General features: G+C 42.5%; 2 protein-coding genes across 7 annotated transcripts; both read left to right on the top strand.

Moving 5' to 3' along the window:
- Positions 1 to 3,376: 3,376 nt before the first annotated feature.
- Positions 3,377 to 32,612, top strand: NDUFAF6 (NADH:ubiquinone oxidoreductase complex assembly factor 6). 3 transcript variants are annotated; one of them, XM_048841259.2, is made up of 9 exons: positions 3,377 to 3,496; positions 5,914 to 6,017; positions 9,779 to 9,901; positions 14,843 to 14,899; positions 16,649 to 16,751; positions 25,443 to 25,576; positions 27,346 to 27,447; positions 32,055 to 32,111; positions 32,466 to 32,612. In XM_048841259.2, exons 2-9 carry the CDS (start codon positions 5,997 to 5,999, stop codon positions 32,592 to 32,594), a joined length of 726 nt encoding a protein of 241 aa, XP_048697216.1. In that variant the 5' UTR covers positions 3,377 to 3,496; positions 5,914 to 5,996; the 3' UTR covers positions 32,595 to 32,612. The 3 variants fall into 3 exon arrangements, with proteins under 3 accessions (XP_048697216.1, XP_048697215.2, XP_048697218.1); XM_048841258.2 differs by lacking the exon at positions 3,377 to 3,496 and adding an exon at positions 3,521 to 3,708 and having other exon boundaries at positions 5,914 to 6,013; XM_048841261.2 differs by lacking the exons at positions 3,377 to 3,496; positions 5,914 to 6,017 and adding an exon at positions 3,529 to 3,708.
- Positions 32,613 to 46,462: 13,850 nt separating this feature from the next.
- On the top strand, positions 46,463 to 89,345 carry PLEKHF2 (pleckstrin homology and FYVE domain containing 2). Of its 4 annotated transcripts, XM_048841277.2 has the most exons (4): positions 46,592 to 46,749; positions 62,706 to 62,827; positions 63,683 to 63,901; positions 85,900 to 89,345. In XM_048841277.2, the coding sequence occupies exon 4, from the start codon at positions 85,914 to 85,916 to the stop codon at positions 86,661 to 86,663; it is 750 nt and encodes a 249-aa protein (XP_048697234.1). In that variant the 5' UTR covers positions 46,592 to 46,749; positions 62,706 to 62,827; positions 63,683 to 63,901; positions 85,900 to 85,913; the 3' UTR covers positions 86,664 to 89,345. The 4 variants fall into 4 exon arrangements, 3 of the variants coding, with proteins under 3 accessions (XP_048697234.1, XP_048697235.1, XP_048697233.1); XM_048841278.2 differs by lacking the exon at positions 63,683 to 63,901; XR_007355390.2 differs by lacking the exons at positions 62,706 to 62,827; positions 63,683 to 63,901; positions 85,900 to 89,345 and adding an exon at positions 62,558 to 62,698 and having other exon boundaries at positions 46,463 to 46,749.
- The last annotated feature ends 34,566 nt before the right edge of the window (positions 89,346 to 123,911 follow it).

Genomic DNA, 123,911 nt, shown 5'->3' with positions numbered 1-123,911 from the left:
CCCCCCCTGTGGGGCTGAAGCTGGGAGTGGCGCAGGGCTAAAGCCTGCCCTCCCCCCTGAAGCCGGGAGCAGTGCGGAGCTGAAGCCAGGAGCCCCAGAGCTCCCTGCGGGCAGAAGCCCTGAGCCCATGAGCAGAGTTGGGGGGGCACAAGGGTGTTGGCCCCCCCAAACTGCAGTCACTTACCCAGAGTGGGGCAATCCGGGGGCAACTCCACCACCCTCACCTCCATCTCTCCTCCAGAACCCCTCAGGCCCAGTCCTCTGGCCCGGTTGTAGGTGGGAAGCTAGAGCCAGACAGTGTGGGGCAGCTGCTCCTCTGGCTGATACTGCCATGGAGTGGGCAGCTGTGGCATTCCCACATCTGCTGCTGGTGCCCAGGGTTCCAGCTGTTCCTCAGCTCCCAGCCCTCTTTAACTGCTCACACAGCTGGTAAGAGCTTCCCTGACAGGGACCCGGTTCTTGGGCCAGCAGAGCCCTCTGGGAACAGCCACCGCAGGGGGAGTCCTCCTGGCACACAGCCGCTAGCTATCCTCCCTGCAACCGGAGCTACCCTCCTGCCCACACAGAGCACCTAGCTACCCCCTGCCTGCACCCTGAGCTACCTACCCTGCCGGTGCATTCCCTAGCTACCCTCTGCCTCCACCCTGAGCTACACCCGGCCCCTACACAGTCCCTAGCTGCCCCCTCGCTGCACCCTGAACTACTCCCCTGCCCGCACAAAGTCCCTAGCTTCCCCCTCCCTGCCGGCACACAGCCCCTAGCTATTTCCTACCTGCACCCTGAGCAGTTTTCAAATGTTTTGAGCTGAGTCCCCTCTTTGAGTTATATTTTTTGGTTACGGCCCCTGTCAGGGTTCCTTCCCTACTCTGAACTCTAGAGTACAGATGTGGGGACCCGCATGAAAGACCCCCTAAACTTATTTCTCCCAGCTTAGGTTAAAACTTCCCCAAGACACAAAGTCTTTGCCCTTGAATTAGGTAAAGGCTGCCATCACCAAGTGATTTAACAAACAATCAGGGAAAGGTTTCAGAGGAACAGCCGTGTTAGTCTGTATTCGCAAAAAGAAAAGGAGTACTTGTGGCACCTTAGAGACTAACCAATTTATTTGAGCATGAGCTTTCGTGAGCTACAGGGAAAGGACCACTTTGAGTTCCTATTTCCCCAAAATATCCCCCCAAGCCCTTATACCCCCTTTCCTGGGGAGGCTTGAGAATAAACAAGATGAGCACAGACCAGCCTTGGATTTTTAAGACCCAAAAAACCCAATCAGATTCTTAAAAAACAGAAGTTTATTAGAAGAACAAAAAAAGATAAGAGAGTAACTCTGTAAAATCAGAATGGAAGATAATCTTACAGGCAGTCAAATTCAAAACAGAGAATCCCTCTACGCAAAACCTGAAGTTACAAAAAGACACAAACACAGGAATACACATTTCCGCCAGCACAGTAAATTTCACAAGCCAAAACAAAGAAAACCTAATGCATTTTCTAGCTAGATTACTTACTAACTTTACAGGAGTTGGAGGGCTTGCATCCTTGATCTGTTCCCAGCAAAGGTATCACACAGACAGACAGACAAAAGGCTTTCCCCCCCCACCCTCCAGATTTGAAAGTAACTTGTCCCCTCATTGGTCATTTTGGGTCAGGTGCCAGCCAGGTTACCCGAGCTTCTTACCTCTTTACAGGTAAAAGGCCAGGAGGGATTTTATAGCACTGTATACAGAAAGGTGGTTACCCTTCCCTTTATATTTATGACAGCCCCCCACAACCCAGACAGGCTGGGTGGTCTGCTGAGGTGAGTCAGGGGGTGGTGCTCACTCCCTGGACCCTGCTGTATGGAGTTGGCCCAAGTCCCATCAGCCTTTCCGCCACCCCCAAAATAGAAGTCAAACTATGCCTATGCCCAAGGTCCCCTCCCGGCCCAGAGCCCCAACTCCCCACCCCTGCTGGGCCCTGGAGTTTTTATAGCATGTTAGGGGGAGGCCTCAGCAAGAAAAAGCTTGAGAGCCCTTGGTTTAGTGGACCAACTTCTGTTGGTGAGAGAGAGACAAGCTTCCAAGCCACACAGAACTTATGGAGGATGTAAGAATTAGCTTATTTAGCAGTTAGAAGGTGTTAGAAGCAGTAGGTAAGGGCTAAGGTCCAAATTGAGCCTCTAGATACAGGTGCAGAGAACTCCCATTGAACTAAATGCCTAGATAGCATGTGTATTCCATTTGGCAGCAGGGCAGGGGAGGTGAGTGCTGTGTAAGTGACAGATCACGGAGCAGGCTTGCCCTGTGCTCTCAGCAGCCCTACAATTGGTATCCAGCCTGTGAGCTCCCCAGGCGGGAGCTAGGGGCGTGGGCGGGCGGGCCGGGGAGGGGAGGGGGCGTGTGTGTGTGTGGAGAAGAGAGACACAGACACCCAATGCCCTAGCAGCCTGACAGATGTAGTGTGAAAAACTGCTATCTGACTTGCTATTTAGGGTGAACTGAGCATACTCAGTAACATCTGCCCTTCACCTTACCCTTACGTGGCATCAGATTCTGCGGACAGCTTTTTGGGTTAAAAAGGGGCAAAGGGGGCAAATTTGAGGGGGGTGGTGGCCAGGGACTGAGCAGGGGATGGAAATTGACTGGGTGCGGGGTTCAAGCAGCTGGAGGCAGGGTTAGCATAGGGGCTGAGGAGAGGCGAAATCAGGGAGCTGGAGTTAAACTCAGGGGTCAGAGGGCAAAACACTGCACAGGGTAACAGTTATACCCCTGTGGACTGAAACACCAGTGTTTGCAAAAATATGGTGGGGAAAAGTGGGGGCAGAGGGTTTTTTTTATTTCATATATCCTCTCAGAAACAAAGTATCGCTCATCAGTTTATATGGCTGCATAAAGTCTCATAGCAGTTTACAAATTTGTCTTATCTGCTGCTGGGATTCCCTGAATTGCGGCTTCCTTCCTTGTAATCTATTTTAAATATACTTTTGCTCCTTTTAATTGATTACTTTTTAAAATGTTATTTTCATTACTCTTAGCACGTCATCATTTACCTTTGTTATCATTGTGCAGATGCATGTCATTGTACTATTTAGTTTATATTTTAATAACAAATACTCATCGAAAATATGTGTAAGCTGCATAATACATGTTTAAATGACCTCACTCTATTAAGAGGTAATTGATACATATATACAGGAGAGAGGGTTGTTTGGAAGCTGGAGACTTTATGATTCCATCCCACACCACTGTCAAGTTTTTTTCTTTAGACTCTCTTGGCTGCATATAAAAGAAAGTTAGTGTAGCCAAGGTGGGCAAAGTAGGCAGATGTACCCCCATCGCTCACAGTCTATCCCTGGACGAGAGAGGTGAGAGGGTAGCAAATTAGGACAAACCAGCAAATAAGAACACCACTGTATCAGTAACTGCTACCGGTAGCAAATCACACCCGAAGCAGCGCGTTGCATTACCGGTTGTGGAGACCGGGCGGAGGCCTAGGCACGGACCAGCACTGCAGGCAGAAGGTGATTGACAGGAGGGGCGGTGCACCAGGCAGCATGGCGGCCGCTATGGCACTGAGCTGCGGGATGCGCTACGGGCCCTATTCCCGGCAGCTGCTGGGGCCGAGCGCCCGCGGGCGGCTCGTGCGGCCGGCGGTCTGGGGAGGGAGCGCGGCGCCGGCCTCCAGCCGGCCCGGCCCTGGGGGAGAGGTGCAGTACTGCGCCGAGCTGCTGCGGTGAGTCTGGTGCGGGACGGGCGCAGGGATGTAGCCGCCGCCCAGCCCCTTGCGGGAGGGAGGCCTGTAACCCCCGCCCCGAGCCCCGTGGGGGCGGGGTGGGGGCGCTGTATCCCCCGTCCCCCCAGCGAGCCCCAGCCCCGTGCGGGAGGGGGCTGTAACATACTAAAAAAACAATAAAAGGCATGGCCCTAATTTATTTAGTAGTTGTTGTTGTAAGTCGCCTTTAAAATTAATCCTCATTTTGGGGGAGGTGAAGTAACACAAGCAATGTAAGTCTTAAAATTTATCCCCCTGCGGGGAGCCTTACCCTCGTGGATGAGGAGAGTGGAGATAGAATTGGATTTAAAGTACTAAGAGCTTTAAAACGAAGACTAATCAGTTTAATTGAAATTCATTAAAAATGTTCATGCCTATAGTGAGATGTTTAAAGGGACAGACCATCAGCACTCCTGTCTGAACATTCTTTGCTTCCTTGTTGTTACAAGCTACATTTAAGCTTACTATAGCTGAAATTTATTACAGGGAGGAAAAGGTTTTTCTCTAAAGGTGGGTAGGACAGGGGACTTTGTATAGTTAGTTTCATTGTTTCCCCCCCCCCCCCCGTACTTGGTCAGTTTCCTCTGTTGTTTGGGTGGGGTTTTTCACCTACCAACAGGGAAGAGAATAACTTCCAAAATAGGGAAATGTCATTGTACAACTACAGATATTGGCAGGGGCAGGTGTAGTACTGGATACTTCTGTAACTCATCTTTAAAGAATGACTAGATTTCAAATTGATAGTATTCCTCAGTTAAGACAGTTTCAAAGGAACATTTGATGGGTCTGTAATTAGCTATGAAAGTGCCCTTTAAGGATCTTATCCTAAGCCTACTAAAATTGATAAGTGTCTTTCCATTGACTTCAGTGGGCTTTGGATCAGGCTCCAGAACAGGTTTAGAAAGTAGCTGCCCAAGGTCACCCAAAGTACTTTCAGGGATTTGTTCTGAAAATTCACAGTAGATTTCCAGTTACTGTTTTTATGTCCACAAAGTGCTTGTCTGCAAATCTAGTTTTCTTTTTGCCTTGACACTAATAATTAAATAGTTAAAACTTGCCCACTTATTTTTACCTCATCTATGAAACAAATGTAACTAAAATGGGGTGGGACGGAATCAACAGTTCTCATGAAAATGAGTAAATGTGTGCCCAGATGTCTGCCTCTTGAAGTTAGGGGCTGAAACTTGAATGCAAAGCTTCACCCTATGAATGCAAGGGATGAAAATACAGGCACCTTAACTATATAGACAGTTTTGAATTCCGCTTGTAATAAGAATAGTTGAGTAGAACTCTGCATTTTATGGTATGGTTTTGTGTGCTGCAGTTGTTTTTAATTTAATGGCACTCCCAAGTGGCCAAAGGAGTGTACATCAGTTTAGATACCTATAGTCAGTATGCCACAGTTGTAAACTTTATGCTGTGATTGGAATTGCAAATAAACAAAAGGACATATCTACACTTCGAGCTGGGAGTTTGATTCCCAGTTCGAAGAGACATACTTGCATTAGTGCTCAGTGAACCTACATGCTAAAAATAGAGTGTACACATGGAAGCACAAGTGGCGGGAGAAGCTAGGTGCCCCGAGTACATGCCCATCCAAGACCCTAGGTATTTACTTGGGGTGGCTAGCCCCTCCACTGGCTCTCATTACTGCAGCTATATTATATGTTTAGCTGTTAGTTTCATCAGAGCTAATGTGGGTATGTCTTCTCAAGCTGGGAATCACACCTCCAGTTCTAGGAATAGATATACCCAGAAACTCCACTGGTCAAACAAACTGTCCTCTGCCAAGCTCCAAAGAGTCCAGTCTCTGTAAGTGTGGTTTCATTAGAACACAAGATTGGAAGTCAGGAGATCTGGACTGTAATTGCAGTTTTGCCACAGACTTGCTTTGTGACTTTGGGCAAATCTCTTAAAGCCTGATTCTCAAAGGTGTAGCTGCTCCTGCTGGTGCACAGGGTGTTCAGATTACTTCCCAGGGGGAATGAATGAAATCTGTTCTTTTAACTGTTTAAAATAAAAGCATCTATTTTTGTTTTGGTCACAGTTACTAGTTGAGCTCGCAATTCACTCCTATTAGAAGTAAGTTCAGTGCTGACTAGTAGAATGGTTAATTTACATATAGTTATAAATAAAATTTATAATCTTTTTGTTTGTCATATATAGGAAACGTGACTATGAAGGGTTTCTGTGTTCTCTATTGTTGCCTGCAGAATCCCGCACCTCTGCTTTTGCACTGAGAGCCTTCAATGTTGAACTGGCCCAGGCAGGTATTAAAATAGATTTGTGAAGTACTGAACTATAACTATCATTTCAAGACTCTAGGTTGAACTGTAAAGAAGTGTTGTATGCTGAGATTAAAGTTTTTGTTTCAAAGGGTGATAAACAGATGGTCCACCACAAAACCCCAGATCTAAACACCTGTAGAAACTGAGGGGGCTTGGAATCTAAACTTGGATCTGAACTGTGCAGCTGACTCCTATCTGAAAAGGATCAAACCAAAAACCTTGGGGGAGATTCATTTCTAGGTCTATGCTGGCAGAGACTTGGCAGACTTTCAGGAGGGAAGGTTGCAGATTTAAAAAAGTGGTTACATCTTCCCTCTGCTAGATAGCTGTAGTAAGCTATACCTCTCTAATGGCCCCTTGAGCAGAGGGTGGACAGTACTCCTGTCTCTGGTGCACAGCCCTCCAGCTCTGCTGTTCAGAGCATCTGCCCCCTGGTTGGAGAGTTAAAGTAGTCCAAACAAAAAGTCAGTATGCTACCACAGCCCTCAAAAAAGCAGAGCCCTAGGCATTCAGGAAGCCAATGAGAAAAATAAAAGAGAAAAGTACCTGCCCTTCTCTTTCCTGAGAGGGCTTGGGCAGCCAAGGCTTTCAAGCCATTTCCTGGTCAGCAACCCCTATTGCAAGGTGCCAGAGAGCTCCTTCGGGGTACTACCTTACACTGAGCAAATATCATCCTCCCTTTTAAGGATCTGCTTATCTGCAGGCGTGACAAGCCTCACAGATGTGCTGCTGTGTTAAGGCTGATTTTGCCCGGAGGAGCTCTTTAACTCCTTCCTGATTGGGGTGGAGATCTGCCACACCACAGTGACCCTCAAACTGCCAGTGCAACCACAGAAGTTGATGCTTGCAAGAAAGGCCTAGCTAGAACAGCCCAGAGGATGTGCTGATTAAACATAATCCTGTTCAGCCTCTGTTGTCAGGACTCTTGGATAATTTAAAGCTGCCCTCCCTAGCAGTGGGAACACTACCTGTGATTCCCTGGGGTGGTTTCCTCTGAGGTGAAACTGGTCCAGGAACTGAACTTTGTGTGTTTTGAAATCCAGATTCTGATCTGGATTTTGTGGTTCAGCCCAGTCTCATAATACATGTGCCTTCAGAAGAATATTTGAAATAGCTGCTTGTCTTTGGGTTTCATTAGTGCGATGCTGAATCTGTAAAAATATATTTTATCTCTGTGATTAAAAAGCACAAGAAAATCTCGAGCAGTAAAACAAATACTAATCACAAAAACAAGAATTATATTAGTATGCAATAGCTTGCTGAAGTTTAGTATTTTAATTGCCAAGTGATACATATAAAATATTATCTAGTAGCAGTATTTTAAAAATTGCTTACTAATCTAGTTGAACTGAAGGAGGTAGATGTGATTTTTGTGATAGGTAAAGCAAGTGACTAAGGTGAAATGTACAACAAAGCAATCTTTTATCATTTATAGGAAGATTTGGGCAAAGTGTTTGATCTTCACTGTGGAATATTAGACACATTTTTGTTTCTGTCAGAGGTGTTGGCTCTTCCTGTGAACAGCTTGTCTATAGTCATAAATAAAATAGCCATCGGCTTATTATTGGAAAATTTTACCACTGGAGAGAAGCTGATTTTTACACAGGCATGATCAATGAAAAACCGTAATTGTTGCATATCTAGGTGAACTGAAGGAGAGCAAGTTAAAACTTTAAGTTTACTGTTAGAAATGGTTTTATAAAATACCTGAATAACTTGGCAAAATGTTTAAAGAATAAAATTGTTCATTTAGTATGCTGTGTTCACGGGGTGACATCCTGCCCCAAATATTTCCCCCTCCCTGAGTTTTGCCATTGATTTCAGTGGGGCTAGGATTTCACCTAACATGCGTAAGTTCATTTGGGATATATATGGCCATATTTTTGAGAGAAGCTGAATGCCCACAGCTCCTGTTGTTTCACAGGTAAGCTGAAGGTGCTTAACACCTTTGAAAATCAAGCTGTTAATTATTAGGGACTTGTCCCTGTGAGATGCTGAGCCTGTAGGTTGCATTGGGGAGCTGAAAACTCAGCATCACTGGGAAGGCACTTAGTGCCCAAACCTGCAAGATGCTAAGGTATCCAAACTGCAAATAATTTAACATTCTGCTTTGTACATCATCACAAACAATTGAACACTGGAATCCAAGCTCTGCTGGCAGTTTTCTTGTCACTATCTGACTTGTTCTCTTGCAGCTGTAGAAATCCTGATAGTAGTAACAATTTGACTCACTCCTGCAAGCCCTCAGTGTCTTTCGTGCCTTCCTTTTGAAGTCATGTTTTTTTTTTAAAAAAAAAAAGCACATGTATAAAAATTGTATGTATTTTATTTTCTCCTTCTCCTTTTGTATGTTGCTCACTGTTTAGGATTGTAATCTCTTTGGGCAGTGACTGTGGCCTAAGAAATTAGAAGTTGTGACACTCAGCCTCACAACATCTAACTTTTAGGCACCTAGAAAATCCCTGTGATTCACAAAGCCTGACCCCTAGTTTACCCTACATAATTACTTTGGTGTAGCCACTTCACTCAGGGGTGCGAATAATCCACACCCCTGAGTAACGTAGTTATACCGATGTAAGTACCAGTGCAGACAGTGCTATGTTGGCGGGAGAGCTTCTCCCAATGACATAGCTACCACCTTTTGTGGTAGGAGAGATATAAAGCCAACGGGAGAGATCTCTCCCATTGTCTTAGAGCATCTTCACCAGAAGCTCTACAGTGGCACAGCTACTATGCGTAGCTACTGTAAATTTGTAGTGTTGACCTGCCCTGAGTTAAGTCCCTAAGCTCCTATACGATGAATGGGGAGAGACATCTTCAACTGTGATTAACAAAAGCCATCATGCTGGGCAGGGAGCTAGTCATCCAATGAGAGGGGTGTGTGCTACACTTTGTCCTTGTCTTGGAGAGAGGCACCTAAGTCTGGGCTGCAGGGAGGCGCCCATGTTGTCTTGGGATTCTCAGCTGTAAACACTCTATTTGCAGTAGGTGCCTACACTGTTAGCAAAAAGCCACAGAGGAGGAAGAGAACTTCTCTCAACTTTTAGCCCAGTGGTCAAGGTATTCACCTGGGATATTGGAGACCCCTGGTTCAAGTCCCTCCTCTACCTGAGGGGAAGAAAGGATTTGAACATTTATGTGACCCCTCTTAAGTGAGTGCTCTAACCATTGGGTTATGGGATATTCTGATGTGGGGCTCCTTCAGTCTTTCATGTTGAAGTTGTTGCACTCTGGCTAAATAAAGTCAATGGATTAGAGGGACTAGATCGTGGGTCTCCCACTTCCTAGGTGTGCCCCCTGAGTCCTCTAATGACCAAGCTGGTCTACATTACCACTGTAAGTCGATCTAAGTTACACTACTTCAGTTATGTAACTTAAGTCGACATAACTTTGGTCGACTTATAGCCGTGTCTGCCCTGAGCTATGTCGACAGGAGATGCTCTCCCATGGACATAGCTTCCACCTCTCAGGGAGGTGGAGTAGAGACTTGATAGGAGAGCACTCTGCCATCAATTTAGCATGTCTTCACCAGACCCGCTAAATCAACACCCACTGCATTGATCGCAGCAGTGCCAGTTTAGCCGGGCATGTAGACATGGTCTTCCTTGTGAAAGATGCATACTGATGGCATGTGATCAGAAAAATCATTCAGGAAAGATGATACTTAGTTATGCTCTTTAAGTGTCTTAAGCTAAATGCCTCCATTAGACTGTAAATTTCACTCTTAAATATATTCTTTCCAGATTAAAGACTCCATAACACAGAAGACCATAGGTTTGATGCGAATGGAGTTTTGGAGGAAAGCTGTGGAAGATATATACTGTGATAACCCACCACATCAGCCAGTTGCTATAGAACTGTGGAAGGTAAAATATCTTTCCTGTCTTAAAATTTATTTATAATTATTCTTTTACCTGTGGAAAATGTTTTGTTGTTTTGCATGTGCTATACTGCATACTAACTGTATTTTGTGTTATACAGATAATGTATGATATGTTGTATGTGTTATACTAAGACAGCCTGAAGCAAAAAAGGGAGAGATGGACAGTGATGATGCTGATATCTAGGGAGAAGTTACCAGAAAAATGTAGCAACTAGTCAGAACTATGTTAATCAGAGAATTTGCCTTCTAACCAGGTGAAGGGACAAAATCATTAGAGTGACCATTTTAAATCAGTACCAATTAAAGTGTTTAAGTAAACTTTCCTGAGCCTCTACTAGTCTTTTCCAAAGGTTTAAGAACTGAAAGAAGACAGAAATTAGTGTGATCAGAGACTAAAGCCAGAAAGCGGACCATACAAAGAAAGATACACTATAGGAGGCCCACACCTTCACAGTTAAAACTATAATGCACACTATTTCATATTCCATTGCACTCTGACTCCCCAGAAAACTGAATAGCTGACAGTTTTTCTTTTCTTTTTTTTCTTTTTTTAAACTTGCACAAAATCCAAGTCCTGATTTGGATGCTGAGTTACAGGGATTCTACGTACCTGCCAACTTTTGAAATATTTGCTTCAAGACACCTCTGTGTTGTTCTGGAGCTTCCATGAACTTACAAACTCAAGCACGCCTACAATTTAGCATCTCCACTGGCCATGGTTGGGGACAAAATGACCAGCTGACCAAACCTGTTCACTCTAGTTAGGACCCCCACTGCACCAGATGACTGATGATTGCCTGTACTTAAAATGGGAATAAATAGACCCCAATATGTTGCTTTACAGTTATGATTTCCAGCTGGGATAGGTCATTGCCTTAGGACCACAGACTGACATCTTAAACTCTCCATCTAAGGAGTCATGTGCCTCTGTCTGTGTTGAAAGTGCAGAAAAAATAGGGAAACCCCCTATAATGGTGGGTTACTATACTACAATTCCTGTATGATTAGAGAGTTCACTTGAGGGCATCATGGCTCTCCATCTACTGTCGTTTATCTGAGGTCAGGGATCACAGCCCTTTACTATTCCCTTTACTATTCCCTTTACTATTTTCTGATGTTGGCACTGTTGTGTTAACGGACGCACCGAGTGTGCTCTTCCTCCTTTAGGTCTGATGTCAAGCACAAGTCAGTACTTGTTTCTATCAACAATCCTGTTCAAATTATAATTGGATTTAAACAAGAAACTGTTGAAGAAAGAGAGAAAACACTGGTAATGCCAAGAAATAAACAGCATCTACTTGATTCTCATCTAGGAGATCCAACGCTATTCCTAGATATCTCCAATTCAGAATTATTTATTTCTTTAGCCACAACAAAGCTCTAATATAATTAAAAGAGAAGCTGGCAAGTATTCTGGACCTTAGTTATAGATTATTGGATTCAAAGCCCCAATAGAACAGACTTAGATGTCTTTGCTGCAAAGGGTAAAATTTGATATTGGTAACCTTATTTTTGCACCTTTTGCTTTTTATTCACTTTCTCTCTGCCCAAGTACATGCCAGACTGCCCACAAGCAAGCTGGTCTCTTTGTTCTCCCACAATGTCTGTGCTTCCAGGAATGGATTTGGTCCTTGGTTACTCTTTTTCCATTCCAAAGGTCCCCTCCTGTGTGGTTGTCTGGATCTAATAGATTCAGCATACACTGGCTTGTGGTATGTCTAAACATGTTCTTCCCAGCTTTCCTCAGTGGGGCCTGCTTGGATGAATAATAGTGGTTTCTTCCAAAGGATAATTGTAGTAAACATCATGTGGATGAGGATCTGTATCAAATGTCAGATTTTGAGATAGTTAGATCTGCTGGTCATATACCCTCTTTCCAGGGAGCAAACCAACCTTGTAGTGGAGGGAGGGGAATAGATCCATTCCTGCAACAAGGGTTGCTCTCACACCTGGTTTCTCTATCAGGCCCTTTAAACAGAATCAATTGCCAAATGAGAAATAGTTCAAAAAGCTTAAAAGCATTTCTTGGATGTTCAATCAGCTTTGATGGGCAAAGAGAACACTGAGGCAAACTAACAATCTCCTTGGATTACCTCATAATGGTGCACTCATATTGGTTCCTAGAGTTGTGATTTTATTTCCAGTGCCGCTGGACACACCCGGAATGATCCTGTATGATCATTTCAGTCTTTGCAGAGAGTAGCTGCCCCAAAAAGGACAGGTTGTTATTAAAATAAAAAACAAATCCTGTATAAAAAAAACAAAACAAAAACAAAACAAAACAAAAACTTGAAAAAGCATTCCAAATTCATGGATAACCTGCAGACCTCTCTCGTAGCCCAATTCATAGAGCTTCTTTAGTTAATGTTTCTTCTATCAAAAACATTGCATACTATATTTTCATTACTAGGTTTGCATGGGGGACAATTGCAGTTTTACACATCAGTTATCAGTTTGGTGTATATTAAATACATATTCCCAAATATTTTATATGGAATATGGCCAACATTTTCAAATTTGGCTCCCAAAGTTTGGTGATCAAATTCATATGAAGGCACCTAAATAAAACTAGCCTGATTTTCAGAGGTGCTGAACACTTGCAGCTACCATTGATTTTTAAAAGCCTTAATATGGATTTAGGCACTGAATTTTAGACACTGTGACAGGGTCAGGCCAGATGGCTACAGGAGAGTGATTTTTTTTTCCCCCCTGAGTTAGAAAATGCTTTATTCTGACAGATGATTGAAGACAAATATCCACATCTGTAGTTGGAGACTTCAATTGGCAATATCACAGGGCCCGTTCCTTATACGAATTACATCACTGAATCACAACACTATTTTGTGTGCTCAGGAGAGTGATAGAAGGCAGATATATTAGCCCCAGGTTAAGTAGGTCACTTTCCCCTTTGGAAGGTAACAGGGAAGGTTCTAGAACAATCAGGATCTTTTTGGAAACAATTAAGGCAGACAGGCTGATTAGAACACCTGCAGCTAATCAAGAAGCTGCCAGAATCAATGAAGACAGGCAGGCTAATCAGGGCAACTGGGTTTTAAAAAGGAGCTCACTTCCGTTTGTGGCGTGTGTGCGAGGAGCTGGGAGCAAGAGGCGCAAGAAGCTGAGAGCGAGAGGGCGTACTACTGGAAGACTGAGAAGTACAAGCATTACCAGACATCAGGAGGAAGGTCCTGTGGTGAGAATAAAGAAGGTGTTGGTAGGAGGCCGTGAGGAAGTAGCTTAGGGAGTTGTAGCTGTCACGCAGCTGTTACAGGAGCCACTGTAGACAGCTGCAATCCACAGTGCCCTGGGCTGGAATCCAGAGTAGAGGGCGGGCCCGGGTTCCCTCCATCCCCCCCAACTCCCTACTTGATACCGGAGGAGTTGACCTGGACTGTGGGTTCCACCAGACGGGAAGGTCTCTGGCCTGTTCCCTGATCCACTAGGTGGATCAGCAGAGACTGCAGGGATTGTTCTTCTTCCTTTTCCTCATGCTGGCCAGTGATAAGGCTAACTGAGTGAACGGCAGATTTGAGCCATGAAAGTGGCCAAACTGAGGGCTGCTGTGAACCTCTGAGGCGAACAAATCTGCCAATAAGCGCAGGACCCACCAAGGCAGAGGAGGAACTTTGTCATAGTACCCATGCTTGAAAATGTTTTGTATTTTATCAAGAAACTCATCAGACTGTATATGAAATTACAACTTAAGTTTGGGCTACCTTTTCAAAAGTGACCTCTAACTCCATCTTGTACGCCAATTGAGACACTGTGAGCCTAATTCTAAACACATTTCTGTGGGAGTTGTCAGTGTTCAGAACTTCAATCAGGACCTGTATGTCTGAAGTTATGTACCCAAAATTACAAGTGATTATTGACAATTTGGCCCGTAGTATCTGTAACTTAACAAAACTTGTTACTTCTTTACCACTATGGCACTGTTGCAGCCAATGCACTTACAGACAGTTAGTGCTGACAAACTGGGAAACCAGTTGGGCATCTAAGGCCTAGTCTAAAGTCTACTGAAATCATTAGAAAGATGTACCTTTGCAACATTTTTTAAAAATATCTGCAAAAATAGTTATTTGGGGTTTAAATTAGATCTAAAGAGACAGATAATGATCTGTAGAAAGCCTTGATTCTGAGAACAGACTGCTCCAAAACTTCTATCATAAACAGTTAATCATGTCAGACTCATACACAACAGTACGTACTAGCTGCAAAATTGAAGGTGATTGAGGGAATTATTTTAAATAATAAGTTTGGAAAAACCAGTATAGAATGGAGGAGCTGTGAAAGGAGGGCAAGAGTTTGGCAGAGATGAGTGGCTGAACAGGAGATGGTAGAGGATTATCAGTTTTCTATAATAAATTGAATAATTATACTGTTTATACATTAAATAAATATATGAATATTCTGTATAAACAATATCTGTTGACGTAACATATATACTCATGCTAATTATTGTTCTCCTGAAAAACCATTAGGGAAGTCCTTTCATTGCTCGTCTTAGGAAACAAAATGCTGAATTTGGGAAGTGAACAATGTGATCTGCAAATATTTTGTTGGAAATTGTAATAGAATGACCCAGTAATAGAATGAATGTGTAGACTTAAATTACATTTTAAAGAAAATATTTTTTTAAAATGTCTCCTTTGCTTACGTGTTGGCTTGAGCCACAAGATTCTGTTTTTTCTGTAGCAGTAGTAAAGAGAGATCAGTTGAAAAGTTTTACACTTAATTTTTTTATTACACACTTTATTTTTCCATTTTGATTTAACTTAGATGATACTGAGCAAGTCAAATCTTACTTTTAATAACAAAAAGATCATTAAAAAATTACAGCCTTTATCATACCTTGCTTTCAATAATTTTCCAAATTTTCCCTTTTTTCTAAACTGTAATATGGCTTTTCTTTGTTCATTTCCAGGCTGTCAAGAGACATAACTTGACTAAAAGGTGGCTTCTGAAGATTATTGATGAAAGAGTAAGTAATTTTTTAGTATGCATTTTAATTTTTCCTCTCATATTTGACTTTTTGAATCATGTGTACCTAACCAAAACTTAAAAGAGCTCAACTTTTCTATTTCTGTATAGTTTTCATGGTATCCTGTTCCTATCCACTCGCATCATCTTAGTCTCCTGACAGCATTCTGTGACCATGTTTGTTTGGCTTTTAGAAATTACTTTAAAATATTTCTGTATTGCCTCATATCAAGATGAGTTATGAGCTTAAAATCTCAAACAAATGTCATTTTATATTGCCTTCTCTACAAGATCTATATATATCACAGGTACTTATGTGGCCCTGATTACCTTCGTTGTTGAACACCTCACAGTCTCTAATGTATTTATCCTCGCAACACCTCTATGAGGTAGGGAAATGCTAATATCCCCATTGTACAGCTGGGGAACTGAGGCACAGAGAAGTTAAGGGACTTACTGAAGGTCACATGGGAAGCCTGTGGTGAAGCAGGCTATTGAATCTGGCTATTGAATCTGGGTCTCAAGTCCCCTGGATCATACTTCCTATCAGAGCACTTTATAAACATTAATTACTTTAACTTCACCACATCAGTGTGAGGTAGATGAGTATTAATATGCACATTCTGCACTGAAACTAAAGGACTTGGAAGTCCAGTGACTCGCCCAAGCACACACATGGAGTCTATGACAGAGACCATCCGGGTCTCTTCACTCTCAAGCCTGTATGTTTTATCCACAAGACCAGCCTTCCTGTCATAGTGAGTGAGTGTTCTATTTCTGATAGCATTTGCATGAGACAGCAAAGTACACTCAGTAGTTTAAAAGTGCTTTTAAAAAAGCACACACTTGAGGAACATATTCTGATATCTGTAATTTTCTTTCACTGAGATATAAGCCTCATTCACTGGTAATGGACTAGACTTGGCAGTTAATAGTGTAAACATACTGTACAGTACCATTCATCAGAACTAAGGGTGTGAGTCCACAGTAGCACGGCATGAAGACTCCAAGGCCAGGTTTGCACTACAAAGTTTTGTTTGGCATAGCTATGTTGGTCAGATGTGAAAAAACGCACACTTTCTAGCTGACATAATTATGCCAGCAAAAATCCCAGTATAGATGCACATATGCTGACAATGTGCTTCCAGCAGCATAGCTGATATTCAGTTTTGTCGTAGTCTTGTCAGTCTCAGGATATTAGAGCTTGTCTAAGCTTGAAAGCTTGGCTCTTTCAGCAACAGAAATTGGTCCAGTAAAAGATATTGTCTCACCCACCTTGTCTCTCTAGCGTAGCTAATCTCATTTGGGGTGATGGTACTGTTATTGCCAGCAAAAAACTCCTGTTGGTATACTGCTGTATCTATGGCAGGGGACTCTGTCAGTATAGCTATACTGGTAAAGCACTTGTAGTGTAAACAAGCACCAATTGATTTAATGTTAATGCAATATTGCAAGAGAGAATTTAAATATACAATGGTTGTGGTTCCTTCAGCAACCTTAGCTCGTTGCCCTTGCACATACATATTTTGTATTGCTGGAGATATTTTAAAATGTATTCCTTAATGTGTATATGGTTATATTCATATACACACGTGATTCCTCCCTATCCCCTAATGTAAGTTACTTTTGTCCACTATACCCTAATGAAAGATTATGTAGATCTGCTCATAATGATCAGTTTGTGCAAAAAAAACATGTTCATGTTGCAATACAGACTCATACATATTCATGTTCTGTGCTCAAACTATAGGAGAAAAATTTGGATGACAGAGCATATCGCAACATCCAGGAACTTGAAGCATATGCTGACAACACTCATAGCGCTCTCTTGTATCTCACCTTGGAAATGCTGGGTATGTGGTTTTCTTTATTTAGGGTTTTTATGGAGAATTTATCAGTAGTGCTATAACTGCTACTATATTTATTAATGGGGAGGATTTTCAAAAGTGCTGATGGTTGAGCTAATTCTGGACCCATTAAAGTCAGTAGTAAAGGTTCCATTGACTTTAATGGGAGAAGAATAGGTCAATTTTCAGCACTTAAATCTATAAAATTAGGGCTGTCGATTAATCGCCGTTAACTCACACAATTGCGATTAATTGTGCTGTTAATAGAATACCAATTGAAATTTATTAAATATGGTGGATGTTTTTCTATATTTTCATATATATTCTGTGTTGTAATTGAAATCAAAGTGTACATTATTTTTATTACAAATATTTGCACTATAAAAATGATAAAAGAAATAATATTTTTCCATTCACCTCATACAAGTACTGTTGTGCAATATCTCTTTCGCGAAAGTGCAATTTATAAATGTAGATTTTTGTTGCTGTTACATAACTGCACTCAAAAACAAACAATGTAAAACTTCAGAGCCTCCAAGTCTACTCAGTCCTACTTCTTGTTCAGCCAATCGCTAAGACAAACAAGTTTGTTTACATTTGCTGGAAATAATGCTGCCATCTTCTTCTTTACAATGTCACCAGAAAGTGAGAACAGGTGTTCGCATGGCACTTTCGTACCCGGCATTGTATGGTATTTATGTGCCAGATATGCTAAACATTCGTATGTTCCTTCATGCTTCAGCCACCATTCCAGAGGACATGCTTCCATGCTGATGATGCCCATTAAAAATGTGTTAATTAAATTTGTCACTGAACTCCTGGGGGAGAATTTTCTGTCCCCTGCTCTGTTTTACCCGCATTCTGCCATATATTTCATGTTATAGCAATATCGGATGATGACCCAGCACGTCATTCGTTTTAAGAACACTTTAACTGCAGATTTGACAAAACACAAAGAGGGTACCAATGTGAGATTTCTAAAAATAGCTACAGCACTCGACCCAAGGTTTAAGAATCTGAAGTGCCTTCCAAAATCTGAGAGGTACAAGCTGTGGAGCATGCTTCCAGAAGTCTTAAAAGAGCAACACTTCAATGTGAAACTACAGAACCTGAACCACCAAAAAAAAAAATCAGCCTTCTGCTGGTGGCATCTGACTCAGATAATGAAAATGAGCATGCGTCTGTCCGCACTGCTTTGGATTGTTATCGAGTGGAATCAGTCATTAGTATGGAAGCATGTCCCCTGGAATGGTGGTTGAAGCATGAAGGGACATATGAATCTTTAGCGCATCTGGCACGTAAATACCTTGCAATGCCAGCTACAACCATGCCATACGAACACCTGTTCCCACTTTCAGGTGACATTGTAAACAGGAAGCAGGCAGCATTATCTCCTGAAAATGTAAACAAACTTGTTTGTCTGAGCCAGTGGCTGAACAAGAAGTAGGACTGAGTGGACTTGCAGGCTCTAAAATTTTACATTGTTTTGTTTTTGAATGCAGTTATTTTGTACATAATTGTACATTTGTAAGTTCAACTTTCATGATAAAGAGATTGCACTACAGTAGTTGTATTCAGTGAATTGAAAAATACCATTTCTTTTGTATTTTTACAGTGCAAATACTTGTAATCAAAAATAAAAACAGTGAGCACTGTACACTGTATTCTGTGTTGTAAATGTAGAAAACCAAAAATATTTAAATAAATGGGATTCTATTGTTTAACAGTGCGATTAATTGCACGATTAATCATGATTGATTTTTTTTAATCGCTTGACAGCACTATATAAAATTAAACCTAAGTGGGGTGGGGGGGGAACAATCAAACCCTAAAAAATAGGCTATCAGTCACTGACTAGTAGGTGTATTCATTTAGAAAGGGAAAAGGAGTGAAGAGTGTAGGGACAATGTCTAACTCTGTCTGCATATTGCCTAACACAATGGGCCCTTGTGTAAGAGAAAGCAGTAGGGTGAGAACTAACCACATGATTCTTGAGCCCTGGACTGTCAGACTGTGTACTTCTAATGTTGATAGTAATCATCTGCCTCCATGCTTTGGAGGAAAATCTTTGGTCTGACTTGCATCTTTTAATTTGATAGAACCAACTCTGGAGAATTTTGTACCTACCATGCCTGTCTCGGAGCTTACTTTTTCCCTCCCCAGCTCTGACGTTTTAGATGGACTTAAATAAATAAATAAAGCACAAAGAGATATGGCTAAGGTTTTAGCTATGGTACCACAGTCCAGGCCCAGATGTGTAGAGATGGCCATAATATAAATATTAAAGAATAATATTGAAAATGTGCTAAGAGAAGAAGCTGTGACTTCATAAAATACAGGCATACCTAAATTAGACAAGTTACATTCGTGAACTAGATATAATTTTGCAATGTGACATGGTAGCAAAGAACATCAATCTGATCAAGGGAATGTGGGAAAGCAAAATAAAAGGATATTTTGACTAGGCATCCAGTGAGGGGCTTGGGAATATAAATATACAAATATTTGAAGAGATTAAATGCCAAATTAAGTTTGCTAAGTGAGCTAAGGTCTTTCTCTTCCCTGAACAGTAAAGCATAAACGTTCTGAGAAATCACACTTCAACAAATGGCTGCTACAACCTAAATCTTCCTTGCTGCAGATTAAGCTCATTACTTGTCCTACCTTCAGTGGACATGGAGAACAATTGATCACTCTTCTCTTTCTAATAGCTTTTAACATATTTGAAACTGTTATCAGGACCCATCTCCCAGTCTTCTTTTCTCAAGACTAAACATACCCAGTTTTTTTAAATTTTTCCTCACAGGTCAGGTTTTCTAAACCTTGTATCATTTTTGTTGCTCCCCTCTGGAGTCTCTCCAGCTGAGGCCTCACCAGTGCAGAGTAGAGAAGAACAATTATTCCTGTATTTCAGGGGTTCTCAAACTTCATTGCACCGCGACCCCCTTCTGACAACAAAACTTACTACACCACCCTGGGGTGGGAGGGGAGGAGAGGGAACCGAAGCCTGAGCCTGCTGGAGCCTCACTGCCCCAGGCATGAGGGCCAAAGCCTAAGTCCCACAAACCTGGGTGCAGGGGCCCAAAGCCCAAACACAAGAGCTTCAGTCAGGCAGGGGGCCTGTAACCTGAGCCCCACCACCCAGGGCTGAAGCCTTCAGGCTTCAACCCCAGGTGGTAGGACTCGGGCTTCGGCTCTGAACCCGACCTCAGCAAGTCTAATGCCAACCCTGGTGACCGCATTAAAACGGGATCGTGACCCACAACCCACAGATTGAGAACTGCTTCTGTATCTCCTAATACTCCAGTTAATATACCCTAGAATGGTATTTGCTATTTTTGTAACTGCATTGCATTGATAGCTCATAATAAATTTGTGATCCACTGTAACCCTCAGATCCTTTTCAGCAGTACTGCTACCTAACCAGTTATTCCCCATTTTTTAGATGTGCATTTGATTTTTTCCTTCCTAAGTGTAGTACTTTGCACTTGTCTTTATTGATTGTCTTGTTGATTTCAGACCAGTTCTCCAATTTATGGAGGTTACTTTGAATTCTAATCCTGTCATAGAATCATAGAATATCAGGGTTAGAAGTAGGGTGACCAGGTGAAACGAAGAAAATATCGGGACACATGGGGGAAGCACGGGGGGGGAGGCATCCGGAGTTGCCGAAGCTGCAATATCGGGACAAATGGCATCCCGACCATGCATCGGTCGAGACATGGGACAAAGACCTAAAAATCGGGACGTCTGGTCACCCTAGTTGGAAGGGACCTCAAGAAGTCATCTAGTCCAACCCCCTGTTCAAAGCAGGACTAATCCCCAACTAAATCATCCCAGCCAGGGCTTTGTCAATCCTGACCTTAAAAACCTCTAAGGAAGGAGATTCCACCACCTCCCTAGGTAACGCATTCCAGTGCTTCACCACCCTGCTAGTGAAAAAGTTTTTCCTAATATCCAACCTAAACCTCCCACACTGCAACTTGAGACCATTACTTCTTGTTCTGTCATCTGCTACCACTGAGAACAGTCTAGATCCATCCTCTTTGGAACCCCCTTTCAGGTAGTTGAAAGCAGCTATCAAATCCCCCCTCATTCTTCTCTTCTGCAGACTAAATCATCCCAGTTCCCTCAGCCTCTCCTCATAAGTCATGTGCTCCAGCTCCCTAATCATTTTTGTTGCCCTCCGCTGGACACTTTCCAATTTTTCCACATCCTTCTTGTAATGTGGGGCCCAAAACTGGACGCAGTACTCCAGATGAGGCCTCACCAATGTCAAATAGAGGAGAACGATCACATTCCTCAATATGCTGGCAATGCTCCTACTTACACATCCCAAAATTCCATTAGCCTTCTTGGCAACAAGGGCACACTGTAGACTCGTATCCAGCTTCTCGTCCACTGTAACCGCTAGGTCCTTTTCTGCAGAACCGCTCTCTAGCCACTTGGTCCCTAGTCTGTAGCAGTGCATGGGATTCTTCTGTCCTAAGTGCAGGCTCTGCACTTGTCCTTGTTGAACCTCATCAGATTTATTTTGGCCCAATCCTCTAATTTGTCTAGGTCCCTCTGTATCCTATCCTTACCCTACAACATATCTACCACTCCTCCCAGTTTAGTGTCATCTGCAAACTGGCTGAGGGTGCAATCCAGGCTATCCTCCAGATCATTAATGAAGATATTGAACAAAACAGGCCCCAGGAGCGACCCTTGGGGTACTCCGCTTGATACCAACTGCCAACTAGATATGGAGCCATTGATCACTACCCGATGAGCTAGCCAGCTTTCTATCCACCTTCTAGTCCGTCCATCCAGCCCATGCTTCTTTAACTTGCTGGCAAGAATACTGAGGGAGACCATATCAAAAGCTTTGCTAAAGTCAAGGAATAACACGGTCACTGCCTTCCCCTCATCCACAGAGCCAGTTATCTCATCATAGAAGGCAATTAGGTTAGTCAGGCATGATTTGCCCTTGGTGAATCCATACTGACTATTCCTGATCACTTTCCTCTCCTCTAAGTGCTTCAGAATCGATTCCTTGAGGACCGGCTCCATGATTTTTCCAGGGACTGAGGTGAGGCTGACTGGATCCCCGGATCCTCCTCCTTCCCTTTTTTAAAGATGGGCACTACACTAGTCTTTTTTCCAGTCATCTGGGATCTCCCCCGATAGCCATGAGTTTTCAAAGATAATGGCCAATGGCTCTGCAATCACATCCGCCAACTCCTTTAGCACCCTTGGATGCAGCGCATCCGGCCCCATGGACTTGTGCTCGTCCAGCTTTTCTAAATAGTCTTGAACCACTTCTTTCTCCACAGAGGGCTGGTCAGTTCCTCCCCACACTGTGCTGCCCAGTGCAGTAATCTGGGAGCTGACCTTGTTTGTGAAGACAGAGGCAAAAAAAGCATTGTGTACATTAGCTTTTTCCACATCCTCTGTCACTAGGTTGCCTCCCCCATTCAGAAAGGAGGCCACACTTTCCTTGATCACCTTCTTGTTGCTAACATACCTGAAGAAGCCCTTCTTGTTACTCTTAACATCCCTTGCTAGCTGCAACTCCAGGTGTGATTTGGCCTTCCTGATTTCACTCCTGCATGCCTGAGCAATATTTTTATACTCCTCCCTGGTCATTTGTCCAATCTTCCACTTCTTGTAAGCTTCTTTTTTGTGTTTAAGATCAGCAAGGATTTCACTGTTAAGCCAAGCTGGTCATCTACCATATTTACTATTCTTTCAACACATCAGGATGGCTTGTTCCTGCAACCTCAATAAGGATTCTTTAAAACACAGCCAGATATCGGGGTGATCGAAGTCCAGCATTAGAACCAGGGCCTGTGATCTAGTAGCTTCCGCTAGTTGCCAGAAGAAAGCCTCGTCCACCTCATCCCCCTGGTCTGGTGGTCTTTAGCAGACTCCCACCACAACATCACCCTTGTTTCTCACACTTCTAAACTTAATCCAGAGACTCTCAGTTTTTTCTGCAGTTTCATACTTGAGCTCTGAGCAGTCATACTGCTCCCTTACATACAGTGCAACTCCCCCACCTTTTCTGCCCTGCCTGTCCTTCCTGAACAGTTTATATCTATCCATGCCAGTACTCCAGTCCTGTGAGTTATCCCACCAAGTCTCTGTTGTTCCAATCACATCATAATTCCTTGACTGTGCCAGGACTTCCAGTTCTCCCTGCGTGTTTCCCAGGCTTCTTGCATTTTGTGTATAGGCACTTAAGATAACTTACTGATCGTCCTGCTTTCTCAGTATGAGGCAGGAGTCCTCCCCTCTTGTGCTCTCCTGCTCATGCTTGCTCCTGGTATCCCACTTCCCCACTTACCTCAGGGCTTTGGTCTCCTTCCCCCGGTGAACGTAGTTTAAAGCCCTCCTCACTAAGTGAGCCAGCCTGCTTGTGGAGATGCTCTTCCCTCTCTTCGTGAGGTGGAGCCCATCTCTGCCTAGCAATCCTGTCCTCCAAAGTGTTTGCAGTCTCCCATTTTAGTGGCATCTGCACATGTTATAAGCATGCTCTCTACACCATTATCCAAGTCATTAATGAAAATATTGAATAGTACTGGACCCAGGACAGACTCCTGCAGGACTCCACTGGATACATCCTCCCAATTTGACAGCAAATTATTTATAACTACTCTTAGAACAGTTTTTCAACTAACTGTGCACCCACCTTATAGTAATTTCATCTAGACCACATTTCTCTTGTTTCTTACAAGAATGTCACATAAGACCATGTCAGTAGCCTTATTAAAAATCAAGATATATCCTGTCTACTGGTTATCCTCTTCCCCCTGCCCCGCAATCCATTAGGACAGTAACCCTATCAAAGAAGGACATTGATTTGGCATAATTTGTTGACTATTATCCTCTAGGTGCTTACAAATTGATTGTTTAATAATTTGTTCCAGTATCTTTCAAGGTATCCAAGTGAGGCTGACTAGTCTATAATTCCCCAGGTCCTCTTTGTTCCTATTTTTAAAGATATAGGTATTGTATTTGCTCTTCTCCCTCACTCTGGGAGCTTACCTGTCCTCCATGAGTTCCTAAAAATAATTGCTAATGGTTCTGAGATTGTTTTGGACAGTTTCCTTCATTACGCTCGGGTGAATTTCATCAGACCCTGCCAGCTTAACTACATCTAACTTATCTTTAACCCATTTTTTTCCCTATGCTAGCTTGTGTTCTATCCTCCTTGTTGTTAATGTTAATTGTGTTAAGCATCTGGTCAAAATTAATTTTTTTTTAGTGAATATTGAAACCAAATCGGCATTAAACACCTTAGCCTGCTTGATGTCATCCATTATTAGCTCTCCTTCCTGCTAGGTAGAGGACCTTCATTTTCCTCCGTCTTTCTTTTTCCTAATGTATTTATAGAAACTCTTTTTCTTGCCTTTTATGTTCCTTGCTAGGTGTAACTCATTTTGTGCCTTAGCTTTTCTGATTTTGCGCCTATGTTCTTGTGGTATTTTTTTTTTATATACTCAACATTAGCAATCTATCCACATTTGTAGGCTTCCTCTTTGATTTTCAGTTATTAAAGAACTATATTGACTTCTTACTATTTTTTCATCTTTCCTTCACTCCTGGATAGTTTGCTGATGTGCCTTTAATATTATCTGTTTGAGAAACTGCTCACTGTCCTGAACTGCTTTTTTCCTTAGATTTTCTTCCCAGAGGATCTTACCTACTAGTATCCAAGTTTGTTAAAATCTGCATTTTTGAAGTCCGTTGTTGTTCTGCTGCTCTCACTCCTTCCTTTCCTCAAAATCATGAATGCTATCATTTCATGCTTTCTTTCATCCAAACTCCTCCCTTCCACCTGCAGATTTGCAACCAATTCCTCCCTGTTGCTCAGAATCAAAACTAAAATGGGTGCCCCCTAGGTTGTTACTTCCACTTCCTGAAACAAGAAGGTGCCCCCAACACATTCCAAGAATTTACTGAATGTTTTATGTTTTGCCATATTGATTTTCTAACAGATATCTGGGTAGTTCCCCATTTTGTGTTTTGGAAATTTGTTTGTTCTAGGGATGCCTCATCCTTCATCTCCCGCTTTGGAGGTCTGCCTTGACATCGCTTCCCTTTTCCCCCCCTCCATTTCAATTTCAGAATGTCAGAATGTTTTGTTTTAGTAGAAAATGTTGAAATCAAACAATTCAATATTTCTGAATCACATTTTTTAGAAATGTCTGTTCTGCTCCCGCCCCAATTTTTGTCCAGATTTGGGACAAATCAAAAGTTGAAATGTTAGAATTTCCTTTGGGACAGAAATTCTGAATTTCCTTTGGCTTTGCTTAGTATTTATTGCTGAAATTTTATTCCTGGTCTCTTGTTCACTAGGGGTAAGGGGTTGCACTGATGTAACTACACTGATGTACAAGGGTAAACTGTACCAGTGCAAGTCAGTTTTCACACTGGTGTAGTGTATTTGTAATAGGAGTTTGAACTGGTTTAGCTACATTGGTATAGCTACATGAGTGCAAAAAATGCATTGTAGACTAGTCCTAAGAGAAGTCTCATTCCAGAATGTAGTAATCAGTCAGCTAGTTTACTAGCTTTCACCTCTGAGATTAGGTCTCAAGGACAATCTGTAAACATATGCTGTTTGAGGCAAATATATTCTTAACAGCTGTAACACTCGGGCTATTCTGTTGTTGATTATGTGGTTTTTAACCTTTATTTCTGCAAATACAGGTGTGCGGGATATCCATGCAGACCATGCAGCCAGTCACATTGGGAAAGCACAAGGCATTGTCACCTGTTTAAGAGCAACTCCTTATCATAGTAAAAGACAAAAGGTCTTTCTTCCTATGGACATTTGTATGTTGGTAAGAAAGTATAGACTGGGAACAAACAATATAGTATCTCTAAGTGCATCTCTCAGCTTTAGATATATAGTCTTTTCTGTTAGTCCAGAAAGTAAATGTCAAAGAGCCTAGTTGCTATTAGTAGAAGGTTCACTTCCTGTGGCTTGCAGTACCCCCAGCATGCTCTTTCAGTGACAGGGCTTGTCTTGGTCTTGTTGCTTTGCTTCCTTTGGGAGGTATGATTAGAGTGATTTTTATTTATTTTAGTGCTAGCTCACTGCAATTTTTTTTATTAAATCCAGAAGCATTTTAGGATTTTTCTTCATGTGCAGAAATACACATGGAATGGAAATCAGTTCCTTCCTCCCAGCCCTAAATTTTCTAGTGTTGGTCCCTTTGTTTCAGAATGAGCTCCCTAGCCTTCTCTTTGTTGTGCTGTGGTCATACTCTTGCTTTTTCTGTGCAACTCAATAGTAACTACAAGTATTTGCTCACTCATTGCTGTAGCACGTAGGGTCTAGTTGTACAATTTGAGAGAACACCTAACTGGCACTGGAATTCAGCAGCCCTTTACAGGAACAGGTAATTGTCAATGACACAAGGATTAAAACACAAGTATCCCATTAATGTTCATATGAGTCTGTGGCTAAATCTATAGACAATAGCATTGAATATTTATTTAATAATTTCTCAGTTTGCATTTTCAAATTATGACCTCATTCTCATTGCTCTTATATAAATCCATCTAATTGTAGAAGTGCTTAAGGCACATGCACTAATCTTTTATGAATATCATTTAAATGTGAATTAATATCCTTGATTTGATATTAATTTGGGTTGTTTTGTGTAGAATAATGAAGAGCTCCAAATTTGGTAACCTTTGGCTTTGCTTTCCTGCTAGATCAGTATTATGTGAATGGCACGGAAGCATAAAATGGCTGATATGTCGATCCCAAACAGTAACTCATGATGGCAGCTGGTTAGGGCCTTCCAACTTTCTGACCTTTGTTTCAATATAACTTAATATCATATACCTATGTACACAAACACACACCCACACAGAATTGTGCTTGTCCTTGCCATCACAGCCACGCATGTGACTGTGAAACTTTTCAGTCATCAGTGGGTGTCGGAGATGGGTGCAAAGGTAGACTGAGAGTGTTGCAGAGACGAGAGGTATCTTGGCAGCTAGTCAGAGTCACCAGATTACTCTTGAATCTGTGTCCTCTGTGTGGCTTTGTCTTCACTATAAAATTTTACCATGTTCAATCAGCCTTGTGAATAAATTAAGTTAGCTGACATGATACTGAACAAAACTCGTCTTAGTCTGCATTAACCAGTATCATGGTCACCATTGTGTCACCTAATTCAATTCTCAATAAATGTTCAAACATGGTACCATTTTGTAGTATAGACCAGCCCTAAGACAATGCCTTTCTTCATGGACCAAACAGCTGTTTTTCGGGTTAATCCGTAACTTTTTCTTTTACCCTGCTTAGCCTCAGGTGGTGGTGGTGGTGTTTTTTTAGCTTGACATGCAAGAAGTTGATTTCAGATTACCAGAATTCAAATTCTAGCTCAGTTATCCCTACTTACTACAAAGTATTCAGAGTTAATTACTCTTTCCTGTCTTTTCCTTCACTGAGCTTTGCTTCCTACTGACTACTTTAAAAACATGCATAAACGTTTTTCAGATTTTTATTGTAGTCTGGCAGACAGGCAGGCTTCTGGCTTTCCTACTCTCTTGTTAATCAGAAACGTGTGTTTTGTTTTTTGCTCTTCCCTCTCAGCATGGAGTTTCGCAAGAAGATTTCATAAGAGCCAATCAAGAGAAAAATCTGAGAGATGTAATTTACAACATTGCCAGCCAGGCGCACATTCATCTAGAACATGTAAGCGTCCTCTTTTCTTGTTAATAGCATATAATCAATTTTAATGTTAAGAATTGTTGTCAGAATGTGGTCTTAGATGGTGTGTCTAGTTGGGCACCTTATTTATTGTATCAAATATTTTAAAAACACTTTTACCTTCATGTAGAAGTTCAATCTCCCATCCTCTATTCAGTTGTGGGCGCCTTTGCTGAAAGTGATCAGAAAGGTGCAGATCGCAATTACTTTGAGGAATATAGCCTTGTAGTGTTACACTGATTGGAGAATAAACACACCAAAAAACTTATTCTAAAACAATAAAAATTTTTGAATGGAGGTTCTTTTTATTGTAACACATTTGCATGAATTTTTCTATTTCTAGTGACAGCTCTGTGTATGTATAACTACTGATTGAAAGCTTTTGCACATACAGTAGAACCTCAGAGTTATGAACACCTCAGAAATGGAGGTTGTTCATAACTCCTGAACAAAACGTTTTGGATGTTCTTTCAAAAATTTACAACTGAATATTAACTTAATACAGCTTTGAAACTTTACTATGCAGAAGAAAAATGCTGATTTTAACCATCTTAATTTAAATGAAACAAGCACAGAAAGAGTTTCCTTACCTTGTCAAATCTTATCTTTTTTTAAACATTCTGGTTTTTTAGTAGTTTGTGTAACACAGTGCTGTACTGTATTTGCATTTTTTATTTTTATTTTTTTTTGGTGTCTCCTGCTACCTGGTTATGTACTTCCAGTTCCACATGAGGTGTGTGGTTGACTGGTCAGTTTGTAACTCTGGTGTTCGTAACTTGGAGGTTCTATTGTATGTCATTATGAGATGTAGGATATGCAAGGGCGTGCCTGCACAGATCAGATTCCAGGATCACAGCCACTGACTGTGTGCATGAGTTACTTTGTGTATTTTGGACATAGGAGCAATAATTACCAGGCATTCAGATTTTGCCTTTACATGCCAAACTTTTTTTTCCCTGAAAACTGCCTACTATATGCATAGTGAGCTGCACCAGCAATGTTTCTCTGGTTTTGTTTTTGCCCCAAGCCAGTCTGTTTGGGATCACTGTTTCAAACTTCAGTATTTGTGCAACGGCTTTGTCAAAGGTTGTTATTCACATGGATCAATTAGTGGATCCGAACTTAAGAAGCCGCACTGAGACCTATTCCTTACCTCTCTGCTATAAGTATTGAAAATAAAACATACAGGCTATGCTTATAAAAGCATGTTGGTACATACTACATTAAAAGAACATTAAGGTGCAAAGACAAGCTTTCAAAAGTTAAATGCCAGAATTTAGATTGCTTGTGCAACCTTAGTTTATCCCCCTTGTGCTTATGCATTGTGATATTCTTTAATGACATAATTATACATGATGACATCCTTTTTTTTCCCCACAGCATCCCTGCCTCATTTAATTAATGGGTCTTCAATATTTCTTTTTATTCTTCACAGTTGGCGTGTGTCACCAGACCTTATTTAACAAATGCTGCACGAACTACAAAATGATTAACTCCCTAATGGGAATTTTTATGGTGCTCCCACTATAGTATCTGAATGCATCACAACATCTCTGTGAGGAGATGATTATTTTTATTTATTTATTTATTTTGTACAGCTGGGCAACAGAGGCACATAAAAATTAAAGTCAAAATTGTCAAGTGTCCATTAATTTTGGGTGCCCAATTTGAAACACCTAGGTCTTGATTTTTCAGGATGTTTGGTATTTATAGCACTTAGTGTTCAAAGCACATCTCAAACCAACTTCAGTTCCAGTTGTGAGTGCTCAGCACTTCAGCAAATCTGGCCCCAGATTTGGTTTCATTGGGCACCCTGAAAATGAAGAACGTGCAGTTACATGCAGTTAGTGGCCAGCTGTGAAAAATTTGGTTTAAGTGATTTGCCGAGTATTGATTAGGAACTCTGCAGCAGAGGCGGGGATATAATCCAGTTTTTCACAGTGGCATTCTACTTCCTTAAGCATGAGACCATCCTTTCTCTTCCTGCAGTCATCTGCCTCATTCACTACACATCTTCCGACTTCTGCATCATGGGTGCTGAATAAAAAAGGGGTTCTGTAGAAAAAACAGTATGTGATCATGTAATTATACACTAATCATAATCCAAACACACAAGGGGGGCAAATTAAGGTTGTGTGGGCATTTCCTAACTTTTGCGTGCTTGACTTTGCAACCTTAACATTCTTCTTAGGATTTTTTGAATATAATTTCCTAATTTAAAAAAAAAAAATTCACCCCAAGAATTCTACCATGTAGAATCATGTTGACCCCCACTTTGCATCATCAGCATGATGCAGCTCTCATTCTGGGGTCCCTACACTGGAGGGCTGGGGGCAAGCTCGGCACATTGATCCCAGAATGTGGCCTTGCATGTCTGAAAGTTCAGCTCATCATCTCAAGCTGCATTAAGATTCAATCCCACCAGCTAGTGCACCTTTCTCGGGCCCAGAAGCAGTGTTCCACTGTTTGCAGCTGCTCTATGAACACCACCAACAATCTTGAATGGTTCTCACTGTGTCCTACAGCAACCTGCCCACCAGGAAATTGTCATATTCCTCGCAGCTCTTCTTGTGGCTCTGCAGATATTGGAGGATCATGCATCCTGTGCATGCAATGCTTCTGACAGTACCACAAACTCCGTAGTTCTGTCAGAGATGGCAGATGGTGACAAGCACCCTGCAGTTCCAGTCACCCTGGGTTTGTGGCCCACTGTACATTGCACTGTCTTTTGGGAAGTTTTGGCGCTGGATGGGGGCAAGCTGTACCCTGGCATACTTACCCATAGTGCACTGCACTGTGCATCGACACAAACACTCCTTGTGAGTATACACACCGCCAACACAGGGAGACAGGTATTACATTCACAAGCTATATAACAACTGTGGCGGCTTTATGCCAACGTAACCCGTGCTGGCAAGTTTTGTAGTGTAGACATGCCCTAAGTGATGTGATATGCTCATGCAAGGACAGTTACTGCAGATACTCAGGGAATGTTAAATTTATAACCAGTAGAGGGCAAAATAAGCTAGTGAAGAGAGGACTTTTCTTTAAAAGCTTAGTGACTAAAATACAATGAAAACAATCAAAACTGGACTGAATACAAGTGAAAGTCCTGTTGCAAAGGCAGTCCCTTTTTAACAATCTTAAGTCCTGCTGACACTTCTTCCCCTCTCTCCCCCCCTTTTAAAAATATAGTTCTATTCGGAAATGTAACTCTGGAAATATGGCTTCTGTTGGTTCTTTGTATGCTTCTCAATTGCTCAACATCAAATGTTCTCAGTTTACCAAGCAAGAAGATGTTTTTCTGTCAGCCTTGCAAGACATAGGAAAGTCAAGCTGGATCCTTTTCTAGCTCATGCATCGTGACCAGTAAATATAACCCAACAAAAGCGTATTGTAGGTTTAGTTAAGGGTTAAAACCTCAAAAGTTAAAATAAAAAATCCTGCTCTTTGGAATATTTAAGGGCTATTCCTTTCAGTTGAGGGCTGTTAAAGCTGTAGTTCAAGATTCAGCCTATTACTATTCCATTCTGTTTGTCCAGTTCTCCAAAGGGCTGTTTAGAAAAACAAGGAATTCAGTAATTGATATTCTTGGTATTTTTAAAGCTAAAAAAGCAGAAAAAATGCTTTTGGAAAAAACATTGATCCTGTATTTATAAATGAAGAAATATTAAAGGATAATTTTTTCTTTGTCTTTTAGGTTCAATGAACTGTACACCTTGATTTAAAAATAATGCAACTGCAGTTTATGCTCAGTCCTGCAGTCAGATCTGTTGTCTCAGACCCCCACAGCCATGCAGAGCCCCATAGATATCAGTGGGGCTTTGCCCAGACAGAGAGGTCTGAGCTAGCGGTTCCAATGCTGCAATCGGATCCTAAGGCTATGTCTACACTACAGATGCTATAGCTACAGTGCTGCAGCTGTTCCGTGGGGGTGCCACCGTATAGATACTTGATACAGTGAGGGAAGTGGTTTTTCCATTGCTGTAGTTACAGCTGGTAGTTAGGTTGATGGAAGAATTTTTCCGATGACCTAGTGGTGTCTACACTGAGGGGTAGATTGGCTCTTGTCTCTCTCAGGGGTGTGAATTTTTTGTACCGCTGAGTGACATAGCTAGGTCAACGTACGTTTTTGGCGTAGACCTGCCCTAAGTTATTAATTCTTATGATGTGGAGACCAGAAGTCAGCCCCCGTCGTACATTGCTAACAGGAATAAAAGTAGTAAAACCATATTTCTTATATTAAACAAGCAGAACACATGGGGAGCAGATCTGTGGAATAAAAATATACCAGTTTACGTAGTGAATTTTCTGATTATACCTACAGTTTAAGGCTGCGAAAAGGCACAGGAATGGTAACGGGCATCTCACAATATTAGACACTTGGTTTTGTAATTACTTCTATGTACGCTGAAGGATGGTGCTTGATTTTTTATTTAATGAAAGTTGTACCTTCATTGCAGTATATTCAAACCTGAAAGATTCAAGCTCATGATAAATTTTGCCAGTTTGAGCCATTAAAACTCCGTATTTGAAGTTCACTTTGATCTGGTAACTTCCCTACGCAATATTTTTTTTCCTTCTCTTTTCAGGCTAGGTCCTTCAGTAAAAATGTTCCTGCCAAAGCATTTCCTGCCTTTCTCTATACAGTAAGTATGATAACAGTGCACTCTTTAAGTGGTGGAGTAATTTGTGTTTCGTTTGTTTATGAACGGTAATGCACCAAGTTAATTGTTAATTAGTAGTATTTTTTTATTATTCAATGGGCGTTCTGGGTGCTTAATATATCTGAAATTATGCCACCAATTTAGGTGCCTAAATATAGGTTCAGGTGTCTAACTGCCCAATAGTTTTTGTTTTTCTATTTTTTAAGGGCAAAATTTCTCAAAATGGTTTCCATGTATTCATAGACTGTCAAAAATGGTTTAGATATTTATAAAATAATATTGCATATGCTGCTGTTTGTGTCCATTATACATACTAACCCTTTTTTTCTCTTCTAGGTTACTTTAGAAGATTATTTATATAAAATACAGAAAGTAGATTTCGACATATTCCATCCAAGCTTACATCAGAAGAGCACGTTACTACCGTTGTATTTATATATTAGATCCTGGAAAAAAATATATTAAAAATAGACTTAACATGTCCGACTGAGTTCTGCTTTTTTTTTTAAACTGATAATTTTATAGATATGTTTTTGTTAAATAAGTAACTTTGTTATACATTCTGTGAACTTTTCTTAATTGGAAGTAATACATGAGCATGACCTGTAGCTATTAGCTTCCTGATCATAGGAAAAGCTTATTCTTGTCAGTAAATTAGGCAGATGTGATTTGGCAGACACACAAAGAGTGGATATGAACTGTTCTAAGGTTACTCTTGTAGTCATTTTTTTGTAATAACACTTGAAGCCAAATTTTACTTGGGCTAATCCCCCATTAATATTATTTACTATTTATTCTTGGCAGCATACACTATCTGCTAAATGCTTTCCTAACATAAAAGAAGACCTAATTCCTGCTCAAAAGAGCTTACAATTGATACTCTGGTATTCAGCTAAGCAACATTATTTAGTATTTTACAAATTACACATTACACAAAGCAACATTGCTTGTGTATGCCATTGGTTTGATGGCACCACCACTGAAATCCTTCTCGGTGCCTTCATCTTGTCCCCAAGTACTTGCTCTTTAGTCCCTTCATGGGCAGATACCTGCTTCTGAGATATACTGGATGTTCACACTTTCAACTCTCGATGGGAATTCAATGGGAATTGTTAGGTGCTCACCATCTCTAAAGATAACATCCTAAATGCTCAATACTTCTGATATTTGTTTTCTTTCATAAAATCATGCTTCCTAATGTCCATTTTTGTTTGTTGTGCACTTCCTGAGAGATATGAACAACCAGCTGATTTGGTGTTGGTACTTCAGTAGACTAATTGGGGGACATTTTCAAAGGCACAAATAGTGATAACTGCCATTAGTGCCTTTGAAAAACTCTTCCATTGCCTGTTGACTAGTTAGCATAAAGTGACTGATCTGTTTGCTCAAATTCTGTTTTGATTGTGGAAGTGAAGGGTATGAAAGCAATAGGTTGCATGTCTTTCTTTCAATGGCTGCAAAAATTAATCTGCTGGTTATATAGTTTATTCTTAGAGGGCACAGTCATAGAATCATAGGACTGGAAGGGACCTCAACAGGCCATCTAGTCCAGTCTCCTGCACCCAAGGCAGGAAAACATAATAATTAGACCATTTCTGACAGATATGTGTCTAACCTGTTCTTAGAAACCTCCAATGATGGAGTTTCCACAACCTCCCTAGGCCATTTGTTTAACCACCCTGACAGGAAGTTTTTCCTAATGTCCAACCTAGACCACCTTGGCTACAATCTAAGCCCATTGCTTCTTGTCCTATCCTCAGTGGTTAAGGAGAACAATTTTTCACCCTGTTCCTTGCAACAACCTTTTATGTACTTGAAAACTGTTACATCCCTCCTCAGTCTTCTCTTCTCCAGACTAAACAAACCCATTTTTGTTCAATCTTTCCTCATAGGTCATGTTTTCTAGATCTGTAATCATTTTTGTTGCTCTCCTCTGAACTTTCTCCAATTTGTCCACATCTTTCCTGAAATGTGGCACCCAGAACTAGACCCAATACTTCAGTTGAGGCCCTATCAGCATGGATTAGATAGAAAAATTCTCATGTCTTGATTACAACACTCTTGCTAATATATCCCAGAACGATGTTTGTTTGGGTTTTTTTGGCGCAACAGTGTTACACTGACTCATATTTAGCTTGTGATCCCTTTCTGCAGTACTCCTTCCGAGTCAGTCATTTCCCATTTTGTATGTGTGCAGCTGCTTGTTCCTTCCTTAGTGGAGTATTTTGCATTTGTCCTTATTGAATATCATCCAGTTTACTTCAGACCATTTCTCCAGTTTGTCCAGATAGTTTTGAATTTTAATCCTATCCTCCAAAGCACTTGCAACCCCTCCCAGGTTGGTATCCCACAAAGCTCCAGGTTGGGACCCAAGGTTCAACAATTCCTAACCTGGGGTTACAAATGAGTGTAGACACTCAAGCCCTAGGTCATGGTCTTCTAACTTGAATTCTGCTAACTCAAGGGTTTATATTGCAGTGTAAACATACCCTGGGTAACCAGCAGTTGAATTTAACACAAAGTATTGCAGGGACTGACGCTATCACTTCCATCCAAGAATTTTAACAGTTGCTAATAAATTCTCACAACAGTTGTAGGAGATAGTTGTTCATCTTCATTGTACAGATGAGACAACCAAACCATGAAGAGCAGAGTGATTTGCCTAAGGTTACATCAGAAGTCTGTACTGTAACAAAGACAAGAGGTTCTGACCTATACTCCTATATTTTAACCACAATACTATCCTTTTATTTAGTGGCCTCTAGAGTCAATTACTTCAGCAAGGACTGCCTTCTAGAGGGAATTATGAGATCAATTCTGCTCCTACTCTTATTTTAGGAGGGGGGGGGAGTAATTTTATCCACTAGTTTTGCAAAACAACTGCAGTTTACAGTAGTAATACCACTGTGCTGGGGACTGTTCAGAGCTAGATTGTGCCTTTTGCAGTAAGCCTTGCATAGAAGGTGGCATGCAGCTGTGCTACCCCAGGAACCCTGGGAGCCATTGTAACTCAGTCACAGCTCCCCACATGCTCCCCTCTTGCTTCAGGTAGGGAGTAATTTCCAGCAGCTCTTCAAAGGGTACAATTAACCACCTCCTCATATTCCTAGCTGGCTCTGCTTTGCTGGCTGAGAGCATGGGTGGGGCAGAGCCAAGGACAGAAAAAGGTGCAAGAAGCCCTGCAGTAGGTAACTTTGGTTTAATCTGCCAATAGGGAAAATTTCTTCCTAATGTTCATTGCTGTCAGGTTGTCTTGTTATATTCCTTCAAAACCATTTTAAACTTGAACTATTGTAACTCTGGATTCAGAGTCCATATAAGTGTTCAATCTGTTTTTACAGTGTCCCTACCATGAAGGGCTCTATTTTGCACTATTGCATATTTTCCAAGGATTTACCTCCCTTTTCTCACCTGATATGTTTCCATCTTTATTTCAGGGGCTGTGAGCCTTTACTCTAAACTACTGATTTATTTTTAGAAGATAAGTTCTGTGGCCCTTAAGTATCCTCAGATCCCATTGAAGTTAATAGTGTAGGACCCTAAGCAATTATGACTAATTTCCAAAGTTACATTAAATAGAATAATAAAAAGAGGAGATTAATCTTCATGCTTTAGGGTGTAAAATGGGTTGAACCTACTTGCCTGGGGCAAGGAAGAAACTTCCCTTAAGGACAGATTGTTAATGCTTGTGCCTTGATCTCTCACATCCTCCTCTAAAACATATTGTACTTACTACTATTAGGGACAGGATGCTAAACTAAATGGACAGTGGGTCTGCTCTTATATTGCAGTTGTTATATTCCATATTCTCTGGGCCATTCTGTATTGGCATAAAATCTGCAATGCAAGAGGGAGCTGAATTTCTGCTCCAGGGGTCAGATACTGAAAGCCTGTAAGTGGGAGTCTTGAACCCCTTTCTGCCCACCCTATCAGGTGACTTCTGCCATAGCAGTCTGTGTAGGAGTGAAAGGTGGAGCATTGTGAGCAGGCCAGAGGAAGTGGAGGGAGCATAGCCAGCAGATTCATGCAACTAGGGATTCACTAGCCTCCAGATTCCACATCGGAAGAGTAGTGAGATATATCTCTTGTTGTATATGCCTGCTGTAGAGTTCAGGAAGCATCTACGACTCACTTACTGCAGGCTGCGGCTGAGGATTACTCAGTCCTGTAGGCATTACTCTGAGCACATGGCCCATTTACACCTGCCGTGACCTGTGGGCCAGATCAAAAAAGATGGGTCTGTATAAAAAAAACAACCCATAACCTTCTACAAATTATCTAATTCTCAACAACTTATGCACATGGCTGGAATTTGCCTAGAAATAGAAATCCTTTTCTTGACACGGTGCACAATCCACAGTGCATTTTAAACTGTATGTAGGCAGAATGTGACAAGCGAGGACATTTTTCTTTTATTTAGCTCTAATTGATTTGTCCTTTTTTAAAATTAGTTCATTCGTAGCTCGTCAGCCTAAACCCAAATATCATAATTTTTCCTTAAGTACCCAATGAATCAGTCTGCCCCCTTAATCTTCAGATTCACTGGCAACCTGCTATGATGAGTCTCAGGGTCTCTTTTACTAAACATTCCAACCCAGAATGTTTTGCTAGAATCAAAACCAGATAGAAATAAACACTGGACTTTCTTTAATGAGCAAATCTATTATACAGACATTCAAATGCTGTTTTCAACCTGATCTACATCCGTGCTGTCGATAAATGGCAGTGTTCAATACTGAGGATTTTTTAAAGTCAGTTAAGGATATGTCTATACTGCAGCTAGGAAGTGTGATTCCTAACACAAGTAGACAGAGTTGGTGCTAGCTCAGCTCCAGCCTGTGTGCTAAAAATAGCTGTGTGGACATTGTGGCACTGGTGGCAGCTTAGGACACTCTCAAGTCCAAGTCCACCTGATCCCCTGGATCTGAGCTCAAGTGTCTGGCTGAGCTACTGCCAGTGCCACAATATCCCACTGCTAATTTTAACCCATAAGCTTGAGCTGAGCTACCTGCACTGGGAATCACACCTCCCAGCTGCACAGTAGACATACCCTAAAAGGCTCAGATTGATACCAATTTCTATGGTATTTATAAGGTGTCTTTTACAGTGGTATCTAAACACAAATACTAATCAAAAACTGGATTTGTACATGTAAACTGGCACTTAGCCCTGATCTACACAGGGGAGGACGGGGATCAATCTAAGTTACACTACTTCAGCTACGTGAATAATGTAGCTGAAGTTGACGTACTTAGATCGACTTACCGTGGTGTCTTCACCGCAGTGAGTCGACTGCTGCCGCTCCCCCATTGACTCCACCTGTGCCTCTCGTGGCGGTGGAGTACAGGAGTTGATGGGCGAGCGCTTGGGGATCGATTTATTGTGTCTAGACTAGACACGATAAATCAACCCTGCTGGATTGATCGCTGCCCACCGATCCGGCGGGTAGTGTAGACATACCCTTAGGTACTAACCTGATTTTCACTGCAAATGCAAGATATATCTATGTAGATATAGGATAGGTATAGCTATATGCACTAGAGGTGAGCAGAAGGGAGAGGAAATGTAAGTGCAAGAGACTCATTAGGTCAGATTTTCAGAGGCAGGGTGCCTGAGGCATGGCTACAGAAACTGCACAGACCTGTTGTGCCTGCAAATCTTGCATTTGCAAGTAAAAATCAGGTAGGTGCCTAAGTGCCAGTTTGCATGTACAAATCCAGTTCTTGCTAACAGGTATTGGTACTTAGATAGTAAAGTAAAAGACACCTTATAAATGCCATGACAGATTAGATTTACCGATTGTCATGGATGTACACAGAAATGCTGCAGGCACAATATAAGTACTTCCTGACTTGAAATGCTGGTCCAAAGCATTTTGCAAGATGTAGGTTTGTTGTGTTTTAAACATTTGCTGAAAAATAAGGAGCCACAGTACGAGTGCAGTAGACTTCATAGCTGGTGACTGTGGTTTAAATCTTGGTTTGTTTATAAAAAGTAAAATCAGCTAAGCGGCTTCATCTATGATGTTTCTCTGAAATATTGTCCACTAGCCAATTTACCATGATTGACAGAAGAGCTGATGATTATAATGGTTAATATAGGTAGGCTGTTCAGGTCAGGATTGAGTAGCATTAGGAAAGCTGGTAGAAAACCTACCTGCACTATGCCTGGTTATAAACTCCCAGTGTTATTAGTCTCTTATTTGCATAGAATTTAAAAAAGGTCCAAAAAAAATCACCATTTAGTCAGTTAAAAACAAGGTAAGAGAAGTCTGAATCTCTTTGAGTTGCAAAGATAGCTCTATGAATGTAGTACTATTATGCTTGCTATACAGACTGAAATGGTACAGAAATAGGTGTGAAATTCCCTCATTTACATGTTTCAGAGTAGCAGCGTGTTAGTCTGTGTTCGCAAAAAGAAAAGGAGTACTAGTGGCACCTTAGAGACTAACCAATTTATTTGAGCATAAGCTTTCGTGAGTGACAGCTCACTTCATTGGATGCAACCTTTTCCCCCATTTACATGAAACTCAATTTAAAAGCCTAATTTAAATAATATTTCTAACATTTTTAAAGATAGATGATCCAAAATCGGAGCAACTGGCTTCAATCCTTGACACTAGATTGCATCTTTAACCATTACATTACACCCCAATATTTAATATCTCTACCTGTGCATGTCTTTTTTTTAAAAAAACCTCATAATAATTTGCTCCTGACCACACAGACTAGGTCAAATTGTGCAGTGGCTTACTGGTTTAAGTTCTATGGCAGATAGTGCTCCTAACATCAGGATTCACTGGACTGCTGCTTAAGTGTAAATTTTCTTTCCAAAGAAAGGTTGCTCTTGATGCAGAAAATGAAGAGAAGGGGAGCAGGATTTGAGATTGTAGGATAGATTAGTATCATAGTAAGTAGATATAAGTGTACATGATTTCCTAATATAATGCTGTAGCACTATGCCCCATATTTTCATAGTAATATTATTATGGTATGATTATGGCATAACTATGATGTATTTTATGCAAGATAGGTCATGTAAGATCATTAAAAAGGTTATGATTCACTGAATATGATTATCCTATTTGTATGCATGTATCATTTTGGTATCTGAAGTTAGGAATATTGTCTATGCATCTATTACAAATGTGTTTACACCTGGGGAAAGCCCATTAGGCAGAATGCATTTGGTATAGATCTCCATTAGGGCAAATAATAGGTCATAGATTCATAGATATTTAGGTCAGAAGGGACCATTATGATCATCTAGTCTGACCTCCTGCACAATGCAGGCCACAGAATTTCACCCACCACTCCTGCAAAAAGCCTCTCACCTATGTCTGTGCTATTGAAGTCCTCAAATCGTGGTTTAAAGACTGCAAGGAGCAGAGACTCCTCCAGCAAGTGACCCGTGTCCCATGCTACAGAGGAAGGTGAAAAACCTCCAGGGCCTCTTCCAATCTGCCCTGGTGGAAAATTCCTTCCTGACCCCAAATATGGCGATCAGCTAAACCCTGAGCATATGGGCAAGATTCATCAGCCAGAATCTTGGTCTTAGAAGATACTAATCACCTCACAATTAGGGTGAGAATTTGCTACAGTACTTATATCCAATGTCTTTAGTATACTAAGCTTAGATTATATTTTTGTTTGTTTGCTAGGTAATCTGCTTTGATCTGTTTGCTATCCCTTATAATCACTTAAAATCTATCTTTCGTAGTTTTTGTACCATGTTGTGCCTCTTTTGTACCTTGTTTTTGTTTTGTCTAAAACCAGTGTGTGGAAATCATAAATGGGGGCAGAAAGCTGCTGCATATCTTCATCCACATTGAGGGAGGGGATAAATTTCATGAGCTTACGCTGCACAGTTCCCTGTGTAGCGCAAGATGATGTAATTTTGGGTTTACACTCCAAAGAGGGGGTGCGTGCTTAGGAACTGGCAGGTGCCGTAGCTGAGCTTTCCCATGCAGAGCTGATCTCAGCATCTGTGTGTAGCTGCAGCTGGGTGTGTCCCTACCTGTATGTGTGCTGGAGGGGGCTTGAGGCTCTGTCACAGCAGTGTAAAGGAAGCCCAGGCTGGTGAGTCAGGTGGGTTCAGTGCTATCCCAGTTCCAAGTGGCACCCTCAAAAATGATTCTCCATATTAAAGCTTTTGTACATAAAATGTAGCATTTAGTCTGCCTGGTAAAAGGTTTTATTTTGTATTTAATCATAGAATCATAGGACTGGAAGGGACCTTCAGAGGTCATCTAGTCCAGTCCCCAGCACTCATGGCAGGACTAAGTATTATCTAGACCATCCCTGACAGGTGTTTGTCTAACCTGCTCTTAAAAATCTCCAATGATGGAGAGTCCACAACCTCCCTAGGCAATTTTTTCCAGTGTTTAACCACCCTGGCAGGAAGTTTTTCCTAATGTCCAACCTAAAGCACCCTTGCTGCAAATTAAGCCCATTGCTTCTTGTCCTGTTTTCAGAAGTTAAGAAAAATTTTTCTCCTTCCTCCTTGTAACAAGCTTTTATGTACTTTGAACACTGTTATCACGTCCCCTCTGTCTTCTCTTTTCCAGACTAAACAAATCTAATTTTTTCAATCTTCCCTCATAGTTCATGTTTTCTAGAACTTTAATAATTTTTGTTGATCTTCTCCAGACTTTCTCCAATTTGTCCATATATTTCCTGAAATGTGGTGCCCAGAACTGGACACAATACACTGGTAGAGGCCTTACCAGCACAGATTAGAGAGGAAAAATTAGTTCTTGTGTCTTGCTTACAACACTCCTGCTAATACATCCCAAAATGAAGTTTGCTTTTTTTTTTTTTTTTTTTTTTGCAACAGTGTAACACTGACTCATATTTAGCTTGTGATCCACTATGACCCCCAGATCCCTTTCTGTAGTATAGTTTGCTCTTCCACCCTTAATAATGTCTCTTTGAAAAACTGCCAACTGTCTTCAGTTGCTTTCCCCCTTAGACTTGCTTCCAATGGGATCTTACCTACCAACTCCCTGAGCTTGCTAAAGTCTGCCTTCTTGAAATCCATTCTTTATTTTGCTGTTTTTCCTCCTATCACTCATTAGAATCATGAACTCTACCATTTCATGATCACTTTCACCCAAGTTACCTTTCACTTTCAAATTCTCAACCAGTTCCTCCCTATTTGTCAAAATCAAAACTAGAACAGCCTTTCCTCTAGTAACTTTCTCCAATTCTGAAATAAAAAATTGCCTCAAATACATTCCAAGAACTTGTTGGATAAACTGTGCCCTACTGAGTTATTTTCCCCAACAGGTGGCTGAGTAGTTGAAGTCCCCCATCACCACCAAGTCCTGTGCTTTGGATGATTTTGTTAGTTGTTTAAAAAAAACCCTCATCCACTACTTCTTCCTGGTTAGGTGGTCTGTAGTAGACTGCTACCATGACATCACTCTCATTTTTTACTCTTCTTATCCTTACCTAAGTTTCAGAGTAGCAGCTGTTAGTCTGTATCCGCAAAAAGTAAAGAAGGACTTGTGGCACCTTAGAGACTAACAAATTTATTTGAGCATAAGCTTTTGTGAGCTACAGCTCACTTCATTGGATGCATGTAGTGGAAAATACAGTGGGGAGATTTTATATACACAGAGAACATGAAACAATGGGTGTTACCATGTTCTCTGTGTATATAAAATCTCCCCATTGTATTTTTCATTACATGCATCCGATGAAGTGAGCTGTAGCTCACAAAAGCTTATGCTCAAATAAATTTGTTAGTCTCTAAGGTGCCACAAGTACTCCCTTTCTTTATCCTTACCTAGAGACTTTCAGCATGTCTGTCTTCTATTTCCATCTCAACCTCAGTCCAAGTGTATACATTTTTAATATATAAGGCAACACCACCTCCGTTTTTGCCCTGCATGTCCTTCCTGAGCAAGCTGTACTCTTCTATACCAATATTCTAGTCATGCATATTATCCCACCAAGTCTCTGTGATGCCAACTATGTCATAGTTGTGTTTATTTATTAGCATTTCGAGTTCTTCTTGCTTATTCCCCATACTTCTCACATTAGTATACAGACATCTAAGATACTGATTTGATTTCCCGCCCCCACCTGCAAGTTCTGTCTTGTCTATCCCTTATCCCTGCTATAACAGCTCATGCTCCCCCCAAATTCTGACCCTTCTCCCAGGTCTCCATGTTTTTGACTTACCTGTGGGCTTTGATCACCTGCCTGCTTCGAACCTAGTTTAAAGCCCTCTTCACTAGGTTAGCCAGTCTGTATCCACTATGCTCTTCCCCTTCCTTGATAGGTGGACCTGTTTAGCAGTCCTCCTTCCTGGAACAGCATCCCATGGTCAAGGAAGCTGAAGCACTCCTGGCAACACCATCCTCGCAGCCAGGCATTCACCTCCAGGATGCATCTGTCTCTGCCTGAGCCCCTACCCTTGACTGGAAGGATTGAAGAGAACACCACCTGTGCTCCCAACTCCTTCACCCTTACTCCGAGAGCCCTGTAGTCACTTCTGATCTGCTGAGGGTCATACGTTGCAGTATCTTTGGTTCCCACATGGATGAATAGCATGGGTCACAGGGCCGGATGATCCTCAACAATCCCTCCGTAACATCTCTGATACAGGCTTCTGGCGTGTAGCATACCTCCCAGGATGCCATGTCAGGGTGACAGATGGGTACCTCTGTCCTCCTCAGAAGAGAGTCACCAACCACCACTACCCTACATTTCCTCCTGGGAGAGGTGGTTGTGATCCTCCCAGCCTTGGGGGTACATGGCTTCTGGCTTCTCCTCCTCCACCTTTGGGGGTTATTCCTCATCGCTCATAGCCATAGCCACAGCATATCGGTTTTCCATCACCATGGTGGGTGGGTTGGGAGTAGGGGTGGAGCACTGTCTGCTGCCAGAAGTAATCAGCAGCCAGTGTCCTCCCTGAGACAGAGCCATATTCTCCTCCCCAGGTGGTGTGACAGCAATCCTCTATAGCTGGATAGCTTCCTCAGCCTTGGATGTCTCCATATGAATACTCTCAAGGAACTCCTTGTGGGCATAGATGCTCCTCAGTCTAGCCAACTCCTCCTGTAGCTCTCCCACCTGCTTCTGGAGAGATTCCACCAGCAGGCACATGTCACACAGGATGGTCCCCCCCCCAGCCTGGCTTTCTGTGAGTGGGAAAATGCAGGCCCCAGTCTCTGCAAATCCACCCTGGGATCTGGGTAGAGGCATCCATGGTTAGTCTGTCTGTCTGGATACAGGCACAGGTGCAGGAGACTGGAGCAGCGTTGGCACTGGCCACGTGTCCCTTCCTAACCATAGTGATTATATTATATCTCCCTCCCACAAATTCCCTCTCAAACTCCTTTTTGCGGTCCCCTGTTCCCTAGCTCCCCTTGGTCACTTAGCCTTTGGCTTTTAAGGCTTTCTCTCCTAGCTCACTCCTATCCCCTTGTTAATCACACATGGGGAGGGTGATCACAAGGCTGATCAAAGATGATCAAGGATGATCCAGGGAATAAAGGCTCAAACAGTCCCCAGACATACAATCCCAATTGCCGCTGTAACTAAAAAATAACCTGAAAGAGAGAGAAAAACACGAACAGCCAAACAAACTCACTCACCCCAAGATTAATACTCACACCTTGTTCGTTCAGCAGGGGGATCTCCTTCTCCCCCTCTCAAACTCCCCTGTTTGCTGTCCCCTGTTGCTTGTGAATGCAGTACTAGCATTTGAAATATTCTAGATAATAGCTTTTTAATTCAGTGATGGTATGCGTAGGTCACAATTAATGCTAGAGATGATAGTACGCAGGTTCCTATTATGAATATGCAAAAATATGAGAGAAAGAAGTGGCCTAACAATAATTACTGAAGACAATGTCCACAAACAAGCCCTTGCCTCTGCACTGAAGAGAGTTGAAGAGCATGTTGCAGCTCTTACCAACCATGTCATCAACAACATGACCAACCCATGTGACCCTGAATCACATCCAGAGGTGCTTATCAACATACCTACTGGACTGTATGTAACATCAGATGTACAAGAGACTCTCCTGAAAATAGCTGATATTGGTGAAGAACAAATGGAGAGATTTGTGAAAGGTGGGTTGATTCTGATGGGACACATAGCTTCTTCAGCCCAGTCAAGAAATCTGGCATCAAAACATTTACTGACATAGGCAATAAGACCATATTTAAGTTTGGCAAGGGAGGGACAGTCACAGCAGCTATCAGACCAGAAATTGTTTTCTGCAGAGCCCTGTCCTTAGCAAGATACAGAGATGATGTTTCAATGGCAACTGTTTTTAGCCACTCACTTGGACCAGTGCCTATGTCCCTCTTCTATGGTGATGGAACAATGAGAAGAACAGACAAAGCTGAATTAGAGCTTCAGGTTCGGGGGCTGTCTGTAAGCAAGGACTGGCCTGCCTCCCAAGGTCTGGGAGAGTGAGGGATCGTTTTCCAGGATGGGTTGTAGATCGCTGATAATGTGCTGGAGAGGTTTTAGCTGGGGGCTGTACGTGATGGCCAGTGGTGTTCTGTTATTTTCCTTGTTGGGCCTGTCCTGTAGTAGGTGATTTCTGAGTATCTGTCTTGCTCTGTCAATCTGTTTCCTCACTTCCCCAGGTGGGTATTGTAGTTTTAAGAATGCTTGATAAAGATCTTGTAGGTGTTTGTCTCTGTCTGAGGGATTAGAGCAAATTCGATTGTGTCTTAGGGCCTGGCTGTAGACAATGGATTGTGTGATGTGTCCTGGAAGGAAGCTGAAGGCATGTAGCTAAGTATAGCGGTTAGTAGGTTTCTGGTATAGGGTGGTGTTTATGGGACCATCACTTATTTTCACTGTAGGGTCCAGCAAGTGGATCTCTTGTGCGGAATGAGATCCTTATTTATCCCTTTATGTAGCATTTTAGTATACAGGAGGCAATACAATAGATCAGGTTGGCAATCTCTTATTCAAAATCAAAAATTTTCAGGACCCCCTTCCACTTTTTACTCTGACAATAAATTTATCATTGACAATAGTGATCTGCCTATATAATGTGTGTGTGTTTCATGAGATTGACCAAGAATACTTAACGTGAAAGGAGAAGGATGTGCAGGAAGTAGGGGAAGAAGATATTCTTTGCATTAGAGTTGCAATAAAATTTGCAATGCTTCCTGTCCCACCCACCCCCAATTGCCTTTCATGATCCTCCCTGGGGGCTGCTCCCCACCATTAGCTGAGAATCACTGCAATATATCACGGGTTCTCAGCTTGGGGACTGTGACTAGCTGTAAGGGTGATGCAACTACTCTCTGCCTTTCCCATATTGCAAAATGGGAGGAGGGTGCCAGATAGATCCTGGCTAGATGAGAGCAGGATCCCAGTATGGAAAAGGTTGAAAAACACTACAGTAGATGAAGTATGCTGAATAATTAATAAATCTCTGCCTCAAGAGTCTTACAACCTAAGGGCTCAGCTTGTACAACACACAGAATTGTGTGAGTGCTTCACAGAACAATTATCTCAGGAAAGGTGGCTGGATCATCAGAAGTTTTACTGAAGAGGGGAGGAAGGTTAGCATAATTTAGTATTAGTCTGTTGCAAGTGTATGCAGTGAAATGTAAGGAGTTAGAGTCTAGATCTCGAGTAGGCAAAAGAGACAAAAAGAGCAGTCAGAAGAGAATCACATGGAGATCAAAGAAAGCAGGAGGAGATGAGGACAGGGCTAAGAGTCTCATTAGATTTCTTTTTATTAGATTTAAGGAGAAAGAAGCCTGTATAGAAATGAAGTAAGGGAAAAATGTGGTCAGAGGAGCGGAAGATGCAGATCAGGTTTAATTGTGTCTTGTTTATCAAAATAATACACTTCTTTTCAAAGTTTAGAACTGACTGAAGTTGTTCACACTGTTTTTATTTGCTACACATTAATGTCGGGTTGGGATTCAACTCAAACACGACAATTTTCCAGAAGTAGACAGAGTCATGTCATGAGCTGCGGGAACAATGTGAAACACTGTATATAGTTCATTGACTCACCCGCATCAAGAGGCACTCTCCCTAAAGGAAGACTTTGAAAACACTCCTTAATTTAATCATCCACAATAACGAAGAAGTTGCATCAAGCAGTGAGGAGACTTGGGGCAAGATCTGCACTGGGGGCGGGCAGCTCTGTACGGGGGATTCTTTCCAAGGAGTGACCGGGCAGGGCTGTAGGGGGGACTCTCAGTGAATGAAGGGAGTGCGGGGGGGCAACTCTCTCTCCACGGAAGGAGGGGTGGGGGGCAGGCAGGTCCGGGGGGAGGGTGGAGACTCCCCAGAGCGTGAAGGGGGAGGAGTGGACTCTTTCGTCCATTCCCCCCAACGCAGAGCCCGGTAGGAAGCCTCAGAGTTTCCTCGTCCCTACACCCTCCCAAACGCTTCGAAGCCCTTCCCCCCCACCCCCGGCTCCCAAGATGGCGGCGGCCCCTCCCCCTAGATCCCAAGGGCTGGGGCGGGGCCCCTGGAGCCCGTCCTCCCGCAGCTGTGGCCAGGGACGGTGATGTGTGAGCGCGGCTGGGCGGGCGTGGGACGGGGCTGGCAGTTAGCAGGCGCGAGCGCGGCTGGGGCCCGAGCGGAGAGAGCTGCGCGTGCCGGGCCGGGCTCTCCCTCGGTAAGTCGCGCGGCGGGGGGCCTCGTGTCCTCTCGGCACCGGGCAGGCTCGGCTGCGGCAGGAGTCGGGCGAGCGGGCGGCGGCGGCGGGCAAACTTTCCCTGCGGGCTCTCGCTGCCTGGGCTCCGGCTGCTGCTCCGCGGCCATGTTGGGAGCCCGTGTCGCCGGGCTGGCGCGGGAGCTGCCCCTGTGGGGACGGGCAGGGCGCGACCCCGTCCTCGGGTGCGGGATCTCGGCCGACAAGCTTCGCCCGCGGGGCTTTGCTCCTGCGGGAGGTCGGTGGGGACGCGTTTGCCCCCGCATCTCCGCAGGGCAGGGTGCCGCAGCTGGCCCCGTCCCCGTGCGGGCGGCAATGGGGGTGGGGGGCGGCTCACGGCGCGGCAGCGCTGGGAGTTGTAGGTGCTCAGTGCCCGTCCCGGGCCGGTGGTTACTCACCCCTAGCCCCGCTGCAGGCAGCGCCAGCGGGCGGGACTCCGCTCCTGCCTCCCCGTAGGGGACGTACCGAGTGCCTGCAGCCCCCTGCTGCCCTGGCCCGGGGGGGTGCGTGCCCCGGCCGCGGGGTTCATGCGGCTGTCGGGCTTCAGGAGCCAGGAGACTCCCTGTAACTTGACAGCATCAGTTATGGGAGTGGATTGTGACTGGAGGGGAGCGAGCTCCCCTGTATTTGTCACTTCGACAGGACCCTGTGGTTGTGGCAGCCGCGGGTAAATCTCTCACTCGCTTAAATGGGAACAGGGTTGGGCCCATAGCCTTTAGTTGTCTGGATTTGTTGTTTCACTTCACTTATAAATCACCCTGTATTCAAACGAAAACCCCCAGATCCTGGGTAGCTGTGTGGAAATAAATATTTGGAAATAGGGATTTATTTGGGGTTTGTGCACAGTATTTTGCAGGCCAGATTTTTTTTTCTTGAAAAAAAATTACATTTGTAATCTTGTTTTTTTTTTTCTTAAAGGGTTGTGACAATCATGTACTGATTGCATCTCTTTTAAAGTACCCTACTAATGCTTTAAAAAGCAAAAGTGCTTAAGCATAGTGTGTGAAATTCATGAGGCATCTTGCACTTTATCCCTTGAAACAAATATATGTTCTATGACCCAGTAAATGCCAGCTGCCAGAAGAGGGATTTCTTTGGAGCTGTGCATATATATATAGCTATACAGTGCCTATTACAGACCAGCATGCAGCCTATTGTGTGTGGACAGACCTCTGTGCAAATGTGGAGTACCCTTGAATTTAGTGAGTCTCCATGTGCGTGTGGGGATCTATCTGCCTGTATGTCATGTTACAAAATCTGGGCCTAAGCACTCTATAAATACAAAGGTTTCCAAACAAATGCAGTAGTATATAGAATTTACACCAGCATTCAGTTCCTGGCCACATTCTTAATGAATGCCTTTACTATTAATATATACAGTTTTTTAAAAGAACAGATAGATGTTGGCTCATCAAATCAGTATGAGGTTTCTGTTAAACACAATCCTTAATTGGTATGCCATTTATTGTTACTCTTATCTCCTGCGGGCTTCCATGAAGACATTTGAATAAACATAGCAAATGGACGATAAGTGATCAAATATTTATCACTACTTAATTTGAGGACTTTGAATAAATGTGATCTGTTTAAAGTTTTTTTCAGTGTTGTTGTAGCCATGTTGGTCTCAGGATTTGAGAGACAGGGTGGATGAGGTAATATCTCTTATTGGACCAACTTCTGTTGATGAAAGAGACAAGCTTTCGAACTACACAGCTCTTCCTCAGGTCTGGGAAATATCTTAGGGCTTGTCTTCACATACAGCGCTACAGTGGTGCAGCTGCAGCATGTTGTTGAAGATGCTCTTATGCCGTCGGGAGAACGTCTACCATTCGTGTAGTTTAATCCACCTCCCTGAGAGGCAGTAGTAGCTAAGTTGGTGGGAGAAACTCTCCCATTGACATGGGGGTGTCCACAAAGGGGGTTAGGCTATTATAACTACGTCTCTCAGTGAGGTGGATATAGGTCGGTACGTCTGTTGTATAGCCCTGGCCTTAAAGTGTGTGTTGACTATTATGCTAAACTATGTTCCACCTTGTATTTAGTTGTATTTTCCCACACCTGAAGAAGAGTGCTGTGTAGCTTGAAAACTTGTCCCTTTCATCAACAGAAGTTGATTCAGTAAAAGACATTTTCACCCTCCTTGTCTGTTTAACTCTTTATTCGTAGATTTGATTAGAGGTAACTAGCTATCCTAGATGAACTAAAGAGGGTTAAAACAGTTTGATATGATCACTAAAATAAAAATTTGTAAAACTGCCTGAATCTTCCGTTTGTCAACATGACTAAGTTTGTTAGTATTTCTGTAATTTATATATTGAAGTGTATATTTGATCTGTTGAAACAGTCTCATTTTAAATGTGATGAGTTATTCTGAAAGCAATTCAAGAAAAAAGACTTAACCGTTATACATTTAAAATAAGGCAAAAGAAAGATTATTAATTTCAGTTGCTTTTTTCTCGTTTGATTTTGTGAATACTTTGTGATATTTTTCTATATTAGGGAATAATGAATTGTACTCCTAGTAAGTACTACTTGGTGTCTGCTTTAGTCTAAAATGTCCCACTTTATTTAGAAATGTGGCTGCTGCCTAGCTACTAACTAATCCTTGATTTCATCAGTATTTTTAGTAAGCAAAGCTACTGCACATACCTAGAACTATGGATTAAGGATTCCTTTGATAAATTGACTAAATTGACCATAATGGTCTAGAAGCAACATAAGACTTCATATTCGTTAAATTTGTTTGGTTACTCTAGAGACTGATATCTAATACTGCCAAATAAGTTATTTGAGTTTGTAATGCATTTAACATTTTAAATTAAAACAAGATGAATTAACACAATTAGGGAAGTGAGACTAAAATTAAATTGACAAATTTTTGACTACTTCCTCCTGTTTCCCAAATACGAAACTCAAATACTTGCTCAATATCAAGGTCCCCGTTAAGATCTGTGTAGTTTAATTGGTTATTGTTAGTGATGGACTTCAGAGATGGGGGGGGGGGAATAATAACAGAAAATGTGGAAATGGCAGAAGTGCTAAATTACTTCAGTTTCAGTTTTCACTCAAAAGGTTAGTAGTGAATCGAACAATGTGAATGCTAATAAAAATGTGGTAGGATCAGTGGCTAAAATAGGGAAAGAAAAAGTTAAAAATTACATAGGCTATATCTATACTAGAGACCTTACAGTGGCACAGCTGTACCAATGCAAGGTAAGGTCTCCTGTGTATGTAGTTCTCCTGTCAGCATAATTTAACCACCCCCCGATGAGCGGCAGCAGCTAAGGCAGCGGGAGAGCATCTCCCACTGACGTGGCGCTGTCCACACCAGCACATCTGTCGGTGTAACTTATGTCGCTCAGGGGTGTGAAAAAAGCTTTACCGACAAAGATGCTAGTGCAGACATAGCCTTAGACAAGTTCGATGTCTTAAAGTCACCAAGGCCTGATGAAATACATCCTAGAATACTCAAGGAGCTGACTGAGAGGATATCTGAGCCATTAATGATTATCTTTGAAAAGTCATGGAAGACTGGAATGATTCCAGAGGATTGGAAAGGGGCAAATATTGTGCAATCAGTTTGCAAACACCTAGAACATAATAAGGTGATAGTAACAGTCAGCATGGATTTGTGTTGATTTGACATGATTTATTCTTGACAACAGCTTTCTTTGACAGGGTTAACAAGCATTTTGGATGGGGGTAGCAGTTGATGTGGTATATCTTGAGTTTAAGGCTTTTGATAGTGTCTTACATGATCTTCTCATAAAGAAACTAGGGAAATGCAACCTAGATGGTGTTACTATAAGGTGGGTGCATACCTGGTTGGAAAACCATTCCCAGAGAGTAGTTATCAATGGTTCACAGTCAAGCTGGAAGTCCATATCCAGTGGGGTCCTACAGGGATCAGTTTTGGGTCCGGTTCTGTTCAGTATCTTCATCTATGATTTATAATGGAATAGAGAGTACACTTATAAAGTTTATGAACGATACCGAGCTGAGAGGGGTTGCAAGTGCTTTGGAGGCCAGGATAAATTTCAAAATGATTTGGACAAACTGGAGAAATGATTTGAAATAAATAGGATGAAATTCAATAAGGACAAATGCAAAATACTCCACTTAGGAAGGACCGAACAAGCGCACACACAATGGGAAATGACTACCAAGGATGGAGTACTGTTGAAAGGCATCTGGGGTTCACAAGCTAAATGAGTCAACAGTGTAACACTGTTGCAAAAAAAGCAAACGTCATTCTGGGATGTAATAGCAGGAGTGTTGTAAGCAAGACACGAGAAATAATTCTTCTGCTCTACCCCGCACTGATTAGGCCTCTGCTGGAGCACTGTGTCCAGTTCTGAGTGCCACATTTCAGGAAAAATTTGGACAAATTGGAGAAAGTCCAAAGGAGAGCAACAAAAATGATTAAAGGTCTAGAAAACATGACTTATGAGGGAAGATCGAAAAAATTGGGTTTGTTTAGTCTGGAGAAGAGAAGACTGAGAGGGGACATAACAGTTTTCAAGTACATAAAAGCTTGTTACAAGGAGGAGGGAGAAAAATTGTTCTCCTTAACCGCTGACGATAGGACAAGAAGCAATGGTCTTAAATTGCAGCAAAGGCAGGGTAGTTAATGGAATAAATTGCCTAGGGAGGTTGTAGAATCTCCATCATTGGAGAATTTTAAGAGCAGGTTGGACAAACACGTGTCAGGGATGGTCTAGAAACTCTAGATAATACTTCAGTCCCCTGCACTCATGGCAGGACTGAGTCGGATTAGATGATCTCTCGGGTCCCTTTCAGTCCTATGATTTTATGAGATGCATGTTTCTTTGAACATTCTTTTGCAGGGTTCTCATTAGTATGTGGTGTTGCTACAGATGATCTGTAGTGCTTGGGCACAACAATATGAGAAAGTAGCATCTTTAGCTCTGAATTTAAACTATAACTTTAATTATACTTTGAGAGTTAACTTTTAATTGAAGAGTGGTTAAGGAGTTGAGTGCAAAATGAGAATCTTATTTCCATTATGACTACCCACTTCAATGGCTTCCTGTACTCTGGTTCGACTAATTAAAAATTGTATATTTCCAGGCGTTTAAGTTGTGTTTTGAGTATTAAAATTACTGGCTCTAAATGGCATTTAGACTGAATCCAGCAGTCCTTTGTGTGCTGAATATGAATCACTAATCCCATCAACCCCGCATTCTTTTTTTTACGTGGAAAATATATCACGTGGCTCTTAGAGGGGTGTGATGGGACTTAGCCTCCATCACTTTGAAGTAAGGGCTAAAACCCCAGTTAATAATGCTCTGCACATTGGGGGGTGGCTGATTGCCTCCGGCCAGAAGAGGTGGAACTAGGCCTTACTCTAAGTTTACTTATATGTCTACATCACAAAGATAAACCTGTGGCTGGTCTGTGCCAGTTGACTCAAGCTCAAGGGGCTCGGGTTGCAGGGCTGTTTCATTGCTGTATGGGCTTGGGCTGGAGTCGTAGCTGGAGTCGACATACCTTAGGTTGAGTTACTGCGGGGTCTACACCCCGGGGGGTTGACGGGAGAAAATCTCCCATCGACTTACCTTACTCTTCTCATTGAAGAGTGATCTGCAGTCGATTTGTCGGGTCTTTACTAGACTCGCTAAATTGACCACCAGTGGCTCGATCTCAGAGCTGTAGTGTAGACGTGCCCTTAGTGAGCACTGCCGCAAGGGGTTTAAGAGGTTAGTGTTGCAAACAAAGCTAGGTAGATGGAACCACTTAAATTTTAAATGCAAAACTGAGCTGTAGAGGCTTGGTATGGGGAGGAAATTAGATTAGTTTCCTCCCTTGTGTCATTCAGAATTGAGAAGGCAAGATTGTTTTTTCTAAATATGCATTGATGGCAGGAGTGTTGCTCATTCTGTAAAGAGGGCTGAATTCCATTTTTAATTATGAATAGTGGGCTGGGATACAAATTTAGGGTTACATACTTCCTTGATTAACAGTAGATCTCTCACTAATGCAGTGGTCCCCAAACTGTGGGGCATGCCCCCTGAGTGGGGTGCAGAGGAACATTTCAGGGGAGGGATGCAGTGGGGCCCAGGTCAGCCCTCACAAGGACAGGGGTGGGAGTACCACCCAGCCCCGCCCCCAGCTCTGGCTCAGCTCCTGTCTCTCGGCTCCCGCTCCAAGCTCTGGCCCCATTCCTGGCCGTGGCTCTTGATCATGGCACCTGGGGTGGGGGTGCAGACTGGGCAAGGGGGGGCATGACTGAAAACATTTGAGGACCACTGCACTAATGTCATTGGGAGTTTGTACAAAGATCCAGGGGGGAACCAACCTGGCCTTTATCTGGTAACTAAACTTTTATTTATTACCATTATTCAATATCTTATTGTCACATTCAGCATAGATTCCAAGGCTAGAAGGGACCATTGATCATCTAGTATGACCTCCTGTGTAACACAGGCCATAGAACTTCCCCAAAATAATTCCGAGAGCATCTTTCTTTTTTTAAAAAAAAAAATCCAGTCTTGATTTCAAAATAGCCAGTGATGGAGAATCCACTAAATGAATCTCAATCAGTTGTTCTAGTGGTTAATTAACCTCACTGTTCAAAGCTTAGGCCTTATTTCTAGTCTGAATTTCTCTAGTTTCTTTTTCCTTCCTTTGCATTTTTCTCACTGTAGCAACTTTAAAAATCTCACCCATCTGTCTAAGGTGATCAGCAATAAAATAGTTAACATTTTATCATTAAGCTAAAATATAGCTTTTAACACACACCAGTGTGATTAGTGTTGGTGAGGTGGCACAGGGCTTCACTCATCTGAGCCGGTGTTTCAGGTTGTCTGCAGACTTGAGAAGGCAATAATAGCTCTGATACACATTTTCTTTACTGCCATAATTAACTGTGCTAGCTGGATTCAAGCTAGTTCATGTGTAGTTTTTGCTGTGTAGTCGTATCCTGGTTTTGGTCAACCCTAGAATTCCCTTACATATAGTAAACTGCTGTTCAACCTAAAATGCTCAGAATTAAGTCCTGCTTTCCCATTGGAAAGAGCAGTATTGTAAATAACTACATTCCATGGCAACATGCTTTTCATCTTTTTATTGACTTCAGAATAATTATAGTGCTTAAGCTTATATTTTTTTCATTACTTCATATGATTTGTAATAGCAGTAGCGATATCCAGATAGGGCACTGTTGTCAACTGCATGGACAGGTAAATTAAATAATTTAATTTACTTCTGATTAAATTTTCAGTGTTTATTTTGTTTGAAGAGAAAATAAAGGTTATTATATAAAACTTACTTTTGAAGTGGAACAAAGTAAGCTTAAAAAGTTGTCCTTTTTCTCCTAAACAAATACAGAATTTTATAATGTGTTGTGATATTACTTGTGCTCCGAGTAACTTAGACAAGTAATTGTTTTAATGGTGATGGGGGAGAAAAGGGATATCTGTAGACCAGAGGTGGGCAAACTACGGCCTGCGGACCACATCCAGCCTGCGCGTCCCACCTGCCTGGCCCCTGAGTTCCTGGCCCAGGAGGCTAGTCCCCGGCCCCTCCCCTGCTGTTCCCTCTACCCCGCAGCCTCAGCACACTGCACCGCCAGCGTAATGCTCTGGGCAGCCTGGCAGTGCAGTTGCAGAGCCTTGGCCTGACCTGGTGCTCTGGGCAGCTCCAGCCACCTGTGCTCCAGGCAGCGCGTTAAGGGGGCAGGGAGCAGGGGGGGTTGGATAGAGGGCAAGAAAGTTTGGAGTGGTGGATAGGGGGTTGGGGCGGTCAGAGGGTGGGAGAACGGGGGTTGGATGGGGCAAGGGTCCCAGGGCAGGGGGCAGTGAGGAATGAGGGGGGTGTTTGGATGGGATGGCAGGGGGCAGTAAGGGGTGGGGGGTACGGGGGTGGTCAGGGGACAGGGAGCAGGGGGTAGATGGGGCAGGAGTCCCTGGGGGGGGCTGTCAGGGGACAGGGAACGGGGGGGTTGGATGGGGCAGGAGTCCCTGGGGGGGGTGGGGTGTCGGATAGGAGGTGGGGGCCGGGCCACGCCTGCCTGCTTTGGGAGTGACAGCCTCTCCAACCAGCCCTCCATACAATTTTGGAAACCCAATTTGGCCCTCAGGCCAAAAAATTTGCCCGCCCCTGCTGTAGACAGTGTGGAAGAATATATTTATCACACTGAAGAATGTTGCAATGTTTTTATAAGTCATAATAATAGCTGTACTAACAAGTCAAGTCCTGCAAATTCTTATTCAGTGAGCAGTCCTGTTGAGGTAAATGGGACTGCTTGAATGAGTATGAATTGCTTACTTGGGGGCTTGCAGAATTAAGGCTGCAATTTTGCACAGTAATGCTCTTTTTGATTAAAGTGTTAATCAGGGTAGATTTGATTTAAATCAAATTGATTTAAATCACTAGTCAAGAAGACTCGATTTAATCATAGTTTTCTACATAAAAGTGCATTCTTGTTGGTTGTTATAACCTTAATACATATTCTTCACAACTCGGAGATAGATGTAGGTTTCATTTTTGAAAGGTACACACTATACATTTTTAAACAGTGATTTATTTTGAAAACTTTTCAGATTAGTTTTACAGCTATATCAGAAAATGAATGATTGTTTGGTTATTTCATTTACCAAAGGTAATTGAAGCAGATATTTATGAAGTCATTGGGAGGTGAACTATCTCCAGTTCAACAGGTTAATCATTAATATATGGAGGATTTTCTTGCCATGCTGTATTAGGAGGAGAACACCACCAGACAGAGATTTAAATTTTTATTTAACTAAAACAACAACGTTAAGTATTCTGGATTTTTTTCTTCAACAGCAAACATATAATAGTTTAACAAAGCAAGTATTTGTCCTTAACTTCTCACATTTATCTCCAGACTTCTTCTCCTTGTCCAGATGTATTTCGCCCCCAACAATCTTCTATTCATTGAACTTTTTGAAACGTTGCACTTTTAGAGAGGTAAGGGATTGACTCTGTGTACACAGATTTGCAGAGGGACAATAGAGTTGAGGTCTGTTATTTCTCACCTCTGTTTATTTATTTAAAAACATTTTTGCTGTTAACAAGCATGTTATCTCTGGAGACACAAATCCACAGTTTGAGAACTGTAAAACTAAGCATCTCTGATGGTATCTTCTAGACTGAGCACTGAGTCTCATTGGGTAGATGAATTATTTAGGTTAATCTTTCTATACGGAAGCCTGTGGAACCCCATAAATTTGGGTCCTAATCCATAAACTATTGGAACTCATTTACAAAACTTTTCTTAAACATTACATGAATATATTGTCCCATACTATAGAATTAGAATTTATAGTCCCTATTCCATGATGAGATATCTTTGAGTATAATGTATCTTAATTAAAACTATCTTTAGATTGTTTTGATAAAAAGGTTTTTTTTTTCAAAAAGCAATCAGATTTTTAATTTTTTTCTTTAAACAATCATTGATTTTTATCCACCCTGGTGTTAATACTGTTCTGAGTATTTTTCTCCTGCATGGTTTCGATAGGTCTTTAATCTCATAGTATTAGAGTAAATAATGAATTTCTCTCTAGCATATTTGTTTTGACTTTACAAACAAAGATACACACATCTGTTGAGTTTTTTATTGCACTCTTGAAGTTCAATATTTCATTTTATAGAGATAGTTGCTTGAGTGGATTTTTTCTTTAAATCTGTAGGGCTCATTATTTAGCATGTAATTCAGTAGAATGTACCATGACTTCTGCATATTGTATAAAATGGAATTCAACCTCTGAAATTTGAGGACTTGAAATACTGGGGTTTTCATTTTTCATTTTTATATATAGTAATTTTGAAACTTAAAAAATAGTTTATTGGAACATTAACATGTAGCAGAGGTTCTCAAACTGTGGTCCATGGACCACCAGTGGTCCGTGAACTCCATTCAGGTGATCCACAGATAGTTCCTTCTAAGGTGCGCGTCTGGGCAGCTGCACACGAGAGAATGAAGGGCTACCCACCTAATTAGTGGAGCTGCACAGGCCTGGCTTCACTAATTAGGTGCTTGGACCCTGGAGAAGACATGTGTAGGGTGAGCTGGTGGCCTTGTGGGGGATTAATTTAGGGGGTATTTGGGAGGGGGGCAATGGAGTGAGAAGAGAGGGTGGAGGGAATTTGGGACGTGCAGGGCTGTGGCCGCCAGAGAAAGAGGCAACTTTCCCCAGCTCCAGGGCTGCAGCTGCCAGGGAGAGACGGCCCTCCTTCACAGCCTCAGCTCTGTGGCTGCTGTGGCAGGGGAGAGAGGGAGAGACCCCTTCCTTCCCAGCCCCAGGTTGGGGGCTGCCGCAGCGGGGGAGAAAGGGCACGTCCATTGAATTAGAAAGCTAAGACTAGTGATATTAAAATATGAGTTGTGTGGTTTTATTTGTAGAACAAAAAAATTATTATTAAGGGGGTTTTTTTATACACCGCTTTTATCCAGAGCGCTTTCCAATAGTTAGCTAATGGTACAAACAACATTTGGAAAGATCATTAAGTGGTCCACGAGGCCCTCAGCAATTTTCAAGTAGTCCACCAAAAAAAGAGTTTGAGAACTACTGACATGTAGTCTCTTTGCTAGTTTGATTGTACCAGTTCAGATAATTTTGAGATCTTAGCAGGGTCTTACAATTAAAGTTAGTCATTACTCTTAAGTCATTGTTTGTCAGAATGTTGCTTCAGAATGTCCTCTAGTGACAGGTTTACTAAAAATGAGAGAAATCCCCTTTCCTACAATCTTTTACCAAAAATGAAGGAAAAGTAATTGGAGTGCAATCTAAAACTGTAGAAATAGTCTGACAAACAAGTTATTGCTAGTGTCAAAATGTTGAGGGCGCTGAGTTATTTGCATGTATTAAGTGGATGAGAGGATGAAACGCAGGACTCTTATGCTGTACTCCACATCTTGGAACTTTTCAGAAAGCAACTTTTTAGAACAGAAGAAGACTGTGCAACGTCTTATACAACTAATTGTTTAAAAAAGGAAAGTTAACTTACCTCTAGCCTTCCTGATTTTGTAATATGGGAAACAAAACTTGACACATTTTTCGCTTGCCCCTCTTCAAGTCTGTCAGACGGAGTGAGCAGGACAGACTCAACTGTGTGAGTATGGTTGTATTATGTATAGCAGTAGCACACAAAGGATCATGGCTGTACTCTATTTGATGATATACAAACACACAGGAAAATAGTTCTCTTCTAAAGACCTTAAAAATAATTTGAAATAGGACACAGCAAGTGAATGATAAATGGTAGGATGGAAGATGAGGATGATAGTAAGAAATTAATGTGATTAGATGGGCTAGCTGTGTGCATGTCCTGAAGGTTCAAAATTATTGAATTGTTTTTTTATCCCCCACCTAGCTATCATTAGCTGTCTGTGTTAAACTCCCACAGACTGACTTTCATTGTACACCTGTGCTGGAAATGTGTATGTGGAAGTGATCTCAAGACTACTCCTCTTAGACCAGGAGCACTGTCGTGATTATGAGCTGTTTTTTCAGGAGATAGGTCACAACTACCACTGTATAAGCCCCTTATGTCGGAGGCTGAGGCAAGAGGCATTGACAGCATTGTTGTTAGAGCTACTCTTTCAATTGTTGTGAATAGTTGTGGCAGCTGTGGGTGTGTGTGAAGGACTGGAAGTCCCTGCAGTAACTCAATAGGCTGTTTTTGAGCTTCTTGATCAAGATAGAGCAGTACAGCAGTTGGATTAAATCTTCTAAATGTTGCTGAATGTTCTCATAACTGGGGATTGTGGTTGCAGCACTTGGACCTCGGCCACCTCACAAAAGGTGAGGTATTTAATGGTCTCTGTTCAGCAGTCCAGAGTGCAAAATCATAATATGTGGTATGATACCGCTAGCAGTCTATATGGTGAAGTCATGACGGAGCTATCTGTTGACCCCTTGCCTACCCTGGAGGAGTTTTCCACCTGGTTCAGTTGAACTGCTGGGAGCCCTGGTGTAGACAGGGCTTTTGTATCTAGACCTGTGTTTTTTACCCCTGCTTGTAATAGGCTTAACTAAAATGTTGGTAAAATGGGATTGGCTGTGGGAATCTGTTTACATTATGGCTCTTACTGGTAAATTAGTGTTAGCACTGATAGAATTTTTTTTTTTTTGTGCCCATCACTGGAGTAGACCTGGCTACAAAGTCATGTCCAACTACAAGGTTAATCTCTACAAAGCGAGTAAATGTGATTGCAAACGGAATGCCCTGGTATCACATAACACTGCTTTGAAAGTGTTCTGCAACAATGCTTCAACAATATTCCAACCCCGTTAAGCAGATGATTAGATTAGCAGATTGCAGCCATATTGGCCATCTAACAATATTATAGAAATATTGTACTGCGGCTGTTTTTGAAAGTAGAAATATTTTTTATACTGGTTCAGCTTTCTGTTACTGTTTGCAGGTCTAAAGAGACTGATCTCACCAGGTCAGAAATGGAAGTTAAAATTGTATTTTTAGAGCATTCTTGCTACTGCATTTGGGCCCAGTTTTGAGCTGTGGGAATGTGTGGAATTGTGGGACCGATGTGGTGGTAGTATCTTCTGATTATCATATAGTTTTGCACCTTTAGTAGGTATGTGAATGGCCAGACACTTTTGTACACTTAAAATAATTTGGCATGTGTACTGAAATATGCCCAAATTATTGTGTATTCATTGATTTAGACATGCCCTCTCAACTTTCACATCTTAGTGGTCTCACTATGTGAACTGTGGAACTGCCTGAACGGCTAAATCAGTTTTTCAGCAAATTATGACTGTTTACCAATGAGGGCCCTTCCAGGCTACAACTCTTTCTTTTTGTAACCATTTCATGACTCTTATCTGATCTGGCTACAACAAACATGGTTGAATTTTGACTACACAGCAGCTTCATAACAAAACCATGTTGAACCAAGTCAGGTAAGTCATGAAATGATTACAAAAACACTCTTGAACTTGTAGCGTGGCAGAGCGCTTACTGGTAAGCAACATTTTTTTGTCACAGAATTGAGTTAGTCTTCCCTGGCAATCCCATGTTTCCTACAGTGGGGCACCAAAGAGTGCAAGCCCAGTTAAAAAAAAAAAAAAAAAAAAAATCAGAAATGTATGTCTGAAAATCTAGGCAATTCGTAACGTTGAGCGAAAGTAAGGTTCTCTGCATTACATTAACCAATGTAAACAACTGTATTATTTAAAGTATTCCTTTACTATTAAATTATTATGGATAAGAAGTCAGTTCATGTGTCTGGGAAATGTGTTCTTTTGGAGATAAAGATTAAAGACGGTCAAGTATTTTATTTTTAACATACAGGAAGCTTAGTTGAATGTAGGTGTGTGTAGTTTAGAAGTGCCAAAATAAATGAGCACCTTCCTTGTATTCTAGATGCCTGATTTTTATGTATAAGAGTGGAATGAAAAGATTTGTTTTAATAAACATTTGTATAACTGATCCTAGACACGCATGGTACTTAGAGAGATTAAAGACACTGTTCTTGCTTCAAGCATACAAAGCAGCATTATCTTTTACTTTGTTCATTTGGGACCAACTTCTATTTTTCAATAACTTAGAGTCACTGAAAGCCTTTAATACATTTAGCCAGTTTCTGACCTGAAATACATGAGGGAAAACTTAATTTGATAAATCTTTTACTTAAGAGCAAGTTTTATTTTAGGCCTTATATTAATGGGTGACTTAGATGTACAGTAGAACCTCAGAGTTATGAACACCTTGAGAATGGAGGTTGTTCGTAACTCTGAAATGTTTGTAACTCTGAACAAAATGTTATGGTGGTTCTTTCAAAAGTTTACAACTGAACATTGACTTAATACAGCTTTGAAACTTTACTATGCAGAAGAAAAATGCTGCTTATAACATCTTAATTTAAATGAAGCAAGCACAGAAATAGTTTCCTTACCCTGTCAATTTTTTAAAGTTTTCCTTTTTTTTTTGTTTTGTTTACATTTAACATGGTACTGTTCTGTACAGTATTTGCTTTTTTTTGGCCTCTGCTGCCTGATTGTGTACTTTCGGTTCCAAATGAGGTGTGTGGTTGACCGGTCAGTTTGTAACTCTGTTGTTTGTAACTCTGAGGTTCTACTGTACTTGTATTGCATTAACACCATAATTAGTTACATAACATAAACTGGTACATATATAAAATCTGATTAATAAATGGTTACAAAATGAGTCTGGTAACATTTGTAACAAGATATTGCAACATCTAGATTGAATTTTTTATTCCACAGTTCAGAATGTTATGGCCAATAGTGTGTCCATGGTTCTGCAAAATGCTGCAAAAAGTTAAACTTATTTTAGGATTTAAAACAAATGTTTTGACTATGGGTTCCCTTTCCTTAGCCATATATTATAGCAACATTAAGGCTTCTGTTCTGCAAATACGCATTTGGGATGCCATCCAATTTACAGCAAAAGCAGTGAAATTCTTTCCATTGGCTTTAATTTAAATTGGATTAGATCCATGCGTAACAAGGATGGGAGCACTTGCATGTGTTAAGTTGATCACTTGCACAAGAGTTTGCAGCACTGGGGTCTTAATTTGCAAACTTCCCCAAAACTGAGCTGAAATTACTGATGCTGTTTCACAAATAAAAAGTCTACATTAGTCTCATGCAAATATGGAGTTGGAGGGGGTTATGTAAAGTATCTTTCTACATTTTCTGGCTACAGATGAAGTTTCTAAGATTCTCGAAAGATAATATTGTAAACAAAATTGTTCAGATTAAAACTTCTAACTTGTTCAGAGAAATTTTATGAAACTGGAAAACAATTAAAATAAAGTTGAGTGTAAAAGGCATACCATGTGTGTACATATTTGCACCATTTAAAATGTGCTGGGCATGTGCAAAATGTGTATCTGAACACTGACTTTAATCTTCAGGATTCCTCCCTTCCAGACCTTGAAAAATCTACTTGCCAGTGGAGAATAGGAAACTTTCTGACTTTTTTTTTTTTTTTTTTTTTTTTAAATTCAACCTTCTCATCACCTCATAGTTCTGTTCATAGTTCTGGTTATCCAGCTAATTTTTAACATTATTCTATAGCACCAAATTTCTGAGTTGTCTATGTGCTTCTTGAGTCCAGCTCTCACATCCATAGAGGAGCATTTAGTAATTTAGTGTGTTTGTGCAGTTTGAACTTTCAGTAGCTTTGGAAGTTGTTGAATACATTCCCCCCCCCCCCCCCCCCCCCAAAGCTGTATCCTTCTCTTAATTTCTTCGTCACATTTTCGGTCTGATGTTGTTAGGCTTCCTAGGTAGGGGAAACTATTCGCTTGTTCTACCATGTGACTGTCAAGATATTGGTGTTGCCTACCTTTATGTATAAATGTTTCCTTGTTATATTTTTTTTCTTCCTAATGTTGATTGTCATTCTGTGGTTCCCCCCCCCCCCCCCCTCCCAGATTTGAAAGTATCTTGTCCCCTTATGGGTCCTTTGGGTCAGGTGCCAGCCAGGTTAGCTGAGCTTCTTACCCTTTACAAGTAACAGGATGTTGCCTCTGGCCAGGAGGGATTTTATAGCACTGTATACAGAAAGGTGGTTACCCTTCCCTTTATATTTATGACAGGGCCACTGGCATATTTTATGTTCATGTATATACCATTGAACTGTATGCTCTGTTTGGTGTCTTATAAACTTTCCCTCATTATACCCTCTAACTGTGTTAAATAGTTGCTGAGATAGGATGCATACTTTTCTTAATGTTGCAATACTCAGTTCATAGTTTTTTGACTTGCTGCTTTCTGTCCCCATACAGGCTTTTTATTAATTATAGATCTTAGACGTCCATATTACATTCCTTGGGAATATGTATATTCTTGTGTTGGATTTTATCAGATGCCTTCTCAAAATCCACAATGCACATATAAATTTCCCTTTGCATCTCTATCATGTGATTGCATAAGATCCTCGGGGCAAAGATTGCTTCCCATATGCCTAGTACCGAGTGGAAACCAAACTGACTTCTGCTACATCTTGTCTGAAGAGGTTGATGTAGCCCTGTGCTGACAACTTTCAACAAAACTTGGTATGTGGTTTATCAGACTTATAGTTCACTGTTGTTTACATTCTCTAGCATTATTAACCCTTGGTAGAGTAATTAAGACTGAAGTCCGTTGGAAGTTCTCCTTGTGCGTATATCTGAAAAGTTTTAGCAGGTTAGTTTTTGACTCTTCATTCAGGGTTTGTAGCATTTCAAACAGAACACCATCCACTTAAGCTGCTTTTCCTCACTTTATACTTTTCATCCCTGTTTCTAGCTTTCACATTGTAGTATGCAGTGCTTTTTCTTCTCTTGAAGCGTCTATATCTCCAATTTTTCAGGATTGTCAAAAACTTCCTTCACATATTCTGTCCATCTGGAATGCTATTGGTTTTGTGGCACACTCTGCCATCCTTAGACTTAATGCAGCTAATTCCTTTTCTTGACTTCTTGATTTGTCTCATGATTCTTTTTGTAGTGTGGTGACTCTTGTGTCTGTGTCTAGTTTCACATTCTTTGATTTCATCGCTTTTCCTCTAATGGATTTCATAGAAAGGAATTTATACTGGATTTTGATGACTGACATAGTATGTTAATATTTCTATCCTGGTTTCAGAGTAACAGCCGTGTTAGTCTGTATTCGCAAAAAGAAAAGGAGTACTTGTGGCACCTTAGAGACTAACCAATTTATTTGAGCATGAGCTTTCGTGAGCTACAACTCACTTCATCACGAAAGCTTATGCTCAAATAAATTGGTTAGTCTCTAAGCTTTCGTGATGAAGTGAGTTGTAGCTCACGAAAGCTTTTGCTCAAATAAATTGGTTAGTCTCTAAGATGCCACAAGTACTCCTTTTCTTATTTCTATCCTGACAACTCTAAAATTCCCTCTTCCCTTCTCAGAGTATGTTAGTGTAACGGGATCCCTGGGGTACAACCTGGAACTATGGAACTGCTGTGCTTCCTTAACTCTCTAGCCTGGACTGTCTCACACAATGCTGTGCCAGAGACAAGCAGCAACACCCCTCCAAGTGCTATGATCACTCAGCCATCAGAATGTGGAGCCCCACACCCAACTAAATTGCACGAATGCTCCCTGAGTCACTCACAAATCATACAGAGGTAGGTACCATTCACCTCAGCCTTGCACCCCATAAATATAACCTCTTAGGACTCCCTTGGACAGTGCAAGCTCATTAATTAATTTGCCACTCTGATAAAAGGGTAGTGGATATGCAAGAGCCCTTGTTAACCTGAGCTGAGATTCCCCAAGTACTTCAACCAAAGCCACGCTGTTTTAGGTAAAATATAAAACAGACTTATTAACTACAGAAAGATAGATTTTTAAGTGATTATAAGTAGCAGGAAAAGAGATCAAAGTTGGTTACCTAGAAATAAAAATAGAAATGCACTGTAAATTCTACAAACTAAGCAATATTTGAATCAGGCAGTCTCTCATCCTAATAGATGTTACAGGCAGCTCACAGTTCTCAATACACAGGCTGGTTTCCCTTCCCAGTGTGGGACCAATTTCCGCAGTTCAAAGTCTTTGTCTTCCAGACTGTCTTCCAGGTGTTGAGATGGGGGAGGAGAGAGGCCAAGTGATGTCACTATCCCTCTTTTATACTTTTTTCCAGCTGCTAAAAAGAGTCTTGCTGTGATGTGGGGTCAGGCAGTCCTCATTGCTTGCCCTCTCTGAGAAGTCTCTGGGATCAACACCTGTCTGGCCAGTGATTTGTTCCTTTGTCCCTGCTGAAAGGCCAGCTCTGGGTGTGTCCCAACCTCACAATGTATTTCAGTAACACATATAGCAATACTTCATAACTTCATGTACAATGATAGTACATACAATCCAACAGGATATTAAGATTCAACAGTCAAGACTTTTTAAATGATACCTCATAAGGCATACTTTGTATAAAACATATCACATCACAGTGGTGAATATGGGGGTTCCAGGGTGCTACTTTCAGATACAAGAGTGTCAGTTACTACAGTTATATTTGAGTGAAAACTATATCTGTCCTCTAAAATAGGTTGTATGTAGTACAGGGGAGATATATTTTACTGTAAAAGTTGAAATTGGACAGTGATGGCTATCATGATCTACAAGTGGGGGCAAGCGGGAAAATAGTAAAATAATAATAGCAAATGATAGACCACACGAGTGAGGTAATGTCTTTTGTTGAATCAACTTCTGTTGGTGAGAGAGAAGATTTCAAGTTCATGCAGAGCTCTTCGGGTGTGGGGAACGTACAGTATTTGGTGTCACGGCTAAGTACAAAGTGGAACAGATTTTTTTTGCATAAGTACACATTTCAAGGGAGCATCAAAGGTGAAGTGGCCCATTAACACCTCTCCAGTCATGGAGGGAGAGGAAGCGGGGGTGGGGGTAAGCAGAGATTGCTGTAATAAGTCATAAATCCAGTGTGTCTATTCAGTCCATGATTTTTAGATGTGTCTAGCAAAGTTATGGATTTAAGCTCCCAGGCTCTACTTACGAACATGTTTTGAAGTCTTGTGATCACTCTGTGAAAAGTGTTCACCTGTAGGTGATGATTTTTTGTCTATCGTTTCCTGTGAGTTCATTTTCAAGAGTAGTGATTGTCTTTTTTCACCATATAGTTGTTATGGGGGTATTTTGTGCATTGGATGATGTACACTACATGTGTAGGACTCATGTATCTTGAAATGTATGTTGGGGGGATCTTGTAACAGTGGAGAAGTTTACAGGTTTTTCATCTGAGAGAGGCTGGTGCTGCTTTGAGTTGGTACCCTGGTCTGTGGGGAGTTTGCTTCTGATGACGAGCTTGATGAGATTTTTCTTGTTTGAAGGCCAGAAGAGGGGGTTCAGAAAAGATTATTTTCAGGATGTGGTCTGGGAGGGTTATTCCATAATTGTCTGCTCCAGGGGTTCCTGCATCTTGCTCTGAAACATCTGGTAATTGCCACTCTTAGTCAGAATAGTAGACTAGATCAGTGGTTCTCAAACTTTTCTTTTTTGCGGACCGCTTGAAAATTGCCGAGGATCTTGGTGGACAACTTAATGATCTTTCCAAATGTTGTTTGTACTGTTAGCTAACTATTGTAAAGCGCTTTGGATAAAAGCGCTATATTAAAAAAAACTTTAATAATAAACATTTTTTTGTTCTACAAATAAAAGAGCACAACTCATATTTTAATATCGGTAGTCTTGCCTTTCTAATGCAATAGATGTGCCCTCTCTCCTCTACTGCAGCAGCCCCCGAGCTTGGCTGGGAAGGAGGGGCAGGGGTCTCTTCCTCTCTCCCCCGCCGCGGCAGCCCCCGAGCTGGGGGTGGGAAGGAGGGGGGTCTCTCTGGCCGCTGCAGCTCTGCATGGCTCCTCTAATTAGGTGGGTGGCCCTTCATTTTCTTGTGTGCGGCCGCCCAGGTGCGCACCTTAGAGGGAACTATCCACAGACCACCTGAATAGAGCTTGCGGACCACTGGTGGTCCGTGGACCACAGTTTGAGAACCTCTGGACTAGATGAACCTTTGTGATCCAGAGTGGCAATTCTTACATTCCTGAATCTGCAGACAGCTTTAAGATGTAGCTGTGAAAGATGAACTGTTCAATTCATGTAAATAGATGAACTCTGGATTTTTAAATATTAAATGTCAGCATTAATTTCTTCACTGCTAATCAGTTTAGCAGAAACATCAAGCTGATGTTCCTATTGATAGATGTTTTAGCAGATACAGTAAGGCAATAAGGCTGTGTTTACACTATGAACCTTACAGCAGCACAGTTGTATCGCTGCAGCAGTGCTGTTGTAAGGGCTCTCATATAGCTGCTCTTGGCCGACAGGAGAGCTCTCCTGCCAGCATAATTAAACCACCCCTAATGAATGGCGTTAGCTACGTCGGCGGGAGGGTGTCTCCCGTTGACATAGCGCTGTCCGCACTGGGACTTTTGTCGGTGAAACTTATGTCAGTTGGGGGGGTGTGGGTTGGGTTTTTTTTTTTTCCCCTCCCTCCCCACACCCCTGTCAGGATTTGCTCCTTCCAAACATAGTCTCCTCAACCTTTGCCTAAGAAGGGGAGGGAAAGACTAGCTGCATTTCTTCTCCCAGTGTCAGAAGCTTCAACTACATCATGCAAAAAAACCCCAAACCCCACCTCAAACTCTCGAAGGCTTATCCCCCCATCTGTTCCTTTATCATTTGATAAAACCGTTTCCCTCTGATAACTTCTGTAGTATGCTTCTGCATTATCAATACAAAGACCTGCAGAACACTGAAAACTTGAGAAAACGTGCCCCTGACTGATTTAAGTTTCACAGACAAAAGCGACTGTGGACAGCACTATTTCGGCAGGGGAGGCTCTCCTGCTGACATAGCTAATGCTGCTCATTGGGGTTGGCATAATTATGCTGGCAGGAGAGCGGCTACATGGGAGACCTTACAGTGGCACAGCTGTAGCGGTACAGCTGTGCCGCTGTAAAGTCCATAGCGTAGACCAGAGGTCTCCAAACTACAGCTTGCTGGCCGGATCTGGCCCGGGGCTTCCATTTGTCTGGCCCTCCAACCAACAGAGGAGAAGCGAACAGCTGAGTAGGCACCCTGAGCAGGCAGGGGGAAGGCCCGCTGGCAGCAGCTCACATGGGGTGGCTGCACAGCTGAGCTGTGCAGAGGGGTGAGTGCCTCTGGGAGTCAGTGTCCCTCCAAAAGGGGAGCCAACTTAGGGGAGAGTCGTTGCTGCAGCCGAGCAGGTACAGGGAGAAGCAAACAGGCAGGCTGCAGGTGAGTAGGCCTGCTGAGCAGGCAGGGGGAGGGGCTGCCGGCAGCAGCTCGCGTGAGGGAGGGGGGTAGCTCAGCTGAGCTGTGCAGAGGGGTGAATGCCCCCAGGAGCCAGTGTCGTTCCCCCCCCTCCCCCCAAAAGGGGAGCCAACTTAGGGGAGTGTTGCTGCTGCAGCCGAGCAGGCACGGGCCCCTGCCTTAGAGTAAAAATACAAGCCAGATGCTTAATTACATCTCCAATAAATGGAGTAAAGAAGATGGAAATTAACAATTTCATAATGGTTAAATTTTAACTACAGCACTAATAGAACCAAACAGTCCCAACCAACAATGGGAACCTGGAGCTTCTCTTACCAAGGTACAGCCAAACTTTCAGTCTTTTGTAATTTTCTTCAGCAGAGCAGGCACGCCTAGCAGGCATAGGGAGAAGGGAGCAGGCACGGGGCAGAGCAGACCCAAAAAGGGGAGCCAACTTACAGTACCTGTATCGATTAACTTTTATACCTGATTTGGAATTTAATGCAACACTGACAGAGTAGAGTAGTGTTGCTTTTTAAAAGATTTTGCATATATTTAATTTCTTTCACAGTTGCTTTGGCCCGCGAAGCCCCTTCAAAAATCTAATATGGCTCTTGTCTCACAAAGTTTGGAGACCCCTGGTGTGGACACATCCGTATAGGTGGTTTTCTAGATCAAGATTAGGTAGTAGGGTTAGTTTGACGGTAGTTCTGAGTCTGCCATTCCTTTACCTGTTTAGCAGAGAAATAAAGGATTTCAGGCACAACTGCTGTCAAGCTGGTATCTTTCTTAAGTACTAATCTCACTCATTTCTAAAAATGAGTTGTATGCATGATTCGTTTGCTCTTAGTTTAGTTTTCCAGTTACTGTTGTATTGCAGCAGCATTTCGTTCTAATATAGCACTCTTTAAGTAAAACAGTAAAATTCCCATTATTTGAACTTCTTGGACAGCACCAAATTCATTTAGGTAATTGAGAGTCAGAACAGGAAGTCGGCTGGTTCTTGGTTGGAAAGGGAGGGCCAAGCAGTTGAGTTTTGGATGACTGTGTTTCTGCCGTGTAACAAGATTTTTCTTTATTGCCCCCTTCCCTCTCCTTTTCCAGCCGAATTACTTTTGGTACACAGAGCAAGCTTTAAATGGCTACAGTGGCAGGCTGCCAACTTTATGGTAAACTTGGTGTGTTACCTGAAAGCTTTTGTTGGAATATTTTCACAATGGGAGTTTGATAAAATATTTTGGTGCTGCTCATCTTAAGAGTAGTTCCTCTCTTTTTTGTCCTTTTCTGCCCTCCCCAGTCTGAGTTAGTGTTAGAACACTGGGTCAGATCAATGGTTCATCTAGCCAATGTTCCATCTAATTTTTTCCATCCATATAAGGAATAAATTTTGTTGTGTGCACCAAAGTAATGTGCGCATGTCCACCACCAATAGAAACAAAAAACCTAGATGTAATATTTTTTAAAAGTTACCACAGGGATAACTACTTCAGCCAGGACAGGTTAGGCATTTTAGAACTCGGTACTCAAAGAATTAAATTTAAGCATAAGAGAGAAATAAAAATGATAAAATGCATAGACCAGTCAAAAAACTAAAATAACACACTGTGAAAGAATAAAATTATGGAGAATATATATGCATTGCAGGAAGTACCAAGAAGTAACAACAACAAAAATAATACAAGTATGTGTTGGGATGCTGTGTGTGTGTGTGTGAGACAGAGACTGTGTGTGTGATGGTTGCTGGGGAAGTCTCTGGGAGATGCTGTGCGCTGTCTCTTTAAGGCACTGTCACTCACTGCAGGAGGGCTCAGAAGGCTCATTGGGACTTCAGACCACAGCAGCTGTCCTGCTCCTGAGCCCTGTCCCCCCTCCTGCCCCTGCTCTGTGGAGATCGGGTACATGGTGGGGAGGGGGAGTGAGACAGAGAGAGAAACAGAGATTGTGTGCTGGCTGCTAGGGAAGTCTCTGAGATGCTGTGTCCTATCTCTCTAAGGCACTCACCGCGGGAGGGCTCAGAAGGCTCGTTCAGACCTCAGACCACAGCACCTCTCCTGCTCCTAAGCCCTGTTCCCCTTCCCTGCTCTGCAGAGATGGGATATGGAGGGGGACACCCTGACATCAGCACCCTCTTCTCTCTGCCCTGCTCTGCACAGCCAGTCGGAGGGTCCCAGGAACAGCTGGCCAGGGGCTCCAAGGGAGAGGGCAGGAGAAATATGGCTGCAAAGCGGTGGGGGAAGGGCACATGAACACGTGCTGCCAGATGTTCGCAGCTCTGCTAATGAAGTGTGCGGTCCTTGAATCACTCCTGGGTGGCTGCCTGACTGTGCAGCTTAGAGGGAGCACAGCATCTATCCCAGCATCCTGTGTTCCAACAATGGCCAATGCGAGGTGCTTTGGAGGAAAATAAAAGAACAGGGCAATTATCGAGTTATCCATCCCCTGTCATCCACTTCCAGCTTCTGGCAGTCAGAGGCTAGGGCATGGGGTAGTGTCCCTGAGCATCTTGGCTAAGAGCCATTCTGGGACTTATTTTCCATGAACCTATTTCTATTCTTTTGTGAACCCAGTTATAAGAAGAAATACATGGGGATCAAAGTATTACTTATATGGTGCCTAAACGGTGAGGTTGTTTGGATCCCAAGTTTCCTAGGCTCCTAAAAGTTCAAGAGACCAAATTTTTGGCATATGTACGACAGTGTTAATGTGCTTCAGGAGACATATTGAGTCTTCCTTACTTAGAGGAGGGTCACCATGTTGCAGGATTTTTGGGGGGTGATTGGAAATAAGTCACGAGGTGGCAACTTCAGGTTTTCCTCCCAATAGGATAAAAGTAATCTCCTCTCTTCGGTTTCTTATTCAGGAAGATGTGCAGCAGTAGCCTCATCAGGCTTACCTTGTGAAGCTAACTTTCATCCTCTATGGTTTTTCAGGCCCCCCACTTTGCCCCCCGAAACTTTGTGTACCATAGCTCATCCCAGGTCATAACATTTCTGGGAAGCTGGTAAAAAATCAGAACTTAGTTATTGGCTGAAATCCTGGCCCTGCTGAAGTCAATGGTGAAACTTGAATTCAGGGGGGACGATGTTTCACGCTGTTTAGAATGTCTGTGGGTTTAGGGCTCATATCTCCAAAATGGCTTGGTCTGTCAACTCCATGTTAGTTTTGTTGGCCTTGTTGAGAAATGCCTTTTTAGAGTGGTGTAGGTTTTTTGGAAGAGTGGTTAGTGGGAAGGGAAATTAGAAGTATAATATAAACAGTATTGATCTCCAAATTGAGTGCTAGTTTTCACTGCAAAGTTAACTTGAGTCACATCCTCGCATACAAACCCTTAATGTGAGTATGATGGTGCTCTTAACTCAAGTTGGCTGACTCCCAGAGGGTTTAGACTACAGCTCAAGTTAGCAAAACTTGTCCACTGCTAACACCACTATGTGTAGCTGGAGTGTGTTGCAGTGTGGCCATCCTTGCTTGAGCTAGGCGAACTCGGAGGAGTTAATTTGAGTGCGGATAATGTGTTTTCATTGCAGTTAACTTGTACACTGAGGCTATGTCTACACTACGAAATTGGGTCGAATTTATAGAACTCGATTTTTTAGAAATCGGTTTTATACAGTTGATCGTGTGTCCCCACTTAAGACCATTAAGTTGGTGAAGTGCGTCCACAGTACCAAGGCTAGCGTCGACTTCCGGAGTGTTGCACTGTGGGTAGCTATCCCACAGTTCCCGCAGTCTCCGCTGCCCATTGGAATTCTGGTTTGAGATCCCAATGCCTGATGGGGCAAAAAACATTGTTGCAGGTGGTTCTGGGTACATGTTGTCAGGCCTCCCCTCCTTCCCTCCCTCCGTGAAAGCAACGGCAGACAATAGTTTCACACCTTTTTTCCTGGGTTACCCGTGCAGACGCCATATCGTGGCGAGCATGGAGCCCCCGCTCAGCTTACCGTCACCATATGTCTCCTGGGTGCTGGCAGACGCAGGACTGCATTGCTACACAGCAGCAACTCATTGCCTTGTGGCAGCAGATGGTGCATTACGACTGGTAGCCACCCTCGTCGTCTCCTGGGTGCTCTTGGCCGGCCTCGGTGAGGTCGGTTGGGGCGCCTGGGCAGTCATGGGTGCCCTGGCAGATCTCTGTGAGGTTGGTCGCGGTGCCTGGACATAAATGGGAGTGACTCAGGTCATTCTCTTCTTTACATTTTGTCTAATGGAGATTCAGTCCTGCCTGGAATATTGGCAGAGGGATAGCTCAGTGGTTTGAGCATTGGCCTGCTAAACCCAGGGTTGTGAGTTCAATCCTTGAGGGGGCCATTCTGCCTCAGGCTGCTCTCCCAGCTAGCAGCACTGCAAGCACCGAGGGGACAATGACAGCTAGCAGTTGTACTACATTGTCTGCTGGCGAGCACCCCTTGCTCCCCCCTCCCTCCATGAAAGCAACGTCCAACAATTATTTCGTGCCTTTTTCCGTGCGGGCACCATATTGCTGTCAGCATCATCATCCACCCGCCACTTCCGCTGCCACTCTGCTCTCCTGCAGACACCATACCACGGCATGTATGGAGCCTACTCAGATCACCGTGGCAGTTATGACCATTCTAAACACCACGTGCATTATCCAGCAGTATATGCAGAACCAGAACCTGCAAAAGCAGGCAAGTAGGTAACGGCAGCGCGGTGAGGAGAGTGATGAGGACATGGACACAGACTTCTCTCAAAGTACGGGCCCCGGCAGTGTGGACATCATGGTGGTAATGGGGCAGGTTCATGCTGTGGAACGCCAATTCTGTTCCTGGGAAACAAGCACAGACTGGTGGGACCGCATAGTGTTGCAGGTCTGGGACAATTTCCAATGGCTGTGAAACTTTTGCATGCATAAAGGTACTTTCATGGAACTTCATGACTTGCTTTTTCCTGCCCTGAAGTGCTGGATTACCAAGATGAGAGCAGCCCTCACAGTTCACAAGCGAGTGGCGATAGCCCTCTTAAAAACGTGCAATGCCAGACAGCTACCGGTCAGTCGGGAATCAATTTGGAGTGGGCAACTCTGCTGTGGGGGCTGCTGTGATCCAAGTAGCCAACGCAATTGCTGAGCTGCTGCTATCAAGGGTAGTGACTCTGGGAAACGTGCAGGTCATAGTGGATGGCTTTGCTGCAGTGGGATTCCCTAACTGTGGTGGGGCGATAGACAAACCCATATCCCTATCTTGGCACCGGAGCACCAAGGCAGCGGGTACATAAACCGCAAGGGGTACTTTTCAGTGGTGCAGCAGGCACTGGTGGATTACAAGGGACGTTTCACCAACATCAATGTGGGATGGCCGGATAAGGTTCATGATGCTCGCATCTTCAGGAACTATGGTCTGTTTCAGCAGCTGCAGCAAGGGACTTTCTTCCCAGACCAGAAAATAACCATTGGGGATGTTGAAATGCCTATAGTTATCCTTGGGGACCCAGCCTACCCCTTAATGCCATGGCTCATGAAGCCGTACACAGGCAGCCTGGACAGTAGTCAGGAGCTGTTCAGCTACAGGCTGAGCAAGTGCAGAATGGTGGTAGAATGTGCATTTGGAGTTTTAAAAGCGCGCTGGCTCAGTTTACTGACTCGCTTAGACCTCAGCGAAACCAATATTCCCATTGTTATTACTGCTTGCTGTGCGCTCCACAATATCTGAGAGAGTAAGGGGGAGACGTTTATGGCAGGGTGGGCGGTTGAGGCAAATCGTCTGGCCACTGATTACGCTCAGCCAGACACCAGGGTGGCTAGAAGAGCACAGGAGGGTGGGGTGCGTACCCGAGAAGCTTAGAAAACCAGTTTCATGACTGGCCAGGCTACGGTGTGAAAGTTCTGTTTGTTTCTCCTTGATGAAAACCCCGCCCCTTGGTTCACTCTACTTCCCTGTAAGCTAACCACTCTCCCCACCCCCCCTTTATTGCCTCTGCAAGCGGTGATCAAAGTCATTGTTACTTCAAATTAATGCATTCTTTATTAATTTATCACACAAATAGGGGGATAACTGCCAAGGTAGTCCAGGAGGGATGGGGGAGGATGGAAGGACAAGGCCACACTGCGCTTTAAAACTTACTGAATGCCAGCTTTCTGTTGCTTGGGCAGTCCTCTGGGGTGGAGTGGTTGGGTGCCCGGAGGCCCCCCCACAGAGTTCTTGGGCATCTGGGTGAGGAGGCTATGGAATTTGGGGAGGAGGGCGGTTACACAGGGGCTGTAGCGGCGGTCTATGCTCATGCTGCCTTTCCTGCACCTCAGTCATACGCCGGAGCATATCTGTTTGATCCTCCAGCAGCCTCAGCATTGACTCCTGCCTTCTGTCAGCAAGCTGACGCTACCTATCATCTTCAACACGCCACTTATTATCTTCAACCCACCACCTGTCCTCATGTTTATATTGTGCTTTCCTGGACTCTAACATTGTCTGCCTCCATGCATTCTGCTGGATTCTTTCAGTGTGGGAGGACTGCATGATCTCAGAGAACATTTCATCGCGAGTGTGGTGGTTTTTTTTCTGCCTTCTAATCTTCGCTAGCCTCTGGGAAGGAGATGATAGTGTGAGCGTTGAAACATTTGCAGCTGCGGTAGGAAAAAAAAAAAAGGGAGAGTAACAATTTTAGAGAACAATGGGTAGAGTCTTTCAGGGTGAACCTTGCTGTTAACATTACATAGCATGTGTGCATTTGGTACAAGGTCGCATTTTGCCTCTTATATTGAGGGTCTGTCAGTTTGGTGTGAGAGATCACACATGCAGGGCCGGTGAGCAACAGAATTCGGCTTGCAGGCAGCTATGGTAAGCCACAGTCTTTTGGCTTCTTTAACTTACATAACATGTGGGAATGGTTTCAAACAGCAGCGCCCTCATTTCCCATACCAAACAGCTGTTGGGTTGGCCATTTAAAATGGGTTGGCAATTTAAAAGGAGGGGCTGCGGTTTTCGAGTTAACGTGCAGCACAAACCCAACTAACCGCCCCCCCCCCCCCCCCACACACCCAGTTCTCTGGGGTGATTGCTTCACCCCTCCCCCCACCGCGTGGCTAAAAGCAGAGAAGATTTCTGTTCAGCCACAGGCAAACAGCCCAGCAGGAATGGCCACCTCTGAATGTCCCCTTAATAAAATTCCCCTATTTCAGCCAGGTGACCATGAATGATATCACTCTCCTGAGGAAAAAGAAAAGGAGTACTTGTGGCACCTTAGAGACTAACCAATTTATTTGAGCATGAGCTTTAGTCTCTAAGGTGCCACCTTAGATGTACTCCTTTTCTTTTTGCGAATACAGACTAACACGGCTGTTACTCTGAAACTCTCCTGAGGATAACACAGAGAGAAAGAACGGATGTTGCTTGATTTCCAGCAAACACCGGGACCATACACTGCCATGCTTTGTTATGCAATGATGCCAGACTAAGTGCTACTGGCCTGGAGTCGTAAAGTGTCCTACCACGGAGGACGGAATAAGGCTGCCCTCCCCAGAAACCTTTTGCAAAGGCTTTGGGAGTACATCCAGGAGAGCTTTATGGAGATGTCCCTGGAGGATTTCCGCTCCATCCCCAGACACGTTAACAGACTTTTCCAGTAGCTGTACTGGCCACAAATTAATCATTAAACACTCTTGCTTTTAAACCATGTATTATATTTACAAAGGTACACTCACAGAGGTCCCTTCTCCGCCTGGCGGGTCCGGGAACCCACCTTGGGTGGGTTGCGGGGTACTGGCTCCAGATCCAGGGTGAGAAACAGTTCCTGGCTCTCGGGGAAAACGGTTTCTCCACTTGCTTGCTGTGTGCTATCTTCAGCCTCCTCCTCCTCATCTTCCTCATCCCCAAAATGCGCATCCCTGTTGTGTGATAATTTATTTACGGAGTCAAAGCACAGGGGTGGAGGGTAGTGATGGCTGCACCCCCTAGAATAACATGCAGCTCATCATAGAAGTGGCATGTTTGGGGTTCTGACCCCGAGCGGCTGTTTCCCTCTCTGGTTTTTTGGTCGGCTTGCCTGAGCTCCTTACGTTTCATGTGGCACTGCTGCAGGTCCCTGTTGTAGCCTCTGTCCTTCATGCCCTGGGAGATTTTTTTTCAAATATTTTGGCATTTCATCTTTTGGAACAGAGTTGTGATAGCACAGATTCGTCTCCCCATACAGCGATTAGATCCTGTACCTCCCGTTTGGTCCATGCTGGAGCTGTTTTGCGACTCTGGGACTCCATCATGGTCACCTCTGCTGATGAGATTTGCACTCACCTGCAGCTTGCCACGCTGGCCAAACAGGAAATGAGATTCAAAAGTTCGCAGGCCTTTTCCTGTCTACCTGGCCAATGCATCTGAGTTGAGAGCGCTGTCCAGAGCGGTCACAATGGAGCACTCTGGGATAGCTCCCGGCGGCCAATCCTGTAGAATTGCAACCACACTACCCCAAATTCAACCCGGCAAGGTCGATTTCAGTGCTAATCCCCTTATCGGGAGAGGAGTACAGAAATCGATTTTAAGAGCCCTTTAAGTTGAAGTAAATGGCTTCATCGTGTGGACGGGTGCAGGGTTAAATCGATCTAATGCTGCTAAATTCGACCTAAACTCGTAGTGTAGACCAGAGCTAAGGCAACCAAAATTGGGGGTGGCCAGGAGCTCATTAAAGCAGGGATATAAATGAAGAGCACTGGATAGCTTGTGGAAGGGCCCTGAAATAGAATAGGAAGAGTTTTCCTTGACCAGGGCAGGAAGTAAGGAGGAATTGGAGAATTGGCAATATAGTAAGATTACCAAAGAGTTCAAATTAAATCTCTTTGCCTTTTGTTACTCCATTCATGACTCACAGTACATTGGGGCCAAGATAAAGAAATGCTCTGTGCAGAGCTGTGTGCAACTTCAATCGTCAGGATACAATATCCTTGTTCTTCATCATTCCCACCACCCCCAACTGTTAATTGTAGATACAGCCTGAGTATGGCTCCTAGAGAGCTGCAAAGATGGTAATACAGTGGTAGGAGGCTTTATGAAAATGCTAATGTAGAAATGGCCATCGTGACTATCAGCAAATTAGAGTTAAGGCTAAAACCAGACGTTAAACAGCAGGATGCTATATAGATCAATAGAGAGACAAGCCTGAGTTTTCTGCTATTTGTTTTTGACTCTTGCTTGACAGAATTAAACTTCAATTTCTTGTTTAAATGTATACTTAAGGATGAACATGCACTATATTGACAATATTTGTTGCCTGTTTAATTGACTGATTTAACCTTTTGGGACATTGAGATGGAGAAATGAAAATACTAAGTTCTAGTATATAGTAGCTATCAAAGCTATCTTGCGGCACAAAAGCAGCAATGGTTCGCAGTTCAGTTATTATTGAACTCAAATTTCTGTATGAAATCTAATGTGTGTAAAGAGGGGGAACTGCTTAAATCATATGTTTCAGAGTAACAGCCGTGTTAGTCTGTATTCGCAAAAAGAAAAGGAGTACTTGTGGCACCTTAGAGACTAACCAATTTATTTGAGCATAAGCTTTCGTGAGCTACAGCTCACTTCATCGGATGCATACTGTGGAAACTGCAGAAGACATTATATACACAGAGACCATGTAGCTTGTTGTGTAGTGTTTAATGTAGTGAAATTTACATATTACAGCAAGATACTAACTTAAAGAAGTCATAATAATACAAGTAACCTCAATAATATGAAGCCTTTGCTCAGAATCTTCAATTAGAAATGGTCTTAAAAGGTGTGTGTGAAGATCTGATAAAGTATTTTTGCACTCTGTTAATAATTTATCTATTTTACATTCTTCAAAAAGGCCTGTAGGGAGGAGGTAATTGACTTAATGCACTCAAGGAGCATCAAGTAAAATCAGTGTTATTGTCTCATCATGTTACCACTGAGAGCATTCTGCAAAATTCAGCAAATGTTATTTGTCAGATAAATGTGGAGGCTCCAGCATGGCATTGGGGAGCACAGGCCACTGGCCGCACAGAGGTGGGAGATCACTGTGCAGCTTCCCCCCTCCCCAGGACACGGACTCAGCGGTGAGGCTTCACCCAATCGTGACACAGCACAAGGACTGGGCCTGCCCCAGAAACACCCTAGGGGCCTGCCCCTCTGTGCCAGGTGCACCAGGTATGGACAGGCAGGCTCAGCAAGGCAGGATCCAAGTGTGGACGGGTTTAGTGTGAGTTGAGAGGGTTCTGTGTGGGGCAGTCTGGGTGGTTCAGTGGGGGACCTGAAATCACAGAGGCTTGTTGGGGGGTTTTGGGTGCAGCGGTAATGGGACTCTGCAGGGGGGTCCAGGTGAAGGTGGTTAGGGCTCAGTAGTTTGGGGATCTGGCTTTGGGTGGCTCGTTGGGATGGTCCAGGTGCAGGCGGAGTGGGACTTGTCAGGGAGGGTGCAGGGGTGGGGGCATGAGGCTCGGCAGGAGGATCTGAGTACGAGGGGGTCTGGATGCACAGTGGTTGGGTAGATGGGGGAGCAGCTCCCTGTACAGTGATCCCTCCCCTTGCAACTGAGGAGTGATGGGTGCAGGAAGCACCAGGGGTGAGGCGGGGGTTTGCAGAGCTTGCTACTGCTGGGGGAGAAATCTGGAGGTGGGTCTTACACAGCCCCAGATGATGTGTAGGGGAAGAGGAAGTCCCATCCTCTTCAGCCCAGCTGGGACTAGCAGCTGAGCCCAGCAGAGGGTAGGAGCCACCAGCTGGGTCTTCCCCAGTCCCAACCCCTACCCCACAATGATTTACCTCTCTGCCAGCTGCTCTGGGCACCCGATACATACTGCTGAGGAGGGTCGCATGATTGCTCTTGTGGCTTCCCTTTGCTTCCTCATCAGAAAGTCATTTTTTCAGGGGTGGAAGCAAAGAAATCTGTGAGGGACATAAGTTCTGTGCATATGCAGTAGCACATAATTCCCCCTGGAGTAATCATGTACAGTGAATTCAGCTAGTGCTAGTATGGAGTACTTGTTTCACAGGAGTGTTCAGGAATGGATGCATAGCAAAATGTGGGTTGATTGCATTTGTGTTCAGTAATTGTTACCATATGGGTTAGGAGCAAGAGAGGAGGTTTGAATTATGCAGAATTTGTGGCCAGTCATTTTGTAAAATAAAAATAGATCTGTAAGTCTGAATGACTTAGAGTATTTTCTAAAGAGATTTAAAATACATTGCCTTTTTTTCCCCTGTTGAAGGGATTATTTATAGTATGTTGTTCAAGAGCAACATTATTGCACCAAGGTAAGAATATAGTGAAATGCTACGATGGCTCAGAGTACTGTTGTAGATAAGAATTGGTTTGGACTATGATAAACACAGTATGTCAAGATTCAAAATGTTCCTTGACTTTCACAGCAACAGAACTTCTGCCTTTAATTCTATTGCATTCAGGATATTGAGCCATTTTTCATATAATGTGATGGCTAACACACTAGTACTCCTGTTTATCTTGATTTATGTATTATGGTGCATTTAGTATCACTTGTCAACTGATTCTCTAGACAAACTTGCTTTTTGTTTTGGTATACTTGGCCTCTTGTTTGAATTCCCACGAAAAGCTTTAATTAAAGTTGCAAATGTAGATCAGTTGAATTAAAGGTGAAGAGTCCCAAGCGTTGGAGCATGAAATGAATTACAAACCAAGTTTATACATGAGATATTTAAACAGCTGTCTCGCCTGTCTTGCTTGAGGCTCAACATTTTGATCCACCACAGGGACTCTTAATAAAATTTATTTGATTATGAAAGTTTTAAACTGCAAATTTTAAACTGAAGTATTTTAATCATCCCTGTTGCTGTGGGGAGAAGTTGGTGGTACCATGTCCAACTGTCTCCACTACTTCCCCAAGAACATAGGACTTTCCATCCTTGATCAGAGCCCAGGTCCATCTAGTCTAGCATTTCTCTTCTGTAGTGGCCAACTTCAAATGCTTAAGAGGAAGGTGTAAGAACCCCAGAGTAGGTAGATATGTGATAATCTGTACTCCACATCAGGTTTGATCCTCTTCTTTCATAGTTGGATATTGGCTTAAGACCTGAAGCATAAGGTTTAATATCTCTTATGCAACACTTTGATTATGACTTTTATGGATATTCTTGATACCCATAAAATTATCCAATCCGTTTTTAATTTTGAAAGTTCTTGGCCTCAACAACTTCTTGTGGCAGCGAATTCCACAGATTTATTATACATTGTATGAAAAAGTATTTCCTTTTATTGGTTTTAATTTCCAGTCTTTTAATTTAATTTATATATCCTTATTTTTGTGTTTGAAATGGGGAGAACTGTCTCTTTATACCATTCATTATTTTATATACTTTTCATATCTACATCTCCCTTCCAAAGTAACATTCCAATCCTTTTGGTCTTGCGTTTTTTTTCCTTGCCCTCCATCGTTTTTGTAAACCTTCTTTGAACCCCTGGTAGTTCTGCAATATCCTTTTTTGAGATTGAGTGACCAGTATTGCACATAGGATTCCAGATGAGACCACACCATTGACTTATATAAAAGCCTTCTCCATATTATTCACCATCCCATTCTTTTTGCAACTTAATGTTTTTTTTTTTTTTCTTAACTACAGTTGCACACTGAGCAGAGGTCTTCGTTGAGCTTGGTACTATGATGCCTCTGTCCCTTTCCTGAGGTCATAGTAATTTATAATACCCTAAGATGATAAAATTTTCCCTCCAATGTACATTACTTTGCATTGAATTTCATTTGTTATGTTGCCTGGCATGAGCTGGGAGTGTTCTGAGCTCCCTGTTGGCCTTCTGTGCGATTGCAGAGGAGAGAACAACTCTGGTTGTTTGAATGCCTGCTTCCCTGCTGGACTGTGGGAGCTTCATGGAGGGTAGGATAGGTCTTGTGGGAACACAGGATGGCTCCCCATCCCCACAGAGTGATTTGGGACAATCCAGAAGAGGGAGCTAAAGAGAAGTTGAGAATTAGCAACCAGCTGTAGTGATGGGAATAGCTGGAATGCAGCATGTGCATTCCTTTCAGCCCCCAACACTCCCCCTACCCCCACCCCCAGAAGCTATATGGAGGGAAGCATAGCAACTGAATATGAAGGCTCTGTACTGGCTGGGAACTCTGCCTCTCTGCAGGAGGCTTGTAAGTGTTGTTTTGTTTCCCTTTGTGTCACTTGTGGAGTATTAACTATGGGGACTCTTTATCTGTCTTTGGTGTTATCTAAGCGCTTGGCTCTTGCGAGTTAGAGCGCATTAAAGCAGCCCACTCGCTCCCCGTCCACACTGGCAAGGCAGGTAGAGTGCTCTGACTCCACAGCTAGAGCGCTCCTGGTACTCCACCTCCGCGAGAAGATTAGTGCTTGGTGTGCCTTGGCTGAAACGCCCAGGCATCAGTGTGAACGGGGTGCATTACTTCGCTCTGATCACTCTCCGGAAATGTCCCATCATCCCCTTAAGTCAAGTGGCCACTGTTGTCATTGTTTTGGAATCGCTGCAGGAATGCGGATATGCCCTTTGAAAGTTCCGTTTCTGACAGCCATCGTGCTTATCTGCTCCGAGACAAAGCAAGCCATTAGTGTGGAATGCTGTGTGAGAGAGAGAGCCGGGGAGGGGTCTGCAGCTGTCTGAACTTACAAGACAGCATGCTGACATGCTATCAGCCCCCCAAAAACCCACTCTCTCTTCCCCCCCATATACACACAACACACTTCCTGTCACACTCCATTCCACCCCACCCCCATTTGAAAAGTGTGTTGCAGCCACTTGCATGCTGGGATAGCTACCACAATGCACTGCTCTCTGTGGCCATTGCAAGAGCTGCTAATGTGGCCATGCCAGTGCGCTTGTAGCTGTCAGTGTGAACAGATTGCAGCGCTTTCCCTACTGCACTCTACGAAGGCTGGTTTAACTCGACGCGCTCTACATCTGCAAGTATAGCCATGCCCTGAAGTTGGGCTGGTTTAACTTAAATCATCTTAGGGCATGTCTTTTAGTGTGGCTTGTGTAGTTGCGGCATAGCGCTGGGAGAGAGCTCTAAAAAAAAAATCTCCACGAGGGGTGTAGCTACCAGCGCTGGGAGCGTGGCTCCTAACACTGGTGCACTGTCTACACTAGCACGTTACAGTGCTGAAACTTGCAGTGCTCAGGGGTGTGTTTTTTCACACTCCTGAGTGAGAAAGTTGCTGCACTGTAAAGTGCCAGTGTAGACAAGCCCTTAGTTAAACCAGTGACTTTTGTTTGTGGACACTTTTTTTATATCTGTTATAAACAGGTTATGTTAAGTTGGCTTTCACCTGTAAATTTACAGAGAAATTGCATCCGGTTAGAGCATGACCTGGACAACATTTAGAAATTGACACAACACTTAAACACTGCTTAGCATTTGGTGAAAATGGGGGTCCTTCTGTTTAACATTACTGAGTGCTAAATTGTCACAACGTTTTTAATTCTCAAGACTGCTCAAGGTCATGGTTTAATATGATATAATTCTTAACTATAGACAAGCCCAAAAGGTTGTATTTGGCACTTATGGAAGGCTTCAAGAAACCACTGTCTTGTTTTCAGTCTGCTTCTTCCTGTGAAAGCTCTTAGCAGTATCAGAGACATTGAAGATATCTGTCTGTAGATTCAGGAAGAAACCCCCTACATCGCTTCATGTTAGGAAAATTCTTGACTGTAAAGGTTAGAAATGTTTTGAATGAGTTCTTAAAACCTGTAGAAGTTGGCTGCATGTCACAGCAAAATGCAAGGTGGAAAAGACTGTTCAGCATAAGTAGTTTGTTCACATTGTAAGAGACCATTGAAGGTAGAGCGTCTTGTTAACACATCTCCAGTCACAGGACAAAAACAGGGAGTTAGTGGATAGCGTCTACCAGAGTATGAATGTAAGCTTCCAGGGTTGTCTTTTGAAAGTGTTATTGTGCAGGTTTTCTTTGAGGATGAGGACTGTAGGCCAGATATAGAGTGATCGCTTTGTGAAGTGTTCACCCACAGGTGATGTGGTGTTTGTCTTTTATCATTTTCCTATGTAAATTCAATCAAGAGTGTAGTGATTGTTTGGTTTCACCCACTTAGTTGTTGCTGGGGCCTGGATGAGGCTCACCACATGTTGTGATAGGCATAAGTAGCACCCATGGATCTTGAAAGGTCTTTTGTGGGGGTGTTGATCATTGTAGCGGTGGACATATGTTGGCAGGTTTTGCATCTGTTATGGCATGGCCTGGTGCCATTTTGAGTTGGAATGAGCTTGGAGGCTTTCTTGAACCCTCCCACTTAGAGAGGTTAGAGAGTTGTTTGGGCCAGCTCATCAGAAGCAAGCTGCTTCCCACAAACCAGGACATGCCATCTCAAAGCGGCACCAGAGCTAGTCTGCTGCCCTGCATAACACAGGCCATAGAACTTCCTGCATTGAGCCCAGTAACTTGTGGTTTAATAACAAGCTATAGGTGGAGTTGCTAGAACCCATGTTCTGGAACCCATACATCTTAAATTGTTTTTTATCTTTAATTACCCTGGTTAGAATTTTCTCTTCGACTCACCTTGAAGCTATCCTACTAAACTTTTACCCCAAAAATTTGCTGAACAAAGTACTTTTTACAGATCTGCTTTACTCTTTCTGGATCGGATCAGGGAAGCTATGCTGTGTTCTTCAGTGGGTTAGTAAAAGCATGCAGCCACCTGGGCACAAACTGTGAAATGTATAGAACAATCAAGTTTTGTTCTATATATTTTCATAGTTTATTTTGTGCACAATTGGCTGTATGCTTTTAGTAATGTTTGTCTGTGAACTCAGTAGATACCTTTTGGACCAAATCTGTGACTAACTTCTGTTGCTTTGTAAATTTAATTATAAATGGCTGCTGTAATGAACATGCCTCAGCTTTGGCATCTAATCATTCACAAAAGGCTGCTTATTACAAGCATACCATTAAGCAAGAGTGGTTACACAACTAACTCTTACACAAACAAGAAATTTATCCTGTTCTTCAACAGTCAACAATCTGGACTAGTGATTTTGATCCTCAAACAGCAGCTAACAATCATAACAGACTTATTGTCAAACCTCATTTGCATCACCTCCCCAATACTAGCTGTCAGGCAGGGTATAGTCAGGCAGCAAGCAAGGTAGTGTCAGGCAGCAAACAATCCTATTACTTATTGTTGCTACTACTTCTCTAGAAAGTAAATGATCTTCATGCTGACAGTTGTAATGCTGATTACTTAGTTTGAAACACAACTTACATTTTGAATTCTTCTTGTGATAGTTAGAGGTGTACTTACTCCTTAGATTTAGGACATCTCAGTGGCACGTATATCTGGGCGGTGTGGCTAAAATGAATAACTGTAGGTGGAATTTAATACTGAACAAGAATGATCTTTGTGGAGTATAGGTGCATGCCACACAGTAATTCAGGCAGGATGTTTGGATTCTTTGAATATGAATTATTCTTCACTTTTTGTTTATTCAAGTTTACCCAACTAGGACAATTTAAACAAGTACTGAAATATTTCATTTTAATGTCTCAAGCATTTATGGGCTCAAAATAATGTGAGATACAGTGGAATTGTAGTAGTTCCACTATCCAGGAACTAAGGAGTTGTCTACACCGCAGGTTAGTCAGTGTAACTTACGTCAGTCAGGGATGTGAATAAGCCGTCCCCTGAGCGACACAAGTTACATCAACCTAAGTGCTGGTGTGGACAGCACTATGTCGGTGAGAGAGCTGCTTCTGCTGACATAGCTACCGCCTCTCGGGGAGGTGGGTTTATTATGCTGACAGAAGAGCTCTCTCCTGTGGCCAGAGAACATCCTCACCAGAAGCTGTAGCGATGCTAGTATAGACTAGCCCAGAGATGCCATAAGAGCAGTTACTGCAGTGTTTAAACCTCATAAATGGCTCACTGAGGGATTAAAAAAGCCTGTGACAAATGTAAACAAAACCTAAGAAACCTCTCTTGTCATGTACCTTTTATTTATTGGCTTCCTCTGGAGCTTGTTGCTGTAGTATGAGTGCCCCCCCCCCCCCGCTGCCCTTGAGAACCAGGAGTAGTACTCTGGTGAAAAGCCCAGCCCACAGAAGCTAAGACTTCTGCTGGTATACTGTCTTTGAGCCCAATTTAGGGAAGTGGGGCTCCATTTTTTTATATTACTCTCTGGCTAGTAGGTGTCCATAAACTTCTACCCAACCACCTTTTAGCAGCTGAAAGAGAAGAGGGGCTTTCTGTTCTCCCCCTTCAGTGCCTCTTTGTTGTGAGGAAAGGTGGGAGGAAAACAGGTCTTCACTCTCCGCCTGTTTTGAGGAGGTAGGTCTTCTCTGTATAGAACTCGAATACTTGCTTTTGTTCAGATCTCTCCCAAGCATCAGCAAAAAGACATAATTCTTGAAAGTTTACTGTGGACTTTAAGGTTTTGAATAGCAACTGTGAAACTAATCAGTCTTTCACTTCCTTTTTTCTGCCTGTTGGCAAAGCTCTGAACAACAGAAGCACTGAAAAACTATCTGCAGATGCATGAAAACACCATTGCAACAGTTTTGTTTTTGTTCATATTTGAAAAACAACTATATCTGTGCAACTATAAAGGCTAGAAACATTTTTGAGCTCTTCAGTTCTGTGGAAATTGATAATTGTTTAGAAACCTATCCTCGCCAAGAAAAACTTCACAGTGAGGAGTAGGCACATGTAGAATTTTCAGCCCATGACTGAAATGTATGTACAGTGAAACTTAGCAATATTATATATACATGTAAGATACTATATACACCTTATATACTATACATATAACAATGCTAGATACACTTAAGAATTAAGATAATGGTTAGCTGTATTAACAGTTTTTATGCTAGTGTGTTTTGTGGTGATCCTGTTGGTGTTAACTCAGTTTCTAAACAAACCATCAGTTGTGTCAAACTTGTGAATGTTAGAGCTTGCGAATAGTGACAGACATTCAGAAATATAGTGTAGAGAACAGGTACAGCTCAGGAGTGGCTGTGCAAGTCTTTCTATGCTGGTCTACCAATGGGCATTTATCCATACCTGACAACCTCTAGGGAGAAGGAGGGTAATTCAGTCACCTACCCTGTCTCCTAATATTATCAACAAAGTTGCTTTTGGTGTCATTTGTGGTGGTGGTTTCTGTGTTATGGACGCCTGTCCATTGGGAACTAGACAGATCAACTTTCTTTCAAATAGACGGCTAAAAAGTCATCCGTTGATAGAAACTTTTAATTGTTACTGACCTGAGCAGGATTTGAATAAAAAAGTGCCATCAGTTAGCAGTGCCCAGAGTCATCAGTCTTATTAGCTGTTTCAAGTAATTTGTTTTACTAAATTATTTGACTATAGAATGCTTTTGTGAATCAGTTGTCTTCTAACAAAATGTTAATTTTTGTTTTAGGATACCTGTAAAAGATGGTGGATCGTTTGGCAAACAGTGAAGCAAATACTAGACGAATAAGTATAGTGGAAAATTGTTTTGGAGCAGCTGGTCAACCTTTGACCATTCCTGGTCGTGTTCTGATTGGAGAAGGAGTGTTAACAAAGCTGTGTAGGAAGAAACCTAAAGCAAGACAGTTTTTCTTATTCAATGATATTCTTGTCTATGGCAACATTGTTATCCAGAAGAAAAAATACAATAAACAGCACATAATTCCACTGGAAAATGTCACTATTGATTCCATCCAAGATGAGGGGGACTTACGGAATGGGTGGCTTATCAAGACACCAACAAAATCTTTTGCCGTTTATGCTGCCACTGCAACAGAGAAGTCTGAATGGATGAGCCACATAAATAAATGTGTTTCTGATTTGCTTTCCAAAAGTGGGAAGACACCCAGTAATGAACATGCAGCTGTCTGGGTACCTGACTCAGAAGCTACTGTTTGTATGCGTTGTCAGAAAGCAAAATTTACACCTGTCAATCGTCGTCACCACTGTCGCAAATGTGGCTTTGTTGTATGCGGACCCTGTTCTGAAAAGAGGTTTCTTCTTCCCAGTCAGTCATCCAAGCCTGTGCGGATTTGTGACTTCTGTTATGATCTTCTTTCTGCTGGGGAGATGACTACTTGTCAGCCCACTAGATCAGACTCTTACAACCAGTCACCTAAGTTCCCTTTAAATGACGTATCCGATGATGACGATGATGATGATAGCAGTGACTAAGGACCAAATACTGTTTTCAGGCGTTGTAATTGGTGTTTTGAACCATAAAGAGCTGCTTTTGGGGAAACCTGTAGCTAGACTCCTCTGAAATTCTATCCTAGCCATAAAATTTGCCTGAGTATCTTCAATTACAATGTGCCTCAATATGAATGCTCTAGACAATAGGCTTTTCACTCTTCTGCAGGGATAGACTGTTGCAAATATATCAGAAAATTTTCCAACTTTTTATACTTGAGTTATGTCTAGAGTAGACTTGTTGTTGAAGATTGGAAAATTCAGCGTAGCTTTCTTTGTTATTTAACAACCATGCTACATTGTTTGATAGTGATACTTTATCATTTCTGTTTTTTTATATGGGAAAATAATAAACATGCATGAAACTATGATAAATATATTTTGGTTAATTCCATCAAATTATTAGCTTTTTCTAACCATGTTATGTAATGATAAATTGAATTGACATTTCGTAACATATATTCATACTTCAAATGTCACGAATTTAGGGAAAAAATTGTTTTGCATTTATTTATGACCAGCAGTGCCTTGTAATGATTGTGCTGTTTCGGGAAGAAACAAACCTGTTGCATACTATCTGGATTTGCATGGCACAGATATCTGAGAATTGATGGTGCTATTGAAAATAATTGCTGTGGTAAAATAAGGTTTTGGAAAGTGCATTAATGTATTCACACCAATGCAGTGAGTGACTATGGCCCCAATCATGTAACCTAATCTGTGAGGGCAGTCCACTGGTACACATGCAAATTCCCACAAACTTGAGTGGGCTTCCACAGAAGTTGTAGAGGCTCACTTGCATGCATCAAATTACAGGGTCATTATCTCTGGTGGATAAATTTAGTGTGATCTTCTCCACATGGTTATACAATCTCATTTCTCTTCAAAATAGTTTTAAGATTTCTTACATTTTTATATTTTATAGGTATCAGAAATAGTAATTGGCAATTGCATTGTTAAATTTTGACTGGTGGTTTAAGTAACATTTTGTTCCTGAAATGTATTAAGTTGTTCTGAATTGCTTCCCAATATGACACTAATTTGTTTATTTCACATTAGCGGGAGGTATTTTTAGGTAAAGATTGGAATTTATTTTTAAATAAGCTAGTGTGAAAAATTTCTGACCAACAATCTGTGAACACATTTGGAAAAATGGCTCTTCTTTATACACAACAGACCTCAAGTTAAAAGTGGAATGCAGATTATTTCCTTTTAAACATATGTGTGTGTATATATATATACACACACTCATGACCAAGAAAACTGTAACGAAGTTACGAAATGGTCAGTGCAGAAAATGTCTCTAACAGAGTTCACTTTACTTTTATCAAGTTCTTGTCTACAGAAGCATGATATTCCTATATAAATGTAAAAGTTAGTTTTGTGAAGATTTGTAAAGTCCTAAACATGTTGACATTTCTTTATTTTTATAATAGTCAATTTTTATGTGAAAAAACCTCTGAAATAATTGTATGGGAATATAGTAGCAACTGATTTTATAAAAGAAACATGATTGTTAAATTTATATATAGATGTTTATTAAGTGACAATTTCTGCACTGTTTGCCTTGGCTGGCAATAATTGGGTTAAAAGTATTTATTGAATAAACAGTCAATGCTGCATATTGCACGAGTCTCCCAATCTGTACATTGTAACTCTGTTTTTAGCAAAATTACAATGTAAAGCAATAATTCTCAATTCAGTATCTAACTAGCTAAAGAGTGCGATTAACATAAGAATTGCTGTAATTTTAAATTGAACAAAGAGATGCTATTTTCTTTGAAAAGCACGGAAGTAAAAAGTTTGATGTGCTTTAAAATAAATATTGAAAGGGGGAAAACACTTTCTGTAATTAGGTTCTACGGAACAGGGGCACTCTTTAATATTACCTGATAAGCAATAAATGGGGGAGTGTGCTCAAAAGGATTGCTGAAATAAATCAGTGTACTCATACCCTGAGTCATAGGAAACAATGACTTGCAGAACTGAGAAAAAATGTTCTGTTCTGAGAGAGTATTTTCAGGCAACAAATCTTACCTTTGTGCTTATGCAATAATATTTCTGTTTCAGAAATGGAGGCTAAATTTAATTAGCTTAGTTTTTCTATAGAAACCTAATTCATAGACTTTGTGTAAATATCTGTGCTAATGATTAACAGTATAATTTAGTTTTCTTTTCTTAAGCTGTGGTACAAGATTAATATTCACTTGTCTTGTTTCAGAATTCCATCCTTTGTATATCTTTCCAGTATGTTTGTAAGTTGCACATATGTCTTCAGCACTTTTATTTTTTTTTCTGGGAGGAAACATTTACATTTCTTCCTAAGTTATTTCTGCAGAATGTTCTTGCACCTACCCGAATCCATCATTACCTGTTAACAAAATTTGTACCATGCTGCACTGATTCCTGAAGCTGTAACCAAACTGACATCTAAAAGGGGAAAAATCATTGTTTCACCTGAAACTAATGTATACAGTCAAAGCTCTTAGAGAACATAAAAATGTTTTGGTAATATGCATATTCCATTGTGGTGTTTCAAATAATTTTTTAATGGGTATAAATTGTCTTGTACTTTCAGATTTTTCAAAGGGCTCAATACGTGACTTGTAATCTTGTTTTCGGTCAAATCTACGTATTTTACTTACAAATATATGGTGTAGCTTCAAACCTGTATGTGTTAATTCTTCTTTAACTACAGGCCTTCAAGAGTGACAGAGGGTACAGCAGTAGCATGGTAAACATGGGTAGTGGAGCTCTCTATGCTGATCAGACAAGAAATGAAAATTCAAAAGTTCCCAGGGCTTTAACAGGAGAGGGGCTATTTCCTGTGTATCCTGGTTGCTGTGCAGTGAAGTTGAAAGTGCTCTCCAGAGCAGTCACAGCGGAGCACTGTGGGACACCTCCTGGAGGCCACTTAATTCAAATTACACAACATAGTGTCTACACTATCCCCAGGTTGACCCATGGATGTCGAATCAAGCACTACACCTCTCGCAGAGGTGCAGTACAGAAGTCAACTTTACAGGTAACTTAGGTCGGCGGAAGGGACTCGGTAGTGTAGACAGGTACATTATTAGATCCACTTAATGCTGCTTTCATTGACCTAAGTTTGTAGTGTAGACTAGGCCACGGTAATAGCATACTTTATTTTCCTGCCTTAAGTAAATTAAATGCAAGTAGGTTCAGTTTCAGAAGTGGCTAAATTTAATAAATTGGTGGGGAGCAAGTAATACAGGGGATCAAAATTGAGAGAAATCAGAATAGGCAGAATGTGGATTCATAAATGATTTATGTAGTTAACTAGATTCACATTTAAAAATAAGACTAAGCAAGAAATGAACACAGCAGGGTGCACTGATTTAAATCGGTGGTTTAAATCAATTTTAATAATTTATATCAGGAAGCCTTGATTTAAATAGATTGTAGTCATGTTTTGCATTTGTACTCTTCAGGTATTTTCCTAAAGAAAGGTTGACTCTTGTTAGTTGTTAATGATTAAAATATGTTGATTTGCAACTAAATATAATTAAACTTGTTGCTTTTTTGCTAACCAGGAGGATACACTGTATCTATACATATTTTTTTTTAAGGAATTATATAGTTTAACACACATTTACTCAGATTCTCAATTTTTATATTGTTAGAAAATGGTGAACTATGCACTTTTTTATTTACTAGAATTAGATTAATATTTACTTATGATTTTGTGTCAAGCTATGGATGGATTCAATTAAAATGCACAAAAATTTCATTTTAATTTTAAAAAAACTTTAAGTGCTGGATACAGAAAATTTATCAATACATTTTTACATTTAAAACTGATTTATTAAACTAAGGAAGTAATAGGGGTGGTGATTAATTGCAGTTAACTCACGATAAACTCAAAAAAATTAATCGCAGTTTAAATTGCACCGTTAAACAATAGAATACCAATTTAAATTTATTACATATTTTGGATGTTTTTCTACATTTTCATATACATTGTATTCTGTGTTGTAATTGAAATCAAAGTGTATATTATTTTTTATTACAAATATTTGCACTGTAAAAATGGTAAAAGAAATAGTATTTGTCAGTTCACCTCATACAAGTACTGTAGTGCAATCTCTTTGTCATACAAGTGCAACTTACAAATGTATTTTTTTTGTTTTACATAACTGCACTCAAAAACAAACAATGTAAAACTTCAGAGCCTACAAGTCCACGCAGTCCTACTTCTTGTTCAGCCAATTGCTAAGACAAACAAGTTTGTTTACATTTACGGGAGATAATGCTGCCGCCTTCTTATTTACAGTCTCACCAGAAAGTGAGAACAGGCATTTGCATGGCACTTTTGTAGCTGCCATTGCAAGGTATTTACGTGCCAGATATGCTAAACAATCATATGTCCCTTCATGCTTCAGCCACCATTCCAGAAGATGTGCTTCCTTGCTGATGATGCTCATTTAAAAAAAATAATACATTAATTAAATTTGTGACTGAACTCCATGGGGGGTGGGGAGAATTGTATGTCTCCTGCTCTGTTTTACCCACATTCTGCCATATATTTCATGTTCTAGCAATCTCGGATGATGACCCAGCACATCTTCATTTTAAGAACACTTTCACTGTAGATTTCACAAAATGTAAAGAAAGTACCAGTGTGAGATTTCTAACTGACCCAAGGTTTAAGAATCTGAAGTGCCTTCGAAAATCTGAGAGGGATGAGGTGTGGAGCATGCTTTCAGAAGTCTTAAAAGAGCAACACTCTGATGCGAAACTACAGAACCCGAACCACCAAAAAAGAAAATCAGCCTTCTGCTGGTGGGATCTGACCCAGATGATGAAAATGAACATGCATTGGTCTGCATTGCTTTGGATTGTTGTTGAGCAGAACCCATCATCATGGACACATGTCCACTGGAATGGTGGTTGAAGCATGAAGGGACATATGAATCTTTAGTGCATTTGTCAGGTAAATATCTTGCAGCACTGGCTACAACAGTGCCATGCGAACACCTGTTCCCACTTTCAGGTGATACTGTAAACAAGAAGTGGGCAGCATTATCTCCTGCAATTGTCTTAGTGAATGGCTGAATAAGTAGTAGAACTGAGTGGACTTTCAGGCTCTAAAATTTTACATTGTTTTATTTTTGAATGCAGTTTTTTTGTACATAATTCTACATTTGTAAGTTCAACTTTCATGATAAAGAGATTGCATTACAGTACTTGTATTAGGTGAATTGAAAAATACAATTTTTTTTACAGTGCAAATACTTGCAATCAAAAATATAAAGTGAGCACGCTACAGTTTGTATTCTATGTTGTAATTGAAATCAATATTTTTGAAAATGTAGAAAACATCCACAAATATTTTAATAAATGGTATTATATTGTTTAATAGTGCGATTAATCGCGATTATTTTTTTTAAGCGCGCGACAGCCCTAGTAGTTAGTGAGTTCAACTGATCCTGGTCAGAACCACCATCGAGATTTTAGAACTAGTAGATCTCATCCTCTCACCTAGTTTTTATTTATAGATTGGAAGAAGAAAAAAAGCTTTCCTGCTTTTCAACTTCCAATTGGTGTCTGAACTTTGAATGCAATAGTCATTGAACTGAGCACCAGCAGAAGAGGTAGTGCTGTCAAATGCTGTTTTAGTACGTCAACCAACTCTGGTTCCAATGAGTTCAGTGGTTTGACTTTCTTTAAAAATTGGCAGCAAACATGAGCGGCTAAATATTTTTATATATAATTTAAATGATTATAATTTAATAAGTTTAGGTTGTCAGTTTCATAGGTTGTCAATTTCAAATTTTAAATATTGTTTAAAAATAAACTTCTATTTAATGTATAGAATCATAGGACTGGAAGAGACCTGAAAAGGTCATGTAGTCCAGTCCCATACACTCATGGCATGATGAAGTATTAGTGGTTCTCCACCAGGGGTACACAGAGGTCTTCCAAGGGGCACATGAACTCATCTAGATTTAACAAGCTACATTAAAAGTATTAGCTAAGACAGAACAAACTAAAATTTCATACAATGACTTATTTACACTCCTCTATCTACAATATACTGAAATGTAGGTACAATATTTATATTCCAATGATTTATTTTATAATATGGTAAAAATGAGAGAGTAAGGATTTTTTCAGTAATAGTGTGCTATGGCACTTTTGTATTTTTAGGTCTGTTTTAAATTAAGTGAAACTTGGGGTACACAAGACAAATCAGACTCCTGAAAGGGGTATAGTAGTCTGGAAAGGTTGAGAGCCACTGATCTAGACTATCCCTGACATGTGTTTGTCTAACCTGCTATTAAAATTGTCCAGTGATGGAGATTCTGCAATCTCCCAGGGCAATTTATTCCAGTGCTTAATTACCCTCACAGTTAGGAAGTTTTTCCTAATGTCCAACATAAACTACCCTTCCTGCAATTTCAGACCATTGCTTCTTGTCCTATTCTTAGAGGTTAAGGAGAATAATAGTTTTCCCCCCTCCTCCTTGTAACAACCTTTTATATACTTGAAAACTTATGTCCCCTCTCAGTCTTCTCTTCTCCAGATTGAAAAAATTGGGTTTGTTTAATCTTCCCTCATAGGTCGTTTTCTAGACATTTAATCATTTTTGTTGCTCTTCTCTGGACTTTCTCCAGTTTGTCCACATCTTTCCTGAAATGTGGTGCCCAGAACTGAACACAATACTCCAGTTGAGGCCTAATCAGCATGGAGTAAAGAAGAATTATTTCTCGTATCTTGCTTACAACACTCCTGCTAATACATCCCAGTATGTTGGTTTTTTTTTTTTTTTTTTTTTTTTTGCAACAGTGTTACACTGTTGACTCATATTTAGCCTGTGAACCACTGTGACTACCAGATCCCTTTCTGCAGTACTCCTTTCTAGGCAGTCATTTCCCATTTTGTATGTGTGCAACTGATTTGTTCCTCCTTAAGTGGAGTACTTTGCTTTTGTCCTTATTGAATTTCATCCTGTTTACTTCAGACCATTTCTCCAGTTTATCTAGATCATTTTGAATTTTAATCCTATCCTCCAAAGCACTTGCAACCCCTCTCAGCTTGGTATTGTCCACAAACTTTATAAGTGTACTCTCTGTCATTATCTAAATCATTTAAATAGGAAAAACAGTTTTAAATTGTAAAAAATCAAGTTTTTATTTAAAAAACCATGGATTTTTATCCATTCTGCACTCTAATATGTTACTTTTCTATGTTGGAGTATCATAAATGGGGTCACTTTGAAAAAGTCCATGTCCATATGCTTTTTGAAGTAATACCTCTTGTTGGCTAGGTATTTGCTAGAAAATACTTGAGTTTTCCTAGCCAGTGATACTGAATTTTGTTCACTCCTAAAAGTGGTGGTAGCTGATTCATTTTGAAACAAAAACAGTAGATGACATCTCTTGTAAAAATAAATTGGAGAATATCTACTAATTTTTTGTCTTTGAGCCAACCTGTCTAAAAAGCTGTTTTAGCAGTTAGTACATGCAGTAGATCTCTTCACTTCATATTGTATATTTCCAGTTATTCACTTGCAGTAGGCTACAATTGCTGTTTATCTGGTATATTCTTAATGTTGACTTGAAACAACTGGAGCCAGTGCCTGGAGCAACTATCCTCCAAGGCTCTCAATCAGTTTTATTTATCAAAGAGAGAACAGATCCAGCATCTCAAATTTCAGAGATCATATTAAAGAAATACATGTTTGCTAACTTCTAGCTGAGTTCAGATTGTGAACCTTAGAGCTCTTGTAAGTGATAATGTATAAAGACACTTATAGAAGATCTAAAATAATTTCTGGTTCCCTTGCTGAAACGGTAAAGGTGAAGGAAAGAGGACATCTTATGTTTGTATGGTTTTAAATAGAATTTGTTAACTAAGGTGTCTGCATTTAAACAATGCTACCTCTGTAAGATGAAAGCCCTATCTTGAGGGGGAACATCAAATATGGCTTTTCTTTTAAGTTATTACATACAAATAACTCATTGACTAAGGCAAATTTCATATGTATCTAACCAGTCACTTAAATTGCTCCATCTAAAAAATGCTGAAGCATAGTGAAAATGTGGAATTGAGTTTAATAAAGCTTGGGGCTCTGTTGAGATGCTCGGGCCCTTAGATATCTGCACATCTAAGAGGCAGAGAAATAAGAGTTTGAAAATGATCTGGAGAAACACTGTAGTTTCTAAAGCTTAAATTTCATCAAGCAAATGAAGTACAGATACAGTTAGTATTGTTAAATATTTAGAAAGCAGAAAACAGATTATGGTTTGTATTTTTGCCTACACTATCTCTATTGATCTAATCCGATGGAGCTTGTTTCTATTAGCAGCAGAGACTGAGAGCTGGAAAGGAGCAGACATTTTCTAAAGATTAAACATTGACTTTCAACTGCAAGTTACTGTAGTACCTGCAACAAGTTGGTTGCAGTGTTACTGCCCTTCATTTGATGGGATTCAGAACTGCTCATTTGTGTCCTTAGGCCCTCTATTGCTAACACCGACATGGGATTCTCCTGCAACTCAAATTGTAGCTCTGCTTTTGAAGCAGAGAATCTCTTCTCTATTCCCTCTGTTGCAATTAAGTTTTGAGTGGCTGTGATGTGTATAATAGGAAACTGTGAAGTCCTGACCGGACACAGATTTGTTATAGAATAGCACTCTATATAAAATGCTACATTTTAGTGTGTTCATTACCAATCTGAAAAATGGAATGGGGAGTGTTAATCAAGGGGCCATTATGAAAGTTCTGACTGATTTCAGTAGGAGTGGTGAGGGTGCTCGCTTACTAGTAGGATTGGGTCCCTAATGCACGGAAGCAGTGAGCTGTGGCAAATATTTTGGAACATAGGATCAAAATAGTCTATACTGTTCCAAATTGGAAAAAATGGGCTGATTCCCATAAAATGTAGTTCAATGAGGACAAATATTGCAGCTCACGAAGGACTAAGAAAGTATGTAAATATAGAATGAGTGAGAATTTTGAGAAGGCTCACGATAAATTGAATCGGCATTGGAATGCTGTTGCTCAAAGCAAATCCTGTATTGGAGTGTTTTATGTAAAACAAGTCAGCTAGTTTTACATACCTTACATGCCCTAGCTTTACATTAGGATTCCGCATACCACATTTTGTTTTTTAAATACCAGTTTGACAAACGGGTTGATATCAAAGGAAACAATAACAAGTTGAGGAAAATAACGAAGGAAAAAATGGGCCTCTTGGTTCTAGAGTAGATTGAGAGACATACCCCATGTGTGTCCACACAGCAACTGGGAGGCAAAATTCCCAACTCGGGTACATGAGCTAGGCTCTGCTTGCACTAGTGTGCCAAGAATTAGCAGTGTAGTCATGGCTACACAGGCAGCAGGTTGGGCTAGCTGCCCAAGTACATTCCCACCCAACCCCCTGGGTACAAATTTGCGGGCAGCTAGCTCTAACTCTGGCCCTACTGCTGCAGCCACACTCCTATTTTTAGGCACTAACTCAAGCAGATCTAGCATGTGTGTCCAAGATGCAAATCACCCCCCCGGCTGTTGTGTAAACATACCCACAGACAGTTCTAATTGTCTAATGAATAATATCTGTGCATAGAACAAAATTAATAGGCTTAAACTGCACCTGGGCATAGTTAGGGATGATACTGCTCTTCATTTTTAACCTAACAGACAATGAAATAAGTGAAGGGGGGGGGGATTGAATTTGACACATCTGTTTAAGAGCTCAAATTTTAACCTTGGTGCTCTTGAGAAAGGTACTGTAAAGAGAGTATCTCTGGTCGAACTCAGCCCTAAGAAGACTCCCTCTGAGTCAGGATTGAGAGTGAATATTCTGACAGCTATTTAAAATAAAAAAAAAAAATCCCCAGTGCTGTAGAATGATACATGACTGATTATATATAATTGCAAGCTGTATATTTATGAACAGGTACAGTTAGTAGTGTGATCTGCTTTGTGTTTTTATTATTGTAATATAGACTCTACTTTCTTGCTGTACAAAAACAAGGTACCAGTTAACCAAAAATTGACCACTTGGCCTGGCTATGATCCCCTTGCCATCCACCCCATCCCCTATGCAAAGGATAGGTGACTAAGAACTAAGCCAAATGGGAAGGCTCTGAGTATGAAAAATACCTACAAAGGGCCTCTGATGGATATCTGCCAAGAGTGTCGTACATGTGAGGCCGTGTTCTGAGCCTGAACCAGACTGAATGTTAAGCTAGATAGCAAGGTAATTCAGTTGATCTCAATTACCTTGAAGCATAAGGCTAGAGATGCAAAGACTTAATCTGTAAATAGCAAGATATTGAAGGGTGTCTGGTAACTTGATTAGGTTTTTTGATGGACCTGTGGTAAGGTTGGTACCATGTTCAAATTCATATACAGTGTAGCGGTAATTATCTGTTAAAATTAACTAACAGTTAAGGTTTTAACAATCATTTTGAAACTCCCCATAGTTGCCACCTACACTTATGTTTCATTTTAGATATGTCCTGAGTGGGACTGAAAAGGTTGTGTGGGTTTTTTTTGTTAGCTGCTTTGCACAAGATGTGATATTGCCACAATGCAGCTCTACCCTTTGGGCTTCTCACTAGCTCTGTGGGTGTTCTTGAAACTTCTTTTGATAGAGGTGGTCAGGTGTGTGGAAGGGGAACTCGTATGTTCCACTGCTTGTGATATACATCAGCTCTGCTTCATGTGGGGGTTTTCTTGGCCACCATTTGGGTTCTTGCAGTTTTTCAGAACTATGGCTTTGAGATGAGCTGTGGTAATTGCCCCTTCTTCCATATCCAGGGTTGATCTGCCTGTGAGTTCTCTTCAGTACTTGCTTAGACTGTGACATTCTTCTGGAATTCAAGTTACATAAATCAGGCAAGATCCTGTCTCTATCTGACACACTGGCCACAGACATCCAACTAGTACTGCTGTGAAGGGTGGGAAGCATCTGGCGTATAACTGACTACATCAGTGATAGAGGGGGGATTTTGGAGGAGGACGCCATGGCAAACTCCTTGCACTTGGAAAATGAATGCATTAGGATCTTTAACAACTTATATCCAAAAGGACCAACATTTTCAGCGTCATCTGAAAAATCAACACAGAAAAATTGAGGGCCCTGTAGTTTTCTGTTGAAATAGAATGAAGGGCAAATAACTCCTGTGTAAATAGACCCTGAGGACCATAGACTATTCTAGGGATTCTCTTCTGAAGCTAATGCTACTATTTAAAACAGGATGTACAGTGTGGCTGATTCTGTAATAGTATTATCATTGAGCTCACACCTATTCTGACCTTAATGTTATAAATAACTTGGTACTTTGAGTCCAAGGGTCTAAACGTGTAAGAAGAAAACAACTCACTTCCATAACTGATGTAGGTGGGTGGCATTTTTTAACAGTGAGTAGGGGAAATTGATGGACTGGTGGTGAAAGGAGGACAGTTCCAGTAGCAAGGGAAGGAGGCACTTGCCAAGGGACAATAGGTTGCTCCTCCCATGGCAGTCTCCAGCCGATCGCCTATTTAGAGGGTCAGGAAGGAATTTTTTCTCCCATGGGACAACTGATGGAGGACCAGGGAGTTTTGCCTTCCTTACAGCATCTGCAAGCCACAGTGGGTTATATAGGCATGCACATGGTATCTAAGTAAAGTACTGAGATTGTGAAAAGTAAACACCACCACTCATGGCTGGTTTCCAGGGCATTTAAGAATAAAATGAATGTTCCTAGAGGTAAAAGACCTCGGGTTCTGGAGATGGGCCTTGGGCTCATGTGATTGGGTGAGACCTTGTGGCCTCTGCAGGCTGAGGATCCCACCCTGCTGTACCCTCCATCCCCCACACTGGGGGGAGGATACTGGGAATCAGAGAGAGAGCTCAGCCCTGGGAGGTGGGCTGAGGAGAGCCTACCTGCATTATGGGTTATATGGTAAGGAGCCCTGTAAGCCCCACACTAGAATCAATTAAATGCTTGGTATAGGAGAGTATGGGTGATGGTCAGGTAGCGCCCCTCCTTTGTGTTATATGTTGTGGCTTGCCACTTAGTTCCAGACATGTCTGTCCTTATTTTGCTACTGTTAACATCAAATTTAACTGCCGCTTTTTAATTGTGTGAAATAGTGGAGGAGGAAGGAAAGACACCTATTTCTAAGTGAACTCTTCCTTCTCCCATTGGATGAAAATGGCGACTGTACAGTCATCTTCAGGAATAACCATTGCAGCTTTCAGCTGGCCCCTTTAAGTTCATAATGAGCAAAATGTAGAGAGCTGTGAAGGGAGTTTCTAGTATCCATCCAATTAAAATTAAATTCAGCAGGCAGACTGAGACCGAAAATATATTTCTAAGTCAAAATATTAATGTCCTCTTTATAGAGTGCTTTTCATCTGTATGATCCTGATGTACTAAGAATTGCCTCACTTTTAAAATTCACCAGTTATGTTGGCTGTACTGGCAAGAATGGAAATTAAGACTGACGAAGGGGTCTTAAAACAAAATACAGGGCTATGGGAATGTTGAATTCTATTCTCTTAATGCTAGTGGGGAGGGTTTCAGAGGAGAGATGATAGCTTGTCTCCTCTCTATTGGAGCTGTGCCAGAAGTGGGTTAAAGCTATGCTGGGCCTAGTGAGCTGTGACCTAGGTACCATGCCGTTAGACTAGTGGTATGAATCCGGGACTTGACTCCTCCTGTGGCTTTGAGAAAGTCACTTTGGCAAAGCTGAGGTAGAAAGGCAAATGCAGAATTGGGGTCGGGGAGGTTGTGGTGGGAAACAATCCCTGTCTACTTCATAGGGGGTGTTTGTGAAAATTAGATTGTAAAGAGCTTTGGAAATGGAATTGTTTTTATATAATTGTAAGTAGTGTTATTTTTTGAGTCTTTTTTTCTAAATAGTAAAAATTTAAGATTCCTGCTCCCCCTTCTAGAAGCAAGAAAAAAAGGATAATTAACTGTCACTTATCACTCCCCCTCAGTTACAAAGATATCTCCCCCTTCCCCCCCCAAAAGTTCCTTCCTGGGTGAAAGCTAGTATCCATGCTCCCACTAGAAGGATTTTTTCATGGAGTTTCATATCGATCTTGGATTTAGAACTTTCCAACAACAAAGCTGACATCCTTAAGTGTATCACTGCCAAAGTGATGCAATAACTTGTAACTCACCCTAGCCTCCATGTGTGAAATGCTCAAACGTTGCCTAATGCTTGTTTGTGTCTTACTGTTACATAACCCGACATATATCCTGTTACCATTGTTACTTTGTCCATGACCAAAATAACACATCTGCTCCAAGTGGTGATCTCTAACCACTCATGTAATTCTAAGAGGACTTTCCTATCCCAGCTTAAGTGCTTGTTCTTTACGTCAAAAGTGTTTAATCCCTGCATAAGGATCCCGTGTCTAACATTGCGATTAACCTTCTCAGGGTGATTTGCAGGGCTGTCACACAGCTGATAATCTAGAAGTTTGACTAAACTATGTAGGTGTAGTTAGCTGAATTTTCCTGCCCTCTGGGGGCAATATCGCCTTTTACCCTGCAGGAACTCATGATAATTCTCCCATAGGTCTCTAATCTCCCAGTGAGGTAGTAGTAATATCAGTTAATTTACATTACAGAAGTGCATGCAGGCCCTGTCTGAGAACAGGACCCAGTTGTGCTACACACTGTACAAACACATTGTAAGAGACAGTCCCGGTCCCCAAAGAGCTTACAAAACTAACAAAATGTGGAAGAAAGGAAGGAGCATCATCATCCCCCATTTTACAGATGGAGGTACAGAGGGAGAAAGTGACTTGCTCAAGCTCACACGGGAAGCTTGCGGCTGAGTTTGGATCTCCTTAGTCCAGTCCACCGCCGTAACTACAAGGCCATCATCCTTCCTCTTATTCAGGAGCTTGTGGCAATGCAGCCTCTTATTTTCCTTCTCCTTTCCTATTTGACTGTAGGTGAACTGGCCTGCACTTATTGAAATAAAACTCTCCTTGCCTGAGATCCTTGACTGTGAAGCATGGGAGGCCAAATTCTGCCCCTGGTGACTCCTGTGCAATCCCATTAGTCAATAAAAGCAAAATGATGTTGGTCTCTGAACTTTTTGTATGCTAGTGTTGACTTCGCTAAAGTCAGCGGGTGCTAGGCTCCATGCATATCTCCATTTTACAATGTTCATGAGCTCTTACAACTAAGTTATTTTAATTCTGTTTAGCTCCTGTAACAGATAGGATGCATTTCATCAGTATTAGAATATGAAAAGGATTTAAACCTCATCTGAAGTAGTTGTGTACCAATGCTATAGGTGTGAGCCAGTAAGCTTCTGTTAAGATTCTCTTCTTAAATATGGAGAATGCAAACTGCTGATCTTATATTCAAGCTGACTGTGAAAATGCTGGTGTACAAGCAATAAATGACATGTTTCAGATTGGTAGTCGTGTTAGTCTGTATCAGCAAAAAACCTGAGGAATACTTGTGGCACCTTAGAGACTGACAAATTTATTTGGGCATAAGCTTTCATGGACTAAAACCCAATTCATTAGATGCATGCAGTGGAAAATACAGTAGGAAGATATATATACACAGAGAACATGAAAATATGGGTGTTGCCATACCAACTGTAACAAGACCAATTAATTAAGGTGGGCTATTATCAGCAGGAGAGAAAAAACCTTTTGTAGTGATGATCAGGATGGCCCATTTCAAACAGTTGACAAGAAGGTGTAACAGTAGGTGGGGGAAATTAGCATGGGGAAATAGTTTTTACTTTATCTAATGACCCATCCACTCCCAGTCTTTATTCAAGCCTAATTTAATGGTGTCCAGTTTGCAAATTAATTCCAATTCTGCAGTTTCTCACTGGAGTCTGTTTTTGAAGTTTTTTTTGTTAGAGAATTGCGACTTTTAGGTCTGAAATTGAGATGCCGCTATGCCATGTACATTGGCCAAACTGGACAATCTCTACTCAAAAGAATAAATGAACACAAATCAGACATCAAAAATTATAACATTCAAAAACCAGTCGGAGAACACTTCAACTTCCTTGGTTTGAGCCTGCGTTGCCTTTGAGAGCCAAGCAAGACCCACACTGTCTCTTCTGTGATGCTGCCCTGCTCTGGAGGGCAGGCTGCATGCCACAGAAGTAGATGCTAGAGCTTACATGTGGGTGCACACCCAGGGCGGGTGCCCTTTGTGGGGGTATCCAGATTGAGGTCTTCATTCTCCATCAGGAAACAGGTTGAGGGGAAGCTTGAGACTAGACCCTCTAAGGGAGGGTCTGCCTACTGCCATACTGATATCTGACACCTGGCCTCATCTTGGTCCCCCACTTTTGCAGTATTTCTAGTGCCTATGGATCTTGTTACATACTGTGTTCAACTCAATAGCACAAGTAGTTACACCGCTTAAAATTTCATTCAGCACTTCTGCAAAAGCCATTTTCCATTTTGTAGATAAGTTTCCAAGCAGCCATTCTTCATGCACAGAGAATAGTAGTATACCGAAGGACACTCTGGCTGCCATAAACCAACATCAGAACCATGCTTCCAGGGTGTCCCTAAATTCAACCCTGATGTAGGCTTCAGCCTGATCACAGCTGCTCCTTAGAGCTCACCAGAGTGGTATGAAAAGCAAAGGCACCTAGAAATCTAAGAGGAGAGCAGTGCCATGGCCCCTAGAGGGCCCTTCATGCCTGGCTGGCTCGGGCACTAGAGCAGACACTCGGATAGAATGATGCCATAGAAGAGCCTGGATAGATATTCTCCCCTCTGATTCAGAGCCTCTCAGATTTGAGTGTTGGGGCAACCCCGTGTGCCAAGTCACAATGTCATGCACTCAAATTTGGCCTAGCTGCCCATCATGCCAGCAGAGAAGGGGCTCTGCCATTATGCCAGCTAGCTCCAGTCAGGGCAAAAGGGAGGCCTGGAGCCCTCTGCCCCCCTTGTTGTGCCATGCTAACTTCAGGTTCTCAAAAGTCAGTGGGTGGGTGGGGGGGTTAATGGTCCTTTGCCCCCTCCTATTTCCATCACCCATGATATGACCCAAGAGTTAGTGAGGTGAACTGCAATTCAGTGATTTGGGGTTTTACTCCAGACTTTGCTGTCTACTCACTGTGTGACCTTGGCCAAGTTCATCTAATTTCTCTCTGCCTCAGTTTATCTGTTTGTACCCCAGATAGTTTGCTGTGCTCTCTCTCTGCTTGGCAGAGGCTGCTTCATTGGCTGCTTGCTATCTACAAAACCCTAAATGTTCTAAATCCCAGTTACATCAGAGACTGCCTTTGTCCCCATCTGACATCTACGTTCAACACTGCAGCTTGCTGCTCTTGAGTGGGAAGTGCCCAGGAGACAGGGCATTCTGGAATTTGCTATTACCAGAGGTATTCCTGAGGCCGAGCCTGGCCAACTTTAGAGTGCAATGTAAGAGGCATCTCTTTAGCCATGCTTTCTGCTAACTGCTTCTGGAATCTGTTGGACTCCCCTTGCATTTAGTCTGCTCAGTACTGGGTTTACAATGGTGCCGTGGCACCGGCCCCACACTGGGAAGGGGCCCATTATAGACTTGTCTAACCCATCCATGCAGCCAGGGTCTGGCCCCTCGCCCAAGACAGTCCAGCACCCAGGCCTTGCTGTGTGAGCGGCTCCCAGCCAGCAGGTCCCACTCGCCTGTAGGGGGCTCACCACCCAGCAATCTGGCATTTCTATGCGGGCTGGCAGAGCTGCTGGCTGTGGGGCCGATGGATGGGCCCGGGCTGGGCAGGCTCTGGGGGTTGCATGCCGGGGTCTGCCTGGCTCGGACTGGTCTCTGCTGCCCACCACCTGTGGGGCCCCGCCCACCTCCCTGGGGCTGAGCCGCCTGGGAGCAGTGCAGAGACTGGCCAGTCTCTGTCAGTGGGGATGGGAATGGGGCTCAGCCGGGCCCCGCCAGACAAGTGGGTCCTGAGGGAGCCTGTCCTGGCTATGCCCTGCTCCCACTCTAGACTGGCTGATCACACCACTCCCAAGAGGCTGGAGTGATCCCTGGCCATGCTGCCAGCTCAGTCTGGCAGATGCGGTCACCTCCTAGCAGGGCTGGTGAGTGTGTCTGGGGGGACAGGGTGCACGAGTGGGTCTTGGGGGGAGGGGGGGGAGAGGTTTGTGAGTTTTGGGGACTGAGGGATGGGGGAGGTCTGTGTGTGTGTTGGGGCAATGGGAGAGTCTGTGTGGGGCACTGTGCAGTTGTGGTGGTGGGATTATGGGGGTGCACTGGGAAAGTCTGAGTGGGGGGGAGGTGCTGGGCCGGGGATGGTGGTGTGCAGGGCACTGTGCAGTTGTGATAGTGGGTCTGGGTAGGCAGAGGGTGCTGGGCATAGGGGTCTGTGGGGGAGTGTCTCTGAGCAGCGGGAGTGCTGGGCTTAAGAGGATTGCGGGGGGAGGGCGCTGGGCAGCAATGTGAGCCCACCCCGAGGAGAAGGGGGACACTGGCAGGGTAGTGCCCCGCGGGCCAGTGTGTGGCTGGAGGCTGCCAGTTTGTAAACAGCATCCTTGCCCTGGGCTGGGTGGAATGGGGCTGTCCCTGCTCATGCTATGCCCATTACCTCTGGACGGCCCCTCACTCTGGGGAAAGACTCGCCATCCTCCACACCATGCCCCATTGCCCTCATGGGGGCCCACAAATATGTTTGGCCCCAGGCCCACCAAAGGTTAATCCATCCCTGAGTCTGCTGGCTAGGCGTTCCTGTGTCTATTCTTCTTAGGTTCACTTGTTTGGTGCAGTGGCAGGTTCTGAAGTTTATGTTCTTATAGGGGGAAAATACTATTTACACCTGATCTTCAGGACTGGATTAACCTTTTGTGGGCCCGGCCCCAAACATATTTGTGAGCCCAACGCTGGATTAACCATTAGGCTAATAAGGCTATAGCCTTAGGTCCTCCTAATTTGTAGGCCCTACTGGTCAGGCAGGGGGTGCGGCCGGGTGTGGGGGGGAGCGAGCTTGCTCACGTAGCCCTGCTGGAGCGCTCCTGCCAGCAGGAAAGGCAAAGCAGCCCCCTGTGGCTAGGAAGGATCTCAGCCCAGCCTGCGTCTGCCAGCGCTGCAGGAACACACTGCCAGGTATCCGGTTAACACTGGGGACCAGACACTAAATATCCGGTTACCATGGGAACCCGTGCCAGCTGTGGGTGTAGTTTAAGCAGGTGGTGTCCCCCAGATCTCCCCCACCCCTGATTTCTCCGGAGCTCTGCTTAGCTGCCAGGGAGGGAAGAGGCTCCCTCTGTCCCTCCCCTCTGCTGAGGCTGGCAGGCAGCTCCAGGATGCTACCTCCTGGGCCCTAGTGCCCGTGACCGTCATCTTCTATGTGTGCTGGGTCCCGTTTCTGGACAACTGGTGAGTGCCAGGGGTGGGGAGGGCAGGGCAAAGGGGTGGGGGTGAAGAAAGAAGCAGTACCAGAGCGGTAGGGTGGGAAGCTTGCACAGAACCTGCACACGTACGATCACCCCTCGGATATATAAGGAACGAATTCCCACACATCTGTAGGAAAAACAAAACAAAACATCCTATTCTGGACACCAGTACTTTTACTTTTACAGTACCTGCCATCGAGGGGCTTCAGATTTATGATGCACTGTGTCAATACTGTATTGAACTGTACTAAAAATCAAAGAAATCCAGTTTTGATTGCTGTGATGTGTTTTTCTGTATTGGGATGCACAGGCAACCAAGTTATTTCCTTATGCTCAGCCTAGGTCCACAGGCCAATGCATCTTTGTATTTTTAAGGGGTTGCAAAAGCACTGGAAGAAGCTTAACACACAATGTTGTAGATCTCTCCCACCCCTCTACCTCAAGGATTTTAAATCCACTTTTTAGCAGGCTGTGATAGAAAGACTGGCTGAAAAGGCTAAAGACAGATTCTGTCCATTTGCTGATTCTCTAACAGTTCAATCCATCATAGAAGTACCTCACATTTGATTTCTTCTGAGTTTCATTCCAAAAACTTAAAGCTAAATAAACCTGAAGTTAGTCCTCATTTTTCTGCCCCAACTCAAAGTAACTTCTTTCCCAAGTGGAAAATGTTGGGTAAGCATGGGTTATGATTCGAGATGGGAATGAGAACACAGGCCAATTCCTGCTGACACGGTTCTTTTAAGATGCTGATTTTCAGTGAAGTCCTTTTGTTCAGGAGGGCAGAGAACACCACAGGGAATAGCTCTGTTTTGTCAACTCCTAGTCATTCAAAATTTGAAAGTCTTTAGATTAAGTTTGTTTAATGCTTGTACAATGATTTTGAAGAGCTAACATTGTACGGAAGTGCTAAATATTATGGCAACCATCTAAAGATCTGTGTCATTTCTAGCTGTTACCTTTTTCTTACACAAAGCTTAAAACAAACAAATGCAAACCGTAGGGGGCTGGTGCACACAGAACTCATGCTTAAAAAACCTCATGTAGGGCTGCTGATCACACAATCTAGAATAGATAATACTTAGTCCTGCCATGAGTGCAGGGGACCAGACTAGATGACTTCTCGAGGTCCCTTCCAGTCCTATGATTCTATTCTATGATTTTAATTGTGAAGGAGCTTAGTGACAGAATGGCCTGATGTGGTGAATCACTGGAGATTAACTGGGTATCATCCCACAAATAATATTTGGGTTTAAGGTGAAAACAGTAATTCATTGTCTTCAGCCAGTGCAACACTGGGAGGCAGCTTTCAGAGCAAGACAGTCTAAAATACAATGCCACCCAATGTAATGTTCCCACTACTACTTCCTCTACTTCAGTGGATTTTACACCTGAGTGGTTTTCTTTTACATAATAAAAACGGGCTGCCTCTTTGTCCACACTACACAATTTTTAGCAACATGGCAATCTCAACCCCTTGGAGGGGGGATAGAAGAGTGCTCCTGCCAACAATGAACTGTTTACACTGCCACTTGCCACCGCAAAACTTTTGTCTTTCAGGGTGGGAGGGGAGAGAGAAAGGGCTTGTCAGGGTTTCCTCCCCACTCTGAACTCTAGGGTACAGCTGTGGGGACCCACATGAAAGACCCCTTAAGCTTATTTCTACCAGCTTAGGTTACAAACTTCCCCAAGGCACAAATCCTTCCTTGTCCTTGGATGGGTACTGCTGCCACCACCAAGTGAGTTAGACAAAGATTCAGGAAAAGGACCACTTGGAGTTTCTGTTTCCCTAAAATATCCCCCCTCAAGCCCCTTCACCCCCTTTCCTGGGGAGGCTTGAGAATAATATACCAACCAAATAGGTAAACCAGATTCTTAAAAAACAGAACTTTATTATAAAGGAAAAAAAAGTAAAAGAAGCACCTCTGTAAAATCAGGATGGAAGGTAACTTTATAGGGTATTCAGATTAAAAACACAGAGGATTCCCCTCTAGGCAAAACTTTAAAGTTACAAAAAACAGGGATAAACCTCCCTCTTAGCACAGGGAAAATTCACAAGCTAAAAACAAAAGATTATCTAATGTGCCTTGCCTTATTTACTTACTCTTTTTGCAATATTGAGACTCATTTTAGGATGATTTTGGGAGAAGGAGTTTTCTGACCTGATGCATCTCTGCTTTCCCAGAGAATACCCAAACAAAGAGCACACTCAAAGCCTCCCCCGCCCAGATCTGAAAGTATCTTCTTTCCCCATTGGTCCTTTTGGTAAGGTGCCAAACAGGTTATTTGAGCTTCTTAACCCCTTACAGGTAAGGAGGAATTCTAGACTACCCTTAGCTGTATGGTTATAACCAGTCTTTTTTCACCACCTGTGAACGACAAAAGTTTTGTCGTTCAATCAGTCAGAGTGAGATAGGGTGTATGTAGAGTTCATAGCTTGGGGGAAACACCTGCAGGGGTTGGCTTTGCCCTGTGCCATGTGGAGAGCTGAGGGTAGAAGCACAGGATTGAAAGGAGTGAGCAGGATGGGGAATGTTGCAGTGTTCATCCTCATACAGATGAACCCCCCACTACCTGGGAGGAAGGAGGCCTAAGAGAAGGACAGTGCTCTTTACTCAGAAGTAGCTGTTTGAAGAACTGAGTGTAGTGAGAGTAGAAGAAACTTGTTAATTTTACATAAATAAATATGTAAATATGTATGTAGATAAATGTTTAATAACGTCATAATTTTTTTTTGCAATAAGTAATTCATACTTAGGCTCTTCCCTCCCATTAGCCTTAGGCTCCTCATAACCTTAATCCGGCCCTGCCCATGGGACACTACAGCAGGAGCACCAGAACCTCCCCACACCTCGTCTCTTCCCCCTGAGGCCTCACCCCCGTCCGATTTCTTTCACACACACCCCAAGACCCCATACCTTGCAGTCCTGAATTTAATGTGAAATTGAAGGGCTGGGCTGAGGGCATTCATTTAGAGGCATGTGGAAGGGAGAGGAAAGAGAAGGTTCCAGACACTCTCCCTCCTGAGCAGGGATAGCTGTGAGTATGGTGTGGGGAATGGGATGGGACGAGATGAGGAGCTAAATGCATAAATAGGTATTGTTGGGAAGGGAGGCAAAAATCCTAAAGGCAGCCCAGTCAGGGGGTTGGTCACATAAGTTCCTCCTTTCTGGCCAGTCTGAAGGCCTTTACAGAGTTGTTTTTGGTTGGTGGTGGTGGTGAAGCATATTTGAACACATGCCTCAGTCAGATTCCTGAACTCCCCAGAAGCACAGTAAAAATCCTCAGTTTCTGCTGGAGCCTTTTTAAAGCTTCGGACAACTGAATGTCTCTGAGCCCAAACTGATTTGCAAGCTGTGTTCTAAAGCTATCATAAGAACAAATGAAGCCTTGAAACCAATTGCACCATTTTATAGGTGAAAAGGGAAGATGGGGATAATGGTGGAATATGGGTAGGAAGGGTTATCTTCCAGATCCAACATTGTTCAATGCATTGACAGTCCTTCTGGATTTCTTAGCTACTGAGGATGAGAAATAAAACCTACTGTTCTTAGCTGCTGTTAGTTTCAACTGAAATAAAATTCAAAACATTTAAAGGGGATCTGTGTCTCCCATGCCCAACCACAAATGTAGCTGTAAAACTAACATTTGGGGTAAGGGAGAGGGGAACACACCTCCCTCAGTCCTCCATGGAATGACAAATATATAAACTGAACACTACTAGTCCCCTTATTGAATTGCCTAAACAGTAAGTTAAATTACCATTCATCATCCTTCTCTCAGAAAAATTATGTTATCAGGTTCTGAAATATAGCAGAAATATTGACATTCTTCCATTGGGCCTTGCTGTATCACTGACTAGAAAAACTGAGACTGGAAAGATCAGAGTAGAAGGAACTGTTCCAGCAATATTTAAAATAGGGTGGCCAACCAAAGCAGGTGTGTAAAAAAGTGTTGGGTTAATTTTAGTTTTCTTTCTTTCACGGTTCATGTCTTCACAGTTGAAGAAGCTTTGAAGTTTTCTGTACCAGCTTGATTCAGCCATTAAACGTTTAGCCCTTTGCTTCTTTGGCAACTACCCACAACTCCAAATTAAGGCTTTTGTTTATTTGAAGGCTGTATATGGTCCAGAAATTCTGTTCCACAACTGTGCGGAGACAGCAAGCCTCCCTTAGGCAAAATTCATTACGATCAATGAGCATTTTGCCCAGTTAGAATTGTAGAGTCACAGCCCCAAAGATGGGGATTGTCCTCAAGGTCAATGGTTTTTGTTGCAGCAGTTTTTTGTTTAAATAGTGCAGACCCCAACCCAAAAGGAAGGAGTCTGCAATGCATTCTTGTTCTTTACTGTGTTTCTTTTGAGGGTAAATGCGATATTTATGTGTGGCTCTTCTTTCATCTTAAACTCATCACGTCTGCTAACCTTGAAAGTGGCTCTTCCATCTTCCCTTCACCTCCTCCTGCTCATTCTTTCTGGTGTCTTCTGACTCCTACAAGCTGCTGCCTCCCCTCCTTGCTACAAGAAATCCCTTTATTGCTCCTTCTTGACACGTCTTCTGGGTGCTATCCATGGTACACCCACACCTTGAATACTGCATGCAGTTCTGGTCACCCTATCTCAAAAAAGATATATTAAAAATGGAAAATGTACAGAGAGGGGCATCAAAAAAGATTAAGGGTAAGGAACAACTTCCACATGAGGAGAAATTAAAAAGACGGGCTGTTCAGCCTGGAAAAGAGATGATTAAAGGGGATATGCTAGAGATCTGTAAACTCATGAATAGTGTGGAGAAAGTGAATAAGGGAGTGTTATTTACCCCTTCATGTAACACAAGAATCAGGGGTCACCCAATGAAATTAATAGACAGCAGGTTTAAAACAAACATAAGGAAGTACTTCTTCACACAATGCACAGTCAAGATGTGGAACTTGTTGCCAGGGGATGTTATGAAGGCCAAAAGTATAATTAGGTTCAAAAAAAGAATTAGATAAGTTCATGGTAAGGGAGGCAACCCCATCCTCTGGGTGTCCCTAAACCTCAGTCTGCCAGAAGGTAGGACTGGATGACGGGATGGTTCACTCGATAATTGCTTGGTTCTCTTCATTCTCTCTGAAGCATCTGGCACCATCCGTTCTCAGAAGACAGGATACTGGGCTAGATGGAACATTGGTCTGATCCAGTAAGGCTGTTCTTATGATAGAAACCAGCCCTCCAAAAGCATTAATCTCTTCAATCCTAAAATTACTATTGTATGCTGGGAAACAGCTGACTTTTTTTCAAATAAAAAGCTGTGGTAGATTATTTTTCTGATATGTGGGAAGTGGTAAGTAAGCAATCATTTCCCCTGCAGGCTGTATGTATTTTTAAGATGGGAAGATATAGCACTTATTTTTATCTCCAGTCTAGTTTTCACTGTTGATTTAATATTTATTTTACTGTATACATAGTTGAGTCTTTAAAAGTTGTCTTATCGAGTAAGGAAATCAGAAAGAAGCCTTACAATTCTGATTGACAGGTTTCAGAGTAGCAGCTGTGTTAGTCTGTATTCACAAAAAGAAAAGGAGTACTTGTGGCACCTTAGAGACTAACAAATTTATTTGAGCATAAGCTTTCGTGAGCTCACGAAAGCTTATGCTCAAATAAATTTGTTAGTCTCTAAAGTGCCACAAGTACTCCTTTTCTTTTTGCAAATTCTGATTGAGTAGGCATGCAGAAAGCATTAGAGAGGCTTCATCTAAAAGTGAGAAATCATGATGATTGATGGTAGCCACAGCTTTTGCACCCCTTTTTCATGATGAAAAGGTCAGACAGATTCAGGACAGTTCAAGGGTCTTTCTACACACAAAAGCAGTGCAGCTTTAATTATACCAGTATAGTTAAGGTAATACAACTCCTCTAGTGTGCATACAGTTATATATACCAGCTATTAACAGTACAGGAAGGCGAATAAGTTATACTTCTATAAGCACTTTTACATTGATCTAACTGCATCCATTATGAGGTTGTAGTGGTATAACTATGTTGGTAAAAGAAATCACATCCCAAAATAGTTATAAAACGGTGTATAAACCAGTGTTTTCCCCAAGAATTTAAATTGGGGGGGTGTTCGAATTTACAGAGGGGTGTGGGGGAGGGCCGAAGAGGAGTGAGACCATGAGGGTGAAAGTGGCCTGTCTGGCACCATAGTAAAAACTGAAAAATGTTTCATAACCATTTTATTAGTTTTAACTCATGTTTTAAAATCATCACATAAATTAAAGTTGGCTACTCAAGCCTTCTATGAAGCACTACATCTACATCCTTCTTGGTTTCTTGTTATAATTTTGCACAACTCTGTTAATGAAGTTCTTGAATGCAATGCGTTCATCTTTGGTGGCGTCTCGTGTGTCCGGTACTTCCATTCCTTCAATTGGTATGCTCATTAGTTCATTCACATGATCAGGCAGAAGGCAACTTCTTTCAGAACACAAAATTCTATTCAATGATGAAAAAGAACGCTCAACTGTAGCTGTTGTGACTGGAAGTAGCAAGAGCTGAATTCCTACTTCTTTCATCCCAGGATCGGGTCGAGCCACTAGTGATGATAAAAAAGAAGTTGAAGTCAAATCTTCATTCATTGGTCATATGATATTCTTTCTCTGTGTTCAAATTCTCTATTCTGTCCTGAGCACATGGCAGCCCCATTGCTGGTAGTGCCTCACTCCACTCAACTGTCGGTGTTTTATAGGACAGGGATCTGTAAAAGCTACGTAGAGGTTGAGTAGAATCAAGAAGTCGCTGTTGTAGATTTTAAGAATCAAGTCTGTGTACTTTTTCAGTTGTCTTAACAAACACTTCTTGTCCTCTTCACTTAAAGATTCAATATAAATGCCTTCATTAGTCTACTTCTGGACTGAAGTCTTTGCTTCTTCCAGTACTTTTTCAATGGATAGCTCTCTGATTGATCCAAATGGAACTTCTATTGCTGGACAAAGATCTACTACTGTTGTAGCAGATGCCTGGATCGCATTGTTTAATGACCCAAGTGGTTTCAACAGTAGACTTACAAGAGAGAGAGTAGCAATAGTTTTCTCTGAACGTAGTAGCAAAAGTAATCCACCAGCCTCACTACTTAGATCTATCCCATCTTGGTAGATACTTTCCAAAGCCAGTATAATGGCTGGAGTAATTTTAAGACAACAGCCAAGAATTGCTCATGAGAAAGCCAGAGGGTTTTCCCAGGTTGGACTAATTTGAACTTCAGTCCCAGTGTATCTTCTGTATTTTCCAAGATATTCAGTCTTTTTGGACTCTTGCTGAAAAAAGAATATAAAGAAGACATTAAATGTATAGCTTTTTAAATGTCTTTTGAAGAGTCTGCAGCTCGTACTAGCGCTAGTTGGAGTAGATGGCCTCTGCAGTGTGTATAGGAGAGATTAGGGTTACACTTTTCTCTGAGCAAAGTTTGTACTCCACCATGTCTTCCAGAGAAGTTTGCAGCTCCATCAAATGCACAAGCAGCCATCCGTTTGGGGTCCAATTGACAAGCATTTAACTCTTCTAAGATGTGGGTTGTGACAGATGCAGCCGATGTGTCTTCTATAACTTGAACATCGAGAAATGCATCTACTGGCTTACCATGGACATCAAGATAACATACACAATGACTTATTACTTGATGCCCATTTGCATCGGTGCATTCATCAGCCATGTATGCAAATTTTTTTGAATGTGGTGAGAGAGTTCTTCACTTTTTCAACTGTTGAGTCTTTCACTGTTGCACCACATGCGTCTAGCCAGTCAGTTGAGTTTCTTGCAGAAAGATAGTGAGCATTTGCTGGTCTTGTTCGGAACCAGTGTTCAACTTCAGGATGAATAAGTGACAATGCACGTAACATTGGCCTCCAGTTTGTATTGTGTGGTATCTCTTGCTTAAATAAAAAGTAGGATGCCACAGCCATGTGTGTGCACATGAACTGTGTTGTGTCTCCAGCAATCTTTACAGCCTCATTAACACTCACCGGTGTTGTCCTTGGTGGAGACTCAGAGTTCAGAGGTGCTTTCACATGAGTTCACCTCCCAGGTGAGGGGTAAGAAGGCACCTTGATCGTTCCTCCAGCTGCTCATTGTTCGCTCTAGCCACTCTTGTTCGTTGTGCCATTGTTCACTCCATCGATCTGTTGCCAATGGCCCTGCGCCATCACCTTCTGCTGCCACCTGCCACTGTGATCTCTGCGAGTTGGTCTCTTGAGGTTCCACCCAGCTCTCAGTGATTTCAGCTGAGCTCTCAGTGGGGAAACCTTGCTGCTAATGCAGAGTGGGCCGTCTCTTGCACAGAAACACTGTCCCACAGCAGGTCTAAGCACTTAGACCTGATTATCAGTGATTTCAACTGTAGTGGTCCCTTAACAAAACAAAAGACTACCTATGGAGCCTAATCAGCTCTGTCTTTAAACAGTGGAGAGGGGCAGGTCAAATAGTACCTGTGACTCAGGCAGACCATCAAGCAAAACACCTGTCCCCACCCTCTCTCTTGATGCCCTCAGTCAGCACAGGCTAAGTACAGTTCTACTGCCCTTTATTTATACAGTAAGAATAACAACATTTCATTTACCCCACCACATTCAAGTGATTTGTAACCCAGCCCCAGCCAAAAATCTATCACTTGGGCAACACAGCTCTGTTTGCTGGATACCTAGGTAGATTAGGTGTGAATGTAAATACAATCTGGTCCTGAAGCCTTTCCTCCCAACTCATCACTAGCTGTCAGGGAGAGCTCATTTATGGCCTGGCTACACTTGCAGATGTAGAGCGTTTTGAGTTAAACCTGCCTTCAGAGAGCGCTGTAGGGAAAGCTCTGCAATCTGTCCACATTGACAGCTGCAGGTGCACGGGTGTGGCCACATTTGCAGCACTTCCAGCAGCATTGGGAGCGGTGCATTATGGGCAGCTATCCCACAGAGCACCTCTTCCCACAAGCCACAGCACCAGAATGGGAAGGGGGTAGGGAGGGCGGGGCATTCTGGGTCCTGCCCCAAGACCCTGTGATGCATCGGTTCGCATCCCAGCAATCCCTGTACTTCCTTCACATTTGGTGCCATCTTTCAATGTTTTTTGTACTGTGCGCTGTGTCTTCCCTTTCAGTCTGCGCGAATGAGCCCGAACTGCTGAGGAGTATGCTGATGAGTCTTGCCAGCATGTCACGTTTGGCAGTCGAGTTATTCCTTATGATCCAAAGTGACAGTGAGGGCTCCGATGATATCGACTCGAGTAACACATATGACATGAGTTTGCTTGTGGCATTCACAGACATGCTCACCACCGTGGAATGCTGCTTTTGGGCTCGGAAAACAAGCACTGAATGGTGGGATCACATCGTCATGCAAGTCTGGGATGACGAGCAGTGGCTGCAGAATTTTCGGATGAGAAAAGGCACTTTCATGGGACTGTGTGAGGAGCTCGCCCCCACGCTGTGGCAAAAGGACATGAGATTGACAGCTGCCCTAATGGTGGAGAAGTAGATGGCTATTGCAGTCTGGAAGCTGGCAACTCCAGACAGCTACTAATCGGGTGCTAACCAGTTTGGAGTGGGAAAATTGACTGTTGGAATCGTGTTGATGCAAGTTTGCAGGGCCATCAATCGCATCCAGTTCAGAAGAACTGTGACTCTGGGTAATGTGCATGAAATTGTGGATGGCTTTGCACAAATGGGTTTCCCTAACTGCGGAGGGACAATAGATGGCATGCATATTCCAATTCTGGCACCAGCCCACCTAGCCTCCGAGTACGTTAATCGGAGGGGGTATTTCTCTATGGTTCTCCAGGCGCTTGTGGATCACCGTGGGCGTTTCACTGACATTAACGCAGGCTGGCCTGGAAAGGTGCATGACGCACACATCTTTTGGAACACTGGCCTGTTCAGGAAGCTGCAAGCTGGGACTTTTTTCCCAGACCAGAAGATCGCTGTAGGGGAAGTCGAAATACCCACTGTGATCCTTGGAGACCCTGCTTACCCTTTAATGCCATGGCTCATGAAACCCTAAGCAGGGAGCCTTGATAGTAGCAAGGAGCGGTTCAACAACAGGCTGAGCTGTTGCAGAATGACTGTGGAGTGTGTTTTTGGCTGTTTAAAGGGCCGCTGGTGCTCTCTGTATGGGAAGCTGGACCTGGCCGATGACAGCATCTCCACGGTTATATCCACGTGCTGTACCCTTCATAACATTTGTGAAGGGAAAGGTGCACGATTCACTCAGGCATGGAACTCAGAGGTTCAACACCTGGAGGCTGAATTTGAACAGTCAGAGAGCAGGGCTATTAGAGGGGCCCAGCGCAGGGCTGCAAGGATTAGGGATGCCTTGAGGGAGCAATTTGAGGCTGAAAGCCACCAGTAATGTCTGGTGCCCTACACAGGAGTGAAGTGCAGTGGTTCCAATGTTAGTAGGAATCTGTGTTTGCTACGCTGACTTGCAGTGCCTGTATCTTTCCTGGGCTAAGGTATCTTTTACTTTATGCAATAATAAAGAATCTTTTCAAAGCCAAAAAATCCATTTATTGAAAAGAAACACAAGTGGTTGGGAAACAGAAAGGGCAAGGGGGTGGGGTTGGGAACGGTACAATCACAGATTTGCGTATGTCCTGTTATCATACTCAGCCTTCCTGTCTGGAGTGCTGTGCAATGAGTGCTGCACTTCAGGATGGCTATAGTGCGTGGTGATGGGGGTTGAGTGCACTGGGTAAGGGTCATAGTTTTCAGGGCTGGGTGGTGAAGCTACAGGTGTTGGAGGCAGCTGGTGGCGGTAAGAACCCGGATTTTGGGGAAAGCGGGTTGGAGGTGATATGGGGGCAGGGTTTTGGGACAATGGCTGCAGGGGTGGGGCAGGCGCGGTAGTGCTCCGCCTGCATGGCTATGAGCACCTGGATAGACTCTGCTTGGCACTCCATTATGCTTATTAGCCGATCCGTGCTTTGCTGCCGGAGCTCCATGCTTTTTGTGCTGGCGCTCCTCATTCTGCTGGCAGATCCTCCTTTCACTGTCCAACCACTCCTGCACTTTTTGATTTTCATTACTTGAATGCTGCATTACTTCATCCAACATGTCTTCCTTGCTTCTACGTGGCCTCTTTCTGATTCTTTGAAGTCTTTTGGCCAATGATAACACAGACGGCTGAGATCTCAAGGTTGCATCTTAACAGAGGCAGCATTGTTCACACCAGACAGAGCAATGATCCCCCCATACTTAAGCGCAAACACAGTCTACACAATAGCATAATTTGCCCGTCCCAAAGCGAGCGCACATAACCCACGGGAACCCCAAAATGATGAGTAAGCACAAGGTCAAGCGTGACTGATTGTTTCATGGCTGTACTGTCCTCTGGGTTTCTGTGCCTTGGGGAGAACCAACAGTGGCAGGGGGCCCCTATACTGAATATTGTCCCCACATTTTCCACAGGAGTTCATCCTGGAAGATATCTCGCTGCTGAGGGTCATCTAGGAAGCAAGGGACGGTCTTCTACTGCAATGCAATTTCTACCTTGGCCCATATGCTGCTTGCCTGTGTGCAGCAATGGTCCCCCTGCCCCTCATGGCACCGTGGCGCAGACAAGTTAGCCTTACTGAGACAAGGACCACAGTGGCTCTCTCAAGAAACCTGCGCAAGCTTGGGCTCATTGCCCAAGTTCTCGATGAGACCTTTGAAGAGATCACTGAGGCTGATTACCACGATGTGAGAGAGCACATCAATGCCCTATTCCAAATCTAGGCATGCATGCAGCCCTAACCCTCCTCGCCCCAAGAGCCCGCACCAAATAACTTCCTTCCCAAAATAAAAGCCGCTTACTGGGATCCTTCTCTGGTGTTTGTCCTTCCCCAAGCACCGGCCGCCGCGACTGGCTACCTTCCTCCTGGCTTGAGAACAGCTCCTGGCTGCGTGCATCTAGGGATTCCGGGGTGTCTTCCTCCACCTCAGCAGCCTTGCTCCCGCTTTGCTCCTCCTCCTCCTCCTTCTGCCATGTTGAACTGGGCTCTGAAGTGTCCATGGTGGTACTCAGAGTGGAGGTGGGGTGGCCCTCAAGTATCATGTTCAGCTTTTTGTAGAAATGGCAGGTCACAGGGGCAGCACCGGAGTGGCTGTTTGCTGCGCGGGCTTTGCGGTAGGCATTCCACAGCTCCTTCACTTTAACCCTGCACTGCTGTGCTTCCTGGTCATTGCCCCTTTCCATCATGTCCCTTGATATCTGCCCAAAGGTATTGTAATTCCTATGGCTGCAGCACAGCTGGGACTGGACAGCTTCCTACCCCCAAACACTGATGAGGTCCAGCACCTCGCCTTTGCGCCATACTGGGGCTCGCCTGGTGCGTGGAGGCATAGTCACCTGGAAAGATTCACTGAGCACTCCACGCCTGGCTGAGCAAAAAGGAAGGGAATTTTCAAAATTCCCAGAGAATTTAAAGGGTGGGTCTGACGGTTGGTCACCTGCAGGCAGGACAGTAGAGTTCAAAGTGATGACCAGAGTGGCTAGCACAAACAGTGTGGGACACTTCTGGAGGCCGATCAGAGTGCACTAACCGACCAGGGCATCCACACTGGCACTGTGGTGCCCCAGCAGGGGCGCAGCAAACATTATTCCACTCGCCAAGGTGGAGTACCAGGAGCGCTCTAGCCATGGAGTCAGAGCGCTCTATGTGCCTTGCCAGTGTGGATGGGTAGTGAGCTAGTGCACCCAGGGCTTCTTTAATGCGCTCTAACTTGCAAGTGTAGCCAAGCCCACAGACTTTGCTTACAAATCATAATTTGAAATTATTAGGTTGCCCAACATCACCAAAATGAATGCACTGACACTGTCAGAAAAACTAATAGCTGTATAAGGAAGTTAGTCTATGTTCATACTTTTCAGATGTATTATACTTTTTCAGATAGACATATTTTATCATACACTTTATACACCTTTAATGTGTGTATTAATGTTTCAATTTCAATTCAAATTTCCAAACAATCACTACATTGGCAACACAAAACTGAGGGCGCAGGGGTGAGGGGTGTTGGGGAAATTCGGGGGGGTGGGGTGTAGGGAAATCCCTGGTATAAACCAAGAAGATAAAAAGGCCTTGAGTAAGGCAAGCAGGATTTGGCTTGAAGACCTAGAAGCTTGTGATATTCTGCTGTGTATTAAGCATTTATTTTTGGTTAGTGATGGAGCAATGTGGCTTTATAGCAAAGTGCAAGACATGCCAGTAGAGAGAGGATCCTGTAGTGTCCTCCTCTGCCTTGCACTTTGGGTAGCCAGTTACATCTCTTCAGCATGACTGTAATACATATCCATTTTATAACTACTTTGTATAGGTGTAAATGACTACACAAGATGCAAGACAGAGAAGAATGAGGTCTGCAGTCGTCAATTAATTCCATCTTGCGACCAAATTCTTCCCTTTTTCATTGTCTTCCCATCTTTGCTTCCAGGTCCATAAGTCAATTCCCCGTACTCTGATGGTCTGCAGAGGAGGCAGCACTGCAAATACTTCGGCTTAATCAGCTCCAGCATTTAGGCAAGAGAATCATCTGTCTGAACATCAGCATTTCCAGTTGACTTTAGGGTGCAATGAAAGCAGTGTGTTCCCAACTTGTGATATTGTTTTTTTCTTAAAGCCCCAGCTCCTAGAGTTACGGGAAGTGCATAAAAATCTCAGCATTAATTTAAAAAATGGTAAAATTGCTAGCCTTTGTGGTTTGGAGAAAAGCTGGAAAATGACCCCAAAAGGCTCAAAACCCAGAAGGTAAATAAAGACCCAAAATGTATTTTTTAAAACTCATGATTTTAAGCCAGTTGCATGATTTTTAGGGGCCTAACTCATAGTTTTTGGAAATGGCAATACTGTGTAGCTGATCATTTTCACCTTTCTTTTTATTTTGCATATTTTGTATCTTCAGATTCAGTGTTTTGTTTTTGGTTGTTTTGTACCTATGGCATTCTTTTATGGTTAATAAATTTATCTAGTTCGAACACTGTGTAGCCAATGCATTTAAAAAGCGATGCACCCGAGTAACGAGTTAAAGCCTGATCATGCATTCTTTACTCAAGCAAAATTGCCATTGACTTTAATGGTAAATTACATAATGATCTAAATATATAGATTTTTTTTAAAGCAAGCAGAAAATCCCCTCTGGATAATAATACTCAGTGCTTTTATAACACCTTTCATTTTCAAAGCACTTTGCAGACATGAATCAGTCTTAAAATTCCCTGCCTCACACCTGGATGTTCTGATTTTCTACTTTACAGGTGGAGAAACAGGAGCAGGGAGGCTAAGGCTGACATTTTCAAATGTGGCCATTCATTTTAGGCCCCTAATTTGAGATACAGACTGACCAGGCCTGTTTCAATTATCTTCTGCCAGGTGGGTAGGGAAGGAGATGAGTGTTTTGGCTAGTGTGAGGTGGCAGTGACTAGGGAAGGGACTCCTGGCATTGTAGCCTGAATCAGGGAAGAGGAGCAGGTGCCAGCAGCATCAGCATCACTGAGGCCTTGGACAGGCCCCCAACCTGGGGGCAGCAGGCAATAAGACAAGAGATGGCACTAATTTTAAGCAGTCTGCCAACATCACTTTCTTGAGCAGTGTCTTGTATATATTGGTGAGATGAGGAGGTGAAGGGATGGTTGGTTGTGAGCTGCTGTGGAAAGGAATGGGCTCAGACTAAGGAGGGGAGAGAAAGAGCTGGGATTGAAATGAGAAAATAGGAAGGAAAAATAGGTAAAGGTTAGAAACAAAAAGCAGGCAAGAAATTAAGAACCCACAGAAGTGGCAGGTATTTGCTAAAAGCCAGATCCTCAGCTGCTGTGAGTCGATGTAGCTCCATTGAAGTCAGTGGGGCTACACTGGCTTATATGAGGATGTTTAAAAATTAAATTTATATGGATCCCTTCTTCCACCACAACCCCCTTCCTTTGCCCTGTATGCTAAGAATACATGAAGTAATGCCCTGGTCCTGTGATGCAGTCCTGTAATGCAGTCCGCTCTGGTCCATTCATTGGGATTCTTCAGGGGTGCAAGAGTCCAAACAAATAGATCACAGTGCAGGATTGGGCCCATGTTTGTATTTTAGCACATGTTTTACTGGCATTTTTCAAATTGTGTCTGTGACTCCCTTGCAGTATTAAGGCCCAGTCTTGCATTATGTAGCACGTAGGCAGACTGCTGGCTTCACTTGCTGTGTGTGGGCTCAGCTGTGTGCTGTGCACTACAGGATCAGAGCCTTGGTTAATTATGGCATTGCAGCTGGGTAAACTCTTCTCATGCTCCGGTTTTATTTTCAAAATGTCTTTTGTTTAAACATTTCTCACCAGAAGAATCTTGATTTGTCAAACTGCAGGAAAAAAAGACTCACAAGTTTTTCCACTAAGAGAGACGCCACCTTGTCTGTCAAATGCCAGCAACAACCTGAGGCCCAGCTGTCAGCGCAAGCATCCAAGGAATTTGTCATTAGAGATGCCTGTTTAGAGGAGAGAGGGGGAATACCCTGCCCACCATTGGCACTCCTGCCTGTGTTCCCCCCACCCACCTAATTAATATTACTTTAGCATCTTCTGTTAAACATTCTCTCTGCCCCTAACAATGGACCATCACAAATTCCTCATTTGTTTGGCTTGATTAGAAAGTTTGTAACAGTATCTCAGTGAGAGTGAAACTGAACTGGCTCCAGTATTGCCACGGGGACACTTGCTGCTTGTTTATTATCATGGAATTGAGGGTCTGGGGTTCATCTCGCTTCCTTGGCGTGTGCTGACACAGCCTGGAATTAACAGTTCTGCACATTCTCTCCAGCTCTCTCCTGCACTTGGGCAAATCTAATAACTTCTCATGTAGAGAAGAACTTTTAAAACTGACTGCTAGCTTTGTATGTGACCAAGGCTCCGATCCTGCAAATCCCTTACTGTACTTCCATGTTGGCTGGACTTGCAGGACTGATCAGTGAGCCCACTGCCCTGTTGTTGTTCAGGGAAAAGTTTGCATGGGTGAAGGTCTACTTTCGTGGTGGAGTGTAGGATTCTGTTTCTGCACCACCTTTTATACTGTTTTTTATTAGGTCTGTTGCTCTTTAGTTCGTGATCATGTAATTTGAGTTAGGCTCCAAATCAGCATTACCAACCTCAAACACAAAAACTATGATTTGACCGGAAAAAAATCATGATTTTTACCTGCCTGTGATTTTAAAGGTTTAGGGGTTACGTTGTTAGACTTTCCTCTGCAGTCACAAGGGATCCAGCATTTTTTTAAATTAAACTTGAGATTCTTATGTAAGACTGACACCAGGAGCTGAGGCCTCCAGCAAAACAAATTGTGTGAGAGCTGGTAATATTGTAAAATGGAAAACACTACAGCTGCGGATAAACAGAGGGTGGAGTTTTCACTCCATAGGCGTTTCCATATATACAAAAGGAAAGATGATTGATTTCAGCACAATAAGATGGCAACAGCTGCCTAACAGCTCTAACTCTGTAACCAGGAGGAAGGGCTGCCTTCTCCAAGGCTGGGTGAAGGCTAGAATGCAATGTAAACTGGACATCCTACTCTGCTGAAAAACCCAGAGCATTCTGGCTGTGATGTCCCCTAGGGATAAAATAGGTATTAGTCATTTGGCCTAGCAAACAAGCTTCTGCAAAAACAAAATTTGAGTTCAATTTCTTACATAATTCAATGAATTCATTTAGATTTCACAGCAGAAAATTGTTATAGATTAGGCCAAAGCTGTGAAAAACCCTTTTCTTAGCTTGATGGGCATTTAACTATACAAAAAAGGCTTAATTTTGCCCCCCAAATGGTTTGTTCAATAGAATGAAAAGCAGTGTAAAGCACACGTCACACTGATTATCTGGTGAATAGATGGGACAACATAGCTGTGGAGTTACTTTTTCTTGCTACATACACTTCTGACAAGCACAGACAAAAAACAGGTTTTAAATGGGACCTGCACCGGGCTGTAAAGGATTACCCTTGTTCAGGAAGCTGAGTGCCAAGCAGAGGGAATAATTTGAATCTTTATTACTGAACTGTAGCCACCTTCCCTCTCTCCCATCTACCCCCATTTTAAAAAATAGCAGTATGCACAGTCTCTGATAACGTGATGGAGATCAGACTTCAAAACTCATCCACGAGAGCTCAGCTCATGTTGAGTCATCATCTTGCCGAGCTGTAGATCATTGCCATAGACTGGTTTCTTTCCAACCAGATAACTAAATTTCCCTAAATTCATTGCACTCCTGTCATAAAGCCCATTTGCATAGCTTGGTTTGGGTATGTTAGAGTTTTGCACACATATACGGAAAGCAAAGATAATTACGGCTGCAAGGCGGTGACTGTTTTATAAGGCAAAGCTATGCAAGTCTGATGCTGCAAGTATCTCAACCACAACTATTGTTGAAGTCACTGGGAGTTTTGCCTGAGTAAGACATGCAGGATCAGGCCCCAAATATTATCCCTGAAATAAGTGTAGACAGTAAAAAATAGAACCTTATTTTGCATAGCATCTTTCATACAAACTGCTCCCAAATGATATAAATTACAGAAACAACAATGCAAAGGCATTGGGTCCAGTACACTGACTGTGGGCCAGACAGAAAAAAGTAACAGCTCCATAGTTAAGCTTAGTTCTGTGCATTCTAGGGGGAAAAAAACATATAGTAGGAGGGCAAATTATAGAGGAGAAAGAGCAGCAGAGGGCAGGTGGAGGTTCTAACTGGGTGCATTGCCACCACCTTCCCAACGGACTTTTCTTGGTTGGGACCTCCATGGGGAGCTAGCTACTGGAAGCCAGCAAAGACCCTGGGCTGAATTTGGCCAATTACATATTAGGACAGGACATTCAGTCATAGTTCCACTAATAGAAGGAGAGAGAAGTTGAGGTATAAAGCAAAAGGTAAAAAAAAAAAAGACTAAGATGAGAGAGAACGTTATGGGAAGGTGTTTCTAGACATCAGGCACTGTAGCCATGAAGCCCCCTGCCAATGATAGTGCCAAGACTAGAAGACAGAGTGTAGAGCACATAAGCAGAGTGGTGTGAATCACCAATTTTTTTGTTTGCTTGTTTCAGCTTGACCAAAGTGTTTCGTTCTACCCAAACTGAAACGTTTGTCTTTGCCTTTGAGTTTTTAATCTTGTTTACTAAAATTGAAGTAAAATTTGAAATGAAAAGTTGTTTCAAATTTAAAAAAATTAGCATGTTTTGTTTAGGAAAGTCAAAACGTTTTGTTTAGATTTTTCAGCTTTTTTTTTCCCCCCAATGAAACAATTAGGAGAATTTAACATGAATTCATGACGTGTTTTGGTCAAGTCTGCATTTTTTGGTGAAATACAAAGTTTTGCCCAGCTCTAACTGTGAGTAAGGAGGGACAAAGCCCATGGATTAAGATGAGCAAGAACATAGAACAAAAGAACGGCCATCCTGGGTTAGACCAAAGGTCCATCGAGCTCAGCATCTTGTCTTCTGACCGTGGCCAATGCCAGGTGCCCCAGAGGGAATGAACAGAACAGGCAATCATCAAGTGATCCATCCCCTGTCACCCATTCCCAGCTTCTGGCAAACAGAGGCTAGGGACACCATCCCTGCCCATCCTGGCTAATCGCCATTGATGGACCTATCCTCCATTAAGTTATCTTGTTCTTTTTTGAACCCTGTTACAATCTTGGCCTTCACAACAGCCTCTGGCAAAGAGTTCCACAGGTTGACTGTGCATTGTGTGAAGAAATACTTCCTTTTGTTTGTTTTAAACCTGCTGCCTATTAATTTCATTTGGTGACCCCGGTTCTTGTGTTATGAGGAGTAAATAACAAATCCTTATGTACTTTCTCCACACCAGTCATGATTTTATAGACCTCTATCATATCCCCCCTTAGTCATCTCTTTTCC

This window comes from Caretta caretta, chromosome 2 (genome assembly GCF_965140235.1).
Source record: "Caretta caretta isolate rCarCar2 chromosome 2, rCarCar1.hap1, whole genome shotgun sequence".
NCBI lineage: Eukaryota > Metazoa > Chordata > Testudines > Cheloniidae > Caretta > Caretta caretta.
Note: the sequence above shows the minus strand (reverse complement) of the source record. Positions and strands in the feature narration are given on the sequence as shown.

What these genes read in the sequence shown, in the direction of transcription:
- NDUFAF6 (XM_048841258.2), top strand. Translation starts at nt 3,530, where the DNA reads ATGGCGGCCGCTATGGCACTGAGCTGCGGGATGCGCTACGGGCCCTAT. An exon ending in TTGCTATAGAACTGTGGAAG is followed by an intron (nt 9,902 to 14,842) that starts GTAAAATATCTT and finishes GTTCATTTCCAG; the next exon opens with GCTGTCAAGAGACATAACTT. An exon ending in TTCCTGCCTTTCTCTATACA is followed by an intron (nt 32,112 to 32,465) that starts GTAAGTATGATA and finishes TTTCTCTTCTAG; the next exon opens with GTTACTTTAGAAGATTATTT.
- PLEKHF2 (XM_048841278.2), top strand. Translation starts at nt 85,914, where the DNA reads ATGGTGGATCGTTTGGCAAACAGTGAAGCAAATACTAGACGAATAAGT.